This window comes from Furipterus horrens, unplaced genomic scaffold (genome assembly GCF_987537825.1).
Source record: "Furipterus horrens unplaced genomic scaffold, mFurHor1.1.pri manual_scaffold_7, whole genome shotgun sequence".
Lineage (NCBI taxonomy): Eukaryota > Metazoa > Chordata > Mammalia > Chiroptera > Furipteridae > Furipterus > Furipterus horrens.
Window position 1 is genome coordinate 31805395 of NW_028327177.1, and position 144179 is coordinate 31949573.

Below are 144179 nucleotides of genomic sequence, written 5' to 3' on the forward strand. Positions count from 1 at the left end.
GCTCTTCAGAAGTCGGGGCCCAGGGCGCGTGCCCGGTGTTCCCGCCGTTAAATCCACCTGTGTTGGATTCCTGTTGTTCGGGACTCTGCACTTCTGGACTTGTGTCTATTTCCCTCACCAGATTAGGGAAGTTTTTCATCATTCTTTTTTCTTTTTTTAAAAGATTTTATTTTTTCATTTCTAGAAAGGAGAGGGGAGGGAGAGAAACATTGATGAGTGAGAGAAACATCAATTGGTTGCCTCTTGCACGCCCCCAACCAGGGACCTGGCTCACAACCAGCGACCTGGCCAGTATCCACCGCATGTGCCCTGACTGGGAATCAAACTGGGGACCCTTTGATTCACAGGCTGGTGCTCAACCCACAGAGCCACACCATCCAGGGCCTGTTATTATTTTTTTCAAATAGGTTTTCAATTCCTTGCTTGCCCTCTTTCCAGTACCTGCATGATGCAAATATTGGTATTCTTGAAGTTGTCCCAGAGGGTCCTTAAACTATTTTCATTTAATTGGAGTCTTTTTTTCTTTTTCTTTTCTGATTGGGTGATTTCTGTTTCCTTATCTTCCAGATCATTTATTGATTCTCTGCTTCATCAGCTCTCCTGTTGATTCTCTGTAATATATTTTTCATTCCAGCTGTATTTTCATTTCTGACTTTTATGTTTTCTATCTCCATTTTTATGTTCATTTTCTTTTCTCCTAAGTTCATTGAGTATCCTTTATTATTATTATTGATCGATTTTAGAGAAAGAGAAGAAAGGAGAAAGAAATATTGATTTTGGTTTTCCATTTATTTATGCATTCATTGGTTCCTTCTTGTATGTACCCTGACTGAGGATCGAACCTGCAGCCTTGGTGTATTGGGATGACACTAACCAACTCTGCTACCTAACCAGGGAGGGCCATTGATTATTCTTATAACTAATGTTTTAAACACTGCATCTGGTTCATTGCTTGTCTCCTTTTTGTTCTTTTTTTCTGGAGTTTTATTTTGTTCTTTCATTTGGGACATGTTTCTGTCTCCCCATTTTGTCTGCATCTCTGTGTTTGTTTATATATATGAGATAGAGCTGCTACATCTCCTGATCTTGGTAGAATCGCCTTACATAGTAAGTGTCCTGTAGGACCCAGTGACACAGCGTCCTCAGTCATCTGAGCTGAATGCTCCAGGTACTTTTCTTGTGTGGGATGTGTTCACCCTCCTATTGTAGTTGAGCCTTTATTGCTATTGTCAGGTCAATGGGAGGGATTTACCCCAGCCCAGTTGTCTGTAAGGATTAACCAAGTTGACAGCAGAGGATCAGCTGTGCAGGGGCCAACCTGCAGGATTCACTTCAGCAGGGATCTGGTGCCCCTGCTAACGTCATCCCTTGAGTGTGTCACTCACTCATGGAGGTGGTTTGGTTGTGCTCTGGTGTGGTCTGAAGCTGTCTACCAGGTGGGCTAGCTCTGGGGCCTCTTGAATAGTGCAAGCCACCGCCAGCCTCTGCCTGTGCCCTGCCTGGGGCAACCAGGCATGAGCTACAAAGCCATCTATAGATGGCTGCTATTTGTTCTGGGCTTGGAGGTGCTTTGGAGAGGCCACACTGTGAACTAAGGCTGACTGCCACTAGTGCCTGGTCGGGGGCCACATAGCTAGATGTTCTGGGTGAGCCAAGAGAGTCCATTTGTGTGCAAAGTCCCGGGAAAGGGTTTGTGGGCAGTGTCTCAGTAAATCACCAGAGTGGACTGAATAGTATTAGCCAGTTTGATGGAGACTCAGATACAGCACTAGCCTGTAGGCCCTTCCCAGGGAAGGCTGAGCAATGGAACAGTGGCCTCTGCTAGTACTTCTGTCTGGGAAGAAGCTGCCCTTTTAGCCCTCACTGGATTATTTTGTTCTTCCCCATATGTTCTGATGGATTTTGAGCTGCTGCCCCAGTGCTAGAGATCAGAGTGAGTAGTCTGAGTAAGTCCTTGCACAGGCCCATTGAGAGGAACACCTGGGACTCCAGAAACCCTTTGTCTCACTTAGCCACAATCTCCACTAATTTCCATAGCCAGAAGTTATGGGGATTTCTTTCTTGGCACTGAAACCCTGGGCTGCGTGGAAACCTGGTGTGGGGTTGGACCCCTTGCTCCTCAGGTGGGAACCTCTGCAGCTGAGTTATCCCCCCTGATTTTTAACCACCATACGTGGGTGTGGGACATGCCTGTTCCTTGCCTCTGTGTCTACCAGTCTCAACATGGCTTCTGTATATCCTTAGTTATAGGACTACTGTTCATTAGATTTCAAGTGGTTCTCAATGATGGCTGTTCTATAGTTTAGTTGCTTTGATGTGGCTGTGGGAGGATGCAAGTACCACCTTTACCTGCTCCACCATCTTGACCAGAAGCCCAATAGCTGGCTTCTAATTCTTTACATCTCCTTTCTATTTTGGAGAGATAAGAAATTACTTCTTAAGTAGAACGGTATTAGAAATCAGAATGAATTTATCATATGAAAGTGAAGTTCCAAATTCGTAATACTGTTTTAGTCATTTCAGAATTGAGCCAAATATATACTGGGGGATGGTTGCTGTCATATGCATTTAGATCTATATATAACACCATGTATGTGCCTTCAAAAATAATTATTGCCCTGACCAGTATGGCTCGGTTGTTGCCCTATAAACGAAAGGTCACGGGTTCAATTCCCGGTTAGGGCACAAGCCTAGATTGCGGGTTTGGACCCAGTTGGGGTGCATATAAGAGGTAACCAATCAGTGTTTCTCCCTCACGTTGATGTTTGTCTCCCTCTCTTACTTCCTCCCCCTCTCTCTAAAGTCAATAAGCATGTCCTTGGGTGAGGGTAAAAAAAAAATTATCTGTTTTATGAGTACTTTGGTAGAATAGGCATGCATGTTACTTGCAAAACTTTGTTTTACAGAAGACATTGCAGAAAAAGCTTTTTAAATTTTATTTTCCTATTTAGAGAGAGGGGAAGGTAGGGACAAAGAGAGGGAGAGAAACCTCTGTCGGTTGCCTCTCACACATACCCCCAACTGGGGACCAGGTCTGCAACCCTGACCCGGAATCAAACCAGTGACCTTTTGCTTCATGGGGCAATGCCCAACCAATTGAGCCATACCTACCAGGGCTTAGGAAAAGTTTTGAGTGGTAGTTAGAAATTAATGAAAAATGCAGCATGTCATTGAGAACAAAACATTTTTGTCTGATCTACAACATAAGGAGTTGATAGTGATTTATATTTATTCTGTAAGATTTAAAAAAAAGAAATGCTCTGAAATATTGCTATGTTCCATTTAAAAACAATGTTGCTGGTAGTGTAAAGTAGCAGATCTTGTTAGTTTAATTTTAATTTTTTAAAATCCTCATCCAAGTACATTTCCTCGTTGCTTTTAAAGAGAGAGGAAGGAAGAGAGAGAAAGAGAGACATTGATGTGAGAGAGAAGCATCGATTGGTTGATTGAGTTGCCTTAGTACGCACCACAACCCAGGTGTGTGCCCTGACCAGAATTAAACCTGCAACCTCTGTCTGCAGGACAACGTTCCAACTGAGCCACTTGGCCAAGACAGTTTAGTTTTATTTTAAAAATAATTGTAAAAACTGCAGATTGAGAATGTAGGAATGGGCATATGTCTCCTAAGTATACACCATAGTACAGCCTGGGAAATAAAAGGTGAATAAGATATTTTCTGCCTTCAACAAACTCACAGTCTAATAGAGAAAACAATTATGTGAGCAACTTTTATTTAAAAAGCCAATGGGTAATGTATATACATGGAATAACAGGGTTCTTGAATAATCCAACCACTACATTTCAAACTGATTTTATTGTGAAGTTTTTTTAAGTAACTGTATTCAATTTTTTTTCTCCTTTTATTTTTTTAGATTTAAGTACTTTTAAAAAAGTATTTAAAATTAAACTGTTATCAGTATTGGTTAATAACATGTTTCAGGTGTACAACATTATCAGTCAGGTGTGCAACATTATCATTCAATATCTGTATACACCACCAAAAGTCTGGTTTTCATCTACTGCCATATCTTTGAATCTTCATACCCATTTCACACACCCCTCGCCCCTCCTAATGACTACCAGTTTGTGGTTTGTATCTGTCAGTTTTGGTTTTTTTATTCATTTGCTTTTTTGGTTTTATATTCCACATATGAGTAAAATTACATGGTTTTTGTCTTTTTCTATCTGACTTATTTCACTTAGCATAATATCCTCAGGATCCATTCTATGTTGTCACAAATGGCAATATTTTATCCTTTTTATGGCTCAGTCATATTACGTTGTGTGTATTACATTCTTCCATCAATGGACACAGGTTTTTCTATATCTTGGCTATTGTAAATAATGAAGCAATGAACATAAAGGTACATAAATCTTTTCAAAGTTGTGTCTATTTCGTCTGATATTATATGGCCATACCCACTTTCTCTGAATACCATTTGCTTGAAGTATCATCTTCCACACCTTCATGTTGAGCCTATCTTTGCCTTTGGAGCTGAGATGGGTCTCCTGAAAACAGAATGTAGTTGGGTCCTGTTTTTAATCCATCCAGCTACTCAGTGTCTTTTGATTAGGGTGTTCACATGTTGTTATAAATGAGGACTTACTACTGACTGCCATTTTGTCTTTTGTTTTCTGATTGCTCTGTATCACCAGTGTTTCTTTTCCCTTGTGTTTTCTTTTTTCTCTTTTTAAAATCTTCAACTGAGAACACTTTTCCACTGCTTTTTAGAGAAGGGGCTGGAAAGGAGAAGGGAAATGAGAGAGAGAAACACCAATGTTAGAAAGAAGCGTTGGTTGCCTCCTGAATGTGCATGGACTGGGAATCTTACATGTGTGGACCAAGGTCGTTTGTACCCGGATGGGAATGTATATGCCTCGGATGGAGGATCACACGCGAAAATAAAATAAAATAAATTCTTTAAAATGTCTCACAGATAAAATAGTTCTTTTTTGGTGATAGCATCTTATCTTTATTTGCTTATACCTCCTCCTCCCCTTTTATGTTTTTGTTGTCACAATTTATTCCTTTTTATTGTGTATTCATCACCAAATTGAAATTGCTGTAGTTATTTTTATTGCCTTTTTTCCTCTTTAACCTCTGTGTTATAAAATTTGAACACCCTCTTCTGAACTAGAGTTGCATTTTTCTGCTTTTGCCTGTTACCTTACTCAAAATTTTGTTTCCTTTTGTATTTTTGTTTCAGGTATATCTTTCTTGTAATGCAGGCCTTATTGTGGTAAATTCCCTCAGCTTTTGTTTATCTGGTAAAGTATTTCTCCTTCATATCTAAAGTATTCTTGGTTGGTGATTTGTATCTCTTAATATTTTGAATAGATCATTCTACTTTTTCCAGGCCTTTATAGAGTTTCTGCTGAGACATCTGATGATAGCCTGATGGGGTTTCCTTTGTAGTTTACGATCTTTTCCCCCTCTGGCTGCCTTAAGAATTCTTTCTTTACTCTTTGACATTTGGCAGTTTTAATATAATGTATCTTGAAGAAGGTCTTTTTGCACTGAGATACATAATTAGGCATTCTGTTAGCTTCTTAAACTTGTGTGTCCAGTTCGTTTCCCAGGTTTGGGAAGTTCTCATCTATTATTTCTTTGAATAAGCTCTATGTTTCCTTCTCCCTTCCATTCCTTTCTAGGATACTCTTTATGTTACCTTTCCTAATGGAATCAGACCATTCTTCTTGAGGTTAAAAAAAAAAAAATCTTATGCCCTGACTGCTGTGGCTCAGTTTGTTTGGCATTTTTTCATGAAGTGAAAGGTCACTGGTTTGATTCCTGGTCAGGGCCCATGCCTGGGGTGCAGGTCTGGTCCCCAGTCAGGGCAGGTACAAGAGGCAACCAATTGATGTTCATCTCTTCCTTCAATGTTTCTCACCCTCTGTTTCTCCCTCCTTTTCCCTCTCTCTAAAAATAAATAAATCCTTTTTAAAAATCTAGTTCTTTGTTCTTGTCCCCTGAATCATTTCTAGATTTTTATCTTCAAGTTTACTAATTCTTTCACCCATATCGTCTGCTCTACTTCCACTGCTTTCTAATGCATTTTTCATTTCATTTATTGAATCCTTGAGTTCCAGGATTTCTGTCTGGTTCTTTTTTATAGTTTCAATCTCTTTGGTAAAGTACTCCTTTAGCTCGTTATTTTATTCCTGAGTTCATTGAACTGCCTTTCTGAGTTTTCTTGTATATCATTGAGTTTCTTCATGACTGCTTTTTTGAATTCTCCATCCTAATTTAGATCATGATCTTTCATGGATTTGACTTCGGTTTCTGGAGAAGTGTCATTTTATTTTTGTGATACCATGTTACCATGGTTGTTCATAATGTGGGTGGTATTGTTCCTCTGCAAACAAATTTGAAATAGTGAAAATAGTGAACATTTTTCTCATTTAGGTACCATTTTCATTTTAACAATTCAGCAGGCTGATAAACAGGGTTTTTTTCTTTTCAATAAATGGTGCTATAGTGCCATTTGTTTTTGTTGTTGTTTATTTTTGTTTTTGTTTTTTTCTTACTTGTGTAGTACTTGTGTCCCTGGAATAACTGGTGCCCTGTGGTCATGCATGGTAGGTGTCCCTGCTGTCTCCTGGTCACCTGGGTCTTGGGGCACCACTACTGGGGCAGGGTGATGTCACAGGATGGGGTAAGGGAGTGGGGCTTGTGAGCTCACTGCACTGCTTCCTGGTTCCCTATGGCTGCTGGTGCTGCTGTACTGTGGCTGGGAAGCTGAAAATGCATCCCTGCTGCTACTGCCAGGCTCTCTGATGGTGTGAGCACCACCATAATTGGGGGAGAGAGCTGGATTCTTGGGTGTCCCCCATTGCTGCCCCACTCACCCTCCATGAGAAATGGTGTGGGGGCCACTTTTACTCCTTTGCCATAACTGTTTGCTGGGCCTTCAGGCTTAGTAATGGTGGCTGGGAAACTGGGACAGCAGGCTCCGTCCTGCTCTTTCTTCTGCCTCATTCCTCACAGATAGGCCAATATACCCCCTTCACATGTATTAATGTGTGGATATTCGAGGGAACCCAGTATGCTGAACAGAGGAAATTTTGCTGGGTTACAGATGTGATGCTGATGTCACTCAAGTAATTGTATTTTTAAAATAGCTAAATGAAAAAAAGATTTGATATTATGATTGTATGTTAGAACATAAATAACATCTTTGAAATTGTTTTTGTATAAGGATGAGTTGAAGGGAAAAAACTATGTGATATTTATTTTAAATTCATAGATCAGGACACAATGAGCCAGATCTTGAAAGGGTCCTATAAATTCATGAGCTGGCGAAGGAGATGCAAATTCAAGCAGTAGCAGTGGCCTGGAAAGTAACAGAAATGAGGGAGGAAAAACAGGTGAGGAATAGACAGTGAAAACTGGAGAAGAATTGGCATTTGACATTCTGGCCTCAATACCAGGGAGAAAATGGAGTGATGTCTCTAGTGGCCCTGGAGAGTGCCTGAGGTGGTAAGGGAAATTACTCTTCAGCTTTAGCTCATGGGTACTTTGGAAGACTGCTGGGTCCAAAGCTGATGAATCTTCTAACTTCTTTAAGAAGATTTTTTTTCTTTTTTTTTTTTTGCCCTGGCTGGTGTGGCTCAGTGGATTGAGTACCGGCCTATGAATCAAAAGGTCGCCGGTTCAATTCCCAGTCAGGGCACAACCCACAGTTGTTTCTCTTGCACATTGATGTTTCTCTATCTCTCTTTTTCCCTCCCTCCCACCCTTCCTAAAAATAAATAAATAAAATCTTTAAAAAAACATTTTTTATGTTTTAAATTTTATTTTACATTAAAAGTTTATAATTTATGGTGAAAAAACATAACTTGTTCCACCTTAACCATTTTTTAGTGTACAGTTCAATAGGGTTAAGTATATTCACGTTGTCGTACAATCAGTCTGCAGAACTTGTAAATCTGAAACTCTATAGCCATTAAACAACACTCATTCCCCTCATTCTCCTTTCCTTGGCAACCACCATTCTACTTTCTTTCTCTCTGTATTTGTCTACATAACTTATATAAGTGGCAGGTGTCTTCTTTCCACTGGTTATTTCATTTAGCATAATGTCTTCAAGACTCACCAATCTTGTAGCATGTCAATATTTCCTTCCTTATAAGGCAGAATAATATTCCATTGTGTGTATATACCACTTTTTGTTCATTTCATCTGTTGATAGACATGAGTTACTTTAAATTTTTGGCTATTATGAATAATGCTGCTATGTATATGGATGTACAAATATCTGTTCAGGATCCTACTTTCAGTTCTTTGGGGTATATACACAGAAGTAGGATTGCTGGATCATATGGTAATTCTCTTTTTAATTTTTTTAAAGAATTGTCATACTGTTTTCCATAGTGACTGCACTATGTTACATTTCCATCAACAAGGGTTCTAATTTCTCCACACCCTTGCCTACATTTATTTTCTATTTGTTTTTTTAATAGTAGCCATCCTAACAGGTGTGCTTCTTGCTCTTTTAAAGAGAAGCCCCTAATTCTGGATTATCGTGTAATCAATTTTTAAACATGGCAATTATTAAAATTTAAAAACTACAACATTATATAAGCTGAAAACATGGGTGCAGGGCAAAATGCAGCCAGAGGGTTCCAGTCTGAAGATAGCATCTATTTTAGAAATTGGAATGGGATTACTATACAAACTTATTTTTATTTGGGCTGTGACAAATAATTTGTGATAAAACATGATGCTACAGAGAAGCTTTCTGAAGCCAAAAAGCCTTGGTTTGAGAACTAGCTCTTCATTTATTAACTATGCAACTTTAGTCTACTTTAATCTCTGATAATCTCTCTGTTCTGTCTACCTCATTAGGTTTTGGAGATTAAATAAAGTAAGTATTTAAGCTTTTATGCCTTCCTGAGAAATAATATGGAAGTTTTGGAAGTAGGATTATACCAATCTGTAGCTCTACCGAACACTTTTGATGTGTTTTTTAAGGAGATTTTTAGTTTTGGGACACTTTTTTTTATAATAGTCTTGTCAACATAGATTCTAAGTAAAGATAGTCCAGTTTCTGTCTAAGAATCCACAGGAAACTTGGGGTCATTTGGTAATATTTTCAAAATATACTATTCATATTTTAAAATATTAAGGGTTGTTCATGGTATGAATATGCAGGGAACAGTGAGTAGTCCAGTTTCTCAGGCCAAAAACCTTAGAGTCATTCTTATCTGCTCTGTTTCTCAAATACTCTACATCTGTTCTAACTTCTCTCTTCAAAACATATCCAGACTCCAAGTGTTACCACATCTGCTGCAGCCACCCTGGGTCCAACAACCGTTGTCTGTTGCCTAAATTATGGCAATAGCCTCTTCACTCAGCTCAAAACCCTTCAGTGGCCTCCTGTTTCAGAAGAGCCAGAGTTCTTATATGGTCCACAAGTTTCCGTGTGATTTCCCCCCTCCCTGTTATCTTTTTGACCTTGTCTGCTACTGTCTGAACTCACTCTTTTTCAGCTACCACCTCCTCACCTTTCCTACTGGTACATTTTTGCCACAGGACCTTCGTTCAAGGAGACCTTCCCTGGCTACCTTATCTAAAATTTCAATACCTCTATCTCTGCTTTACTTTCCTTTTTCATTATCTAACAACTATACAGTGTTATTGCATCCCTGTTAAAAAGCAAGTTTCATAAAGACAGGAATTTTTGTCTATTTTACCCAGTCCTATGTCCCCAGCAACTACTGTGACTAGCACATAGTTGGCTCTCAATAGTTGTGATTGCATGAAGATGTCTGACCTCACTGGTTGACTTTGTGATTGAAAGGCAGATAGTTACAAATTACGTATTCATGTAATAAATTTTTTTAGCATTGAGAAATAGTTGTATTCTTTCTGACTAAAATGACAGATATCTTTCTAGCCCATCTTTATATGAATGTAAACATTTCATGATGATATTTTTTATTAGAAAGCATAAAAAGTAAGGTTGATTTCTCCCCCTCATAAACAAGTCCTATAAAATATAAAAAAACTCTTTGAAATTAACTGTTTCAAAAGGATTTATTTTATTTGCTATGTTCTAACTAGGATTATATTTCTTTTTGGTTATACTCATCAGTTATAATTTTACTGTCTGTCCTGATCTTTATTGTAGAAACTTAGCCCTAACTTTTAAAACATGAACACAGGAACTTATGCTGTTATAACATCTTTATTTGAAACATGAATTTTGCCAAAGTAAAGTTCAAAAATTGTAACAGTTCATGCCCTGACTGGTGTGGCTTAGTGGGTTGTGTCATCCTGCAAACTGAAAGTCCCTGTTTGATTGCCAGTCAGGGCACATGCCTGGGTTGTGGGCCAGGTCCCCTGTTAGGGGTGTGCTAGAAGCAAGAGATCCATGTTTCTCTCCCTTTCTTTCTCCCTTTTTCCCCCTTTCTCTAAAAATAAATAAACAAAATCTAAAAAAATTGTAACAACTTAGTATAAAAAATGATAGCTACTCTATCACAATTTGGTAAAATTTGATACTAATTCATCACATTTTGAGTTTTGATGATGTTTGAAAAATAGGCTAGATGAAAATTATTCTAGTCACACATTTTTAAGTGTTTTGTTCAAACTGGAATATTTTTCTAGATACTACAGATGGTGGCCTGGTTTGGAGATACTTTCTTAAAAGGCCCATGTCATATCTAAAGTATTAAAAGGCGTTAGGCCACTTTTAAAATGTCAGTTTGCCTCTTTGGACCAGGTACTTTAAAGGGATATATAATTTTAACAAAGTTGGTGAAGTCATTTTATTACTAAAACGCAACATAATTTAAGAACTTTATGGTAAAATCCATTTTATATGGATACCTTTTTTTTCAAAGCAGATCATCAAACTGCATGAACATGTCCATGTAGATGCTTTCAGATTGAAGAAGTATGTGTCATCTGTTCTAAAATGAGGTCTGTAGCCCCAGCATCTACATTGTCTGACTGTAGGAACCGAATAAATATCGTTTCTGAATTTAACCATAAACCTGAAGAAACCTGTAACTCTCAAAATGCAAAAGCACATGCGCGGTAGGATCGTCCAATCAGAGTCGGGCTGGACTGGGCGTTACTGTGGGAGGTAGTGCGCACGCTCCGCGGGCTCTTCGGCGATTGGCTGCGCTGAGGCGGGTTCCTTAAGCTACTCTGGCGGCGAATGGAGTGCTGTGTACCCCGGTTCCTCCTGCTGGATGCTCCGCTTCTTTAGGATCCCAGTTACAAAAGGGAGGAGAACTTCCAGGTGAGACTGTGGCACCCTGTAGGCTTGTGGAGGACAAAGCGGCGAGAGGCGCCACAGGCCTCCGAGGGAGGAGGGAAGGTGGTTGCCTCCTGTGGTCCGGGAGCGCGATCTTAAGTGTGAAGGACGCCCTCGCTGCTGGCCCCCGGCTGGTGGCGGGGGCGGGCGGTGGGGTACGCCTTGGTGGACAGGCCGTCCGCTCGCTCTGCTCCTGTGGTGCTTGGGTTTCTTTCCCCCAGGATTAGTCCAAATACACTCTCCTGCGCGGTGTTAGTTAATTAACAGAAGTATTGGGGCGATAAAGTCAAAGGAGCAGCTTAAGCCACGAAGTACGGAAAGAGCAGAGGAGGTCTGTTGCTGATTCTTGACTGTTTTATTTACATTGTTGCTCCCAGATTGCATCCCTCCCCCCTTTGTCGAACTACATTCTTCGCTCTCCTACCTTTCGGGGTCTTCATCATCTTTACTGTCATAGAACCTTATGTATTAAACATCCAATAATAATTACACATAGTAATAGCCTAGATTACATTGAGTGCTTATTATGTGTAAGTGCTTTCAGTTTTTCATTTAATCCAACAGTCCTGTGAGTAATTATTGTACCCATTTTTATAGATGAAGAAATGGAGACACAGAGTAAGTAAACTGCATGATCGCACGCTAGGAAGTGTCAGTCCAGATTTATATTCAGGTATTTATCTTCAAAGCTGTGTTAATTATTACACTACATTGCTACCTTCAAAGCTGTGTTCTTAATTATCACCTACATTGCCAAACAATTTTAGGTTTTCTGATGTGTTGCAGCTGTCAGCCTGGACTTGGCCATTTTGCTTAGTTGGTGGACAGAAGCAGGTAGGGTGTTCAGTCGTCTCAGAAGTTGTAGCATCCCGGCAGGGCTGCCAGTTGGGCAGTATTTCTAGGGCTGGGAAAACAGTTCAGGTAGCACTAATTGAAGAGGTAGTGAGGATGCCGAAGCATTTAGAGGGAAATACAGTGATGTCTGCAGTTTACTTTCAAATGCACTAAAAGTTTGATTGCTGATGGATGTAAATGGAAAAGTTAGAATTCAAGCTGACATAGGCTGGCTCCAGAGTCTATGCTGCTTCTCACTTGCATATATTCTCATATTCTTTTTTTTTTAATTTATTTATTATTATTTTTTAAACAATTTATTTGTTTAATTTTATTTTTTTAGAGAGAGGGGAAAGGAGAAAGAGAGGGAGAGAAAGATCACTGTGTGGTTGCCTCTCACTCGTGCCCCTAACTGGGGACCTGACGTGCAACCTAGTAATGTGCCCTGACTGGGTTTAATTTATTTTTTATTAGTTTACTGGATAGGCCCTCGGCGTGTGGCTCAGTTGGTTGGAGCATCGTCCTTACACCAAAAGGTTGTGGGTTTGATCTCAATCAGGGCAACTACCTAGGTTATAGGTTTGATCCCCTTGGCGGGGAGCATAGGGGAGGTGACCAGTAATGTTTCTCTCTCTCTTTTTCCCCCTTCCTCTCTTTCTAAAATCAATAAACATATCCTTGGGTGAAGGTTAAAAAATTGATATAATATGTGCTTAACTTTACACGATTTGATTTAAATCTTAAATTCTTTTCAAAGATTAAAAAAATGATGAAAAATAAAATCTTAGGAGCTGTGGAATTTGTTTTTTAAAGCTATTTACAGGCATATTCTCTTTTTTAATCTTAATTTTATTTTTTACTAAAAATTTTTAAACTATATTTTCTATTGCCATTTAGTCCCCTTATACCACTCCCTCCAAGCACCACTCTGCTGTCCATGACCATGAGCCCTTTTTCCTTTTAGCTCAGTCCCTCCGCCTCCTAACCATGCCCCACAGCTGTCATCCTGCTCTCTATGTCTGTCTCTATTTCCCTTAGTTCAGTTTGTTCATTAGATTCCACTTATGGGTGCAATCATATGGTATTTGTCTTTCTCTGACTGGATTATTTCACTTGGCATAATGTTTTCCAGATCCATTCATACTGTCACAAAGGGTAAATTTTTTTTTTTTTTAATGGTTGACAAGTATTCTATTGTTTAAAAGTCCCATAGTTGTTTTATCCATTCATCTTCTGACAGACACTTGGGCTGCTTCCGTATCTTGGTGATTGTAAATAACACCTCAACGAATACAGGCGTGCTTATGCTCTTTCTAATTGGTGTTTTGGGTTCCTTTGGATATGTACCCAGAAATGGGATTGCTGGATCAAAAGGCAGTTCCATTTTTAATTTTCTGTGGTATCTCCATACTGCTTTCCACAGTGGCTGCACCAGTCTGCAATTCCACTAGCAGTGGGAACGGATTCCCTTTTCTCCATATCCTTGCAGGCACCTGTTGTTTGTTGATATATTGATAATGGCCATTCTGACTGGTGTGAGATGATATCTCATTGTGGTTTTAAGTTGCATTTTTCTAATGATCAATGATGTTGAGCATCTTTTCATATGTCTATTGGCCATCTGCATGTCCTCTTTAGAAAAGTGTTCAGATCCTTTGCCCGTTTTTTAATTGGGTTGTTTGTTTTTTTTTGGTGTTGAGTTTTGTAAGTTCTTTTTAAATTTTGCATATTAACCCCTTATCAGATGTATCAGCGAATATGTTCTCCCATTCTGTGGGTTGTCTTTTTATTTTGTTAATGTTTTCCTGGCTGTGCAAAAACTTTTTAGTCTGATGTAGTCCCATTTGTTTATTTTTTCTTTTGTTTCTCTTGCCTGGGGAGATACAGCCAATAAAATATTGTTATGAGTAATGTCTGAAATTTTGCTGCCTATGTGTTCTTCGACAGTTTTTATGGTTTCAGGTCTAACATTTAAGTCTTTGAACCATTTTGAATTTATTCTTGTGTGTGGTGTAAGAAGGTTGTCTAGTTTCATTTTAATGCACGTGTCTGTACAATTTTCCCAACACCCATTTATTGAGTAAACTATCTTTAGCCCATTATATGTTCTTGCTCCCTCTGTCGAAAATTAATTGAGTATAAAGGTGTGGGTTTATTTCTGGACTCTGTTGTATTCCATTGACCTATGTGTCTGTTTTCATGCCAGTACCATGCTGTTTTGATTACTGTGGCCTTATAGTATAGTTTGATATTAGGTAGCATGATTCCTCCAACTGTATTTTTCTCTCAGGTTTGCTGTTGCTATGCAGGGCCCTTTGTGGTTCCATATAAATTTTTGAAATATTTATTCTACTTCTGTGAAATACGTCATTGGAATCTTGATATAACTTGCATTGAATCTGTAGATTGCTTTGGGTAGTATGGACATTTTAATGACATTAATTCTTCCTATCCATGAACACAGTATGTACTTCCACGTATTTGTATCTTCTTCACTTTGTTTCTTTGGTGTGTTATAATTTTCTGAGTACGGGTCTTTCACATCCTTGGTTAGGTTTATTCCTAGGTATTTTATTCTTTTTGAAGGAATTTTGAATAGGATTGTTTTCTTAATTTCCCTTTCTGTTAATTGGTATTGGCATATAAAAATGCAACTGATTTCTGGATATTAATTTTGTATCCTGCTACTTTGCTGAATTCATTTATCAGTTCTAGTAGTTTCTTGGTGGAATCTTTAGGGTTCTTTATATACGGTATCATGTCATCACAAGTAGTGAAAGTTATACTTCTTTTCTAATTTGGATAGCTTTTGTTTCTTCATATTTGATTGCTGTGGCTAGGGCTTCCAGTACTATGTTGAGTAGGAGTGAAAATGGACATGCCTATCTTGTTCCCAATATTAAGAGGAATGCTTGTAATTTTTGGCTGTTGAGTATGGTGCTGGCAGTGGGTTTGTCATATATGGCCTTTATTATGTTGAGGTATGTTTCTTCTATTCTTATTTTGCAGAGAGTTTTTATCATAAATGGGTGCTGTATTTTATCATATGCTTTTTTTTGTTGTTGTTGCCTCTATTGAAATAATTATTGTGGTTTTTATCCTTCATTTTGTTTATGTGATGAATCACATTTATTGCTTTTCGAATGTTGTACCAATCTTGAATTCCTAGAATAAATCCCACTTGATCATGGTATAAGATCTTTTTGATGTATTGGTGTATTCAGTTTGCTAATATTTTATTGAGGATTTGGGCATTTGTGTTAATCAGGGATATTGGCCTATAATCTTTCTTTCTTTCTTTGTGTTTTTACTTGGTTTTGGAATTAGGATAATGCTGGCCTCGTAAAATGAGTTTGGGAGCCTTCTCTCCTCTTGAATTTTTAAAAACAGTTTGAAAGAGAGCTGTTAGTTCTTCTTTGAATGTTTGGTAAAATTCACATAGGAAGCAATCTGGTCCAGGGCAGTCGTTTGTTGGGAATTTTTTTTTTTTTTTTTTTTACTGCTTCAATTTCACCAGGTGTAATCTGCCTGTTCAGATTCTCTGAGTCTTCCTTATTTAGTTTGGGAAGATTGTATGTTTCTTGGAATTTATCTATTTCATCTAGGTTGTCCAGTTGTTGGCAGATAGCTGTTCATAATATTTTCTTACAATCCTTTGTATTTGTTTGGTGTCAGTTATTATTTGGGTTCTGTCTCTTTTTTTCTTGTTGAGTATGGTTAAAGGTTTGTCAATCTTGTTTATCTTTTCAAAGAACCAGCTCTTGGATTCATTGATCTTTTGTATCATTTTTATAGACTCTATTTCATTTATTTCTGCACTGATCTTTATTATTTCCTTCCTTTTGTTCACTTTGGGTTTTATTTGTTGTTCAGATTCCTTTAAGTATAAAGTTAGATTATTTATTTGAGCTTTTTCTTGTTTTTGAGACAGGCCTGTAATGCCATGAATTTCCCTCTTAAGATTCCTTTCTCTGTGTCCCATAGATTTTAGATTGTTGTGCCCTCATTTTCATTTGTTTTCAGGTATCTTTTTATTTCTTCCTTGATCTTGTTCTTGACCCATTCATTGTTTAATAACATGTTATTTAACTTTCATGTCTTTGCATGTTTTTCACTGTTTTTCTTGTGATTGATTTCTAGTTTCATCACATTGTGGCTAGAGAAGATGCTTGATATCATTTCAATTTTCTTAAATTTATTGAGACTTGTTTGTGCCCTAACATCCTAGAAAACATTACATGTGCAGTTGAAAAGTATGTATATTCTGCTGCTTTGGGGTAAAATACTCTGAAGATATCAATTAAATCCATTTGATCTTGTGTGTCATTTAAGGCCGCTGTCTCCTTGTTGATTTTCTGTATGGAAGATCTATCCATTGAATTCAATGGGGGTGTTAAAATCCTTAACTATGACTGTATTTCTATCAATCTCTCCCTTTATGTCCATCAAAATTTGCTTTACATATTTAGGTGCTCCTCTGTTGGGTGCATAAATGTTTAGCAGTTATATTTTCTTGTTTGATTGTTGCCTGTATTATTATTTGGTGTCCTTCTTTGTCTCTTACTATAGTCTTGTTTTTAAAGTCTATTTTGTCAGATATAAGTATTGCTACCTTAGCTTTTTTTCTTTTCCATTTGCATGAAATATCTTTTTCCATTCCTTTACTTTTAGTCTGTATCTTGTGATCTGAGGTGGGTCTCTTGGAGGCAGCATATATATGGATCTTGTTTTCTTATCCATTCAGCTACCCATGTCTTTCGGTTGGAGCATTTAAGTCATTTACATTTATATGATTATTGATGGATACATATTTAGTGCCATTTTATTGTTGGACTATTTTCCTCTGTTTCTTTTTTCTTTTTCTTTTTTTCTTCTTCTTAAAGCAAAAGGCCTTTAACATTTGTTGCAGTACTGGTTTGGTGTTAACAAACTCCTTTAGCTTTTTCTTTCTGGGAAGCTCCTTATTTCTCCTTTGATTTTAAATGACAGCCTTGGTTGGTAAAGTAGCCTTGGTTATAGGTCCCTGCTTTTCATCACCTTGAGTATTTCACATACTCTCTTCTGGCCTGAATGATTCTGTTGAAAAATCAGATGACAGTCTAATTGGTGTTCCCTTGTATGTAAGTACCTGCTTTTCTCTTGTGACTTTTAGGATTCTCTCCTTGTCTTTAAGCCTTGAAATTTTAATTATGATGTTTTTGCTGTAGACTTCTTTGGGTTCCTACTTGTTTGGGACTCTCTGAGCTTCCTGGAGTAGTGTGTCTTTTTCCTTCACCAGAGTAGGGAAGTTTTTGGTCATTTTTTCTTCAAAAAGGTTCTTGATTCCTTGCTTGCTCTTTTCTTCTGGTATTCACATGATACGGATGTTGTTATGCTTCATTTTGTCTGAAATGTTTCTTAACCTCTCCTCATTTAAGAAAAAAATTTTTTTTTGCTGCTTTTCCTGGGTGTTTTTTGTACCTTGTCTTCCAAATTATGGATTCACTCCTCTGCTTCATCTAAGCTATTGTTTATTCCTTCCAATGTATTATTTACTTAATTACCCCTGGCTGGTTTAGCTCAGTGGATTGAGCGTCGGCCTGCGAGCTAAGTGTCGCTGGTTCGATCTTCCAGTCAGGGCACATCAGAGAAGGAAAACTCTGACTCCAAAAAACCTCCGCTGCCTTGCGGCATACCTCTTCAGGGGAAAGGCTAAGGGAGTAAACCCTGACAGAAAATCCGGAGCCGGAGTCCCTAAGGCGGTTTGACGTTGTAGTCAACACCGGCAACTCCTGCGGCGCACCTGAAGCCAAGCTGTATTGACTCCGTCTTTCCCTTGGACCCTTCAGCTGCGAAGAGAGGGGGGGTCTGCTGCCTGGGCAACAGCAGACCCTCCATATCACCCTGCCCAGGCTCTGTAGCTTCAGCGTCATCGCAAGATGTCGATTCAACACGGGAGGAGACAGATACGATGTCACTCCCGAGTCGGACTGCACAGCCATTCTCGGCGGTGCAGATAGACTCTTGAGAAGCTACACCATCGTCTCTCGAGACGGACGGCTGCCGCCGCCGACGACGATTATTTACTTAATATACTGCATTCTTTATTTCTGACTCGTCCTTTTTTTATGGTTTCTATGTCTTTTTCTTGCTGTTTAGTATCTTTATTTTATTTATTTTTAGAGAGTGTGGAAGGGAGGGAGGAACACATTGATGTGCAAGAGACACATCAATCGGTTGTCTCTCACACACACCCAACCAGGGACCTGGCCTGCAATCCAGGCCAGTGCCCTAATCTGGAATCAAATCATCAGCCTTTCAGTTCACAGGTTGGCGCTCAATCTACTGAGCCACACCAACCAGAACACTATTGAGTATTTTTATAATAATTACTCTAAATTCTCTATCTGATAAATTGCTTGCCTAAATTTCATCTAGTTCTTCATGTTCTTTCATTAGGGGTCTGTTTCTTTGTCTTCCCATTTTGGCTGCTTCTTTGTATTTGTTTCTATGTATTAGGTGGATCTGCAAGGACTATTATAGGCCTTTGTCAGATGCTGCTTGTGGCTGGCCCTGGGCAACCTCTTTGTAGCTATCAGTGATCCACAGCATGTGGCTCCCTCTGCTGGGCCTGTTTGTGTGCAGAAAAAACCAGGCTACTCAACAAGGCTGGCTTTTTGAGCACCAGGCCGCCTCAAGCTGTACTCAGCAGCTTAAGCTTCACAGAGTGGGCAGAGTAACTCCTGCAGGCTGGGCTGTTGCTTCCTCTCAGTCTGATGCCACTTGGAGGGGACTGTTGTGCCTGAGAAAGACTGGCTTGCATTGTGGAGTTGACTTAGCACAGGAATTCTGGTGGCTGTTCGTTCAATTCTCTCCCCAGAGCCACCTGCCTCAGACCCTCCTCAAGCATCTCTTGTCCACTCTGCCCTCCCTCTGCTGGAGCCCAGGATAAGTGGCTGCAAATGAAATTTTGTGAGTTGGCCCTTTAAGAGGCTCTGTCTATCTCCTGCCGTCTCTCCCTGGCAGACAGAAACCCCACTGTTCTTCACAGCTGGATATTATCTGGATTCCTTTCCCAGCTCTGATGTTCTAGGCTGGGGAGCCCAGCTTGGGGTTTGGACCCCACACTTCTCTGACGGAACCCTGATATACCTAAAATATCCCTCTGGCACTTCAGCTGCCACCTGTGGAAGCCCAGCCAGCCTTCTCGCACCTCTCAACACTCCCTACCAGCCATGTTGTGGTGAGGTGCCTTCTTCCCTCTGTCTGTGGTTATATGGCTTCTCTCTAGCTGGTTATTCATGATGGTTTCTGTACAATTTAGGTGTTTTTCCAGATTGGTCCTGGGAGGAAGTTAGTGTGGGTTCCACTTATTCCTCCACCATCTTGGCTCAACAGTAACTCACATCACATCCACTTGCATTTCACTGGGCTAGCTGTAAATTGGCAACAGTCACACTGTCTGAAGGTCTGGGCTCTTTCAGCTACCTGGTTCCTCACAGGTGACATAAGACGCCACTGCCACCCTTCAGACCCCACCCCAGATCATGATTCCTAAGAGCTCTCCTGTGCCCGACTGTGTCTGGGTTCTAGATCCCTTGCCACTCTGAACTGCTCTGGCTTATTCTCATATATATTTTTAAAGATACCATGGTTGTAGTGATGAGCTGTTTTTATACTTGGAGGTGATTCTAATCAGATTATGGATGATTTTTGTTTTTAGTATTTTTCAGGTTAGTACTGCTGAATATGAGACGATCTGCAGCACCCAGTCAGTTGCAGGGGAAACCCTTCAAAAAACCAAAATTTATACCACCAGCAAGAAGTAATCCAAGTCTGAATGAAGAGATTGCAAATCTGGATCCAGATATCAACGTACTTGAGGTAAAAAAATAAATAAAAAAAAAGTAAAGGAAGCATACTTTAGAGAAGCATGTATTTATAAAAAGTGCCATTTAACCTTGGCTGGGGGGCTCAGTTTGTTGGAGTATACAATAGTCCCGTGCATCAGAAGGTTGCAGGTTGGATCCCTGATCAGGGCACACACCTAGAGTGTGAGTTAGGGCATGTAAGGGCAGCAGCTGATCAACGTTTCTCTCTCCCTCCCTCTCTCTCTCTTCCTTCCTCTCTCTCTCTCTTCCTTCCCCTCTCTAAAATCAATGAACATATCCTTGGGTGAGGATTTAAGAAAATATCATTTAAAGAGTTAACAATATTTACTGCCTATAGGAATTTTCAGCATTTCTGACAAAGCCTTCCCAAAACCTTAAAAATAATGACCAAATTTTAAAATGAAGGGACACGCAGTGAGGTCCATAAAATAAACTTTGATAACAGTACAAAATACTTCTGTGAGGGAAGGGGTTAAAAAAATTATTCTGATTAGTGTTCTATTTAAAGATACAATACAAATAAGTGAAAACTTTAGATAAGACTATTAAAGAGAAATATGTAAATAATGATTTATTCTGGGCATTTTCTTTCATTTTATTTATAAAAAGTAAATGCTTAAAACAGTCTTAAAATATGCTCTTTACTACTAAGAGAGGATTGTTTTGGTTGTAGGTGTATAGAAGGTATATAAAAAGTATATAAAATGGGCAATCCACACTTCTGCTACTCTGTGATTCTCTGATCCATTTATAGCACGGAGATTAAAGTCTAATATTTTTTTCTTTTATGGTGGTAAAAATATATATAACCAAATTTGCCATTTTTAAGTGTGCAAGTAAGTGGTATTAAATTCATACTGTTGTGCAATTGTCACCACTATGTGCTTTTAAAACTTTTTTTATTACCCCATACTGGAACTGTATAACCATTAAGTAAGAACTCCTTTTTCTCCCCTCCATTCATCCCCTGGTAATCACTACTTTACTTTGTGTCTCCACGAAATTGACCAGTCTAAGTACCTGCCCTTTTCTGTCTGGTTTATTTCATTTAGCACAAAGTTTTCAAGGTTCATTCATGTTGTAATACATTAGAACTTGTATGGTTAAATAATATTCATTTGTACACAAATACCATATTTTGTTTATCCATTTATTTATATGTAACTTGATGAAACTTGGGTTGTTTCCACTTTTTGGCTATTGTGAATAAAGCTGCTATGAACATTGGCATATAAGTTTCTGTTAGGTCTTTGTTTTCAGTTTGTTTAGGTATATACCTAGGAGTGGAATTGCTGGGTCATACGGTAATGCTATGTTTAGTTTTTTGAAGACATACCAAATGATTTTCTACAGCTACTGTACTGAGGCTGACCTGCCCCATGTTTGAGTGCAAGATGAGGCAGAGTTGCCTCCAACGCCCTAGGCTCGGTTGGAAACTACTGTCCAGCAGAGGTTTCACGACCATGGCGGAACAAACCTATCCAGGACACTGTATTTTGTCTGGGGAGTAAGGGCGGCGGCTGTTCCCTCTAGTGGAGAAAGCACAAGACCTCCATTCCTCATGCTTTTTATTGAGAAGGGTATGCATGGGAGATACAAGGTCAAAATTTATGAATCATCAATAGCTTTTAGGCACCTGGATTACAGTTGACAATAACAGATTACAAGTACCAGCACAGAGGGCACAGTGACCAGTCTGTGTCAGGGTCTGTTAAACATCTTGATACCACACTGGCATTGGGTGCAAGGTTTCATACATCCCTTGCTAGAGGTTGTTTATACTTAACTAAGAGATAAGAAAAGCAGAGCAAGTTCTAAAGGATAATAAGCATTCTTTAAATGCAATTCCCATGGAAACCCTCCGAATGGCTTTTGGTTATGTCTCCCATGCAGCCTTTTGTTGAGACTTAAAGACAAGCCGGGGAGGGGGGCCGGGGAGGTGGCAGCAAGTCAGGCTCACGGCCAGGGCTACAATTCCCTAAACCACAAGGAGCGGTTCCCCACATCTGCCCCTTTTTTGTTTTTTGTAATACCTATAGTAGAAAGGCCTATAAAGCTTGCTACTTGCTTTCTTGAATACAATTATGGGTAAATAACGACACATTGAAGGACACAGAGTATGACAATGACCAACAAACATTTAGTTGCTTCTATTATCCATATATGTAAATTTAATTTTTGAAGTCAATTTTTAGGGTTAAGCTATTGGAGGTTATTACTTAGGGTTTGAAACACTTTTTGTTTAGAAGCTGTTTAATGTCCATAAGCTGCTGATGGAGTTCAAATTATAGCCAATCAATTTCGCCTTTCAGGCTTGTGGGAAAGGTATCCCATAGATGATGTTGTATTGTCAGCCCAAGAATGCTGACTAGAGTTCCATTTTAATGGGGTGACTCATAGTCTTAAGAATCTGGGGTTGCAGGCAAGCTGTTGTCAGGTGACTAGGGCATTCTGTCATTCCCCCAGCCACAGTACGGCTGATTCCGTGGCTCAGGGTCAGGTCAGGATTTCCTGATCAATATGGTTCTGCAACAGGGCGTCATAGGGACCAGTCTATTGTTTAGCCAGTGGCTGTTCAGGGCCTCGAGTCTTCCAGGTGTTTAGTTAGACTTGGTCTCCTGGTTGCCCTGGCTGGTTTGGCTCAGTGGATTGAGCGTCAGCCTGCGAGCTAAGTGTCGCTGATTCGATCTTCCAGTCAGGGCACATCAGAGAAGGAAAACTCTGACTCCAAAAAACCTCCGCTGCCTTGCGGCATACCTCTTCAGGGGAAAGGCTAAGGGAGTAAACCCCGACAGAAAATCCGGAGCCGGAGTCCCTAAGGCGGTTTGACGTTGTAGTCAACACCGGCAACTCCTGCGGCGCACCTGAAGCCAAGCTGTATTGACTCCGTCTTTCCCTTGAACCCTTCAGCTGCGAAGAGAGGGGGGGTCTGCTGCCTGGGCAACAGCAGACCCTCCATATCACCCTGCCCAGGCTCTGTAGCTTCAGCTTCACTGGAGAGGACACTCCAGCGTCATCGCAAGATGTCGATTCAACACGGGAGGAGACAGATACCGTGTCACTCCTGAGTCGGACTGCACAACCATTCTCGGCGGTGCAGATAGACTCTTAAGAAGCTACACCATCGTCTCTCGAGACGGACGGCTGCCAACGGGGGTCTCCTGGTTGGAGTGGATCTAGGAGCTTGTCAGGCAGATAGATATACCTGTAATGAGTAAACTCGTACAACAAAATGGTTAATTTACATAATGACTTAAAACCGGACTTTGAGTCTGTAAGACTGTGGAGACACCCAGTTGCAGGGCCTTTGCTGGAATGATAGCATTTTTGATGATGTTACAAATCTAGGACTTTTTGCATGTAAAGAAGAGATAAGCCTATTTCTGTATTTAAGGGGTTAAACAGTGGCAGCTATTCCCTGGGAGGGTGTTGGGAGTGTAGAGGGCCCCCCTGTTCCTGCTTTGAAGCCAGAGGAAGAGAAACAATTTTATTTTGGTGATTACTACATTCTTTTAATGTGCTTAAAAGTGAACTTTTCATTATCTGAGACCTTGAAAGTTTTCACAGAGGCTAGAGAAGGCAGGGGAGATAGCAAGCTTGGCACAGCTTGCTCCTGGGACTGCAGCTTCTAGGTTTAAAATTTACAATGTTTTAAAGACTTTATATGCTTACTTTTCCTTCTTATTTCTTTTTTACTTCCATTTCTATTCTTGAGTTACCCACTTGAATGTCCTTTCTTTCCGTGCCATACACAATCTCCTTTCTTTATGCCTTCTTTTTTCTTCCTTTTTCCTCACTTTATTTTTTCTTTCCTTTCCCCTACACAGTTCTTTTTCAACTTGCACAAACCATCTACGACTTACTCAGACTTTCTGCAACATACATATTTCTTTTGACCCAACGTTCTACAAGAAACACAATAAATTTTTTAAAACTTAAGTCTAATTAGGTTGCTAAATTAGTTAGATTCTTTGGGGAGGACTCCATACCCCCTTTTTTTTGTTTTTTAAGAATATTTTTAAAGATATGATGGACTATGTAGCCTGGTTTATTATTAGTTTTTATTTGCTGTGGTTGACCTAAGAAATTAAATGTCTTGAATTAATGTGCCTGAATATGCTTGCCAATTTTCCTGCAAGAGCGGAGGTATGCAACACGTTAGAGTAAGTGTTTATTGATATATGGAGATATTTAAAATTTTTTAAAGGGGGGGTAATGAGTGGCATTTGCTTGTTAAGTTACTTGGGGGGCCAGTCCTTGAGGGTTGGTCCCACTGCTGGGTGGTGCTGAACCCAGCATTTGGCGGTTCGCGCATTCCCAGATAATTTGTTTAGTTTGAGAACAGGGAATGCCAAATTTTTTGAGAAGTACTTGAGAATTTTGGTGGTAAAATTGATGAGAGACACCTGCCTTTTGGAAGGTAGTTAATATACTGACTACTGGCTACTGGCGTTCATTGCCTTTTGCCATAGGGCCTGGAAGGCCTGAATGAGAATGAATATGGTGACAAATACAGGATGTGTTCTCCTATCAGGAATAAACTGAGTAACTGGGGGTCTATAGACTTTTTAAGTAAAGCTTGATTTATGTGGACTATAGTATGCACCGTATAGCCAGAATCACAGACTCCATATAGGGGTTTATTTGGCCATTATTGGAGGGCCATAATGGCCCCAGAGAGTTCAGCTCTCTGGGTTGATGAGTGATTGTGAATTACACAATCTTTTTAACTTTGTCCTTTCCTTTATGTAATGGCTGCGTTTTCAGTTTTTTTGATTTATCTATGAAAATATTTTTGCCCCAGATATTGGGGTAGGACTAATTTTACTTTTTACACGTAAATTTAATTGAGGTATATTTTGTAAAAGTTTATTTGAAGGAAGATTGATCTTGAGCTTTTCAACGTTATCAGCTATAGCGCATTGGAAGTCTAGAGATTGATTAAAAAGCTGTTGTAAATAAACTTGTGTTGAGGGTGTTGAAAAGATGAATAAGCTGGTAGGTAGTTATACCAAGACTAGGCCTTAGCCAGTTGATATTGCCTAACAATTGTTGGAGATTATTGAGAGTTAAAGGCTTTGGAGAATTAATTTGGAGCATTTGAGGTCGCCAAGGCTTTGATTGTTGTACTTTTTTAGGAGTTATTTGTAAGCCTGCCTGGGCTAAAGATTGCTGTAAATGAGCAAAGGTATTAGCCAATTGTTTTTGAGCTTTTTTGTAAAATTTTCTTATTTGACAAAGTTTTCCAAGTATTTCAAAATGTGTTAAGCCTGATGGTCTAGAGTTTTCTTCTTTTTGGTAAGAAGAAAATAATAAACCCTTGAGATATTTCAAGGGCCCTTTGAAATACCTGAAGGCTATAAGGAAGTCTTAAATTTTAAATCTTGGAAATCTTGTCAACTATGGAATATATATTATGAAATGATATTTGACTATTTACTTAAAGTGATAATAAAAGGTATATAATATTAACATAGACTGACAAAAATTCAGTTCTTAGCATTGAGAGACATGAATTTTTGAATATTAGTTGAATATTTGAGTAATATACCACTATATACAATTAGTTTACCAAACAGAACCTTAGTTTTTAGGCAATTATAGGAAAAACCTTTTTTTACAGTTTTTTTTTTTGTCAAGGTTTGGGCCAGGTAGGAGTAGGGAGACCTGTGTCAGTCGGCAGAGGCAGCAAGAGACATTGTGGCTTTCCAGGATCCCGGAGGGAAGGGGTCTGCAGAACCAATTGTTCGGCAGTGCTCCAGATATTTTCCTCTTCCTCCCCTTTCTTATTTCTATCACAGCTGTGGCACCTTTTAAGCCTGAGTTATTTTCCTACCTTCCCTTTGTTTTTCTGAGATGGCAGTGCTTTGAGCCACAGCAGTATGCAGTAAATTAATCAGATGCCTTTCCTTAATTTGGCATCCAGTTCCTTTTATCAGTTGCTGGAGTAATCTAAAGTAAAGTTCTTGTTCTTTGGATAGCCCTGATTCCATTCTTTCATAGATAGTGGGTCCCTTTTTGCCAGTTTTGATTTTGCCCCTTTCCCCTGCCTCTCGTTTAAAGTGGACCAATAATTTTCCTAATTCTAAACTAGGGATTAATTGGTGTAGTGGGTCAGAGTGTGCGGTTTGTGACGAGGGCTCCCGAGGGTGTCACCCCTTGGTTATCCCAACCTTTCTTATGTACCTCGGTTTCTCTCCCAGTCATCTAAAACAATTGGAAGGGCTCAGAGTGCTGAATGACCAGTTCTTATTTTGCACGGACGAACCAAGAATTATATTATGTGTCTTGGGGATTGACCCTAGACACCTCTGCTAGGTCCCAACTCACATAGGGACACCCCAGAATTCGGACCAGAGGGAGGAAGTGCCTCATCTTTGGAGCTCCATCATCACTGGAGCCCTCATACAAATCCTATTTCTGGCCTAAAGCTTTTCTTGGTCTCATAAAATCTTTTTTTTTTTTTTTTTTTAATAATTTGTTTGTTTTATTTTTAGAGAGAGGGGAAAGGAGAAAGAGAGGGAGAGAAACATCACTGTGTGGTTGCCTCTGACGCGCCCCCAACTGGGGACCTGGCGTGCAACCTAGTCATGTGTCCTGACTGGGAATTGAACCAGCGACACTTGGCTCACAGGCCGACGCTCAATCCACTGAGCTACAGCAGCCAGGGCTATAAAATCTTATTTGAGGGGAGACGCCATGGGGTTGGGCAGTGAGTGCTTGTGATTATGTTCCTGATGTTGCAGGCACTTTGACTTGCGGCTGGCGGGAGCCTAGTGCTCTAACCCAGTCTGTGTACCAGCTTATCCTGTCACGGGAGACTGACAGTGGCAAGCGCCCTATCGACTTTTAACTGCTCGACCCGTGCCCACAGTTTTGTGGCGATTTATTGAACGAGAGAAGCCAAAATGGTCCTTTAGTGAGTGAGAGGAGGCAAAGGCGAAACCAAAACCCCTGCCAGAAGGAGTGGCAGAAAGAAGAAAAATCCTCCCTCCCTTATCTTAACCACATAGGCAGCCTTTTCCAGAAAGAGCCTGGGGACTGTAAGCCCTTACCACGGGCAGAGGTGCCAAAATTCCCATCCCCGCAGTGTGGTTTCCATGGTCAGGCTCTTGGCCCCGCAGCCGTTCCAGGCTTCACTTCTCTTGAGTGCTCCTCGTCCGGGCACCAGATGAAGCCCCACGATCAGACGCCAGATGAGGCTGACCTGCCCCATGTTTGGGTGCAAGATGAGGCGGAGGTGCCTCCAACGCCCTAGGCTCGGTTGGAAACTACTCTGTCCAGCAGAGGTTTCACGACCACGGCGGAACAAACCTATCCAGGACACTGTATTTTGTCTGGGGAGTAAGGGCGGCGGCTGTTCCCTCTAGTGGAGAAAGCACAAGACCTCCATTCCTCATGCTTTTTATTAAGAAGGGTATGCATGGGAGATACAGGGTCAAAATTTATGAATCATCAATAGCTTTTAGGCACCTGGATTACAGTTGACAATAACAGATTACAAGTACCAGCACAGAGGGCACAGTGACCAGTCTGTGTCAGGGTCTGTTAAACATCTTGATACCACACTGGCATTGGGTGCAAGGTTTCATACATCCCTTGCTAGAGGTTGTTTATACTTAACTAAGAGATAAGAAAAGCAGAGCAAGTTCTAAAGGATAATAAGCATTCTTTAAATGCAATTTCCATGGAAACCCTCCGAGTGGCTTTCGGTTATGTCTCCCACGCAGCCTTATGTTGAGACTTAAAGACAATCCAGGGGGGTGGCAAGTCAGGCTCATGGCTGGGGCTACAATTCCCTAAACCACGAGGAGCAGTTCCCTGCATTGTACCATTTTACATTCTCACCAGCAATGTATGAGGATTCCAGTTTCTCCATATTCTCAGCAATACTTGTTATTTTCTGTTTTGTTTTTTTTAATTGCTGTTGTTTTTGATTATAGCACTTCTAGTTGGTGTGAAGTGGGATTTCACTGTGGTTTTGATTTGCATTTCCCTAATCACTAGTGATCCTAAACATCTTTTCTTGTACTTATTGACCATCTGTGTCTTTGGAGAAATATCTATTCAAGTCTTTTCAGGTTTTAATTGGTTATTTGCCTTTTTTTGTTGAAACTACCTACTAATTTTAAAATATATATTTTTTCTTGTTTATGCTATTATAATTGTCCCAATTTTTCCCTCTTTGCTCCCCTTCACCTAGTCCTTTCCACTCCCTCAGGCAATCAATCCCTACATAATTGTCCATGTCTATGGGTCATGCATATATGTTCTTTGGCTAATCCCTAATTTTTGACTCTGCCTTTTTTGGTCTGCATGTGTTGCCTCACCTGAGGACAATTTTTCATTGCTTTTAGAGAAAGGGGGGGGGTAGGAAGAGAGAGATAGAGAGAGGGAAAGAAACATTGATGTGAGAAACATCGACTAGCCGCTTCTCGTATGTGCCCTTACCTGGGATTGAACCTGCAACGAGGCTTGTGCTCTAACCAGAAATTGAACCCACATCGTTTTGTTCTACAGGATGATGCTCCAACCAGGTTATACCAGCTAGGGCTGGTTTGCATGTGTTTTACCCTATATTGTTTTAGAATTCTGGCTGCAATGTAAGGAGAAAACATAGTTTTTCATTTAAAATAAGTTCTTTTTTTTAAAGTAGCTTTATCTAAATATAGTTCACATACCATACAATCTAGCTACTGCAATTCAGTGGCTTTTAGTTGTGCAACAGTAAAAAAAAATCAATTTTAGGACATTTTCATCACCCTGAAAGGAAACCTTTATACACAGCAGCACTCATTTCCCATTTTTCTCCAAATCCCTCAGCCCTTGGTCACCACTAATCTACTTTCTGTTTCTTTAGATTTGCCTATTATGGACATTTTATATAAATGGAACCATACAACAATGTGGCTTTGGGTAAACACTTTGAAGTACTTAGAGGGGAAGGAGCACAGTGCCTCCAGCTTGCTCTGGAGTGTGTACACACACACAGGAAGGGAAGGAGGGAGGAAGGGAAAGAAGGAAAGTAAATGTAACAAAATGTAATCATGTGGTGAATCTGGGTAAAGGGTATATGGAACTTTCTTCTCTTATTTTTAGAATGTTTCTATAACTTTGAAATTATATCAAAATAACATTGCAAAAAATATTTATGACCTCCATTAATTTATTACTTATTACTTTATAATCTTACTAGATAGGTTTTTTTTAGAATGTCTCTGAAATATATTACAAATGTTTATAGAGGTATGGCAATTATGAGTTATTATTTTTTTAAAACTCAAACATACTGTGGTAGGCAGAAGAGTGGTTCTCTAAAAATGTCCATGTCTTAATCCTTGTAACTTGTGAATATCTTACCTCACATGGCACAAGGAACTTTTTTTTTTTTTAAAGATTTTATTTATTTATTTTTAGAGAGAGGGGAGGAGAGGGAGAAAGAGAGGGAGAGAAACATCAATGTGTGAGACATACATTGATCAGTTGCCTCTCAAATGCCCCCAACTGGGAACCTAGCCCGCAACCCAGACATGTGCCCTGACTGGAAATTGAACCAGTGAGCTTTCAGTTCACAGACCAGCACCCAGTCCACTGAGCCACACTAGCCAGGGCACAAGGAACTTTTAAACTAAGTGATTAATGTTAAGGACCTTGAGATGGGATAGTATCGTGGATTATGTGGGTTGGCCCAATAGAGTCATCCTTAAAAATGAAAGAGGGAGATAGAAGGAAGAGAGGGTTAGAGAAAGAGATTATGGAAGCAGGATCTGAGAGATGCAACATAGTTGGCTTTGAAGTGGAGAAAGGGGCCACAAGCCAAGGAATGTGGGTGGTTTTTAGACATTTGAAAAGACAAGGAAATATGTTCTCCCTTATAGCATTGAGAAAGAAATGTAGCCCTGCTGATAACTTTGATTTTAGCCCAGTAAGGCTCAAGTCAGAGGTCTAATTTACAGAATTATAAGACAAGAAATTGCATTGTTCTAAGCCATCAAATTTGTGTAAATTTTTACACAGCAACAGAAAACTAATATCTATAAAAGAAAAGTATATAAAGAACATCCTTGCACCCATTACCTAGCTTCAACTTGTCAATTCATGTCGTCTTGCTTCATTTTTACCTCCCTAGTTCCTTCTTATTCATTATTTTGTTGCAAATCCCAGGAATATGTCTTCATTTGTAAATATTTTAGTATTTGTCTCTAAAATACAAGGGTTCTTAAAAAAAAAAAAATAACCAACACACTGCCCTGACTGTTGTGGCTCAGTGCATCATCCTGCATACCGGAAGGTTGCAGGTGCAAATTTTGGTCAGACACATGCCTGACTTTCCAGCCAGGTCCCCGGTTGGAGGCGTGTGTGAGTCAACTTATTGATGTTTCTCTCACATGTCGATGTTTCTCTCCCTCTCTTCCTCCCTTCCCCTCTCTAAAAATAAATAAGTAAATAAAAGTTTTTTAAAATTAAAAAAATAAAAAACAACACTTTCAGTATTATAAAAATCAGCAATATTTAATTTTAATATTGAGAAATTTAGCAAGAAAAAGAGCAAGTAACTACGAAAAGAGCATGTTATGACTTGTTTAAAAGCTCTTCTGATATGTTGTTTAAAATACACTATAATTATAAGCATGATTTTCATTCTCTTATGCTTTTCAGCTTTTAGACATTGTGAGGACAATAGTCTGTAAGGCTCCCTCATCTTGGATGCCCAGGCGTGGGCTTTAGAGATAATAATTAAATTCACATGCGCCGTGCACTTGCAGTTATATAAGCGTTGATATCACATTTTGGCTAGTAGCCGGCTTTGTCTATGCATAGTATGTAAGTCGAGGCCAGTGACGGGAGTGTTGGCGGTGTGAGTGGCGAGTGCGCAGTGAGCGGTGAGGTTGGCGCTGCGAGTGGTTAGAGGCTCTGCGGCCCGCTGGCGTCAATGCTGTAATGTCTGCAATAAAGGAAATGCCTAACTACGAAAAGAGCATGTTATGACTTGTTTAAAAGCTCTTCTGATATGTTGTTTAAAATACACTATAATTATAAGCATGATTTTCATTCTCTTATGCTTTTCAGCTTTTAGACATTGTGAGGACAATAGTCTGTAAGGCTCCCTCATCTTGGATGCCCAGGCGTGGGCTTTAGAGATAATAATTAAATTCACATGCGCCGTGCACTTGCAGTTATATAAGCGTTGATATCACATTTTGGCTAGTAGCCGGCTTTGTCTATGCATAGTATGTAAGTCGAGGCCAGTGACGGGAGTGTTGGCGGTGTGAGTGGCGAGTGCGCAGTGAGCGGTGAGGTTGGCGCTGCGAGTGGTTAGAGGCTCTGCGGCCCGCTGGCGTCAATGCTGTAATGTCTGCAATAAAGGAAATGCCAGAGATTCCAACCCTGCCTCACATATTCTTCCGATTGCCGGACAAAAAGAATCTGCATTAGTTCCACGACAGACACAATTAAAACTAATTTAAAAAACAAAAATTAGATTTTAAACTTATTTTAAATATCTATTCTCTATTTGTATACAGAGAAACTAGACTGGTAGCGCTTGTCTTAAATTAGGAATTTATTATGTTAAAATATGGAAAATTAGACTTTCTGCATATTTTGTTCTTTTAGGTTGCTACAAATAATACTTTCCTCCAATCACAAACTGATCCCAGAATATGCAATTTAAGTCTCCCTGCCAAAGAAAGTGCTAGAGAACTGAATCATGGGGATAATTACAGAGGAAAAGACTGTTTTGAAACATCTGCAATGCCAACATTAAACCTATGTCATACAGGTAAGACTGTACTTTTTATTAATCAGGTTTACACTTGACCAGTTTTATTACAGTATTATTTAAATTGACTATTTACTAGAATGATTATGTTACATTGGAAAGTTATTGCTATAAAACCAATGGATTGTTTGTTGTCATAATTTATCTTTAATGACTGGATTAATAGCCATGTAATTCAAATCTTGTACTTTATAATAGGTATATGTCTTAATATTGTTCGTTGTACACTTATTGGTCAAATATGGTCTTTTCCTTAGGTACCAAAATGTGCTTAAAGATTTGAAAAAAACATTTCTAAAAAAACATGTTAGCTACTAAAATTGGAGAGGTGAATTTGAAATGAGTAAATGATTAATTCATTATAGTCCATGGAATAACTTCAAATCATTTAGATGGGAATTATGAAGGTATATAATTGCAGGAAAACCAAGCATTTAACTAATATTCCCTCCCCCCTTTGTTGAATTGAGTTAAAATAATGATTATGGTTCTTTTTGTATCTGCAATAGATCAATATTTTTCAGGTAATTAAAAAATAATTAGGATTGTTCACAAATGTTTATTTGGCCTTGAGAAAGGCAACATCAAGACTACATTTTTCCAAATTGTGTTTTATTAATTTTGGGTTGAATAACGATATTCAGGGAGGGAGCCCCACCTGCTGGTCTGTAGAATTGTAACTGCCATCCTTAAGATACCAGCGTAAATTCACAAAAAAGTGCCTGAAGCGCTTATGCCTTTTAGAGGAAGTTCTTGTGCTTGGTAGTGATTAATTAATTTTACCTATAAATGGGTTCATTTCTTGTTGGGGCAGAAAGGACTTCTGTGTTTTCCCAACTGGCCAGGCTCATTGGTGCCATTTATGTTCCTCATAACTTCAAAGCTTGGGTAGGACTTTTGGAGCTGGTACCAATTCAGGGAGATTTGTACAAACAATTCTGGGCTTGGCAGTTTAGGTGCTGCCATGTTTCACTGATTTGCAGTCTTCTTTCTTTCTACCTTACTTTTCTCCCTCTTTTCTTTCTTCCATCTTTCTTAGATGAATATTCTATTTTCCTATACTCTCTACTCTCAAGCCTGCAGCTGATAATGTATGCCTGTTTTTTTGTTTTCCTCTCATGGTAACTAATCTCTTCCCCAGAGAATGATATTTAGACTCTGCTGTATCACACATGACATGTTACTTATTTGAGGTACTTTTTTGGGGGGGGGGGGTGTCCTATGGTTTCTTGTTCTCTTCCCTGCTAAATATAAGAAGAGAGTTAAGAGTTAAGATAAATTAAAGAGGGAGTTAATTTACTCAACCCTTTAATTCCTTAATCCTTCTTGGATTTAGTACATTCACTGGACTGAGGAACCTGTGCCAACCTCCTGATGACTCTCTTGCCTGTCATTCAGAGAGAGAGGTTAACTGGGGAAAATCGCACCGTGAGAAGCATCTTGCTTTCTATGGCGATTGCTGGGGAGGGATGTTGTATATAGAAAAGTATGGAGATTAAAGACCTATATAGTGTCCATTCACCTTTTGATAACCTTTTAATCCTAGATCTAATCCACCTTGAGTTGAAGGTCCAAGCCTATGTGTCCCAGTTAAAATATATCTTCATTTTCTTCCATTGCCTTTTTATTTTGAAAAATATCTCCATATATGGAAGAGAATAGTCCAGTTATCCTAAATTCAGTAGTTGTTAACATTTTGCCTCATTTGTGTCTTCTTTTAAATGATATGAATAAAAGTAAGCATATGCTGAATCTTTTGGAGTAGTACTACAAGATTTCATGTCTGCAAATAAGAACAGGGGTGGGCAGAATGTCTGTGGTATACTCCTACCAAATCAAGATTGCATGTATTCAAATAGGGTTGGCTAAAGAATTGAGCCATCATATGCACTTTGGGAGAAGAACCTGTATGATTAGCAGTTTACTTTCAGTAAAGTATCACTATCAAATCAATGCAATTTTTGAATTTTATTATTTCTATTTATATCTAATTTATAAATATGCTTGATTTTTTTATTGTGGTAAAATATCCATAACATAAAATTCACTATTTTAAAGTGCACAATTCAGTGGCATTTAACACATTTACAATGTAGTGTAACCATTACCACTACCTAGTTCCAGAATATTTTCATCATACTGAAAGGAAACCAGAGACCAATTAAGCAGTCAACTCCCCGTTCCCTACTCTCTTCCCAGCCCTGGTAACCATTAATCTGCTTTCTATCTCTATGGTTTTGCCTGTTCTGGACATTTCACATGAATAGAATTATGTAATATAGAGTCCCTTGTGACCTTTTTTTTTTTTAATAAAAAACTAGGTAATGAATGCATATGGTAAAAAAATCCAGAAGTCATGGAAAATAGAGTAAGAAGTCCCCCTTCCTTGATCCCTACCTATCTAGTTTCTTTCCCCAGAGGCAACCAGTTACCAGTATTTTGCTATCTTTGAGATATTCTATGTTTGGAAACATTTGTATGTAATGTATTTTTCCCATACAAATCATTTTCACTAGCTGCACTGTTTTATACTTTGCATTTTTGCTGTAACAGTCTATCTTTTGAAATCTTTTTGTCAGTACAGTTAGAACTACCTCTTTCTATTTAAAAACTACAGAATATTCTATTGTATGGATTTGCCAAATATATTGAACCAGGGCCTTATTAATGGATATTTAAGTTGCTTGGCATCTTTTGTTATTACAAACAAAGCAGTAATGAATATTTATATATTATAAGTATGTGTGATAAAATAGCCATAGGATAAATATGTTGCAGTAGGGTACTGGTCTCAAAGTATGTGCATTTGTCCTTTGGGTGGATAACAACGGATTGCCCTCTGCAGAGGTTACTACCAATTTATACTTCCATGAGCAATGTATGAACAATGTATGCATCATTTATTGTGATAATCTATAAGAAAGTACATATAGACATACCTCGTTTTATTGCACTTTGTTTTATTGGGCTTTGCAGATGTGTTTTTTATGAAGGTTTGTGGCAACCCTATGCTAAGCAAGTCTACTGACTCCATTTTCAGTAGCATTTGCTCACTTCATGTCTCTGTCACATTTTGATAATTCTTGCAATATTTCAAACTTTTTCATCACTGGTATATTTGTTGTGATCTGTGATCAGGGATCTTTGATGTACTATTGAAATTGTTTTGGGCACCATGAACAGCACCTATATAAGTCAGTGAACTTAATTCATAAATGTTATGTGTGTTCTGGCTGCTTTACTGAGTGGCTGTTCCCCCATCCCTCTCTTCTTGGGCCTCCGTATTCCCTCAACAATATTGAAATTAAGTCAGTTGATAACCCTATAATGTTCTCTAAATGGTCAAGTGAAAGGAAGAGTTGCACATTGCTCACTTTAAATAAAAAACTAGAAATGATTAAGCTTAGTGATGAAGGCAGGTTGAAAGCTGTGATAGGTTGAAATCTAGGCCTCTTGTGACAGTTAGCCAAATTGTGGGTTGCCTCCCACATCTCCTTGTGCATCACTCTGTTCTAGAGGGTAACCCCTGTGTGGCCCTGCATGAGTTTGTTTTCCTCCTCCCCTGGGCTGTGAGTATTCGTGACCACTGCTACCGTACCTGTATAGTACTGTATGTCAATTTAGATTGTATAGAGTAAATCTATGATTCATGTAGCATGCTGAAGTAAATTTTATACTTTGACTCCTTGAGAGTATAGAAAATACCTGTAGTGGTCTTTCTCCCCAGTTCCTGGCACCGAGCTCCTAAAACCCTTGTAATTTCTTCAGTGATAATGTTACCAAGTGAAAGGAGGTTCTTTCACGTGGCACCTTGGTGTAAAACCCAACAATTAGTGTTGAGAAAAACAGGTCTTTATTTATAATATTCCAACTTGGGGAGGGCAGTGAGCACTTTAGCTCAGAGCTCTGTTCTCCCACGGGACCCAGCACTTCCCTTGCTCCCCAAAACGCTAGAAGCCAAAAACATGCCCAGAAGTTCCCCATCCCTTATCTGTCAGCTGTCTCCTTCAGGATCTGGGGTACAATGTTATCAGCCTCCATATAACAGTCCAGGAAAACATGTGCCGTGTTACACTGGATCACAACATGGTTCTCTCCTTTTTCCTTTCAAAGCCGCATGGTTTTCTCTTTTCCCTTTCAAAACTGCATGGATCTCTTTTTCTTCTAAAACCACGTGGTGCTCTCTACAAAATGGCTGCCACCTTATTTTTAAATCTCTGAACTGTGGCCTTTGACGCAGGGGGTGTGGTAACAGGTTCTGACCATTCGCAGAACCTTGCGCAGGCCCCGTATGCTCTTTCCTCACCATTCTATGGTCACCTCCCATCTCCTTGGGGCCTTGGAAGAACCAGATCCATTTGCATAACTAAAACACTGGCTATGAGCCATAGATGTGCAAAGGCTTGAGAGCTGTCCCCTTCCCCCCATCCCCCAACCACAGGCTTTGGGGAATTTTGGGGACCCCACTCTGTAACAATAACAGTGCTAAAAGCATCATTTGTTCTAATATTTGGTCATTGACTCTAGTTTCTGACAGAGTTCCTGAATCCCTTGGAATTTCCTGGGTGATAGAAACGTCTTTGTTCTAATGAGTTGACTTTTGGTGGGTCCTGGATGGGGCCTAGTCACCAGAAAGACCAAGCCATGATTAGAAGCTTAGAATTTTCAACTCCATCCCCATTCTCCAGAGAGAGGAGAGCTCAGTAGCCACATGTCGTTCATGGCTACTGTGGTGGAGAGTGGAGTTCTAGACCTTTTGGGGAGAGCATTTTCATACATATGTATGTATCTACTGAGTGGGTCTGAGTAGGGCCAGCTGGTAGTGCGTGGGTTCTTGACTTTGTGCAGGAAAAATTTCACAATACGAGTCCAAGTACTTTTTAGGGGACTATCGGGGTATATTTATTAAAGCTGGGGACAGTGAAACGAAGAGCCAAAGGTAGAAGAAGCAAACAGAGAGAGGCTAGGCTGGGCTGCTTTAACCCACTGGGAAGTCAGAGAAAAGGAGGCCGTGGGGACAGCCTGGGATGAGCTGCTGCTGCCCATTGCTCCCCTGGTTGCAAGTTTTGGGGGACTCTTACAGTTTAGGAGATGCATGCCTATGGGGGAAGTAGGGAGGGAAAAAGAGAGGGAAGGGAATGGCATAGGCTGCTCTCCAGAGGGCCCTTTGTCTTGAAGGTTTTATCTCTCACTTGCAGGCAGGAATTTTAGGGGAGGTCTCAGGGGAGAGTTTCAGTAGACTATTTATCAGTTTCCAGGTGTGTTCTTTCAGGGTTAGTGCCAGGGCAGGGGGTGGGGGTGGGGGGTCCTTAGTCATTGCAGTGGGTCCTGGAGTCACTTACCTGGTTTTGCTGCTTTTCTGGGCCTGGAGCTCAAACAGAAGTGAGGCCTAGATGTTATCTCTGGGGGGGTGACCTTCTGTATCTGGTTGTAAATTGCTCTTGCCAGTTTGTTCAGCTATCTGTCTGAGTTTCCCTATTCCACTGGTCCTGGCTAACTGGCTTGTCTCAAAGGGAGCCACTTCAAACTGGAGCCAGAGCTATCATCTCAGAGGAACTGACTTGCCTGTCTTTGGAATGTTAAAACTGGGCAAAATAACAATTGTCTGAGCATAAGGCAACATCGCATTCCAAAGAACTTTGCAAAGATAACAAGAAAGCAGCTATTATGACTACTGTACTGAAAACAGAGGCCATTTTTTAGAATCAGCATCACTGTATTATTGATAGCTTATTTGTACCTATAGAAATTCCTTCCTTAGCTTAGCACTCTTGCTTCTATTCATGCAATTATTCCTCTTTCCTATCTCATAAATACCCCTTGCTTTCATCTCCTAATTGAAGGACTGTTTGGGTTCCTACCTGAATCACAGCTTTATGAATAGCTATTTTGGATCTCAAGTGCTTGCTGCCTCTCACTTTGGTCATTATGTTACCAGAAAGGGGACCTGGCCCTGAGTGGGTCTGCCTGTGACTGGCTGGTTTTGTGTGTGTGTATATGTTCGTGTTCTTGACGGCAGTGTGTGTGTGTGTGTGTTCTTGACCTCATGCAGGAAAGATTACACAATACCAGTCCAGGTGATTCTTAGAGGATGTTTATTAAAGCTGGAGACAGTGAAACAGGGAAGGGCTTAGGATATTGGAAGCAACAAGAGAGCCTAACCGGAGCTGCCTCAGCTTTCTGGAAACATTATAGGAAAGAAATGAACCTTGGCCGATCTGCTTTAGTTCACTAAGGAGTGAGAGAAAAGGGGGGCCTTTGGACAGGGTCAGGGGGTTAGCCTGGGAAGAGCTTCTGCTGCCCATTACTGCTTGGCTGCAAACCTTGTGGAGTCCCTTAGACTTTAGGAAATGCATACTTGTAGGGGAAGACGAGGGGGAAGGGAAAGGTGCAAGGTGGGGGCATGCTTCCTGTGTGACCGTGTGTTCACAAAATGTGCTAGGACCTTCATTTTGAGGGGTTTTAAAGACAGGGGGCTTAGGGGTGGTCTTAGGGGAGGATCTCAGTAAAATATTCATCAGTGTTATGCTGATGTGCCAAAATAACATTTATTCCCTTGACTTCATCTGTCCTTGGGTGTGGTTGGCAAATGACACTAATTGAATTTTTGTTATCTAGCTCCCTAAGTAGGGTGATTTAAGTTATTTACCCTCTGGTTCTGGAGGAGAAATGCAAACCATTTATTTACTCTTAGGTGTTTTTGGTTTAGGGAAGATAGGATCTGCTAGACGGCTGCAAAATGCTTATTTAACTATTTGCCTCAGTTTCCCTATTCTGCTTGTCCTGGCTTACTAGCCTGTCTCAATTTATTTTTGGGTTAACAGTTTTGGAAGGTTTTGCTCATGTAAAGTATTAATGGATACTCCTAGGTCAATATCCAGAATGCCATTTTTACACTTCCATCAACAGTACAGAAGAGTGCTCTTTGCCCTGCCCCCTTAATCCACTCTTGATATTTTCAGTCTTTAAGAATTTTGCCACTCTTGTGGATGAAAATTATTTTTAGTATACATTTTTTTGATAATTTAGTGAGATTGAATGTTTTTTAAACATTTTATTAATATTTCGTTTCATAATAAGTATCTGTACTTCTTCCAAAAATAACAAAATATTAAAGACTATATATATATATATATATATATATATATATATATATATATCTTGTGTTCTCACTTTTTTTTGAGTACCTGTGATTAGGTTACTAGAGCAGGTCAACTTTTCAATTCCTATCTCTATGGACAAGAATAATTTTCATTACTATTTGCTACAATTTACTGAGTAATAAAACTGCCCAAAGGCAATGAAAGGCTAGGACTACTAACAAATACTCAGTAGGGTTTGCCAGACAACACTTAGCATTCCATGGAACACCCAGCAGTCTTTCATTTTTTTCCCTGATGGATACACATTTAAAGCTTCTTGCACATGGTCTGGCTCATAGTGAGAACTCACTACATTTGATTTGCTTCTCTTCAGTCGAAAGAATGAAAAACAAGGAATTAAAAATTTATGGCATTTCTGCAGAACTACAGTTTCCTGGGTAGGGGCTTTATCTAGCTAGATTCACCTTTGTTTTCCTTGGGCCTTGCATAGTGCTTGGGAACATTTTAAAAAAAAAAGATTTTATTTGTTTATTATCAGAGAGAGGGGAAGAAAGGGAGAAAGAGAGGTAGAGAAACATCAGTTGATTGCCCCTGGCACGCCCCCAGCGGGGAACCTGGCCAGCAACCCAGGCATGTGCCCTGACAGGGAATTGAAACAGTGACCTCTTGTTTGGCAGGCCTGGCGCTCAATCCACTGAGCCACACCAGCCAGGGCTGGGAGCGTTTTTAATGGGTGTTCAGTAATTGGTTGAATGGAACTGTATTCAGGTGTGTTCTAATTCATTCTCCTATCTGGAGAAACGTGTGTATCAGGAGAAAATAAGTTTATTTTGCTTACGTTGTTATTTATCATATGTTTAGAGATTAGAAAATATATTTGTGAATGAAAAAGAGGCCACATACTAAACCTGACAAGCTTAGGCGAGGCCTGCATGTCAGCCTTTCAAACTCAGAGACCTGAAGTAAACACATAGGCTGGTCTGAAATTAAAACTTTCTAACTCGAAGCAGTTTATGGCAGGTAGTCATGTCCTAGGCCCATGTTTTTCCCTAAGGAAGGTCAATTTTTACCTTAACTGAGCCTGTTTGTTGTCTTCTTTTGCATCTATATTAACATCTGATAACAGTAACTTTGGAATATCAAAGTAATTCCTCCCCCCTCAAAGCACCAGAGCAGGGACCACAAATCCCCTCATTGTTATTATGATCATGTTAGTTGCTAATTGTTAACTATCCTACACCTGCCTATGTATAAGGAGTATGGGTCTCCCTTTTACTTTTTATCCAATCCTAGAGATTTCTCCACTTTGCTTTCTCCTGCCTCCCTCCCTAATCTATCACTAATGAATTTCATGTGACCCCCTATTCCTCCTCCTTTGATTGTAATGTATAAAATAAGGTGCAAAACTGCCATTCTCTGGAGCATTTTCTCAGTCTGTTGGGATTTTGCTTCCTGGCAATTGTCATCAGTTTAACTGAAATAAACTCATAAAGATTCTTACAGGTTTGAGTGTTTCTTACATTGACATATTCTGGAGCATGCAAAATGGTGGCCTTGCAAATGGCTAGACTAGCAGTTTCCTTTCTTTGTCCAGATTGTGTGAGTTAGCTAAATAAAAATCCCACCCCTTAATAATAGCAGATGTGATTTTGTTGTGTGCACTCTTAAGGCAAGATTATGCTGTTCTCACCGTGGATGGTGATTTTTACACATGACAAAGCAGGCTAGCATATTCACATATGCTACAGCTAGAATAATCCATTGCTTTAAAAACATGTTTTTATATGCTTTTTAGATTCAGTGTTCGACAAAAATTTCTTCTTAAGGAACTGAAAAAAATACGTTGTGGATACTGGAGATTGTAAAATGAAGGAGAAGCTTAGCTTTACCGTGGAGCCTGAGTCGGGTGTAACCTAACTAGCTAGAGGATATGCAATTCCTGATTGACAGCAGGACCAGCATTATGCAGATTTTGTAAGAGGGAATGCAGCTCAGTAACAGTGATTAGGGCCCTGCTCAGTTAGGAATCACTACATTCACCACTCATATCTTTATTTAAATAATTTTTCTGTCTACTGGGTTTGTAAACAAATAGCACAAACAGTTCCTCTTTTGTTTTTATTAAAGTGATACTGCAGTGCGGTTTCAATCTATCAGCTAGGCATACATGTGTGGAAATTTGATATTCTCACCAAACTAGCTAATTTTTAGCTCTGTTCCATGCTTATCTCTAGACCTTTGTGTATTAAATTCTATCTTGAGCCGTTCTCTTTATACACAAGTGTGTTTTGCTTGTGCCTTCCTGTCTTTTTCAGTGAGAAGCTTTATGTAGGTCAGGCTTGGCTTAAGCAGATTTCCTGAACCTGCGTCAGCTTAAGCTGGAGGAATTTTAATAAACCCTCCCCTGTAGGCGTGGGCCTAAATGAGGCTAGCCTAGTTAAGCCTGATCTTTTTCCGTTTGTGAAAAGAGCTGAGCAGAGCTGAAGGCTGCATGTTGGTTTCAGAAACTGCCTACTTAATTTGAAAAGAAAATGGTAGGAAAAGCTAGATCTTCCAATTTTACCTTATCTGAAAAGCTTGATTTGCTAAAGCTTGTGAAGCCATATGTGAAAATTCTCGAAGAACACACTAATAAGCATTCAGTAATAGTGGAAAAGAATAGATGTTGGGATATCATAGCAGTTAACTATAATGCAATGGGAGTAGACCGCCCTCCACGAACAGCGCAGGGCCTACGCACCCTTTACAAAAGGCTCAAAGAATATGCCAAACAGGAGCTATTGCAGCAAAAAGATACCCAATCAGATTTTAAAAGCAATATTTCTGAGCCAACCAAGAAAGTTATGGAGATGATTCCCCAGATTTCCAGTTTTTGCCTGGTAAGAGACAGAAACCACATACAAAGGTAAGCTTTATTTTATTTTGTTGTGGAAAATTATGGCGCCTCCTATCTATTGGGCTCTGGCTTAGCTGTGATAGTGATATGCATAGTAAGCATCCCCACATGGGAGCAATGAATAGTGTCTTTGTTTGGTATTCTAAAAAAAGAGAAGTGAGGTTATAAGGAATTTTTTCTGCTGCATTTCATTTAAGTCACTTTTTATTGTCTTCCTTTCCCCCTTCCCTCCCTTTGTAGTTTCTAAAAAGTGAGGGTTAGGGAGGAATGAATGGGATGAAATTTGTAACATCACCTCACAAACTTTTTAAGCTTTAAAATTAAATTATTTATTTATCTGAGAGAGATCTTTTAAAATTTCATTTAATATTTCATTTCATTGGAATTTTCAGTTTCGTAAAAAGTTAGTTGCAGGAGAAATGGAACCCTTGCTTTTATATTAAATTGTTAGTTTCCTTCTATTGAATATTCTTCAAGTTAAAAAACTGAAGTCAATAATTATGTAAACTTATTAATGGTAGTATTGTATATATTAAGACAGTTTAAATTCTTTTTCTAACTTATATTTTTTAAAAATACAAGGAATTAATACCTAATTAGGGATTTGATTGCTTAATAAAATTAAAAGTTTTTGTGTTTTTGTTAATGAATGGTATAGTTTCACTTTGATCTTGGGTTACAGAGGAAAGGGCAGGCTTTCTCAAACTGCTTTGCAAGGATATCAAACTATGAATTTTACTATACCAGTAAGAGCAACTGTGTTCATAAAGGGTTGGAAACATTTTTTGTTTGTTTGTTTAAATTTGTGCTCTTCATAACCACTTGCCTGGGAATCTTAAAAACTCTTATTTTACTACTGATTGAAATTTTAACCCCTGGCAAAAGAAAAAGAAAATGGCAGCTACATTCTTCTGAACCATTTAAGGTAATTTACACAAGTTATAAACTTCTTGTTAGTTGAGGGACCTTTCAAACAAAGCTTTACAGTGTGCTTTCCTATAGTGGGGGAGTTATTATAGAAGCAAAATTATTACCTGTGAAATCTTTTTGAAGTTTAACGAAAAACAAGGGAGAAAAACTTTTTAGCCAAACATATTTGTTATTTTGATAACTTACTAGGATAACTTTTTCAGCCCAGCTTATTTCTAGTTGATAGCACAGTAAAAAAAATCACTAGTGGGAATCTGCAATATGGATCTACTGTGTATTAAATCATGGGGCCACTGCTTAAAATGTTCACTATGATAACAAGTGATTAAATCCTAATATGCTGAATGTTCGAAAAATTCCACAGGAAGACTGTTTTTATACTGTGCTACTTGTTAAATATTTTCCCCCTCAAACCATAGAGAAAAGTGGCTTTTGTATTACTGGTATAAAACTATCTTTTGGGTATTAAGTATATGCTTTTATAATTTGAAAACTACATAGAAACTATAGTTTTAGTTAGATGCATATTTTAATACAATGGATATAGGAGAAAATAATATACAAGTATCTATATATTTTGACCATTTGTGTGTGTATTACATACACACTTTTGAGACAACTACATTTCTGTGATAAAAGGAATTAATTAATTTACCTATTTGTATACCTACTGTTTAAACAATAACAAGTTTTCAGATTTAAAAAATTTTATTTATTGATTTTAGAGAGAGAAAGGAAGGGGGTGAGGGGGAGAGAGAGAAAGAGAGAGAGAGAGAGAGAGAGAGAGAGAAATCATTGACTTCTTGTTCCACTTATTTTTGCATTCATTGGTTGATTGCTGTATATGCCCTGACCAGGGATCAGACCTGAAACCTTGGCATATAGGGGTGATGCTCTAATCAACTGTGTTACCCGGTCAGGGCCAATTTTTAAGATTTTAAAGTGAAGAATATTAGAAATAAGCCTTCTAAGTGCTTGCTTATGTTAGTGTCTACACTGCTCTTTTTCTATATTAGCATTTTCATTTAATGTATCTATATATTTAATGTGCTTATACTTGACATCAAGTTGAATCTTAACTATCTCAGTTTATAATTCTATAATTTTAATTATGGTTTTATATAAATATGCCTGTTAATCTCACCGAACTCTCCATTCTTAATAAGGAAAATCTTACTGCTTATTTATTTAATGTATTTAAAAATACACACCTATTTGGTAATGCTATCTTTATGACACATTAATTTATGCTTTTATGTTTACTTTTTCTAATATCAAGTTATATTTTGTGTTTTTGTAACCTATTTGATTTTTTAAATTAATATTTATAAATTTTAGAAGTCCCTGTTTATCATTTTTGTGACTTTCTCTAATGCATTTTTTAATATAATGACCTTACTTGTAAATGTTTCAACTAAAATGGAATGGAATATTCCAGAAATAAGGCATATTTTTAATTTACATGAGAATATAATGCCTATGTTTAATTGTATTATATATTATACATACTATTTTGGAATAGTAATTGTGTAGATTTAAAAAATTAAATTTTCATCTGTAGTTTGAATATTTTCCCATTCTAGGTTTTAAAGCTGTTAATAAAAGCAAATCTTACTAATTTAAATGACATTTCTATTGCGCTTTTGAAAAGCATAAGATGACAAAGAAAGCCCAAAATGAAAATGAACGAATTTATGTGATGTACAAATAGATTTTTTCATAACATACTATATATCTTATTATTTCATTTGTACCCGTTAGACAAATATCTGATATTTTTGGCAATTTAATACCATTCATAATTGACATATGGGGGTTTTTAACTATTTTTCTATGTTTTACTTCAGCTTGTTTCAATGTATTAATCATCCATGTAAGATATCTCTTTTAACTGTTACTTCTTTCTCATTTGTAAAAGTTCTCTAAATAACTTTAGTATAGCGTTCTCCCATTAATATTCCAATAATCTCTTTCCCCCTTAAACTTTTATTTTTAAGTTAGAAGCAAAAATTAAAAAGAAAAACACTCAAGAAACAAGATTATATATTCTTAACAGCTTTATGTTATATGTGAAATTATTTTTTATAAAACTAGAATTTTTAAGGTACATTGTATTTACATCATTACAAATATTAATGATGCTAAAACTTTAGATGTCTCTAGTAGGAAAGCATGTTTTATGGAAATAAACTTTCAATATATATAGGCCATTTAAAAACATTGCATTAAAAAAACTATTTTATATATACTTAATCATTCAGTATATAACTAAAGGTTTCAAGTACAGTCTTAAGCTGGGTGCTGGGGATATAATGGTAGATATAAATCCTTGGCCTGTGAACTTGACCTGACCAGTGGTTGAAAGACTGAGAGAACAACTGAGTCATGTGGTTTAGGATAGGAAAGACTAAACACTATTGCATCTGAAAATGGGTAGTTAGGATAATCCTGATAGTCGGGCATACTGAAAGTCATATAAAATCTTGATTTTTAAAATGTATCTACTTAACATTTATTTTTATTTAAAAAAAATTAAAGTTTTCCCATCATCATTTATCCCCCACTGTTTTGTTTGTTTGATTGTTTTTGATAAAAACAAATCATAGATGGACTTCCATTGTCCTCCTCAAAGTCTTGAGCTTCTGTGATTTTTAGATCAGCCCAGGAGAACAGAAGCAGATCAAGGGCTAAGGTGTGGGGATAGCAAGGCTCAGCATGCAGATTGGCCTTCTGTACCATCAAAAATACGTTAGACTTGTAGGAACAATTTAATGGTCTTCGAGACCATTAAAAAATGGCTCTTCTTTTTATTTACCTCCTTGTCCTGGTATAGTATTTGTAACTTCCTGTCTTTTTAAGAGCTTGATTTTAAAGTTACGGGTGGGAGAAAGCTATATGTATATATTATTAAAATCCTGAACTTAGTCACTTTTTTTTTAAGCAGTTCTATTCTGTATATTTGTCCAAAGAAAACAAGAATAGTTTCCAATAGATATATATGCATGCCTAGGTTCATTGCAGCATTATTTACAATAGCCAAGATACAGAAGCAACCTAGGTTTCTATCAGTTAAAAAAATGGATAAAGATTATGTGGTATACACATATATACTGGACTGTTACTCGGCAACAGAAAAGAACGTAATTCTGCCATTTGTGACAGCAAAGGTAGATGTGGAGGGTACTAAGTGAAATAAGTCAGACAGAGAAAGACAAATGCCATGTGAATTCAGTTATACGTGGAATTAAGAAAAAACTCAAACAAAAATCCCCACACGAACTCAGAAACAAAGAACAAACTGATGGCTGCCAGAGGGGAGGAGGAATGGAGGTGTTAGGAACAAGTTAGGCTGGACCTTAGTTCAACAACTTCAGTTCTGGCTAAGAAAGAAATCGGAGCCAAGACAAACTATAAGAGAAAGTTTATTTAGAAAGTCACAGAGGTCGAAGAAATAAGCTGTAGAAGAAATGGGCAGAGGAAACAAATTACAGGGGCAAAAGAAGGTTCATGGAGCTTAGGAGAAAGAGCGAGGCAAGGCCAACAGGCCTAGAGAGCCACCTGAGAAGGGGGCGGAGGGGGGGAAGGTGCGGCTGTGTGAGGGAGGAAGGGAGACCACTTAGTTACTCACTTTTAATTTGTTATTCTAAGGGTTAAGATTTTTTTGTTTTATGATTTTCTTTCTAGCTTTAATGATTGATGATCTAATGTGTATTAAACATGAAACTATGGTATAAATATACTGTTGTCTTCCTTTGGTTTACATTTTATAATGCTTTTTTGTGTACTGTAGTGCAAACTTGGATGAGGAAGCGCAGGCTGGTACCAGCTCACTACAGGTAATGTTGGATCACCATCCAGTTGCTATTACAGTGGAGGTGAAGCAAGAAGAAGACATTAAGCCCCCTCCTCCACTGGTTTTAAATTCTGAACAGAGTTATACTTTAGAGCAAAGAGAAGAACATGAATTAGTACATGTTATGGAAAGATCTGTGTCGCCATCACTTTCCTCTGTTGATGTGAGAATGACATCGTCTCCATCTTCTATCCCAAGAAGAGATGACTTTTTTCATCATGAGAATGGAGGACACTTTAGGTCACAATTAGGGTATGATCCTCAGATTCTGCAAATGCTGAAAGAGGAGCATCAGTTAATTTTAGAAAATCAAAAAAATTTTGGATTATATGTTCAGGAGAAGAGGGATGGATTGAAAAGAAGGCAGCAGCTAGAAGAAGAGCTGCTACAAGCAAAAATTGAAGTGGAGAAGCTGAAAGCAATTCGCTTACGGCATGGTCTGCCCGAATATAATAGTTTCTAAGTTTTTTTCCAGTCTCACAATTTGATAATTTTAATTTTGGCCAAATTACTTTCATTTGGGACTGCCTTAAAACAGATACATACTCTTAAGAAATGTTAGTTTCTTATGAAAAACACTCTTCTGACATTTTTTGAGATATATTAAAACTTATTGATTGGCTGGCACGGTTATATTTTTTTGTCTCAATTATTTTTCCTAAGGAGTTTGTTTGCCTTACAAAAGATGTTAGATTTAGATCATTAAAATATAACATACCTTAATATATACACAAACACGTATGTATTCTTTCAAAGCTCTGAGTCTTCAACGTTTTAAATTAGAGCTTTGAAAGCTGTAGTTTAAGGTTTTTAAGTCAGTCTAATTTAGAAGCAATACTATCCTGTTAACAGAAACTTGTCTTTATGACATTGATTTTTTATGCTTTCAATTTTGAAAGGAGTAAGTCCTACAATTTCAGTGATAAAAGGTATTTGGAGATCATTTTTTCCCCATCTCTTCAATTTAGAAGCTAATAAAACTGAGGTCTAGGGAGAACTCGACTTACTTGATGTAAAAACTATGGCAGATCAAGGATCAGCACTGAGTTTTTGTTTGTAATTTTTCTCCCTGCTATCCATAGATGTAAAGATCCACTAAAATATCCTCCCTGTAAAAAATTGGAAGTGTTTATTTCATTAAAATTGTTTTTAAAATTGGGAGGTTATGAAATTGGGGGAATTGTGTTAGTTATCTCGTCCTCCTTTTTTTCCCAGCAAAATAAGATATTCTCTTGGAGCTGTTATATGTCTTGGCTGTAAAATTTAATTTCTTAGTTCATTTTGAATGTCTTATTCTGAAAAGTATTTCTTTCATAGTAAAAAATTTAATGAACAAAATTAAAATTTTACATACATGAAAAATAGCAAAAATATGTTTATGGTTTAAATGATGTAATCTGTAATTTTTTTGTAAATATTGCTATTTTAATATTTGTGGAAATAAAACATTCATAAAACATTCATTCTTAAAGCATGCATATTAAATTTAAATCTGCAGTATGCATATTACTTAAGGATTTCTATTTTTGCCTGGGCTTTGTTGAGGAAGGATTTTTAAGCCAAACTTTAGAATGGGATGGGTATAATTTTAGCAGTATAGCAAAGCAGGGATGTTTAAGTCAAAGTGAGCAGCATGAAGAAAGGCCTAGAGAATGGGGAAAAGTGGATCATTGTGTACAAGTACAAATACAGCACTAAGCCAGATGATCTTACCTGAGTGTGGAGGGCTGATTAGGGCAGTGGTAACCTGAACTAGGACATATTCCTTGACTGAATAGGGTAGCTACTGTTTAGCTCCAGGAGAATTTTTACCTACAGGCATAAGCCAGAAATCTGCATTTTATGTGACAATTTTGCAGTTTTAAAATGTTTGCAAATAATTCAATATGTTAAAACACTGCACGGACAGTGAGTGGGCCACATTCATCCAGTGGGCTTCCTGTCTGTGGCCTTTGGAGTAGAGCAATGGTTCACCAGAATAGATCCTGACCTGTAGCACCAGCATCACTTGAGAACTTGTGAGAAATGTAAACTCATGAGTCCAGTAATCTATTTTAACAAACCCTCTAAAGTTTGAGAATCACTGGAATATTCTGGAACCTAGCTTGGTGCCTAAATCATACTAGAGTCTCAAAAAAAAAAAAAAAAAAAATTGGTGATGAGCGGAGTAAAGGCGAATTAAGGGATATCATCCTGGAAGTTGGTTGGTGCCAGATTATAGATTACATTAAAAACTATATATATTTTAAAGATTTTATTTATCCTTAGAGAGAGGGAAAGGAAGGGAGAAAGAGAGGGAGAGAAACATCAATGTGTGGTTGCCTCTCACATGCCCGCAACTGGGGAGCTGGCCCACACCCAGACATGTGCCCTGACTGGGAATCGAACTGGCTAGCATTTGGTTCACAGGCCAGCACTCAATCCACTGAGCCACATCAGCCAGGGCTTAAAACTGTATTTAAGGAATCAAACCTGAATGTACAGTGGGAAGCCATTGATGGGTTTTGATTAAGGGGGATATAAATTAGAGCTCCAAGTTAGTATAATGGCGCCTTTTAGGGATGGGCATTGTAGTGAGAGTAAAGTAAGTCTGAAATTTAGGTTATGGCTATAGAAATAGAAATAACAAAAATAAAATGGACTGTTATGGTATTACTTTAGCTTGTTGAATGCTTAATTTCATTGGCATTTAATATTAGCTATTAAGAGTTCAATATTTTATAAAAATACCTTGAATATATAATGATATATTCTGTTGACAATTTCATCATCTTTAATCTGCTATGACGTCTTTGAGTCTAATGAATTTTATAATTATAATTTGAGGTAATGTTTTTACAGTAGAGTTCTAGTAAATGCATTCTTAAAATAGTCAGCTTTAACTTTTTTAGATTATCGAATGCAGATTACTACATGTAGAGTAATTCATATTACAATCTCAGCATGCTACTACTTAGAATCAATAATGTTTAATTTGAATATTGACTTTTTGCAGCTAAAATCAGAGTTTTCCAAATTGTGTTCTGTGGAACATTAATTCTATGAGATGTTTTCAGGAAAGAGTTCTGTGTTCAAAAAAGTGCAACAGACATCTTTTTTGGTGATTAGGTTCTAAAGTCAGCGTTGAAGGTAAAAATGTACATACAAAATTGCCCTTGAAAATTCTTCTGCTGCCCATAAAATAATTGTGAACAGTTTGCTAGTCAGATTGCTTTTCCAGCATTGTTCTAGACTGTTGTTCTTTTGGTTGTGTCAGGTGGCAAATTCATTAGCACTTAGGGACTGAGTGGAATAAAACAATCTTATTTTTACATTTTTTTAAACACCAGAATCTCACTAATTTCAGTGAATTTACAATAGCAGTTTTTCCAAGCAGTCTTGTGTATTTTCAATTTGTAAAAATGTAAATGCTTATGATTCTGTTCTATCGTATAACCATCTCTCCACCCATGTAACTATAATTAGCATAGCGTAGTTTATGAAAATTCCAATATAAAGAAGACTTTATTATTTGACTGTTAAACTTTTTTTGGCGGTTTTTATTATTTTGTAGGGTATCTTAGGAAAGTTCTGAGCTAAACCTTTTTTCTTTTTTACATTCAGACTTTTGAGTTTTTGATTACTTAGCAACTTATATTAGCAGTTTTTGCTGGAGACAAATTTTACTAAGGGCAAATTCTGCTAATACTAATGGAATACATCTGAAGCCCACCAGACATTCTACATGTAGAGAAAGAACTGTTTGGGGCCATGAGATATACCTACGAAATGTAATGGTGGGAAAACATAGGGAAGAGAGATTTGATTTTTAAAAGATAGACTTGGTTCTGTACAAGTATATTAAATTTGGAAATCTCCTAAGTCAAATTACTGTTTCATCCAATATATTAGTACTTTAAATAGTAGATAGATTATTTTTACCACCTTCCTATATGTTTTCTTACTCACATGAACTTAAATGGTACATTGTTATTTTTACAGCGTTTGTTTTCCTAAACCAGGAATAATTTATAATGGCATCCTAGAAAAGATAATGAAGCTCATATTTCTAAAGATGCCAGTGGATTTCTTAAAATATTCAAATCAACTACTTTTATGTATAATGAGACATGAACTTGGTGTTATTTCATTTTTAAAAGATTTACTCTATCCTGTTGCATCTTAACTTATATAGAAATGTGTCAAGTATGAGTTATTTTTCATGTGCCTTCATTTAGAGTAATGTCAAATTTTAAATAGACATGTTTAAATAATTTAAGTATGATAAAATGTATTTAATATATACTGTTCACAATGGTGGTTAAATATTTTGTTTATACATTCTCTTTTAAATACATAGTAATACATTGTACTGATTCATGTGTACTTGCTTTTTGTGTAATAAGACAAAGAATTCAGTACTGTTGAGATAAAATTTTATGATGAGGCATAATTGAAATAAATTTATTTAGGTGTGTTATACTGGGTAACAAATGTACCATGTTTAAATATCATAATATATTTATTTTTTGAATATTAAGATTCAGAAATTCTCAAAAGCAATTAAATATTTGATAGTAAATTTGATGGTAAATACTTGAAAATAATTAGATTAAATGTGGTTACAGTACTTAATACAAAAGATTACAAGCTTAAAATATGCAATTTAGTTAATCACTAACACTAAATCTTTGCATATGATTTTGATTTGTTTGATTAAAACTAGCAACTATAATATGAATTTATATTATTTTTGTTTTCAATTGCTTTGTAAATAGTGGAAAGCAAAATAAATAAATAAGATAAAAATACTACCCAAGTCAGCCCAAACAATTTAAACTAAAACGTATATATCATTAGACTTATACTTTGTTAGTAGATCTTTCATATTTTAAAATTATGTTTGATTTCATTTCTGTTACAAAGATTAAGAAAGTCTTCAAGCATATATAAAAAGCCAGAAGCATTTTACAGTAAACATTCATATGTCTATCACCTGAATTCTGCAATTTTTTATTGCATTTGCTTTATGATGTATTGATTTGTTTATCCAACAACCCATTTTTATTTTTATTTTATGTATGTATGTATGTATGTATTTATTTATTTATTTTGAGAAAAACAGGTCTTTATTTACAATATTCCAACCTTGGGAGGCTGGGAGCACTTCAGCTAGGACCTCTTTTCTCCCATGACACCCAGCAATTCCCTTGCTCCCCAAAAGGCTATAAACTAAAACCGAGCCCATCCCTTATCTGTCAGCTCTCTCCTTCATGATCTGGGGTATGTTGTCTTCAGCCTCCGTGTAATAACCTAGGAAAGCATGTGCTGTGTTACACTGGATCTGGTGAAGTCCTCTCCATATGCCCTGAGTTCCAACAGTCCAGATAGAGTCTGGGTCTGCAAGACGGAGTCCTCAGTGGCTTTGGAGTGAGCTGGAGTGGGCACAATCAAAGCAGCAGCATGCCTGCTTTCTTATTAGCTCAGGCCGCACTGGATCCTGACTACAAACTGCATAGCTGCTTGCTGCTTCCCACAGGGCCGCTACAACATCCTCTTCCATCATGTTCCTATCATGCTTCTCTAGCCAACAACCCATTTAAAAAAAAATTTATTTATTTATTTTTAGATAAAGAGGGAAAGGGAGGCAGAGAAACATGGATGTGCAAGAGATACATCGATTGGTTGCCTCTCCCATGCCCCCAACTGGGGATCTGGCCTGCAACCCAGTCATGCGCCCTGACTGGGAATTGAACCCAGGCTGGCACTCAGTCCACTGACCCACACCAGCCAGGGCCCAACAATCCATTTTTAAAAGAATACATACTTTAAACAAGTTGCAGAATTAGTTAGAATACTTTTAAACATTTTAGCGTGAATATTATGAATTGGAGTTCAATATTTATTTGTGTCTGTATATTTTTCTTTTAAGATAAGATTTGCAAACAGTGAAATGCACAGAACTGAAATGATGATTTTTGACGGTTGACCACAACTTTGTAGCTTAAGTCCCTCAAATTCAGAACATTATGGTCACCCCAGATAGTTTTCTCCTCTCCCTTTCTAATCAGTTCGCTGACATCTTAAGCAGCCATTGTTCTAATTAAAAAAAAAAAAAAATCAGAAATAAGTTTTGCCTGTTCTAGAACTTCAATCTTGGAATCATACTGTATGTACCCCTGGTTTCTGTTTTCTTTCACCCATCTTAACATTTTTAATATTCATTCATGTTCATCCATTTTCTGTCAGTAGTTCATTGCTTTTCGTTGCTGAGTAGTATCCATTGTATAAATATACCACAATTGGTTTATCTTTTGATGTACTTCTGGGCTATTTTTAGATTTTGGCTATTGTGTATAACGATTCTATGAATATTGTTTTGCAAATTTGTTATGAACATAATGTTGGATTGGGGAAGTTATACAATTAACTTTTTAAGAATTGCCAGATCTTTTCCCAAAGGGATTGTGCGATTTAAACTTCCATTTACAATATATGGTTTCTTTTTTAAAATAGTTTTGTATGTTCAATGATTAGAATGTCAGAATTGGAATTGATGAATCATCAACTTTTCTGATATTTAAATGAATTGAAAATGCTGGGCATGTAGTTCAGATATCTGGAAATATTGTCGTTTTATTTACTTTTTTCTTCTTTAGCATTCATTGCATATATACTTTGACTCTAGGTCTTGAGAAATATGAAATGTATAGTCCCTGTCATGCTCATAAAGTGTCATTCTGAAAATGCAAAGAAATATCTTCTAGGTTTATTTTATATATAACGATACTTGTCCTTAGTTGACATTCCATCTACTAGGTAGAGGAAACAATGGATGGTTACCAATTTAAAGGAATTTGTGTATTAATGTTTGTATATTTTTTAGTGTAATAAAAACAGATTTAAATCTTAAATTTATATTTCTGTTATGTTGATGCATATTAAGCATACTCGTATGTTTTGGTAATTTTAAAATTCAAAAAAGTACACTCTGCACGAGTATTTACATTCTTTATAGAATTTGATTACATAAGACATTTTAAATTTCATATGCTCAATTGAAAACAATATGTTTACAGTATATAGGATTTTTGAAAGAAAGGAAAGAATATTAAATCCTTTGGTTTATACAATGCACATTTAAGCTATCCCACCCTAGAGTGACTATGCTTATGAATCATTAAAATTATAGTGTCTACCACCAATATTAAAACATTATCCACCTCTCTGTTTTTTCAAAGCATCTTTACCTTGTGAATCTTGCTGTTAGGGCTTTAAGTCTCTTGTTTACATAGACCATTTTTTGTTACGGATTTGGGAAGTACATTACAGAGTCAAGGGAGAAATAGATCAGAACCAAGTTTAGAAATAAAAATTATAGCCCTGGGTGGTGTGGCTCAGTGGATTGAGTGCTGGCCTGCAAACCAAAAGGTTGCCAGTTCGATTCCCAGTCAGGGCACATGCCTGGGTTGTGGGCCAGTTTCCCAATTGGGGGCATGCGAGAAGCAACCACACACTGATGGTTCTCTCTCTCTCCTTCTCCCTCCTTCCCCATCTCTAAAAATAAATAAAATCTTAAACAAGAAATAAAAATCATAGTTATGTTGGAATTGTCAGGGGTAGTTACTCTAGAATGTAGCAAACTAGTCAATATTTTATGTAATACAGGTAGGGTAGATATAAGAGGTTATGTTTGTTGTATATTTAATTCCCAGTTGTCTTCATTCTACTTTTTGGATTCATTCTCACTTCCTTTCCTACCCCAAGTCCTACATTTAAAAGGGACTAAATGGGACAAGTACAAGGGCAAGATGATGTTGATGGTAGGTAACATTTAGGGAGTAGTACTCATTACACAGCAAGTGCTGAGGAATTATATTTTTCTCTTGGATAACCTAATAAAAAACAAGTTTTAAAAATGCAGAAAGATATTGTCAGTCTTTCGTTCGATGCACAGTAACTGCTACTGGTAGAAATAATGCAAAAAAGAAAACATTAAAATTGGATAAAATTTCACACCACAGAGTTCTTTAGAATTCAAAAACCAAAGCAGCCTATCTTTTTTGTTTATGCTAAAAACCTGAAAACTATCTGGGAGAATCAAGGTGGGTAAAACTGAAATAACACACAACAACTACCAATTTATATAAAAACTGGTAAATTGTCTTGACTAAAAACTGATGGAGTGATAAATTCTTGATAATATTTAGGTATTCAAAATTTGATTTAGCAAAAGCGCATTTGGTAGAAATTATGATTATAAAAGAAAACATTTTGGCAAAACTAAAGTCAGTAAAATATACATAAAAAAGTGATGAATTAAGTCTTTCTTGTAAAGTTTACTTGAAAAATGATTCTGAAGGTAATAATTAAAATAAAAAGAAAAATAGACAATAATGGAGATGAGTTCAAAGCTAACTTCTAAAGGTTGTTTTCTCAATGAAAAATTACTTTTAAGATTATTCTCTTCGAATTAAATATTTTTATAAACATGAAGTCAAAATGTACCTAGATTCCAAATGGCAGTTTTGAAGAGTATCTATCTGTTCTGGGAATATGGTGATGAATACTGTCAAAACAGACCCTCCTCTCAGGACTTTATAGTTTAAGCATATTAAATAATTTGTCATATAAGTAATTGCTGAAATAATGCTGAGGTAATAAGCCAACTTGATCTAGTTTGGCAATAAGGGAAATTTAAGCTGTCTGGAAGGGTAAGCAGAAATTAATTTAGTATAACATGTGAGAGTGAGAGATGTAGACGATCCTTTGGCTGGAAGTAGCATGTTTTCTTTAAGATCATTAATTCTAATGGATTTTAAGCAAGAAAGGTACACGATCATATTTATATTTAAAAATAGATAAAATATAGTAAATATGGAAAAGAGTATTAGGGAGTAGAAGTGGCAGGAGAATATCTCAGTGGACCTATTGGGAAGGCCCTATAATAGTAACGTAGTTCAGAGATGAAGATGCTTGGCTTCTCTGCTTAGGGCTACAGCAGCTTGAATCCTTTTAGGGACTGATAAAAAATTCATTGGGTCATGTGTTCTGGACACAGTTGATTTACGCTGCATATGAATCAATTGTTTTCTGAAAAAAATCTGATAGTTCTGATGATAACTTAATGTTGGGAGATAATCAAGACTCTAAATCCATGAATGCCAATGATGAAGATTTGGATTATCTAAATTCCAGTAGTCACACTGGATTTTCTAGGATTTTGGGAAATTGGTTTCCTGACTTGAAGATGTACAGGTTTTATTTTGGTGGACTTAAATTTCTATTTGGTAGAATCTTCACTAGAATGACTGGTTATATAATAGAGGTATGTTTAACTTTTTAAGAGTCTGCCAAGCTGCTTTCCAAAGTGTTTGCACTGTTTACATTCCTTCCAGCAGAATGCATATTTTCTGTGGCTTTACATCTCTGTGAACACTTGGTATGGTCAGGGTTTTTTTGCTATTAGTCAGTTTAGTGGGCATGTGGTGTTATTGTGTATATGTTTTTAAATAGTTTTATTGAGATATAATTCATATACCATATAATTCTCCTATATGAAGTATAAAATTCATGGTTTTTAAAAGTATTTTCCCATGTGTGTGCAACTATCACTACAGACAATTTTAGAACATTTTCAGCACTTCCAAAAGAAACCCTGTATATAGCTTTCATACATCTCCCTCCTTCCTTCTACTCCTAACCTCAAACCTCAGCCCTAAAGTAACCACTAATCTATAGACATCCCCATTCTGGACATTTCATATGAATGGAGCCATGTGATATGTGATTTTTTGTGACTGGCTTTTATTTAGCGTAATGTTTTCAAGGTTCATCTGTGTTGTAGAATATGTCAGTACTTTATTCCTTTTTATGGTCAAGTAATATTCCATTGTAAGGCTGTACCACATTTAGTTTATCCATTTGTCAGTTGAATGGGCATTTGGGTTGTTTCTACCTTTGGGTTATTCTGGATAATCCAGCTATAAATATTCATGTACAAGTTTTTATGTGAATATATGTTTTTATTTTTCTCGGGCATATACTTAGGAGTGGAATTGCTGTGTCATATGGTAACTACTTAATATGAAGAACTGCAAGAATGTTTTCCATAGTGGCTGCACTACTTTATATGCCCACCAGCAGCGTATGAGGTTTCCAACTTCTCCATGTCCTCACCACACTTATTATCTGGCTTTTTGATTCTAATCATCCTAGTGGATGTTCGTATTATGTATTTATGTTCTGGCTAAGAAATCTTTGCCTACTTCAAGGTTACAGATACTGTTGATCCTTAAATAACATGGGAGTTAGGATTGCCAACTCCTCCCTGCAGTTGAAAATCTGAGTATAATTTACGACTTCCCCAAAACTTAACTACTAGTAACTTATTGTTGACTAGAAGCCTTACTGATAACATAGTTGATTAACACATATTTTGTATGTTGTATATATTTTATACTATATTCTTACAGTAAAGTAAGCTAGAGAAATAAGATGTTATTAAGAAAATCATAAGGAAGAGAAAATACACTTATAGTATTTATTGAAAAGAATCTGTGTATTAGTGGACCTGCGTAGTTCAAACCTGTGTTGTTCTGGGTCAACTGTATTTTCTCCTATGTTTGCCTATACAGATTTGTAGTTTTAAGCTTTACATTTAGGTCTGTGATCTATTTTGAGTTAAATTTTGTATATGGGTGAGTTAATGCTTGATGCTTATCTTTTTCCATATGGTTACACAGCTGATTCAGCAACATTTGTTGAAAAGACTTTTTCCCCCATTGAATTTGCTTCACCGGCTTTGTTGAATATCAGTTGACCATACATATATGTGTCAGTCTATTCTTGGCCCACTGTCCTGTTGTGTTGATTTGTATGTCTTCTTTTCCTTTTGCCTGTACCAAACCATCTTGATTATTGTTGTGTGATAGCAAACCAAGAAATCAGATGAGGTAAGTCTTCCAACTTAATTCTTTTTAAAAATTGTTTTGGCTTGTCTAGGTTCTTTACATTTCATATAAATTTTAGAATCTACATGTTAATTTCTACCAAAAGCATCCCAGGATTTGATTGATATTGTGTTCTATAAGAAATCATTTTGGGGAGAATTTTTTTTTTAAATTGAAAATTTCAATCCATGAAATATGGGCTTTATATTTTAGATCTTAGCTAATTTCTTTCAGCATAGCCTATTAATTTTCAATGTAGAGGGCTTAGGTGCCTTTTGTTAGATGTTTTCTTAAGTATTTCATATGTATTATTTTGGAGATACTGTGAATGAACTTTTAAAAATTTAAATTTTCAGTTATTTCTTGCTGGTCTGTATAAATATAGTTGATTTTTTACTTGTGAACCTTGCAACCTGTGCCTCTGCTAAATTTGTTTTAGTCATTAGTTCTTAGATTTCTTGGGCATTTCTATGTAAGCAATCTTATCTGCACATTGGTACAGTCTAACTTCTTCCTTTCTGAAGTTTATGCTTATTGTTTTTATTGCCTTATTGCAGTGGCTAGGGCTTCCAGGACTTTGTTGATTAGAAGTGGTAAAAGGGGGAAATCCTTGTCTTTTTCCTGATCTCAGTGTTTTTTCTTTTCTTATTAAGTAAATGATGCATTTTAAAAAGGTAATTATTTAGTTTTTGTTTTGTGAATTCTATTGTTTTGATAGTTTCCTGGGATCACGTGTGTACTTGGTAAAAGATACAGGGCATGGGGAAATGAAATTTTGTGGTCTGTGACTAGAGTGCCTTTTATTTTGCCCCTGAAAATCCAGCATACATGTTAGGTGAGAAACAGGAGGACTCAGTATGAGGCTGGTCTGTATTTCTCTTGGAGAAGCTGGTGTTTTAACTGTAAGTGCCAAGGGGAAAATAGAGGAAGTAAGGCCGACCAGGGGGGGATTTTGTCTAGTGCAAAGTGTGCTTGAATTAATAGATAAGTTATATAGTGTTCCTGCTTCAAAACACTTGAGAATTTAGAATATCATGTTCATGCCTTTCAACCTATTCTGCTGTTATTTTGCTTTATCTTTAAAAGTTGAGGTATATAATTTACAAGCAGTAAAATGTAGTAGTTATAAAATTATCAGTGGTTATTTTTATTAATTGTGTGTATTTAGAAGATGTTCTTCTCTCCTGTCCTTTTCCATTCAATCCCCCAGCCGCGGAGGCAGCAACCACTTTTTGGTTTCTATCATCAAACATCAGCTTCTTATTGTGCAGTTCAGGAGAATATTCTGTTTTAGATCATTTGGATATGTGGGATACACACACACACACACACACATACACACACATGGGGCAACTCCCTAAAAACCAGAATTTATACATAAATTGTGTATTTATTCTTACATGTTTCAACTTCAGTCATCATTTCTTAGCATACATAATTGTAGTAGAAAAAGTCTGAATTTACTCAACACCCCAAAATAGACACAACTACTACTGACACAGTGTATTGTTGTCCTAAAAATACTCTATACTCCACCTATCCATGCCTCATTCATCCCCAACCTGTAGCAATCAGTCATCTTTTTTACTGTCTCTTTCCAGAATGTCATTTATAGTTAGAATCACACAGTATAAAATTACCTCTTCAATCATATGAGGGGGAACCCCGCAAAACAATTTGTTCATAAAAAATTGTGTTTTTAATTTTTAAAAATTGTTTTTAATTTTTACCTGTTTAAACTTTAGTCACCTTCAAAGTACTCTCCATTTGATGCAATACACCTATCAAGACATTTTTTCCACTGCCCAAAACAGTTTTTGAACTCATTGATTTTGATACCTTTTAGTGCTTCTGCTGTTTTTTGTTTCACCTCTCCCACAATGGCAAAGCATTCCCCTTGGAGGACTTTTTTTTATCCAGGGAAACAAAAAAAGTCCCTTGAGGCAAGATTGGGTGAACAGGGAGGGTGGGGCATGGGACCATGCCATTTTTGGTCAAAAACTGCTGAACACTCATTGTGGTGTGGGCAGGTGCACTTGTAAATCACCCATCATGAAATGGGCAATGCATAGAAAGAGTCTTCAAAAAAATTTCACTGAAGCTGAACACAGCCTCTCACAGCAATGCCAGCTGGTACAGTGATACAGATGGGTTCCTAGAACACTTACTTAGCTGGCCCACCCTCCAGAAGATAACTCCAGTTTTTTGGCTCCCCTCTCATCTCATATACGTACATAGGGGTGTGTGTGTGTGTATTTGGCTTGACAGTTTTTAAATTGAGGTATAATTGACGTAACATACTAATTTCAGGTGTACCATGTAACATTTTATATGTATTGTGAAATAATCACCACAATAAGTCTAGATAACATTGGACATGTTTTTCCAAGGTGGTTCTGGAAATGTCGTTGAGAAAACTACAGGCTTTTATAAGAAGGAACTTTTTAAATTCCTGATTATATACTACTGGATTCTTAGAATCAGTGGCCCAACCTGATTACTCTGTAACTCGGACACAAAAGTATTTTCATGTAGTCTCATTCCTACTTTGCTGTTTTACATTTGTTCATTTTTGAGAAAACTACAGATTTTTTTCTGACAACTATGATCTTATTTTAGTTTTCCTGATTTGTTATGTCATTATTAATTAAATCAGTTTTCAAAACATGTGATTTTAGATATTTTCCCAAGGATTTTGAAATACTATTTTTAATTCCTAGAGTTATAAAATGTTTGCAGTGATTATGTTATTCTACTTCAACTGAGTTTATATGATTTTGAGATAAAAAATTTATAGTCATTGCACTCATGGTAATGGTAGCACCAGACATTTGAATTGCCTAGTTTATAAAATGCTAACATGATATGGTCAAATATTCTTTCATACTTCATAATACAATCTGATGTTTTTGTGTATTTTTTGTTTGAATAACCTTATTTTTAAATACTAAAGTGATCTTCAGTAATGTAGTTTTTATTTTATTTTTCTATTCTAGTTTATTCAGCCCCTAAAGAAATAACAGTGTCCAAGGGACAAGAAGTGGAACCTGATAGTCTGGTCAAATATTTCACTGTTGTTTGGTGTAAGGCTTCAAAGAAAAAACACAAAAAGTGGGAAGGTGATGCTGTTCTTATTGTCAAAGGAAATTCATTGACATTAAAGGACTTGGAAGGCAAAGACATTGGAAGAGGTATTGTGATATTATCTAATGTTTGGGATCTGGCTTAGAATTAGTCTATGTCTCTGGTTACATAATTGAAATCTAATTGGGTTTCATAAAGGGATAGATTAAGATATTCTTTAATTGACTTTTATGTCTAAATTATCTCATGATATTTAGTCTTATGTATACTAGCTCAGTGAGGCAATTCCTATCTCATGGTTTCATTTCCTCCAAACACTGATTTTCTCAAAAAATCAAATGGTCAGCCCTGCCTGGTGTGGCTCAGTGGCTGAGGCGACATTTCTGCAAACCGGAAGGTCCCCTGCTGGATTCCCCGTCAGGGCACATGCCTGGGTTGCAGGCCAGGTCTGCGGTTGGGGGCTGATGTTTTTCTCCCTCTCTTCCTCCCTCCCTCCGTCTCTGTAAAATAAATAAATAAATAAAACCTTAAAAGAAAATCATACGGTCAGCCAGGTACACACAGTTTGGCATTTTTCTGAGACCAAGCAGTTTGTCCTGGTGCACTTCCCCTCAGCCCCTGCTTTGTCTTTGCAGAATGCTAAGTGATTAAAAATTACAAAGATGTTCATATCAGAAGTGAAATGAGATCTAATTTCAGTAATGTCAAATTAAATTTTGCAAAAAGCTAGGAGATAATGGCAAGGCATGATGTCTAGATTATACATTTAAATTGAAGGTTGCCAGTATTTCTATTATAAGATGTTGTCAGCGTGATTTGTACTAATACAAATTAACCCACAGATTCAGAATGCCTAACACCAACCCTGGTTTTTTGCATTGCCTCTTATTGTTCAATTTTGAGTATGACCCATAATTATAAAATCTGTTCTACATGTTCATTCATTTAAAAATTTCATAGTTTGTAGTTGTCAGTAACTATTATGTGTCAAGCACTATGCTAAGAGTAAACATTTAAAGATGGATATCATTTATAGTTTAGTGGGAACAGGCCAATGTAATTGTTAATTAGGAAGCAATAAGATAATTGTTTCAATGAGAATTTTACTAAGTGCAATAGGATCATGCATGAAATAACCATTAAAGTCTGTCTAGGAGGCTAGAGGAAAACTTCACAAGGAGTTATTGTGTAAGGTAGTATTTGAAGGATGAATTGTTTTGTGTTGGGTATAAGAAGGGGACATATACTAGAGGAAGTAACATATGCAAAGACACACAGGCAGGAAGAGTTAAAAGTAGTTCAAAGTTTCAGGGACATAGTATATAAAGGCCATTGACAGTGACAGAGCTGAGGCAAAACTGAATTCTCTGCAACAGATATTTTTAAATTATAAAGATTTTGAACAACCACTATATCTACAGTGTCACTCAGCATTTTGAGTAATTAAAAAAATTACAGTACACATTCATTGCATGTTGTTGGTTAAGATAGGGTATAGATTTTTGGAGAGCTTGTTCATGCTTATTTAGTCAAGTTCTAAAGCCAAGTTCTAAAGCCAACTAGAGAGGTAAAAGTTACCAAAATGTCTCTGAAATGTCTTTTTCTTTAAAGATTTTATTTATTTTCAAAGGGGGGGGGGAGGGAGGAAGGAAGAGAGGGAGAGAAACATCAATATGTGGTTGCCTCTCGCACACCCCCAACTAGGGACCTGGCCTGCAACCCAAGCATGTGCCCTGACTGGGTATCGAACCTGCGACCCTTTGATTCGAAGGCTGGTGCTCAATCCACTGAGCCACACCAGCCAGAGCTGGAATATCTTTTACCTATAACTTATAGTATATATGATTTTATGTATGTATAGTTCATAGTAAAATGATGTTTGAGTTGCAAGTAGCAAAAAATACAAATTGAAACAGTGATTTTTACCCTATCTTCACAAGTAGAGTCACTTAAGGTGCTTTTAAAATATACCCGTGCTTAGGCCCTGATCTCTGAGGCTGTGATTGATTTGGCCTGAATGGTGGGGAGAGTGACTGGGCATAAGTATATTTTAGATTTCCAGGTGATTCTAATATCCAGCAGGGGTTGAGAACCACCAATTTTAACAGTTAGATTTTATTTATTGTTTTTTAGAGAAAGGGGAAGGGAAGTAGAAAGACAGGAAGAGAAACATTGATGTGTAAGAGAGAAATCCATCAGTTGCCTCTCCTATGCCCCCAACTGGGGACCTAGCCTGCAACCCAGGCTTGTGCCCTAACTGAGAATTGAACCAGCGACCCCTAGGTTCACAAGCCAGCACTCAATCCACTGAGCCACACCTGCCAGAGCTAAATAGTAAAGGTGAAAACATTCAAACATTAGATTTGATTGCTTAATTGTAATAGTAATAAATGTATCACCCTACAGTTAATAATGCAAGTTTTGGCTTGTAATTCAGACAGTTTTTCTTTTAAATAAATTGGATATACAGTATCTAAATATTGTTATTAGAGGGATGGAGACTAGGGGAACTCTAGCACTGAGGGCCAGAATGTTGAAATTGCTGATAGCTTGTGATAATGTAGTCAGGCTCAATCAGCCATCTTTATATAATACCCAGTAAAAAACAGTGTGGAAAACAAAGTTCAAGAGTTTTAAGAAAATTTTCTAGGGATTTAGAGATGTTTCAAGGAGTTATCACTGTGGGTCAAAAGTGAAATGAGAGATCCTAGAGTTACAGAGATTTCTAGAGAAGCCTCAAAATTAATTTTATTCTTGTCTCCTATTTCCATACTGAGATTAACAGTACAGTCCGCCCTGCTGTATCTTCTGGTTTCGTATCCCTGGATCTAACTAATCTCGGTGCTTTCTTTAAGTGAAAAGGTAGAAGTTCTTGACATAATAAAGCATTTTATCATCTCCCATCCTCACAAAAAGGGTTAGTACAGTACAATAAGATATTTTGAGAGAGAGAGAGACCACATTCACATAACTTTAATTACAGTATATTATAGTTGGTCTAATTATTAGTTATTGTTAATCTACTATGCTTAATTTATAAATTAAATTTTATCATAGGTAGGTATGTATAGGAAAAATGAAGTGTATATAAGGTTTGGTACTATGCACGGTTTTAAGCAACCAGAGAGGGTCTTGGAACATACAGGGTAACCATATATGAAGATAAACCTGTAATCTTCATTAACGTGGAGAGGTCAAGACTAGGGTTGAATTCAGATTACTTAGGGAGTAGAGCAATTGGTCTTTGGCATTTAGGAACACCAGCTAACTAATTTCTTCCTATATTAGAGCGTTAAAATTAAAAAGTGCTCCATTATAAATCATTTAAGAATATATATGTTACCAGTTGGTACAGATTATAGTTTTAGCCCAGTTTTAATTGGGCAAAATGTAGCAATTTCCAGTTAGTTTTAAAAGGCCATATCTTCTAAAATGTGAGTGTTTTATTGCTTTGAGTCTTAAAAAAGTTTAGGGTCTACACAGTTCTTGCCCCCCTGTAATCACACAATAACTATGTATTTAATGTAGACAAGCATAGGAGTCTAAAACTTCAGTAATATCTATCTGGTTAATGAGCTCATTTTGAGCAAACTCTGATTTACTCATTTACATTCCACCAGCATCTTACACATGGCAACACTTAATTCAACAAGCTTGATATCATAAAGTCTCCCACTTTTTATTCAGACCTAGATCTTGAATGATCAGTGGCCTCTTGCCACAGCTACATTTTAACTTTCCTATCATATGGAACAGTATGGTAATGGTTGTGGTAGCAGTTGCTTTTATTGCTGGTTATCCTTCACACTTCCAGCTTTTTTAAGTGGAAATAGGGATGCCATGGTGTTTCTCTATTTTGTTCCCAAGGAAGGAGAGTCTATACACATACCAAACTTTTCTTGGCTTGATTTACTGCAGAGATGGTAAAGCTATAAGAGTACATACAGTAAGTTTTATTTTCAACAATTAAAAAAAATGCTTGCTTTCTCTAAAACGTGGCTAATTTTTATGGTTATATTTTATTTATTTATTTCTGATTTCTTAGTGATTTTTTTTCTTTTTGCCAAAATGATAAATTTTGTTTTCATTCTGGCTGATGGGCTATACAAGGCTTTTTGTGTTCAAAGCCATTTTCATTCTGGACAGTTATGGAAAGGTGACTATGGTATCATTAATTAAGTTATCTCAGGGTGTCAGTAAATTAAATTAACTATTTTTGTTCTCAATTGAAAGGCACTGGATATAAATTCAAAGAACTTGAAAAGATCGAAGAGGGCCATATGATGATGATTGGTGGAAAAGAAATAGAAGTCACGGGTATGATCTCCCCAGATGATTTCAGCAGTGGCAGATGTTTTCAGCTTGGAGGAGGAAGTTCTGCTATATCGAGTTCTTCTCAAGCAGCCCAAAAGTGTTTTTCTAACCCTTTAAAAAGTGTCTATAAACGAAATTCAAAGGAAAATAGGCAGAATAGTTTCCAAAATTGCAAACCACGCCATGACCCACATGCACCAAGTAAGATTTAAAAAATCGTTTGAATATTCTGTTTTCCTGTCAAAATTTTTGATATGTGAATTTAAAGTTTAAATTTTCTTTTAAAGTCCTCAGGTGAGCCCTGACTGGTGTGGTGTCATTCTGCAAACCAAAAGTTTGGTCGCCTGTTTGATTCCAGGTCAGGGCACATGCCTGGGTCGCGGACCAGGTCCCTGGTTGGGGGCATGAGAGAGGCAACCGATGGATGTTTCTCTTGCACATGGAGTTTCTCTCCTTCTCTTCCTCCCTCCCTTCCCCTTTAAAAATACAATAAATAAATAAAATCTTATAAGTTTTCAGGTGAAAGTATATATTATTCTTAAGATCTACAATCTGATATAAGGGATAATGTTGATGCTGAGTAACAATATATATTTTGAGAATTTATAAGTAAATTCACAATTCCAAGGAACAGTAATCAAAATTCTGTGCATGCATTGAAGGAAAATATGTAAATTGTAGATGTATACATACATAATTACATGTGTTTGATTTTGGATAAAATCTGACATTTAGTAAGAGGAAAATTAGTAAATTTATGAGCCAGGATTATGTTTTTTATATTTTCATTTTGAAGACTATGTCTTGATTACATGCTTTATTATATTAAAATATTGAATAATAAAGTGTCATGTAGTGAATTCACGTTTTACTAGTGAGAATTTAATTTCAGTTAATTTTCACATTACTGTATTTAAGAATCACATTAAAAAATGAAACTTAGCCTGTTTTTTAAAACTATTTATTTATTTATAGAATTTGATTATTCACTCAACAAATATTTCTTGAGTACCTTTTTTTGTAATGGGCCCAGAGGTAGAACTCATTAGAGCTTCTCATGAGGTGAGAAGACAGACAAGTAAAATTTAACTATAGTTAGTGGAATAGTTGGAGAATAGAGTAGGTTTTTTTCATAGTAGTGGTAAAATGAAAGTGTATAAATTATGTTAAGTATTTTCCCTTTTTGCAAGTATTATGGAAACAATTTTTGAAATACATAAAGGCCTTTGAGATCGTTTAGATCAATCACTTCACTTTGCATTTGAGGAAGCTGAGGCCCAGGAAGATGAACTGACTGTCTAAATTCAAATAATTGTTGGCATAATTGGGATAAAAACACCAACTTAAAAATCCCCACCTCTATATGAACTTACTGAGACTGAATTGAAGTATAGACAGTGGAAGTTTATGCTTCTGATTTTTTTCTTTATCCAAATATTTTGTCACAGCTGCTCTTTCAACCAGCTTCCTTCTTTCCTTTATTCTTCTTTCTCTTTCTTTTCCTGTTCCATCATAGAGGGCTGTGGGGAATGGAAAAAATGCTCATTCAGAGACCTGAGTTAGAATACTGGTTTTGCTACTGAACTAACTGGTTCTTTGACCTCTTAGGGTAGTCACTTCCCTCACTGATGTTTTCCTACTCCTGCGTAAAATGTAGGTTCTAATACTGTTGTGCCTTAGAGACTTAGTGTGCCTGGTGTATCTGCAGATGAGAAGTATTTGTTGACTGAGCAAGTGAAAAATTTTGTTGTAATAATTTATATATGTGTGTACATGTGTAAATGATGTATAATTGATCATTCTCATTTATTTTATCTTGCCAAGGGTAAGAATTAGGTTGTAGACTTAAAACCAAAGCATGGGAGATTTTGTTAGCATTAAATGGTGCCCCACTATGAAGGCAGAGGGGCATCTTAGAATTTGAACTGGTGTCCCATTACCGTGGTGGCTTTATCTTGAAGATGGGCGCTTTGTTAGGTGACTATGCTGTGACCCTTCTTGCTTGAACACTGTAGCTCTTTATCTTCTCTTTTTTCTCCTATGTCCTTTAAAAAATTTTTATTTATTTATTTATTTTTAGAGAGAGGGCAAGGGAGAGAGAAAGAAAGGGAGAGAAGTATCAATGTGTGGTTGCTTGCACTCCTCCAACTGGGGACCTGGCCCTCTACTCAGGCATGTGCCCTGACTGGGAGTCAAACTGGCGACCCTTTGGTTTGCAGGCCAGTGCTGAATCCACTGAGCCACACCAGCCAGGGCCCCCTTTGTCTGTTTTTAAAAGATAGAATAAATGGGGCCTTTTTTTTTTTTTTTTTTTGGTTGGAAATCCTCAAGGAATGCACTCTTGCGTTGCTGCTGGGATATAGAGGAAAGCCAAGTGCTGACTTTTCCATTTTCACTCCTAATCTACCTGCCAGGAATTAACCTCAAAAATGAGAGTTCTTTTTACTTGCTCAGAAGCCTAGGAAGATCTACAGAAAACTTTTTCTCAGTAATTGTTAATGGTAAACATGACCAAACTTTCACTCTTGTAACTGTTTTCTCATTGATGTCGTCGTCGTCGTCGTCGTCGTCGTCGTCGTAATCTACAGGCGCCTATTTTTTATATTCCCCTCTCATCTCCTGTCGTCTTTTTTTCTTTTCATTTGTCTCTTTTTAAAAATCTTTTTCACTTTTAACCATGGTATAGACATATAAGTATATTCAAAGATAATTTTGATGAATTCATTATATAACATCAGATTTATCAGTCGAGACCTGCCATCTAGTTATATTCGATTGTGTACTTTTGGTGGTATTTTAATAAATCTTTTAAATTGTATTAGCATATTTCTAAAGAATTACATTATTATTCTATGATTACTTCATGCTCAGAGAAGGAAAACTCTGATTCCAAAAAACCTCCGCTGCCTTGCGGCATACCTCTTCAGGGGAAAGGCTAAGGGAGTAAACCCCGACAGAAAATCCGGAGCCGGAGTCCCTAAGGCGGTTTGACGTTGTAGTCAACACCGGCAACTCCTGCGGCGCACCTGAAGCCAAGCTGTATTGACTCCGTCTTTCCCTTGGATCCTTCAGCTGCGAAGAGAGGGGGGTTCTGCTGCATGGGCAACAGCAGACCCTCCATATCACCCTGCCCAGGCTCTGTAGCTTCAGCTTCACTGGAGAGGACACTCCAGCGTCATCGCAAGATGTCGATTCAACACGGGAGGAGACAGATACCGTGTCACTCCCGAGTCGGACTGCACAACCATTCTCGGCGGTGCAGATAGACTCTTACGAAGCTACACCATCGTCTCTCGAGACGGACGGCTGCCGATACGATACGATACTTCATGCTACTTTGCAAAAATTCATTAGTTTGACATTCATGAATATAGTAATTAACTTGAAGCAAATGATGGTAGTGAAGTCAATTGAAAATTCTCAATTCTAGTGATGAAAAGGAGTAGCGGACATTGTTCGTGTGGACAGTACTGAACATAAAGGGAGTCTTTGTGTTAAATTTAGGGAGCCTTTCCAGAATAAGAAGCTGTGAGCATTAGCAAGCATATCTTGGCAAAATTCCAACCTGTGCTTTTTGTTAGAAATAGTTCTCTTTGCTTTGAGTGCTGAACTATTAAATGTCATGGCTTAGTGAATTTCTTAATAGACAGTAGTGAATGTTAGTAGTTTCAGAGCACTTTGAGTATATGAAGTTTGGAAAGTTGTTCGTAATTTTTTGCAGGAAATCTTACATCAATAATGCATGAGATTTTATTTTTAAATTTTGTACCCTTGATTAGCATTAGTGTTACTAAATTTGAAGTTTTGTCTTTTTTTTTTTGCCAGAAATGATCTATCTTGTGAGTAATTAAAGCAAGATAATATAGTTGCTAACAAAGGCAAATTGCAATTTATTTATAATTATAGTTTTATCTTTTTCTTAAGATTCCCTTGTTATGCCACGACCAGACAATAATCATCAGTGGATGTTCAATAAGAACTGTTTCCCTGTTGTGGATGTTGTGATAGATCCTCACCTTGTATATCATCTTCGACCACATCAGAAAGAGGGAATCATATTCCTTTATGAATGTGTGATGGGAATGAGGTAGGAAAATCAGTCATTTGTTGAGTCTAATCTGGGTTTTGATTTAGCCCATAGCATAATTGCTTTCTCGGAAAAGTCTGATATAATGATTCTCAGAGAGTACATCATAAATTTAGTTGGAATGGTGAGTATACTTAAGGTTCACTTATTCCAAAAGTGGTTCTTGATGGATGCTATGTGTTAGCCATCTTGCTAGGAGCTGGGAATACAGGAATTAGGACCATGGACCTCACTCTATTTGAAGAAACAAATACAGTCAACCTTAATGTGGTATAATAAGAGCTTACTACTAATATGATAAAGAGGTATGGGTACAAAATGGAAGAAGCCTAAATTTTCCTTATGAGAATTTTAGAAAAAGGTTTTCTTCTTATCTCACCTCTACTTAAAAAAAAAAAAAGGATTTGCTCCCTTTTTTTAAATTGACTTTTCTGATTAAAGATTTATAGTATCCTCTCTTAAAGATATGATAGAAGACCACTCCCGGTCCCCATTGAAAAAAAAAAAAAAGGGGGGCAGATGAAGGAAATAATATAAAGAATCAAATGTCCCTGCTAACATCTAGGTATATGTCCTTCCAGTTCTTTTTTTTTTTTAAATATTCACACAAGGATATGTTTATGGGTTTTAGAGAGAGAGAGAGAGACACACACACACACAGAAACATCGATGGGTTGCCTATCATATGGACCCCAACTGGGGATCAAACCCACAACATAAATATGTGCCCTAACCAGGGATGGAACCTGCAGCCTTTTGGTGTAAGGGATGATGCTCCAAGCAACTGAGCCACTTGGACAGGGCTGTTTTATTTTGTTCTTAATGCATAGGCTCTTGATTTTTAAATTGACCATTTAATGGAGAGTCGGGAATGCCCATTCCACAAAACTCTAAGAACCCCTCAAATGGTGATAGGTTAAGGGAATAATGTCTCCAGGAAATTGTCCAGACTCACGTTCTCTCTCAGATTTGCTCTTATCTTTGGAGAGATCTTAACTCAAGTTGGCCTGGAAATCATCTTCGATATCTTCTTTTTTACCTTCTCAATCTAATTAAACCTAAACTTTTAGTTCTTTTGACGTACTAAATATCATTTGATTCCTAATTTTCTGGCACCCCACTGCAGCATCAATGGTAACTGATATAATAAAATTATATTTTATGTGGACAATTGTAGTGACTCCTAATTTGTGTATCTGCTTCACGTGCTTCTTAAATCCATTCTGCTTATTTCCATCAGCTTGATGTTTCTGAAAACAGTTCTGAACATGGCATTCCCTTGCTTAAAATTACTCAGACTCTTAGCACTGACAGCAGTGTTTCCTTATCTGTGATGTGCACTCCACTGGTGGTGTGTGGGGTCATTTTAGGGATACATGGGCAAGCCTTGCTTTTCAATTTTAATAGTAGCATATTTTAGCTAATGTTAGAAAAAAATAGCACATTTAACTTTTGGCTTCATAGATAAATTATACTTAGAAAGTTTGCTTTTCAAATAAGTCTAAATTTAAAAGTGTGCTGATTTAAAGAAAAATAATAAAGAAATAACACATATGGCAAAAGTTGTGTTGGTTGTCATGAAAGACTGGTGTCTGGAAGACACTGCCCTACAAGATACAGTCTGAGCGTTCAAGGATAAGTATCCTCACCTTTTTTCTTTTGCCTGTCTTACCCTGTTCGTGGTCTTGTGTTTCCGTGCTTGGAATTCAGTTCAAGTTCCAACTACAACAAACTACGCAATTTGTATAGTGAACTCCTACTTACCTTTCAGTACTCTGCTCAAGGTGCATCTTCTCAGTGAAGCCTTCCTTGCGCTCTTTCCTTCACCGTTAAAGGATGGATCATTATTTTCTTTCTGCCACCCAGTATAATTCAACTGGCATTTGGTCTTGCCTTGGCAAATTATTGATCACAAATGATAATAATGGCTACAGCTCATGTTTGTAATTTTATTTCTACTTTCAAATGGAAAACAGATACAAAATTGCTTTTTGGTTATTATTTCTAGCAATAAGGAATAGAATGATTAACTAGCTATACTAGTTTTTGATAGTATCCCTAACTCCCTTGGACTTTGTAACTTTTAAAATATATATCAAATATGTATGTCAAAGGCCTTTAAAAACTATAAAGTGGTATGAAATACCACATAATATTCCTTATATTTAATTTTCTTCCACTGAGCCACCTTGACCTGGGCTTCTTATATTTAATTTTAAATTGCATTAACTTAGTAGATCTGTAGGATAACATACTCTTCCCAAATTATGTATATTAGATTAAGTATTTAGTATTTAATATTTCTTGTAGTTCAGGGAGTTATTTTTGGTTGAGGTTTTTATTTGCTATCAAAAAATCATAAATATAGCTCTGTAGTTCTTCATGGCTAAGGTTACAATATATTTTAATTGTTTGATTCCTAATACCAAAACTGATAAAAATTGATAAACCATTAGTGATGAAAAGCACAGTTAGCACAGTTAAAGTATTCAAATGTAGATATAAAACTAATATTCATTTCTAAATATCATATATAGTCTCTTTAAATATATACATGTAATAGTAACATATGATTTAGATTCAGCTCTCTAATTTAGATTTGTTTTAGTAATTTTGTACACAATAAATATATAATGAATATAATTATCAAAGATGCAAAAGAGCTGTAAATCAACTGAATGAAAAACTTGAAAAAGTGTTTGGGGGTAGAATTTGTTTTAATTACAAAGTATCAGCTTATAGTTTTGACTAATAAGTTATGATGTAAGGGGCATAAAATATGATCCTATTGTGATTAAAGAAGTATAATTATTTCTTACAGAGTGAATGGCAGATGTGGAGCTATTCTTGCTGATGAAATGGGTTTAGGGAAAACATTGCAATGTATTTCGCTCATCTGGACTCTACAGTGTCAGGGACCCTACGGAGCCAAGCCCGTAATAAAGAAGACTCTTATTGTCACACCTGGAAGCTTGGTGAAAAATTGGAGGAAAGAGTTTCAGAAATGGTTAGGAAGTGAAAGGATCAGGGTATTTACTGTAGATCAGGTAAGAGACTTAAAAGTTTACTCTTGGACATCTTCTAAATTTGTAGTTTTTCAAATTAATACTGCAGTTTTCACTCTGTGTGGTTTTTCCAAGTGTGTGTAACTCTCCACCTCATTTGCAGAAAAGTGGAATCTTGGCATACAATTTGGCTTTGAGTTAATGTATCTAATACCTGGTTGATACACTGCTTAAATTTCATTTCACACAGTTTCTTCCCATGATTTGTTAAATATGTTTTGCTTTTTTTTAGGACCACAGAGTAGACGAATTCATCAAATCTCCATTTTATTCTGTTCTGGTAATCAGTTATGAAATGTTACTTCGTTCCCTGGATCAAATTAAGAATATAAAATTTGATCTTCTAATCTGTGATGAAGGGCATCGTTTGAAGAACAGTGCCATCAAGACAACTACAGCCCTCATTAGCCTCTCTTGTGAGAAAAGAATAATTCTGACTGGTCGGTATTCACTTTTGGGGAGATGTGGTGGGATTGTTGCATAGTGAACATGTTAGACTTGTATTATGATGCTTGGCATCCAAAGAATTTGTGGGTTGGATGGCGTTCATACTAATACACCTGTGATCATTGAGCCTTGGTAGGACTGAATTTTCAGATCCCTGTGTAATTTTCTGCAATCCAGATTTTTTGGGTTTTGAGGAATAAACAATGGTATCCTGGCAGAGTGTAGGAGATGGGGTCGGACTGCCTGTGCTTGGTTCCCAAGTCTTCTATTTATAGCTGTGCAACTTTGGGCAAGTTATTGACCTTCTCTGTGCCTCAGTTTCCTTATCTGTGAAGTAGGGATAATCATACCGTCTACTTCAAAAAGTTGTTGTGAGGGTATGAGTGAATCCGTGTAAAGTTCTTGGAAGGCTACCTGACTCATGATAAGTTTCATAAAATATATGTCTATTTTATATGTGCTACACGCACATAGTCTATTGCTAGGCAAAGTTTCTGGTTCACACATTCTGGAAAGATAGGATGGACTGCCCTTTTCTACTCACTCCTTTGTAGCTTAAGGCTTACACTAGAAACAGGCCTGAGTAGCTCAGTGTGGCTTTTCTTCCATACCACACCTTAGTCGTATGTGGCCCTTTCAATTTGCAGGTCTGGCAGAAGAAAGAAGAGAGTTCTATTTCTTACTAGTACTAATAGCTCCTCCATTTTCTACTCAAGGCTTCATTTCCCTATCATCTCAATTCTTTTGGAAGGAATGGGCAGGGCATGGTTGTTCTTATTCTGTCATCATCTCTTGTGTCATTTTGTGTTTGTGTCCTTTATGGATATCAGTGCTCCTTGAAGTTAAGGTGAGGAGAGGGAAAGGATGTGAGCAAAAGCTTGTTCCTCTAGTCAACATGTTTAGCAACAGAGAAAACTCCCCCTGTTCTGTTCTCCCTCAGCTGGGGTGGGGCGGGTGACCCCTCTTTAACTAATTCATGGCCATTTGACTTTGTCTGGGAGGATTGTGTTAACCATTATCAAAAGTGACTTTTAAAACTATCTGTACATAAAAATTATTTTATGACATGTTAAATGATCTTTATATTCTTCAGATTTAGTCATTCAAAGATTATAAAGGTAAAAAGGAAAGGGAGAGAATCTCTTAGCTATTTATACTCCGAGATTTAGTAAATGCCCAACAAATGTTTGCCAGTGATGATAGTAATGTGGAAACTGGAGAAGAGACAAACTCATGTTTTGTATTTATGAAAGACTTATTTTTAAAGAAAAAAAATATGAGTTGAGGAAATGAAACACTGAGTTTAGTGGTTTATGTATCTTTGGTTGTTTGAACACCTGAGTGGATTCTTTATATTTGATACCCAAAGTTGCAGTTAAACTTCTTGACTACCCTTTGATTTTGAAACCTTAAGGCCAGATAAGCAAAGGAAAAAAAAGATTTAATTGAATTTAGTTATGTTACTGAATTGAAGGGGTCCATTTGCCTGCATGCATCAGTAAGACATGAACAGGAGTTTTCAGCAAAGAAAGTAAGGGTTTATTTTCAGGAAATGACCCATAACTGAAGATGGGCAAGCTAATGCTCAAAGACATGACTCCCCAATGGCTTCCAGGGGATGGGTTATATAGGAGAAAAACCATTAATCATGGTGACTAAGGGAGTTAGGGTCATGGTCAGGGTCTTGGTGTCTACTGATTGGTCAGCACTAGTGAGGGGGGTCATTAGTCATTACAACTGGTTCTGATGTCAGCCTTGGCTGTTGCGTAGTCTGATTTCACCCCTTTTCTGGGCCTGGAGCTGAAACAGAACTGAGACCTAGATGTTATCTCTAGTTTGGCTGAAACTCTGTCTCTGGGGTCAGCAGACCCGAGGCTTTGTTCCTAAGATTATTTGATGCTGACTAGAACCTCATTTTCCTGAGAAAGTGGACATGTAAGGGAGAAGGAGGCAGGCGAGTTAGGGTGATGGATGAGGCCAGTTTGAATCAAAAGGAAAGAAAGGAGAAAAGGTCTTATTAAAGAAATGAAGTTCCTATGTGGTTGCGGTTATGCTGTGTCGGAAGAGAAAAACAGAAACTGTTCCTTTTTACTGCTCAAAGTAAGGTCAGTATTGCTTATGGAAAGAGTAGTAGCAACTATTAAGTTAAAATGGCATTAGAAGGGGAAAAAAAAGATAAAAAAGAAGAGTGAGAAATAAGGGTTACTGAAAAGTACTGATAGTACGGATTAAAAATCAGATTCTCCCCTATTTGAAAATCAAATAATTTTATTTAGCCAACATGGACAATTTTACTAATATTCTCAATGATAAGCAAACTCTTAATTCAACTAGCATTCCAAATTAAATTTGATATGTGCAACAGAAGACTGATTCTGGGACTTTATTCGAAAGGACTGTCTTGACTAGTGGATAGTTCCATTGGAGGACGTAGAGCATTGCTCCCGTGATTCTTAACTTCTTCTTCAGCTTGTTTCTGTTCCCTGTGGCTGTCACTTGCTGCCCCCTGAGCTATGAATTTAGGTTAAAACCAGTACTAACTCATCTCTTACATTTAGAAAAACATGTAGTTGGTTTTATCGCCTCAGAATTGCCTGAATGCAATCTTTTTATAAAGACAAGATACTTTACTCCCAAGGTGATTTGTTTCTTATTGCAGGTGTAACATTTGTATATGAGTATATACAAGTGCTACATGTATAATAGGTGCTCAAAAACTATCTAAGAATCAAATGAAAGTAATTTTGGTATTTTGTTTCCTGGTATTATCTGGTTGTGTAGCACATTCAGTTAACATTTACTGGAAAATGGTTAGGATTCACTTTGATTAACAGAGGTGTGTTAGAATGCTAGGCTACCATAACAAAATACTACAGACTGTGTGGACTTAAACAACAGAAACTTAATTATTTACAGTTCTGGAGGCTGGAAGTTCAAGGTCAAGGTGTGAGGCTGTTTGCTTTCCCCTGAGGCCTCTGTCCTTGGTTTATAGATTCCATCTTTTTGTTGTGTCCTCTCATGGCCTATTCTCTCTGTGTGCATATCCCTGGTGCCTTTCTCTTTCTCTTCCAAAAAAGGACATCAGCCCCCACTTACAACCTCATTTAACCTTAATTACCTTCTTAAAGGTTCTGTCTCCAAATACAGTCTCATTGGGAGTTAGGGCTTCAACATATGAATTTGGAGGGGGAGGATACAATTCAGTCCCTAATGAAGGCAAATGATTATTACAAGATGTTTGATCCTTTCACATAAAAAAGAGAAATCTGAGATTTGAAGCAAATTTCTTATTAAAGACTGAAAGTTAAAAACAACCCCCACACATTCACACATATTTCTGTATTCTTTATATATACATATAAAATACACACATGCATGTGAAAATACTTAATGTAAATATTTTCCTATGATAATGCATAATATTGAAAACTAATGTAATGAATATCTATAAGCATATACTTTCCCTACATAGATTTCTAGAAGGGGAACTATAGGACCTAAAGGAAAAATATATGTATGAATATGTATAAAGAGCTCTTAGAGCTTTTTATGGAGGTTTTAGAGGAGCATATAGGGGTAGCTTATTGGTAGAGTTCTAGAACTTGGGTTGAGTGGTAGATTTATGTCTTAGAAAATAATAGTAGAACAAAGAAACGTATTTTTTTGTGTGTGTGTGTTTGGGATGAAGGTAGGGAAAGAGAAAAGGTCCTTAATTTTTCTAGAAGTTTCTCTTTCAAAGCTCTGAATGTAGTTTTAGTGAAATACCAACCTGACTTGAATGAAAATCGTTAGTGTTTCCTTTTTTGTTGTTACAGGACATTGCTGGTCAAGTTTTATTAAGACCAAGTTATTTAGCTTCTTCTACAAGTTCTATCTGGTCTAGATTTAGAGAAGAGTACTAAGAGCAGTGAACTGGGGACTAAACTACCTGTAGATGGTATTTCTGACAACTCTGCAGAATGACAGTGTGCTAGTGTGTTGCTTTCTCTAATAGCCACACAGCCTTCTCTTCTGTTTTTCCTTCCTTCCTCTTTGCTTTTCATTTTCTTCCCTAAACCCTTTTTTCCCTATCCCCTTTTTCTGTTCTACCCTTTTTCCTTTTTTCAGTTTTGCTTTTGCCTCTTTCTCTTAGGTATCAGTGTGATGTCAGGTACTTATTCTCCCACGTAACTGGAAGTCTAGAGCTAGTGCTGACAAAGGGGTAGTGATACAGCAGCCTAACAATATCATCAGGATTTTGGTTCTTTTTGTTCCACTGTGCTGATGTTAGCTTATCCTCAGACAGGTAGCGGATATTCCAGGCATCACATGTAGATGTGATACATACAAAGGAAAGTAGGGACTGGCTCCTCTTGTTCCTCTGTTTTCAAGAATGAGGAGACTTTCCTAGAAGCCCCTCCCTCATTTCCTCTCCTGTCTCATTGGACAGGTCACATAATGTTGGTGGAAATTGTTGGTGCCCTTCATGGCTCTCCTTTTCTCGTTGCACCTCTCTCTTAGCTGTTAGGACTATTGATTAAACAACTCATGCCTCCTGTCTCTTCTGGAGAATTATCCCTGGTTGAATAAGAGCTTACTCTCTCACATATATAGCTTGGTCAGTGATTGACTCCAGTGAAAAATGCCAGCCTCCTTGCTTCAGGGTAATTTTAGGACCAACTTTAGGGTACAATTTATGCTCTAAGTCTCCCTGTAATTTAACCTGAGCTAAATTATAGCTGAGGCCATCCTTGCTTAGTCCCTCCATGCTATTTCTGATTTCATTATTCCCTTTCTCCTGAGAGCCCTCCCTCCATAAATCATGTGCAACCAAATCTTTATCTTAGGCTCTGGGGAACCCAGTATGAGATACAACCCTTTAATACATCAATCATTGACAAAGGGTGGGACTATCATTATTGGCTTGGATTTATCAGTTGGGGTTGGATGAGTGTCTGGATGCCAACCATGTAGATCCTTAAACCTTTCTCTCCCTTCTCCTTTTTGCTTTTTCCATTCTTCCTGTTTTTATTAGTCATTATTGTGGATTTTCTTTTAAAGGTTTAACAAAATGCATACGGACATAAATCTGTTTTCTCTAGTGTTTCTATAATGTGACTTAAAGTGTTTCTATAAAATGTCTTAAAAAATTAGTAAGCATTAGTCCAACCTGGGATTGACCTATTTTATTTTGAGGGAAATGACCATTAAGCCCTTGACATTAATCATTCATATAATTTATGTTAATGATATAAGTGCATTTTTTTACTAATTTTATTATTTATAACTTTGGACAACTTTTTCTAGTCTGTTATTAAAAGTCATCTGACATTATACTGTTGGACTATGCTGATTTATATGTTCTTTTGATATTATAGTTATTGAAACATGCTGATGTTTTCTTTTTTGAAAATCAGTTAGCCGAAGTTATTGAGTATGTAATATATGCAGGGTATTAATCCAATTTTAGTCTGCGGCAACCTTTAGGATTAGGGAAAATTCCAAATTGATCTGATAACTTTGAAAGGTAATAATAGGTGCCATTCATTGAGTGTCTGCTAAGTGTCAGGCACTGTGCTAGTCATTTCATATACATTGTCTCTGTATTTTATTTTTTGTAATACCACTGGGAAATTATTATCTTCCCACTTTTATAAGTAAGAAAAATCCTGAGTTTAACAAAGAGCTAAGGCAATTTGTCCAAAGTCACACAGTTATAATAATATTAAGAATTATTAAAGGAGATGGAACATTTATTATGCTCTAGACCCTATTCTAAGTATAGTATATAGATTAACTCATTTGATCCATACAACCCTAGGAGCTACTATTATTATCCCTGTTTTACAAATAATAAAACCGTGCTGAGTAACTGCTCAGGTCACTCAGAGTAAGTGATGTAGGTAGGATTTGAACCCAAGCAGACTCCAGAACCTGCACTCAACCACTATGCTATACTAAATAAGAATTTAGTACACAGTAAAAACCAGAGTTAAAAATTTATATAATTATTAATATAATTTTTTCAACTTGATTTGGCTGTTCTTTTGTCCTCAGTTTTAGGTGCTTTGCTTACATTTAGTCCTCTTATAGAAGAAAGTACAAATTTCTATATAGATCTGTGATTGTAAAACACAAACTTGACCTCATTACTTTTATCTCTTTAGGTACTCCAGTGCAGAATGATCTACAAGAATTTTTTGCATTAATTGATTTTGTAAATCCGGGAATATTAGGCTCTTTGTCATCTTATAGAAAAATATATGAAGAACCCATCATTATATCGAGACAGCCGTCTGCTTCTGAGGTATAATTTATTTTTTAATAAATTTAAGTTAAAAAAAAAGCAGTATGAAAAGAAAAAAGCAGTTATGCCTGGAAAAATTATCTATAACTTGGGTAATTTTAATCTAGGAAAAATTTAATTAGTGTAGTGAATTATTTTCCCTCAGAGTCTTTCAATTCCTATATTCCTTATTCTAGAAAATAACATCACTTAAAAAAATTTAAATAGGTACTTTCATAAAGATTTATAAATGACAGTAAATATATAAAACCACTCATCTTTAGTGGCATTGAAAATTAAACCAAAATAACCATGCAGTAACTTTTGTACTTTTCTGTAGAGCTCGTAGTTGGTTGGATTTACAGGTAATTGCAAGTGTAGATGAGAGTAGTGTTCCTTAGTGGTTGGAATGTAAGTTGGTACAAATTGGTACAAATGGAGGTTAGTTTGGCAGTGGTATTGAAAACTTTTAAAATTGTGTATGTCCTGTGGCTTTGTACAACTTAGAGATTTATTATAAAGAAATAATTTAGTTGTAAGGGTAAAAAATTAGTAGCATACTAAAGGAAATAAACTAATTGGAAATAAACATTTCTAAGGTAAGAAAATTGCTAAAGTCTACATGTTGTTGTAGACTCGATATTTCATTAAACTAAGATACTAACAATTCTAAAAAGCATCATTATTATTTATTCTAACAAGAATATGCTATCAGTTATAATTGTAAGAAGTCACTAATTGTAAAAAACATCCTATTTCAGAGAATCTACAGTATAAAAAGTATGCCTCAGAATTAATAAAATATGGTAATTGCTTAATATATATTTATTGAGCATTTCCCATGAACCAGAAGCTATAAAAATAATGGTTTATGCAATTCTTTCATAGCATGGAAAATGTTTATGATACATTTTTAACCCAACAGGTATACATTAAATACCTAAAGTTGGCCAAATGCTAAGTACTGGATATTTGAAATACAGTGATAAGCTAAACTGAAGCTTCATAGCTTGGGATCCTTTTTTTTGTTACAAAAAACAAATAAAATATTAAATATATTTGCATATTTATGCCAAGAAAAAAACTTGGGAGGTATTCATGAGCCTTTTTTTAAGTGATTTTTTATTTTTCAATTACAGTTGACACACAACATTATATTAGTTTCAAGTGTACAACCCAGTGATTAGACATTTATATAACTTACAAAGTGATCATCCCAGTGAATCTGGTACCCATTTGATACCGTACATCATAACCATAACTATTTTGTAACTACCACTTTGTACTTCTTAATACCTTCTCCTTTTTTACCTATCCCGTAACCCCCTCCCATTTGACATACGACAAAATGTTCTCTCTCTTTATGAGTCTGCTTCTGTTTTGTTTGTGTGTTTATTTTGTTTTTTAAATTCCACATATAAATGGAATCATATGGCATTTATCTTTCCCTGTCTGAATTATTTCACTCAACACAATACCCTCTAGGTTCATCCATGGTATTGCAGATGACATTTCATTCTTTTGTTATTTTTAAGATTTTATTTTATTTTTAAAGAGAGGGGAAGGGAGGAGAAAGAGAGGGAGAGAAACTTTGTTTGGTTGCCTCTTGCATGTCCCCAACTGGGGACTGGCCCACAACCTAGGCATGTGCCCTGACCCAGAATTGAACCAGCTACCTGTTGGTTTGCAGGCCAGTGACAGAGTGACTCCATGGGTCGGCCGTTTAAAAGGAATGCCTGGGAATTCAGCAGCTCTTCATATCACTGAGCCCCAATCTCCATGTGTTTTCAAAGCCAGAAGTTATGGGGACTTCTCTTCCTGGCACTGGAACCCTGGGCTGGGGAGCTTGGTGTTGGCCTGGGACACTTTGCTCCCCAGAGGGGACCCATGCAGCTGAGATATCCCTTCTGGTTTTTAACCACCACATGTGGGTGTGGAACTAGCCTGTTCCTCACCCCCCCGCCCCCGCGGCACGTCCCCCCTGCCCCCCCATCTCAACATGGCTTCCTCTGTACCTCCTTAGTTGCAGGATTTCAGCTAGGTGTCAGGCAGTTCTTAATGATGGTTGTTCTTAGTTTAGTTGTAATTTTGATGTGGTCATGGGAGGGTGCAAGTACTGTGTTTTACCTGCCCTCCATCTTGACTGGAACTCCTCCACATCTATTTTCTTAGTGGTGAGAGCAGTGACTGTGTTAGAAGGTCTGGTAGATCCTTCTGGGTCTGCTTTCAGTCCCAGACACCTGCTGTCTCCAGGCAGGATGAACACCCCCACCCGTTACCTGGCTCGCACCAGAGTACCTAGCCCCGAGCTGATATACATAAGTCTTGACAACAGTAGCTGTTTCTGGTTGATTAAAGCTAATTTTAATTTTCTTATATTTGCCTAGTTGTATTTAATGATTTCTTCACTGAACCTATTTCTTTTGTAATAAAAATTGAAAACAGTTTTAAAAGATAAGGGAAATTTTCTTATTTATAAACAAATATATACATATAGGACTAATTTTATTTATTTTTAAATATTTTATTTATTTTTATACTCACCTGAGAAAATACATATTGATTTTAGAAACATTGATGTGCAAGAGAAACATCAATCAGTTGCCTCTTGCAACCTAGGTATGTGCCCTGACTGAGAATTGAACCTGTGGATTTTCGATTTATGGGATGATGCTCCAACCAACTGAGCCACACTGGCCAGGGCCATATGGGATTTATTTTAAGCTTCATTGTGCAGTTTTATATACTCTATAAAGATGCTATATAGAGAATTTGAACATATATTTTGTTCATACTGTGCTTTGATTTTAAAACTATTATTATTTAATGAAAAATGTGTAATGATTTTGAAAGAATCAGCAGTGCTTTGTGCCAATAATTTTCTGTAGGCTTAATCTTAGGATCAATAACTTGTCAAAGTATTTGCTTATGAGAATTTGCTATTTCAGTTCTTTGCTTTGATTTTGAGACTATGTACCATTATAGTATTCACATAAAGGCTTACTTTGAGAATAACTTAGTTTGTAGATTATTGATTTCTGATGGCTCTCTCCGGTGCCAAATACCAAAAAGCCAAAAATTTAGGAGATTGTGGCTTCACTTAATTAAATGATAATGCTGAACATTTAAGGAGATGATGGTTGGTTTTCCTTTCCCAAACTTGTATTTTATTTATTCTGTTAAATAAAAAATCTGAAGGCAAGTAACTAGTTTATCATTATAAAATATTTAATGTTCACTTTAACTGTAATTATTTCTGTCTATAATACTTCGCTTTTTTTTTTTTTTTTTTTTTTAAATAGGAAGAAAAGGAGTTAGGAGAGAAAAGAGCAGCTGAACTTATTTGCCTCACTGGACTCTTTTTCCTCAGAAGAACTCAAGAAGTCATAAATAAATATCTTCCACCTAAAGTTGAGAATGTAGTCTTTTGCCGACCAGGGGCACTACAGATCGAACTGTATCAAAAGCTGTTAAATTCTCAGGCTGTCAGGTCCTGTCTTCAGGGGTCATTGGAAAACAGTCCTCATCTAATATGTATAGGAGCTCTTAAAAAACTGTGCAATCACCCCTGCCTTCTGTTCAACTCTATAAAGGTAAGTAGTAGGTGAGACTGTGTCAGAATGTGAAGTGAGGGATGTGAATCTAAGAGGGCAGATTGGACTAATCCCTGGGGTTGCATTTGTGGGTTTTCCCAGAGATCCGAGTCTCTTCAGTATGGTTCTGCAGTAGAGCAGATACAACCTCCCATTTGTTGTTCAGAGCATGTCCATGTTCATAGAGCTGAACTAGAGATGAAGTGGTGTGAGGCTCTGCCTTCCAGAGCGTGTGCTCCATGCCCTTTGGTACCTTGTCTAGCACTTGGTCGCAGTCTCCCTTCCTATTTTATGTTAATATAGCCAGTCAGTTTTGTTTGTTTGGTGCCAACAAATACAAAATTTACCATTAAAAATAATTTTTTTCTTCATTATGAAATATATGAATTTTTTATGAAATTCAGAAAATCACAAAGAAGGAAATACAAATGATATATTGATTAGAATGTTAATTGCTATAACTGGAAGATAGTTTGGTAATATGTATCAAAACCCTTATACTTTTCTATATTTTGTGGCCTAGCATATCACTATTTTGGAATTTGTTATAAAGAAATAAAGCTTTCCAGACAAAGAAAAGCACATTTTTGTATTAATAATAATAATCTTAGCTAACATTTATTAAGCACTTATCATGTACCAAACATGAAATAGTTTTCTAGAATTATTTATTCTTTATAAAATTTTACTTATTCTTTATGTATTAAGTACTGTTATTACCATCCCCAATTTTTTCATGAGGAGATAAGGGTCAGTGATATGTGTATATATAATCTTTTTCTAAAATCCATTTTCCACTTAATAAATTGTGAACAATTTCCAAAATTAGATATTAGGTATCTTCCACAAGTATGATCTTTAATGGCTACACAGTTGAGCTGACCATCTGGATATTTAATGAACACAACGCAATTTGAAGTATGCTGAGAGTTTTTATGTTTTGGAGTTGGAACTGGATACCAGTCCTCACTGAACTACTTACTAGTTCTTTAACCATGGTCAAGTTACAACTGTGAGCCTTAGTTTCCTTCTCTTCCTCCCTTCCTTCTCTCCTTCCTTCTTTCCTTACTTCCTTCCTAAGAGAGAGGGGAAGGAAGGGGGAAAGAGAGGGAGAGAAAAATCTTTTGATTGCCTCTCACAGACCCTCAACTGGGGACCTGGCCGACAACTCAGGCATGTGCCCTGACTGGGAATGGAACCAGTGACCTTTTGGTTCATAGGCCAGCGCTCAGTCCACTGAGCCATACCAGCCAGGGCATCCTTAGCTTTCTTTACTGGAAAGCACAGACAATAATAACCTCCTGATAATGTTATTGGGCAGTTTGATGAAATAGTATGGAAAGTTGCACAGTAACTATTAATAGCCTGTTATCTCCAACTTGCCCTTAACAATTTTTATATATTTTTCTTTAAACAGTAAAATTGTAATTTGCAAATAAAAGAAAACTCCATGCTATATGATGCTTGAGGTCATTAATTATATGCTTAGAAAATTCAGTGTGTTATACCAGAATTCTCTAAATTTATCCTGCAGTGGGTTATATTTACATAGTTTATCATAGAAGTCAGTTTCTGTAACTCTACAGTAGACAGGATTATAACTATTTATGAAGCAACTTTTTAAGACACAGATTCTATATATAGTGATAAACATTAAAACCGTTGAGCTTGATGCCCAGCAAAAATAGAAGCTGAAAATTCTTCCTTAAAAGGAAGACCTTATGATGGTCCCGAATGCATCAGTTAACTAGTAACAGGCATAGGATACTACATAGGATACTACGAGTAAGGATCAATATAAAATAGCTGAAATGAATTTTCCACATATATAAGTAACAGTGACAAATTTGGTAGCTTTGGAGAGAGTGAGGAGACCTGCCAGTCCCAGAAAATTTAGCCTAAAACGTGGTGTAATCATTAATAAATGTAATCTCTGGTTACATGTTCACATGTCAGCTAGACAGTTTTGGAGTGGGAACTTCAGAGATGCTATTCTAAAAACTCTTGGTAAAATAAAAATTTGTCAGGAAGAATATATTAAGTTATTAGCAGAATTGTTCCTTCTTGCAGAAGAAATTGATGAGATTGAGTAAACTACTATGCTTGTTTTTGGTATCACCTCGGCAGTGCTGTGTGAAGCCCATAAATCAGGAGCGAAAAGTGATAGCAGGGAGGGGGATGGGAAGAAGGGCAAAAAAGAGGTCTCAGTGGTGGGAGATCTCAGGGTTTGGAAAGCATAGATTGTGGAGCATTGTTTGCTATCTGTTTTCCTCTCCTTTATTTCACTGTCTTCCCCCGTCCCCCGACCCCCCCATGTTACATCCAGACAATGATACTGCACTTATAGGGTGAAAGAGACTGCATTAGAATTGCTCCATAATTAACTCAGGATGCATGTTATGTTTTTTTTTACAACGACCACATTGTAAACTATAAAGATTTTCAGGTAGCTATTAATATTCATCATTTTGTTTTCATAATTTTAGCATTTCCCCTTCCAATTTAAAAAACAAACATGAACCAATGTTAATCATTTTTTTGAATAGGAGAAAGAATGTAGCCCAACTTGGGATGAAAATGAAGAGAGGAGTCTATATGAAGGCTTGATAAATGTGTTCCCTGATGATTACAAACCTCTCATGTTTACTGAGAAGGAGTCAGGAAAACTACAGGTGCTGACAAAGCTCTTAGCGGTTATCCATGAACTTCGTCCTACTGAAAAGTAAGTGGTCAATTTAATAAACTGGCTTTGAGGTTGTCCTTACTTCCCCTCCCACCCACCCCACTTTTTAAAGAAGAAGACATTAAAAATAAGTTGTTTTCTTTGGAGGCATGGTCAGCTTCCAGTGTTCATTAAACTTATCATTAACAATGTGTTTGTAAGCTTTTATTAAGAAAAAAACTAAATGTAAATGCATATATTTTAAGAAACCCTAGAGGTGTCTTTTGTTATATAGCACCTCGCTTGTACCTTAATCTTTTTCAGAATCCTTCTTTCACTCTCCCTTAAATGTTGATACTCTTTAGGGTTTTTGGGTTAGCCTCCTTACACTAAACACCTTTCCTGGGTTATCTCTGCTCCCATAGTTTTAGTTATCATTCATACAGTGTTGATTTCAAATCTATCTCTCTAGTCCAACCCTCTCTTCTAGTTTCCCCATTCTTCTTTCTAACTGTTTAATGGACATCTAAGTCTGTCCTGACGTCCTACTGGACTTTAAACTTCCTCGGTCCCAAAGCAGCTTCATCGTTTGGCCATTGCAAGCCTGATCCTTTTGCATTATTCCTTGGCTGATGAGTGGTACATAATGCAATCACAAAGCCTTATCATTCTAGATTCACTTTTCTTCTTCACTTCCTTGATGCTGTCAGTCACTAAATTCTACTGATTTTATTTCTTAATCTCAGTACCAATATTTTTATTTTGATTCATGTAATTACTGATTTGGGTTATGATGGTCTCTTATAAACAACTTCCCTCTTATTTTCAACCTCTTTACATATCAACATTGCCCTAAATCATATTTCTAAAATAGAAATGTGACATGTCACTCCCTTTTTACATTCAAGACTCCCAGTTGTCTTCCAGAAATTTCCAAATGCTTTATTTAGCACATTGGGCAAAATTCTTCATGACCTGGCTAATGCCTCCTTTTTCAGCCTCATCTCTCACCATGCCTTCATACTTATCACATGGTCCAATCATAGCAAACTACCTGAAGACCCTATAATTTGCCTCTGCCCTTACCTGTTGTGGTTTCCTATCCCACGATTACCTCTACTTCTCATTCTTCTGGCCAGCCTTTTCTCTTCATTAATACTTGGCTCAGATGCTTTCTCCTGAGCCCCTGGCCTCAGATCGAGTTAGCTGTCCCTCTCCTATACTCTGTAGCATCTCCTGCCTCCCTCTAAAGGAGCTCTTCTCACGTTATATTTAATCATGGGTTCTCTTGTAAGTCATTACCTCAGGGCAGGGACTGTGTCTTCATTATCTTTAGGTAGGAGGCATTCACCCTGGGTCTGTGAATTAAGGTAAACGTACATAGAAGGACTGCAAAATAGTGATTATGTTTGATTGTCAAGGAGTCTTAACCTCTTTGGAGGATTTATAGTATCATTTGACTTGTGAAAAGTTTTAGATTTATTTTGATAACATTGAAGTGACTAGAACAAGGAAACTTTCTATGAAATGTTTACTATATTAGAATCTTTTATTAGATGATATTTGATATGTAGAGAAGAACATGTATGATTTTATGCAGATAGTGACCCTGTTTGAATTTAAGTGTAAACTTTTGTTTACTGTATCCTTTTTCTCTTCTCTGAGTGAGGGATAGGTGGTTGTTATTGGGCAAAGAATAATGGGTGAACAGAGTTTTAGAGGAAGGAGAAGAGATAAGGTATGAACATAGGTGTGAGAATTTATCCTTGAAGATGCCAGAGGACAAGGGTGGCTAAGAACACCATGAAATTCCCTCCTGTTTTAAATGTGGCTTTTTCTTGATTTGGCGTTCACTTGGTAGCTGTAGACCTTTGATTTCCAGAGCTCCTATAAAGTTATTTTTGCCAGTTTCCAGGTGTTTATTTAATGTTTCCATGGGAGAACGAGGACTTAGAGTGTCTTAGTCCACTGACGTTTTGCTGATGTCACTTGCCCCGTTTATTTTTGACATTATCTAATGACCACCGCCTGTGATTCCTGAGAACTTAGCACTCTTATGTCCTTCCTTCACCCTCCATCCTTCTAACACAGTTATATAATTTCTGGTTAAATTAATATTTAATACTTAACGATATTACAACTCAGTTGTTTACCACTCAGACAAATAGATGTCATGATTACATTTCATTTCTTGAACAACTTTTCCTCTCCTGGAGCTATTGGTTACCTTTTTAAAAAAAAAAAATTAATCCTCACCTGAACATATGTTTTATTGACTTGAGAGGGAGAGGGAGAGAGACATCAATTGGTTGCCTCCTGTACACACCCAACTGGGGATCAAACGCACAACCAGGGTATGTGCCTTACTGGGGGTCAAACCTGCAAACTTTTGGTGTACAGGACGACACTCCAACCAACGGAGCCACCTGGCCAGGGCACTATTGATTGCCTTTTACCCCTCCTCCCTGTTTGCTTTATTCTTTGTATTACAAAGTCTTCCTATACCCTTCAGTACCTTTCAGTGCATTTTTCCTATCAGTCTCTGAGTTCCTTTATATTTTCTTTGTCTTTTCTCCTGGAGTCCTCTGCCCTTCTGCTATCACCTGAACTGGTTGTTCACTAATCTTGCTACATAGCTGCCATCCTGGAACTTTGCTTAACCATCACCTGTAAATTCCTTTTGCTTCTCTTCTGTTGGTCTCCTGTTCCCTGTGTGCCACATTTTACTGGAACACATCCTATAGTAGCTTCCTAAGAAAGAGAAGCTGGGAGGTAAGTCTTTTTGACTTCTTCCTGTCTGAAACTGTCTTTATTCTACCCTAGTACTTGACTGACAACTAACCTGTTTATAAGATTCTAGATTGAAATAGTGGTCTCAGAGTTTTGAAGGGATTGCTTTATATGTATTCCAGCTTTCAGAGTTGTTTTTGACACGTCGATGCCTTTCTGATTTCTATTCTTTGCATATAATTTGTTTTTTCTTCATGAAAGCTCTAACAGCTTTTCTTCATTCCTCATAGTTTGAATTAAAATCTTGGTGTGCTTTAATATGGATCATTTTTAAATTTATTGAGTTGGGAATTTTTTAGTAAGTTCTTTTCATCTGAAGACCCCCATGCCTGGGAAATGCCTGTCTGCCTGCCTGTCTGTCTGTCTCTCCTCCATCCTTCCCACTCTCTCCCTCTCTTTCTTTGCCCCTCTCCCTCTCTCCCTTACCTTCTCCCTCCATTTTTTAATCCCCATTTCTCTTCTCTCTCTCTAAACATTTTATTTTTTTTGTGGTGGGGGGGAGGGATTTCTGTCAGTTAGGTATTGAACCTCATGGATTGATTCTCTGATTCTTTTATTTTTCCTCTCCTGTTGGTCATTACATTCCTTTTTAATCTATTTCTGGGTAGACTCTCTTGTTATTATCTTCCATATCCCAAGTGAAAATTTTATTTTGGCTTGATTGATTTTTTTATTGCCTCCCTTTCTTGTGACTGTTATCTCTTATGTGAGGATATTGTTTCCTTTAAGTTGTTTTCTTTTTCCTCCATTGCTCTATTTTATTCAGGTTTCTTCTTCTTTGTTTGTTTGTTTGGTTTGGTTTCTATATTTAATGTTGGTGGCTTACCTCAAATAGCTGGTGATCCTTGGTGTCCATTTATATTTAAGAGAGAGACAGTGAAACATTATTGAATGTTCTGTGTGCATGGGTAGGGCTTGTTGACTGGTGACCTCACTGGGTAATTAGGCAGCAAGTTGGCTTTGTTATTTAGGGACTTCCTACCTCTGTGGATCTTTTCCTTCCTGTCGTTCATGTCATCCCATATATGAATCTTTCAATAACATCTCTCCTGGGGTGGGATGTAAGAGGGGTACCTGGCTGCTAGTGTCCTGGGAGTTGGCAGGAAAAGGGACTGGGACCTTTTGATCCAGAATGCATACTTTCATTGTGATTAGTCATTATATTCCTGTCTTTTAAAGTCCCTCGGTCTAAGTTTCTTTGGTTTACTTTCTCTAGACAATAAATATATTTGAGAAAGAAAGGCAATTTGTTACATGGAGTAGGGTCTGGGTTCTACTTACCAGTGCTCTTGTAAAAACTCGTTTTCTTCCTTCCGAGGTACCTTAAGATTCTACGGGGTAAATGAACTTGCACTTGTTTCTTATTGGAATTTCCAACTTTGGGCACTTAGGTTTCACCTTCTCTTATTCTGTTTTCGTATATGAATGTCTCCTTGTTTTATCAAAATAGAGTTTGTATTTATGTTTGTCATTCTCTTGCTGTTCCTAGGGTGAGTAGGGAGGTGAAGATGGCAGAATGGTGTTTACTCCACTATTTTAAAACTGGAAGTCTTTTAGATATTGACTTTAAAATTGAATTTGAAGGAGAACCTGCGTTTTAATGTCTACAGTTATTGTTGTGTGTTCTATAATATCAGTTATAATATTACTTTGTATTTTCCTTCAATTAAAATAATTAATATTGCCTTTAAATTGTATATATTAAGAGTCTTTCTTTTTGATTGGCAGGGTGGTGTTGGTCTCCAACTACACAAAAACCTTGAATATTTTACAAGAAGTATGCAAGCGTCATGGATATGCTTATACAAGACTTGATGGACAAACACCAATCTCTCAAAGGCAGCAAATTGTTGATGGTTTCAATAGTAAATACTCTTCTGATTTTATTTTTTTGTTAAGTTCAAAAGCTGGTGGTGTGGGACTTAACCTTATTGGAGGATCTCACTTAATTCTCTATGACATTGATTGGAATCCAGCCACTGATATCCAGGTAGGACTATTTTTTATGCATTAAATAGATATTATAGAATGCCTACTGGGGACATACCTGCTGGGGATACAAGGATGACCATGTATTGGATGATAATTGCTGCATTTAGGGCCCCCATTTTGCATTAGGACTCTGCTAAGTGCTTTATATCCTTTTAGTCTTCACAGTAATCGTTGCAAGTGTGGATATTATTAGCCCCATTTTGCAGGTGAAGCTAGAGAAGCTTGTTCTAGGTCACATAGCTTATAAGAAGCAGAGCCAGGATTCTAACCCAAACCTGCATGTCTCTAGGCTCAAATGGACTGCACAGTTGGGCCTTTAGGATGCGTGTGACAACCCGGGGAAGACAATAAAGTGTTATAGATGCTGGGATCAATGTTTGAGCAGATGAAAATATTTCAGGAGAAGCCTTTGGTGTTCTTCAGCATACAGTCCATCTTTTATGTGTTTTGAGATTTCTTAAAGATTCACCCCTCAGTTGATATCTGTGTTTTTATTATAGTGAAAAAATACAGACTAAAATCAGTAAAGGTGAAAGGTACATAGGACAGAGTTCAGAAGAGATCAGGCACGAGCTTCCAAAGAAACAGACTGAAATCAGTAAAGTGAAAGGTACCCTAGTTATTTAGTCTCCAACCCTACCAGAGGTCACACTGACAGGACATGGCCCAAAGCCCTCACCTAATCACATTGTTAGCATACACTGTCCAGTGTGGCCCAAGGCCCCAGGTAAACAAAGACCTTTTTATCAGGAAGGATATTCCAAGGGTTTAGAGGTTCTCTCCCAGGAGCTGGTTGGAAGGCCAGGCTTTTCTTTGGAATGAATGTGCAGGGTTTGAACATCAACCCTTTACTGTACAGTATCGTTGATCCTGAAACCATAAGGAACTGGCTTGAGCCCGAACGGATTGCTGGTATCCTACAGATTCCTTAGGGATGAATCGTGAGCTGCTTGGACTGGGCATAAACCCTCCATGCTCTTGTGTGATGCTCTGTGTGGTTCTCGGCACTCTTACTGTCTAAGCTCGCCATGTCGTACTTGGATGCAGATAGCCCTCTCACTGCGCTGACACCCTGCACTTGTTTTACAGTAAGTCCCACAGTGGGCGTCCATCCCTTTCTCTTTCTCAGGAAAAAGATACGAAGTGGAGAATGCTTGGGCATGCCTGGGCTTTGATTTTTGAAGCTATAAATAAAATGTAGAATTCCTAATCTTAAATGTATTAATGTAAATTGCTTATGTGGAAAAGGCTATTAGTTTCAACTGTATTCTCAGAATTCGCATTTATTTTCTAAGGCAATGTCCAGAGTTTGGAGAGATGGTCAGAAACATCCTGTGCATATTTACAGACTCCTAACTACAGGTAATGACCCTTCGGTGTGACAAAAAAATGTATTCTCTTTGAATAATTAAAGAAAAAATTTTTTTTTGTTAATCTGTGCTTCAGTGTTAAGAATTATTGTTTTTTGTTAACTAGTAAGCTAAACATATTTTGCCCTACAAAAATAACAGACAAATATCTGAAGTAAATTAAATGACTCTTTTCTCTTTAGGTACAATAGAAGAAAAGATCTATCAAAGGCAGATCAGTAAGCAAGGCCTCTCTGGGGCAGTTGTAGATCTAACCAAGACCTCTGAACATATTCAGTTTTCAGTAGAGGAACTTAAAAATTTGTTCACGTTACATGAAAGTTCACATTGCGTTACTCATGACCTGCTTGACTGTGAATGTACAGGAGGACAAGGTCACACAGGTTTGTTGTATTTTAATTCCGTTTTGATGGCAAAGTTAATTTGTCTTTCTTCAGCTGTTGAGAATATTTAAATACAGAATAACTAAAATATTTACCAGTTGTATATGTGTTTTCTTTTTTCCTGAGGTCACAGGGCAACTGCCAGATCAGTATTTGAGAAAATATTAATCAGAACCCTATTCTTTCAGTTTGCTTCTTATTTCTAAACAATTGTGAAAAACTTAACTTAGAGAAAGCTTTTATATCCTGGTATAATAGCTTCGAATTACAAAAATGTTTTTAATCCTTTTTCTATTTCAAACACACAAAAAATACACTTGACAGAATAATGTTAATCTTTGTGTATTTTGTGAAGACCTTAATCATAATGGGATCATACTTCCTGAGGTAGTTAGCATGCGCCACCATACTTCTCAGTATGTGATGAACTACTGGTGTTGGTTAAGTGAAGCTAAAAGCATCAATCCTCTAAAATTAAGACCCATTCAGATAGGGACTGGATCACAAGTAGGACTTGAGTAAGCAATATTCAAGAGTTTGAAGTCACTTGATAAATTATATTGGGTTAGGTTTGAGAAGTTACACTGTACAAGACTGACATGGAAAAGTTTATATTTCATATAAAATAATATTTGACTATTACATGTTTCTATTGTAATAATTTCTGCTTTTCTTTTCCTTTTTTGTTGCATTAATCTGTTCTTTTTCTTATTTTTCAACTTGAATGCTTAGCTTAATTATTTTCAGTCTTATTTTATGAAATGGGTATTTAAGGCTGTAAATTTCCCTCTAAGCTGAGTCCTATTATTTTGATATGCAGTCTTTTTATTATTCAGTCCTAAATATTTTGTATTTTCCATTATGATGTTCGCTTTAACTCATGAATTATTTTAAAGTATCTTTTAAAACCTATTTTAGTTATTGAATTCTGGCTGCTGCACTATAGTCTGAATATGGTCTGCATGATATTGATTCTTTGATAACTATAGAAACTTGGTGTGTGGCCTGGGATATGGTCACTTTGTAAATGTTGCTTTTGTGCATGAAAACCATGTGTATTCTCTTTAATTGCTTAGTTTAGAGTTCTGCAATATTAGTCAAATTTTGTTACCAAATCAATTTTTTCTTATTTTACAGATTTAAAATTTTAGTTTTAATCTCATAAATTTGTACAGTTAGGTTCTTTCCAGTCAGCATATATCTTCATTTATACATAATTATCCATATGTTCAAGTATACCTGTAAGGTAAATTATCAGCATTATTGCGTTAGAGAATATATGCATTTGTAATTTTAATAGATATTACTAAAATGCCCTCCATTGGGGGTTGTATCATTTATATCCCATCAATAAAGTACTAAAATGGCTATTTCCCCACCGCTTTGCCAGTTTAGTGCATTATCAAATATTTGGGTTTTTGCCAATCTGATAGTAAAAAAAAATGTATATTGATCTAGTTTTAATTTGCTTTTCTCTTATTATGAGTGAAGTTGAGCATCTTTTCCTATTTTCTTGATATGAACCATCTGTTCATATCATTTGCCCATTTTTCTATTAATAACCTAATTTATTGTTAGATATATCTGTTACTGAAAGTAGTATGTTAAAACCTTGCAGTATTACAGTGGACTTATCAAAGTATTTTGTTATTCTGTTAATTTTTGCTTTATATATTTTATATTTTCTTTGTGATTTTTTCCTTCATGCCTCTTTATTTTATCATTATGTATTGATTTCTTTATCCCTAATGACTTGCTTTCATTTGTCTTAATATCATATATCACATCAGCTTTTTTATAGTATTGGTCTGGTGTATCTTTTCCCCTTCTTTTACCATAAATATTTCTATGTTCTTATGTTTTAGATGTCTCTCTTATTAATAGCGCAAAGCTGGATTTTTAAAAATCCAATCTGATGTTCTCAAAATTTTAACAATAGCATTTAGTTATTTACGTTTACTATAATTATTGACATATTTTGATTTATTTCTACTGTCCCTTTATGTTCTTTTTAAAAAAATTTCTAACAAAGGCCTATTAGTGGTTAACTCTCTTGATCTTTGCTTTTTCAAAATTATTTGTTTTCTCTCTCAGATGCTATCTTTGCTAGGAGTACAATTGTAGTTGATAGGGTTTTTTTCTTCTTCAATACTTTGAAGGTATTCTACTGTCTGCTAGGTTCTCAAAGCAATCTTGTCATCTTTTTTCTTAAAACTTCAGTTATTTTGAACATTGACCAGATTTTGATGATATTAAGGAAGCCATCAATTTTTTAAGGTGTGATTAAATCTAAAGGGAAATTTTTATTTTTTACAAATGCAGAGTGGAATATTTACAGGTGAAATGATAAATGCTATATATTTAATAACAAGGAAGTAGAAAAGTGGGATCTAAGTAAAACAGGATTGGCTCTTAGTTGATAGTTACTGAAGGTGGAGAATATATACCTGTAGGTTCTTTCTTCTATCTTGTCAGCTTATATATATTTGAAATTTTTTATAATTAAGAGGTTAAAAAAAACACCCTTCAATAGCTTCCATTGAAAGACTAAAATCTTTAAAGTGGAGAGTTAGTTTGGTTAGGATAAGTGCTGTAACTCAAGAAACTCGAAAAGCACAGTGACCTACCACAACAGAAGTATATTTCTCACTTACATAACAAATCACATTAGTGGACAGCCTTCTATAAAGTGATGTAGTGATCCAGGCTTCTTCCACTTTGGGCTTTACATCCCCTTAGATGTCAGAGTTCCCTTCTGGGATCCCTGCATCTGCCAGCCAGCTGGTGAGACAAGAGAAAAAGTAGAAGGCCATGTGGTGGAGGGGATTTTTATAGGCCAGACCTGGAAATGACAGAGATCACTTCTATCCACATTCCATAGGCTAGACTCAGTGGTTGTATCTAACTGTAACGGAGCCTGGGAAATGTGGTTAAGTGCCCTGGGAAAGAGAAATGAGTTTAATGAATAACTACTGGCCTCTTCCATTCATAATTTGATTACATCATTTTGCATAAACCCAGCCCTTGAATGTGCACCTCACCTTGCATTGCCCAACTTCTTTTCTTGCATTATCTTTGCCTTTGTTATCTAGGCTCTAATTGCCTTAGGGTCCTGTCAGTTCCTCAGCTGTGCTGACTGTGCCTTTCCCTTCTTAGCCTTTTTATGTCCCTTTCCGGAATGCTTTACCTCCCTTCCCCATCTAGTTCTTGCCTTCTCATCTTTCAGATATTAACAAAACAAGTCTGTTTATCTTGTTATATGTCTTCAGATCCTTGTATCTTATATGTCCCCTGTATCTAACTTCATACCTTTACCTCTGTTTATATAGATAATACAGGTCCATAGTCCCTTGTCTTCAATTTTGAAATCTAGAAAGCTTGAAAGACTAAAACTTATTTTATCTTTATAAATCTGCAACAAACTCATTGTTAGTAGAAATCTTACCAAAATTGATGTGAATTTATCAATAGTCTTTAACTCATTGCACAGAACTATTCATAGGACTTGCAGAATATTAGTGGGCTTGATTATGGAGTACCGTCCCAGATTGTTCCAATTCTTTATTTAATTGTATTTTTCCATTACCATTTATCCCCCTGTACACTCTTCCACCTCCACCCATCCCTCCCCCCAAATTATATTCTGAATTTGGAAATACATCTGGTCCCAAAGGTTTTAGGTAAGGGATTGCAGACCTGTAACATATCTCTTTGGATAATTATTTGTTTAATATGTATGCCTCCTGCTAGACCATAAGATCCTTGAAGTCAGAGACCAAAATGTAATAAATTGCATAAACTCATTATATCCTAAAATAAAAAAGTATTGTATGTAGTAGAATATTGATAAGCTTAAGGACCCTCTCATTCTTTTTATTTATTGCAGGTGATTCATTGGAAAAATTCCCTGCCTCTAGCAACTGTCAGCTTGGTCCACATCACAAGATGTCTAACTCCCTGAAACCTCTCTCCATGTCACAGCTGAAGCAATGGAAACATTTTTCTGTAGATCATTTAAATCTTAAAGATCCTTTTCTTGAAAGAATAAGAGAAAATGTGTCATTCTTTTTTCAGAATATAACCGATCAAACTACTGCTCTATAAAGATTAACTCATGACATTCCTTTGCCACCCCCTTTAAAAAAATAAACTAATTAAATGTAATTTTGAAAACCAATAGAATTATTTACAATAATACATTTGTTGCAATGTATATCATAGTTTTGACATACAGTCAACTGTTAAGTTTTTTGTATATATTCTTAAATGTTGAAACAGTTAAGATATCTATTATATAATAGTTTATTAATAATTCCATAATTAATGCACTTTTACCAAGTACCCACTAAGGAATTTTCATAAGGAATATAAAAAAAGGTAAACTACCTGTCTCAGGGAAATCTAATCTGATTAGAAATATTAGACATAGATGTGTCAGATAATTGAAAAACTTGATAAATATAAACTGTAGCTCAAGGGAGTAAGAATCAGAGACTAGAATGGCAAACGCCGAAGATGCTGGGGCTAACAGTTGCTGCAGGGCGTACTTTGTGCGAATGGTCAGTGGGTTGGTCAGAAGGAGACGAAGGATGATGAGACACTTCAGAGCACTAGTTTCTCATCCAAGACCTCAGACTTATGGAGCACTGACATGAAGTCTATAAAGCTATGTCCATCAAACGTTGTTTGTAAATTGAGAAAATTTTCAGCTATCACATTGAAGGTGTCTATAGTAATTCTTGACATTAAAAAGAGAGTTTAATTGCACAAAGTGAGCTTTAGAAGACTGAAATGTACAAAAAAATAAAAAGTTAACTCATTTAATCTCCAACTGGGGCTTCTGTAATAAGCTATTGCTTCTATTTAGGAAAATTTGTTTTAGACTGAATATTGTCTTGAGATGTTGAATAAATACTCAATTATGTATCATCAAATCTGAGTTCTTTAGATTTGTACATCTAGAATTCATGAACAGGTAGTTTGGGAAAAAATTTGTTGATCAGCTAATAATAAGCAAAAATGGTGTTTCTTGAGCCTATGCACAGGTCCCGTATACTGTATAAGGCTTTATGTGTAAAATTCCTTTTAATAGCTATCTTACATTTTATTATTTTAGGTGAAAAATCCTTAAAAAATACAATGACAAGAGCCTAGAACTTTATTGTCTGTCTTAACTGTGGTGGGTACTAGGGTGAGCTGCCCAGATTGCCTCCCTCAGGACCATGGTGCTGATTGCTGTGCCTACGGCCACTCATAGCCACATGTCTCCCTGAGAACAGCCTTCAGCTGAAAGGAACTGCCTCACACAAAGTTATGCTCTCTTTCAGGGTGCGTGGCATCCAGGGATTAGTTACCTCAATTCAGGACAATTCTAGAGAAACATTCTAGCTCCAGAGCTCCTCAGTTGAGGCCTTTGATGCAGCTTCATTGCAGTTCAGCTTCCTGTCCAGTCTTGCTTCCCTTACTCCCTTACAGATGTCCCTAAGAGCGCTTTCCAGAAAGCTCCCTGCATGCAAACCTACCTCAATCTCTTTTCCAGGAAACCTGACCTAAGACACCATCCAGAGGCGTATCACTGAGGAAAAGCATTTTAATAATTATAATTGATGATATCCAATTGTAAATATTTATGGGCAGGATAATCGTTTAATGGAATGAGCTGATGATATGAAAGTTCTTTTTTTTAATATAAGTTTTGCTTTATACCACATTAAAAAAATCAAACATGCTAAAAAGAATTACCACTTGTCTATTCACAATGTTGTGCAACTATCACCACTATGCATTTTCAGAAGAGAGTTGTCCCTTTCCCACTCGAGGTCACAGTCAAGCCTCTGTCCCCCAGGACTCAGGACCTCGTTCCCAATGACTCCCTAGTTGACAAATGCAGTGAACTCTTTTCATTCATCTTGACTTCTGTCACATTAGGTGTTGGCGAACACTTCCTTCTTGAAACTCTTGCCTTATTTTGATTAAATTCTTTTGTCACTCCACAAATATTTATCAAGTACCTGGTACATATTGAACATTGTCCTAGGAATTGTGCATAAAACAATGAATAAAGCAGGCAAAGTCTCTGCTCATGGTGCTTTCATTCTAGTACACAGAGAATGATACGCGTATGTACTATGGCATGTGATAGTAAGTTCTATGAAGAAAAATAAGCATCATAAGGCAGATACCAAAGTGGTATCTATGTGTTGCTATGTGCTGGGTTGGCCAAAAAGGCTGCATGGTTTCTTCCATAAAATAAAAGACATAGTTTTCATTTCACCAACAATTTTATTGATTTGGATTTTTTGAGTATGTTGACTATCTCCCACGTGGTATAACGTTGATTGTTCTCAGTTAATGTCTTGATTTGATTGCTATCAACTTCAGCTGGTCTACCCAACCATGGAGCATTGTCCAATGAGAAAGCTCCAGCACGAAATTTTGCAAACCACTTTTGACACATAAGATCAGTCACAGCACCTCTCCAAACACTGCACACATTTTGTGTTTCAGTTGCATTTTTACCTTTCTTGAAATAAAGCATAATATGCTGAAACTGTGTATTTTCTTTCCTTTTCAATATTAAAATGGCTATACAAAAATTCACCATTTTGATAAGTTTTTAAAAAATGAAGCTGGTATGACAGCTGTCACAATACAATCCAACAGAATTGTTTTGAGTGAAGTTAGACAACTAAGTGCTACAAGAGCCATCGTGTGAAAAAAAAAAACAAACAAAATTTTTTGCCAACCCCCAATATATAGGGTGGATTTATGCAGAGACCTGAAAAAAGCGAGGGATTGAGAACCATGACATTCTTTTCAAAAAATGTTCCAGATGGAACCTCAAGTGCAAAGGCCTTGAGACAGGTGAAGCAGTGTTTGACATGTTTGAGAAACAGCCAGATGCCACTGTGGAGAGATTTTAAGAAGAGCGGTAAGAGATGAGTTCCAAAGAGGTGGTGGTGGTGGTGGTGGTGGGGAGATCAAACGCTATAGGGCACTGAAGACCATTTTTCAGAGCTTTAGCTTTTACTCAGGGATATGGCAAACCACTGGGATTTGAGCTGAGGAAAGACATGATCTGAAGTGCTCCTTGATGAGAACAGACTGTGGTGGAACATGGGCGGGAGCAAGGAGATGAGAGAGGAGGCTACTGAAATATTTAGTGAAAAGGTGATGGTATTCAGACCAGGTGCTAGCAGTGAATTGGTAAGGAGTGGTTGATTTTGAATGTTTCTGGAGGCAGAATGAACAAGATTTCTGGACAGATTACAGGATATAAGAAAAAGAAAAATCAAGAATGACTCCAAGGTTTTTGGCCTGAGCCAGAGGAGGGAATATATTGCCAGTTACTGAGATGGGAAGACTGAGAGAAGACATTTGTGGGGGACGGTCAGAAATTCAGTATTGATTATGTCATGTTTGATGTGCCTGTTAGATATCCAGTGGAGATGTCAAATAAGCAGTTTGATCTGTGAGTTGAGTTCAGAAACTGGTCAAGGCTGAAGATAAATTTGGAATTTATAAAGACAGTCATGAGATTGGATGATATTTCCTGGATAGTACATGTAGGTAAAAGAGATAAAATCACTAAATATTACAGTGGTAATAATAATAATGGCTAACAATAAGTGCTCATCACTGTGTTCTACATGCTAGGTGCTTTTGCATGCATTAGCAACCTATGAGACAGGCTGAGTAGTGACTTAGATGAATTGACTTTCCCCATCTGTTCAAGGATATGCCCAAGGGTAGTTGTGAAACTTAAATGAAATAATATATGGATAGTGTGGTGGAGAAATATTATCTTGATCGCTTGTATCAGAATTCCTCTTCATCTTTATTTGGAAAAATACTGTATTAAAACTTGGGTGAGCCCCTAAAGACCTTGTGTGTTGGTTGCTGTTAAAGTGTGATAGCGGGAGAAATATTTGAAAATTGAAAGACATTCTGAGAGGGAAAGGCAAGAAGAAAGGAAAATGGAGGGAATATGGGACTGGGTAGACAAAGAGAAATTTCCAGTGATGGGAACCAGAGAATATTTAAATAGTAGTTCTCCATTTAGTTGTTTGCTAAATAGTGTGAGAAGTTGCCCTCCTTTCATCTCTGCCCCACCGTGTAGTGTTGCCAAAATTTCCAGGAAAGCCGAGTTTCCTTGAGGGAATCCATGTGACGTGGGACAGATGCAGCATGTGTGACATGGAGTGCAGAGGGCGAGAAGCAGATGATGGTAAGCCCTTGGGAATAGAGGTAAGTTTTAAACTTTCACAGGCTATCAGTTTGTGGTTGGGGTTCAAACTCATTTACCCCAGATGTTAAAGGGCTCTAGGTTCACATTTGGGCCTCATATAAAAAATAGATGCTTTTCTGTGGCAGATTATCAATTTATAAGAATTCCCTTATTTGCCTTCTCTATGGTCCCTGTTTATATTGCTGCTATGTAGCATTTAACATACTGTCTGTAACTGTTTATTTACCTGGCTCCCTCTTCCACTAGGCTGAATTCTTTCAGGGCAGGGTTTTATCTTATTCGTGCTTGTATCTCAGGACCTGGTATAGTCCCTGGCACAAAACAGCTACTTTTAAGTACGAGTGAAGGAAGAAAGGAAGGAAGGAAATGTTTCATAGCTTTTTCTTCCTTAAGTGTCCACGATTGGTTTCTTGCTCATAGATCTCAGCTTTAAGGTATTTATTAAGCCCACTGCTGAGCATGGAGCTGTGTTTGACACTGAGGAAAGAAGAGCCAGCAGTTTCTTCTTGCCTTCTGGTAGCACACAGGCGTCCGTTTTTTGCTTCTGTGATTTCTATCAGTCTGCTGCAGAAGCCGACAAAAGCTGTCAGCATAATGGGTGTTATCTGAGTCACATACATAATTCACTTCTAATTACACAAATACACCTTTGACACATCACGTGAAAATATTCTTGCTGTAGGTGACAATGTAAATATATTTCATCACGTTCTCATTAGGAATGAATCATTAATGGTGAATAAAAACTGAGCAGCCCTGCTCTGCAGAATTCAGCTTCCCAGCACACTATCCATTTAACTGGGTGTAAGATAAAGGTGTAAGTAAAAAAACTGCTCTGACTGTCATTTTGTCTGAGTGGTGCAGTCATGGCCTATGTCACATTGCCTGGACACTTAGTTTCCTAGTATTATTGTGTGCAAGATTGAAATTCTGTGAGTTGCAGCAAACTGTATGTGTAATCAACAGATGGTACTGTTTCTCTGAGTTGGTCCTAAAATACTGTGTCCTAGAGGACTTTTTAGATATGCTATTTTTGTTGTTGAAGGACAGACTCAACAAGGGAATACTGTTTTCTCTTACCTTGTGTGATGCAGGGTTTTTTGCTGTTGTTTAGACTAGTTTACTGTGACACTAGTTGGCCTGTGTTCTTTGTTTCCAGCCATTAAAAATTTTCCATCTCTAAGATCCTTTGTTGTCCATAAAATCAATACCAATTCAGAATACAGCTTTCATGAGGGAAGTCTGAAAAAAATATATCCTTATTGGGAGTTCCAGTCAAGGGGGCAGAGTAGGTGGACACTGCTCACCTCCTCCCGTGACCGATCAAAATGACAAAGTATAGAACAGTGAACCAGGAAACCATCTGAAGACTAGCTGAACAGAACTCCTATAACTAAGAAAATAAAGCAGCAGCCATGTCAAGACTGATAGTTGGGGTGTTGACATGAAACAAGCGGACCCCATACTCATGTGGTGGTTGAGAATGGAGGGATATCTCAGCTGCAGCGGCCCCCCCCCCCCATTAGGGACCCTAGCCCCATGCTGGGCTCCCCAGCCTGGAACACCAGTGTTGGGAACAGGTGTCACAAAGCATCTGTGTGAAAATCAGTGGGGATTCTGTCCATCGGGGTGAAAAGAAGGCTTCTGGAAACCCAGACATCCTATTAAAGAGCCTGTGCACACGTTCACTTGCAGGCACTCACCCTGGGCTCTGGCAGAGGAACAGCAGCTCAGAGGGTACCAGAGACACACAGGGAGAAACTGAGTTGTGAGGGGAGAAGACTTCCATTGTCCGTGTTGAGCCTTCCTCCCACACAGCCAGTGGAAAGGTGTCTTTCCTGTGTTGAGCCCTCCCACCACACAGCCAAATCACAATCTGCATTAGCCTTGTGAACTCTACTAGCTACATCCGGATAACTCTCTGAGATCTCTCCCCACCAAAAGGTCTGCCGGCTCCAGGCAAGTGGTGGCTGGCCTCAGTACACCCTGAGACTTTTGCTCAGTATTAACCTGGTGAACACCACATGTCCCACCCTACTGACTCCCTGAAACCCTCTGCCTCACCCAACTTGCATACTGCCCAAGGATCTTTGAGCGGTTGAGCCTTAGGGGAAGCTGGAAGGTGGCAGCAGTTCTCAGGGTGCCTTGTGCCTTTTGCTAACCTGCCCCAGGCCTAGTACTGGTGGCAGCTGGCCTTGGTTTGCAATGTGACCTCTTGCGTGTGCATCCAGGTCCAGCAGAGGCAGCAACCAACTGCAGATTGCTTTGTAGCTCCTTGCAGGTAGTCCTAGGGCAGCACATGCAGCATCTGACGTTGGCCGGCACCAGAGCCCTCGGAACCAACAAACCCAGTGGCTGGCTTCAGACCACAACAGAGCACCACCTGATTAGCTCCACAATTGACACACTGTTTCTTTGAAAGGATAAACAAAATTGATAAACGTTTAACTAGACTCATCAAGGAAAAAGAAAAAAGGACCCAAATAAATAAAATCAGAAATAAAATAGGAGAAGTGACTACTGGCAGCACAGAAATAGTACAAAGGATTGTAAGAAGATACTATAAACAATTATATGTCAACAATTTGTGCAATCTGGGGAAATTCCTAAAACAGAATCTTCTAAGACTGAGTTAAGAAGAAACAGGAAATGTGAACAGACTAATTACTACCAATGAAATGGAATCAGTAGTCAAAAATCACTTAGCAAACAAAAGTCCTGGATTGGATGGCTTCACAGGTGAATTTTACCAAACAAAGAAGAATTAACATGTTTTCTTTCTTCAATTCTAAAAAATTCAAGGGGAGGGAAGACTCACAAGCTCATTTTATGAGGCCATTCTGTGGCTGGGATTGTCTACAAATCCAAAATAACAAAGATTAAAATGAAGCAGAAGTTTATTTCTAAAGTAAATGTCTGGATTTGCAGGCCAGGCTGGTGTGCCAGTTTTAGTCATCAGGGACCCAGGCCCCAGCTTGGTGCTCTTCCTCTGTTCTTACTATGCAGCTTCTACCTCGTAGGCCACACTGGCTCTGGCCATCCTCTCTGCATTTCAGCAGACAAGAAAGACAAACCCTTTGCTTAAGGGCCCGTTCTTGACACTGTACACCCCACTTTCAATGACATCCCATTGGCCAGAACTTGTCACAATGCCAGGGTAGAGATGTTCTTGACAAATGTACCTATCAGATAAGTTACTTCTCTCCCAAGGGATGTGGAAAATAAAGGAGCAAAGGGAGGCCTGGAGTTACATGAATTGAACTCTCTTTCCTGGAGTGATGCAGCAGAGGCACGTGCCTCTAAGTGGGCAGTTAGCACAATTCTACTGAGCATCAACAGATGTAGACCTTTCACTATACGTACAGCTGGGATGATGGGGAGTGTGGTACCCAGTAAGCTTTAAAAAAGTAGCTTATAAGAGGGCTTTGTAAAGAAGGCTGCTGTGCATGTAGGCTAAGTTTTTTTTAGGCATTGTTGAATTCACTTCCAAGTTTTAGATGGAGTCTGATTCTTTATATGACTATATTTAATCTGCTTTAATGAGAGCAGCTGTAATGCTAATAGTCTGTGGCTTCTATCAACACTTGGAAATGTTAGCACAGTAATGACTGTGTTCTCCTGTTAGTATAATAACCAAAAAGGTACAACATTAACCTTTATTCTCTGAATCCTGTTCATGTTTTAAAATTCAATCACTGGCAAAGTAGACATTGCCAGCTTTATTATAAGAAACCAGCTGCTCTCATCAACCATTAAGGAGAAGCCTTGTGTTTTCTTCATGAGACTTCATTAAACATGGTCAGGATGGGGATGTAGATATACTTTATTTTCCCCCAGTGCCAGCTTTGGAAATCAGTTTCTAATTCAGTGGTCAGCAAAAATGGCTGCTGTGGGTGATGCTCTTTTTTTTCTTCCTTACCTTTAAGCTCTTAGAGACAAGGCTAAATTAAGACAGGTCACAGGTACACCAGGCCCATAGGCTGTGAGGAGGGGCCGGCCCATGGCTCTGGTATCCTAGCTGGAATAAGGGACTTCACTTACCCCAGGGAGCAACCACTGTCATGTTTACTCTTAGAGTTGATGAGAAGTCCCTGAAGACAGTATTAGGAAAAGTAGGAGGAGTGGGCAAGTTGTAAGAAAGCAAGAAGGAGATGATGGCAGGGGGCCAAAGTCCTTGTTCAGATCCCAGTCCTTGGGCTAATTTAAAAGACCAGGCTATGGGTGCTCTGAACCTTTGGCTCAATCTGGCAGTGCTTGGGGGCATCTGTGGAAGCCTGTGACAATGTCCAGGATAATGGACCCATAGTGCCTAATAGCGGGGTATCCAGTTTTAGTTATTGGTAATTTTTCTTTTTACCAATAAAGGGAAGAAACTACTACTTTTCCCCTCCAAATTTCATTCTTCCCTCACTGGGAGTGTAAGTCAAAATCCTAACAATGGACTACAGGCTGACATGATCTGGCCCCATTATCTTTATGACCTCATTTCCCTTTTCTAACTATACTCCCCTTGCTGTTCCTTGAATGCACCTGTCCTAGTGCCCTGGGACTTGGCCCTTAGTGGGTAGATACTCAGTAACTGGTTGGGAACTTGAAGGAAGGAGTGTCCAATGGTGTCTAACATTTCTGTGGAAACAAGGAGGAATCTATGTAGGAAAAGGCCACTGGATGAATACCAAGACTTTTTGTAGTAAGGGCACTAAAAATGGCTTTTGTAATCAGTTTCACATATTGTCTTATTGCCTCTGGAGACAAAATTCATAGATATGATTATATCCTTGAAAGGTAATTAGGAAAGAATTATACAGCTGAGAGGGTTGACCAGATGCCCAAAACACTGATGTCCATTTTTTTCTCTACACACTAGGACCCACTGCTAATTGTGGAGAACCAGAGCCTTGAGAAAATGTGATGAGCAATAAAGAAGGCTCTGGTGTCTGTGTACTGAGATAGGATTGATATCAATAGCCAGAGTTTTCTACCACTTGCTAACATTTTGCACAGAATGAAACATTTATAAAACTCTCCAGTCTAATAAAGTTAGTTTGAGATGCAAACCCTGTAAATTCCTTCCCTAGTCCTGGAACTCACTTACTTTCAGTGTTTAATTTGTGTGCACTAAGTTAGCCTCCAAATATGGAAAAATTTTTGGAGACCTTTGGTTAGATGGCACTTGCAGACAAAGGAATAATTAATATGTAATTTAACATTAGAGGAGACAGCGAACCGTGAATGAGTAATGTCCATATAGAAAAGGAGATATAATGAGAATCTGATTATAGGATAATGTTTTAAAGATACCTATGGGAGACTTGTCATTGAGGCATAAACATTCCACTCTCAGTAGCAAAGTAGACCTTTGTTGACATTCTGGTCTCCCCAGCTCCTGAGTCCATAAATTTTTAGCAGCAAGGCTAGATGGAGTTCACATTGGTCTGTCTTATGCTGCAAAGAAGCTCCTCAGTGAGAGACACCCAAGGACTCAGTCCCAACCAGTGTCAAGCATAGAGGCTCTGTGGCTTTGGTTACTGTCTTGGCCTAGACTGGAAATGATGTCCACTATGTGCACTGGGGAGCAACTCTCACAGTTACACCCACCATAAATACATTTAATGATGTCACCTGACAAACAAATAATGAACAGCTGCTTTATTTCTCTGAAGCTTCACAAAAGAAGGAAATTTCAGAGCTTAGAGAGAAATCATATATACTTTATTCTTGTGAGAACTATCATGGCAACACCACTTCTGTCATCCATTGGGAACCACTCTGCTGTACACCTGAAACTCATATAAAATAATACTGCATGTCAACTGTAACAGACAAATAAAAAAAATAGCTGTTATCAGGTGTTGGAAGGATGTCCAGTGATGTATATAATTCTAGACTTAGGAAAGACTTTACTTTTAAAAAATTATCTTTGGAGCACTTCTGCGCCTACCCCAAGAGGACCAGAACCTTCATATTAATTCCACAAACATAAAGTAGGCATCACTGTAGTGTGACTGTCTGGCTTGGGAATCAGCAATCTGAAGTTTCTACCCAGAACTATCCCATTGATTAGGCTTCTGCTGTATGGAAGTCACTTAATTTCTGCACTTTCTGTTAATAATAATAATCAATTATTGATTGCTTACTAGGTACCAGTCATTGCTAAATGCTTTATATTTATTATTTCATTTATTTCTCTCAACGATCCTGAGTGTACATTTTATTATCCCTACGTTACAGGGCAGAAATGTAGGCCTAGAAATGTTAACTACTTCCCAAGAGCACAATGCTGGTTAGTGGTAGAAGTGGTATCTAATTCTGGTCGCTGTGGCTTTACAACTCACTTATGTGTGCCAGACTTTAACTTGTAAGCCAGATGAAAATTTAAGGAACATCTTGTAGTCATCTAGTGTGAGGAACTGTAGGCCCCTACTTTTTATGCCAGGGTCACTTGTTCTCAGATTAACATACATTTACCAAAAAAATGATCTTAAAAAAACAGCAAGAATTATGGAGATTATGAAGAAAAATGGAAACAGGAATAGAAGACAAGGAAAAAGACTAGTCCTATTTCTAAAAGAAATAAAAGGTTTTGTAGAGTATATTTTTAAAAAATTGTTGCTGAGAATACCTATGAAAGAGATTTGTTATTTTATCTAAGAACTTGATGGCCAGAAATATATGTAGATGAGTTTGGAAACAAAAGAAAAACAAAAGGGAAAATATCATTTTGTGACAATGACCTGCTGGTGGCAGCAACAGATCACAATTGTCCCTCATCGCGTTAGGCATTCCAGGCACGTCTTCAAGCATGAAGCTTCTGTTTTCGTAAGCTTTTGAACCAGGGATGGTTGTTATAATAGCTATAAAAATGGGCAAATCATTCTAGCTATCAATATGACTGACAGGAGCTTTTCAGGAGCATTTTATATTACCAGAGTTTTACACTTATTGTTTTCACCATGGGTTGTGGGGGTAGAGAAGAGGGTAAGTATTAAATTATAAATTAAATAAAGAGTGAAAAAACTTTTAAAAAACTGATGGAATGAATAGAGTGTTGAAAGCTGTAACACCTTAGTTATTAATTTCTGATCTGGCTGTAAGATGAAGATAGGTTTAATAAACTGACTTTTGCACAGAATGAAACATTTGTTTTATTGAGAATGTTTTGAGAGGGCTTCAGTAATGATTTTTCAGTTCTCATCCATAAACATGATTAAGGAATTCTTTGACTGTCAGATGGATTTGCAAACTTGGAAACATTAATGTTTATTCCATAAGTAGTAGAAAATAAATGAATGTTTTTGGTTGTCCTTTTTATGCCTAAGGAGGTACTCATTTTAAAAAATATTGAAAATTACTGCAGTTTCTGAGCTTTGATGAAGGCCAGTGTCAGGTCCCTGGCAGGAGCTGTCTCATGCCCAGTGGTATCCTGGGAGGCCCAGGTGTAGAAGGGTCATATGGTCAGACAGTGATGTTTTGACCTAGATGTTGCTTTCTCTCAGTGGCTTAGCCCACAGCCTCCCTCCTTTTGAGCCTGGTTTCTGATTCTAGAGTGCTGCTGAGGAAGAGAGGACAGAAGAGCCCCCCTTTTCCTTAGGACAGTGTCAGCAGACTACTTCCAGAATCCTCTAATGGGAGAAGCAAATACTGAGGTGTAGAGGATGCTCAGTACCTTGTAAGTAAAAGGGGATCTGCCCATGAGTTGGATCTGGATGGAGCCCCTTAACAGGAGAAATAGGATCGACCAGGAAGCCTTCAGTCATTCCTGTAGCCTGAGATGTTGATGGCACCATGCAATGCTCAATATATATGAATTAAGTGAAGAAAGGAATGAGTAAGACAAAAAATATAATGCAAGAGAACTCATTTCACTTTTTCAGTAAGGAATTCTGTGTCTTACCTCATTCTTTTATTCATTCATTTGCGGTACAGTGTTTGAGAGCTGATGATATTCTCGTGGGTTTTTTTTTTTGTTGTTGTTGTTGTTGTTAAACACCTGCATTCAGAGATGCTTATTTTCTTTCTGCAGTTTCTGTCATCTACAATTTTGGTGTGAGGCATGAATCAGGAATCTAAGTTTTAGAAAATGGCCAGTTGTAACAACACTTAAATAATCTGTTCTTTACCCATGAATGTGATAAACCTCTATACCTTATGCATTTATTTCTTGATGTTTTATGTTTCCTATTGATTTGTTGGCTCTTGAACTTAGACACAGTATTTTAACTACTATGGGTTTACAAGATTTATTAATATTTAGTAGATCAATATACCATTTCTTACCCTTCTTTTTCAATGTTTTATTGGTTATTCTATATCAATTATTTTTCTAGATAAGTGTTAAAATTATTTTGTCAATCGATTTTGGGAATAAGTGATATATTTACAGTATTTATCAGGGATATAGGATGTCTTTAGATATTCATGTCTTCTCATATGTTCCTAAACTTTTATGGCTCTCTTAATTACTTCTATCTCTGCTCAGTAGTTACCTCCTCAGAGTGGACTGTCTAACTTATTTAAATAGCATACACCCCTACCCCGTCATAGCTTTTTGTTTTGCTTTATTTTCTTATAGCACTTACTAACTGACATAAATATTTGTTTTATATTTATGTGGTCTGTCTGTCCCAATAGATGTAAGCTTTGTGTGTGTAGAGACATGGATCCCCTGTTAACTGCTGTGTCTAGCCCCTACCAGTGCTCCGCACATTCTAGTATGAACAGTTGTTGGGCGAATTGTACTTGCCACCCATCTCTGTCAAATCTTAGTATTTTGCCATATTTGTTACAGTTTATTTCTTAAAGAAGGAAAACAATACAGGTACAGTTAAAGTCTCTTCTGGATCTAGTCCAAATTCTATTTCTCCTCTTCTCTCTTAGAGAGTCAGAATTCCAAAGTTTAACATTTTAAAAATAAACATTCATATGCTTTTGCTTTATACTTATGTAACATAAACACTATATAGAATTGTTTACTCTTATTTTTAAATTTCACGGTAAATATATATATAAAATAAGTAAATGTGTGTGTGTATATATATGTTAGTGTGCATATGTATATATGTTTGCAAGTTGTCTCTTTTCACTCAATGTTATATTTTAGAAATCTACCCATGCTGACATATGTACCTCTAGTTTTTTAAATTTTAACATTGGGTTGTTTCCAATTTTTCTACAATTATGCATATTGCTGTACTGAAAATACTAGTACATATTAGAAGTGGATTGATTGCACACCTTCCTCTATTTGTTGTTACCAAATTACTCTGTAGAGTTGGTGAAGCCCAGCAAGATGTGAGCACTCTTCTTTCTTCTAATGTGGACTGCCAACTTTATTATAACTTTTTAAAGTTATATTTTATTGATTATGCTATTACAGTTGTCCCCATTTTTTCTCCTTTTCCCCCCCTTCACCCAGCACCCCAACTCCCTCAGGCAATCCCCACACCATTGTTCATGTCCATGGGTCATATTTATAAGTTCTTTGGCTACCCCATTTCCTATAATGTCCTTTACATCCCCATGGCTATTCTGTAACTGCCTTTTTGTACTTCTTAATCCCATCACCTCTTCATCCATTCCCCGACACCCCACTCCCATCTGGCAACCATCAAAACGCTCTCTGTATCCATGATTCTGTCTCTGTTCTTTTTGTTTGCTTAGTTTGTTTTTTAGATTCAACTGTTGATAGATTTGTATTTTTTGCCATTTTATTGTTCATAGTTTTGATCTTCTTTTTCTTAAATAGGTCCCTTTGACATTTCATATAATAATGGTTTGGTGATGATGAACTTTTTTAGTTTTTTCTTGTCTGGGAAGCTATTTATCTGCCCTTCAATTCTAAATGATATCTTTGCTAGGTAGAGCAATCTTGGCTGTGGGTCCCTGCTTTTCATGACTTTGAATATTTCTTGCCAATCTCTTCTTGCCTGCAAAGTTTCTTTTGAGAAATCAGCTGACAATCTTATGGGAACTCTCCTATATGTAACTAACTTTTCTCTTGTTGCATTTAAGATTCTCTCTTTATCTTTAACCTTTGGCATTTTAATTATGATCTGTTTTGGTGTGGGCCTCTCTGCATTCATCTTGTTCGGGACTCTCTGTGCTTCCTGGACTTACATGTCTATTTCCTTCACCTAATTAGGGAAGTTTTCTTTCATTGTTTTTAAAATAGATTTCTGATTTCTTGTTCTTTCTCTTCTCCTTCTGGCACCCCCTTGATGCAAATGTTGGAAGGCTTGAAGTTGTCCCAGAGGCTGCTTATACTATCCTTGTTTTTTGGTTTGTTTGTTTTTGGATTCTTTTTTCTTCATCTTGTTCTGATTGATTGTTTTTTGCTTCCTTATGTTCCAAATCATTGATTTGATTCTTCATCCATTCCACTGTTTTTTCCCTGTAAATTGCTCTCTATTTTAATTAGTGTATCCTTCATTTATGGATGGTTATTTTTTATGTTTTTGAGGTCCTCACCAACCTTGAGCATCCTTATAAACAAGGTTTTGAGCTCTGCATCTGATATATTGCTTATCTTCATTTTGTTTAGTTATTTTTCCTGAGTTTTGATCTGTTCTTTCATTTGGGCCATGTTTCTTTGTCTCCTCCTTTTGGAAGCCTCCCTGTGTTTGTTTCTATGTATTAGGTAGAGCTGCTGTGACTTCGTGTCTTGGTAGCATGGCCTAATGTAGTACATGTCTTGTAGGGTCCAGTGGCACAGCCTCCCCTGTCACCCAAGCTGGGTACTTGAGGTGCACCCATCATGTGGGCTGAGTACACACTCCTCTTGTAGTTGAGCCTTGTTTTCTGTTGGCAGATCAATGGGAGGGATTTCCCCAGGCCATTCAGCTGCAAGGACTGGCTGTGACCACTGATCACAAACCTCTGCCCTTCATGGAGGATCAGCTGTGCAGGGGCAGGGTGGTGCTGCTGCAATGTGGTCTATAGCTGTCCACCGAGTGTACAGGCTCTTGGGTTTCCTGGCTGGTGCAGCCCAAAGTCAGTCTCCATCTGTGTTTTGCCTCGGACCACCCTACCTGAGCTATAAAGCTATCTGAGATGGCTTCTACTTGTGCTGGGCTTGGAGATTCCCAGGTGAAACCAACTGTGAATCTAGGCTGGTTGCTGCTAGTGCCAGGCCTGGGGCTGCTTAGCAAGAGGTATGGTACCTGGGGTTCACTGAAGCTGGCTGTTGCTTATTTGAGAGGATTTAGGAAGTTGTGAAGCATGAACCAAGACCAGCCATTTATATGGAAAAGCAGCTTGGGTGGGCCGCATAAGTTGGGTGGGATGGAGTCTCTAGAAATCTCCAGGGCAGGGCAAACAGTGTTAGCCAGGTTGATGGAGTCTCAGATATGGCACCAGCCTGCTGGCTCTGTGGCTCTGTAGGGGGAGGGTTTAGAAAAGGGCAATGGCCTGCCTTTCTGTCTGAGAGAAGGCTGTCCCCAGCTCCTGCCTTGATGCCAGACACTTTAGTTCCTCTCTGTATGCCACAGGTGCCTTTCAGAGGGAGTGAGTTCTTTAAAAGGAATTGCTTGGGACTCCAGAAGTTTCTTCCACCGACTCAATCCCCACTGATTATTGCAGCTGAAAGTTATGGGGGCTTATCTTCCTGGCACTAGAACTCTGGGCTGGGGGTTCTTGTGTGAGGCTGGGACTCCTTGCTCCCAAAATATCCCTCCCAAACTTTTATCCACCACACAGGGATGAGGGACCAGCCCATTCTGTTTCTCTGTCCCTGCTACCAGCCTGGATGGATGTAGTTTCTTTAATTCTGTAGTTATCAGATTTCCCTTCAACTCAATTTCTGATGGTTTTGAGTGATAGTTGTTCTATACTTTAGTTGTAATTTGTATGTAGTTGTGTGAGGAAACGAGCCATGTTTGCCTCTGCGGCCATCTTGACTGGAAGTCTAGAGTACCATCCATGTGAACTCTTGATGCTTCACATCCTTTCCAACACTCGGCATTGACAGATTTCTTAGTCTGTTCAGGCCGCTATAACAAAGCGCTATAGACTGGGTGGCTTATGAACAACAGAAGTTTATTTCTTACAGTTCTGGAGGCTAGAAGTGAGAGATACCAGTGACTGCAACATCAGTTTCGGGTGAAGGCCCTCTTTGAGGCTGTGGACTACTGACTTCTCATTGTACAATCACATGGTGGGTAACAGAGAACTCTCTGGGGTCTTTTTGATAGGAGCACTAATCCCACTCATGACCTGAGTACCTCCCAGAGAGAGGTCACCCTCCTAATACCAGGGTTAGGATTTTAACATATGAATTTTGGGGACACAAATATTCAGTCTACAGCACAGACTTGAAGTTTCTAGTCTAATGGATGTTATCTGACTGTAGATAACTTCATACACACTTAGTATGATACTGAATGCTGAGTTTTGTCACATGGTGAAAGCAAATCTGCTCAGAATTATTAAACACACCCTAGATTTCCCTGTATCATTGGAGATGAACACAAAGTGGCTTAAATGGACTGGGACTGTGCAGGACTGTTACTAATATGGGGAGGAGATGGAAATCAAGGTGGACTGGAAATACGAGCTAAAGCTTCAGGAGGATGTGTGAAGTGAATTGAACCTTAATGATGGGTAGATTTGGACATGTGGATCCAATGGCTCAGGATCTAAGGTGTGGGAAAAGAGTGGAAATGTTCCTAAAGAATGGAAATCCAAGTGTAAGAGGTAGAGTGGGGGAACATATGAAAACCCTTAAGAATTTGTGCCTCTGGGGGTAAGTAGGAGAATGAGGAACGTCAGTAATGGAGTGGAGGAAATATTTTAAATATTTAAAAGTCATGAAAACATTTTGACAACCCCATCATGTACCGCATAATGACATTTCAATGAACAATGGACCATATTTCCCATGGTGGTCCCATAAGATTATAATGGAGCTAAAATTTTCCTATCACCTAGTAATGTAGTAGCTGTTATATGTAGTGTAACACATTAGTCATGTGTTTGTGGTGATGCTGGTATAACAAACCTACTGTGCTCCCAGTCACATAAAAGTATAGCACATATGATTATAGTAGACTATCCCACCTAGGTTTGGGTATGGTGTTTGCATAATGATGAAACTGCCTAATGCTGCACTTCTCAGGTCATATCCCCATCCTTAAGTGGTGCATGGCTGTAACACAAAATTTGAAATTTTATTTAAATGAAAATTTTTATTTGTATTGAAAAATTATTTTGAATTTTGTGTCTGTGCCTAGTTAACTTCATATTCCAGCTGGCGCAGCCTTTGGCCCTAAAGTGACAAAGGAGAGACAGTAATTCTTCCAAGCTGGCACCAAACCCTTGGAACACACGTTTGAGAAGTGACTTAGTCATGACTTGCCCAAACAAGACTGGGGCTGACTCATTAGTGGATTGTTTTATTAATAATGGTTATTCAGCTAACAGACAAGGACTATTTCTCAGAAGATGAGTGTGTCTAGAAACAAGCTTTGATGGGCCTTGGGTAGGCCTGAATGTTGGGAAGGGTATACCCCACGCTCTACATAGTTGTAGACTATAGATATGACACCTAAATTTGTGCCCGCAAGGCTAGGAGAATGAGAAACTTCAATAATGGCATGAGTAAGTTTTTAAAATACTTGATATCTAACAAAAAATTCATTTAAGAAGAGGGTCTCTTGTAACTGCTCTGATCATTCAACTAACTTGAATTAATGGCCTGGAGCAGCCTTGGGGCTTTGGGCATGATTTAACACCTTTTTAAAGAATAGACAAGCAGAAGACAGAAGATAGTGGGACAGATAATTACAAGCAGTCTCTGGAGCCAATAGGCAAAGACCATGTATAGGTCAGAGTCTGGGAGAGTCCAGCAGAAGAGAACACAAATCAGACATCTGGCCAGGACCACACTGAGCTTTGTGTTACTGTGGAATAAAGCTGGTTTCTGTTGACTGTTTGGACCCAGTTTTGTCTACATTGGCTGACAAAACTTGGGTTTTGTTTGTGTATTGTTCTACATTGGCTAGCACTTCGGCATGTGAGTCATAGAAATGTTATCAGCATGCATAAGGTGATTAAGTTATTCTTTTGAGATTTTAAAAGTTTAATCCCCTGGTCTCTTCTCTTCCCTCCTTCTTTCCCTCTTTCCTTCTTTTTTCTCATCCCATGCCTCACATTTTCCCTCCCTCCCCCATAAATACAATGAAGGTTTTAGACCTTCAAAGCTGGATATATAGCTTTTATGTGGGTAACGCTAACCACACATCCAAAGTAATGAAGTTAAAAGGTTATGACATGTTTTGGCTATAAGAATAATGGCAAACTATAACATTAATTACATGGTTTAAGTGAATGATCTCCATTTTGACTGTGTAGGCTGTAACTCCATCACAATTTTTGGCTATGCACCCCCAAATTTAGAACTCATTTATTTACATACATTATATACATTTACTACAGTACTAATTAAATTTAAATTCTAATATTTTCCCATACCCCAGTGGGTCAACTTGCCTACTTTGGGGGATGCATGAATTGCATTCCCTCCCCCAACCACACTAACTCCATGTAATGGTTTAGTTACTTAACTCGTTTTAAAAAATAAGTTTTTAAATATTCTCTTACCCTAATCACAGGAAAGGAAACAAACTGTAAGTTTCAAAATTTAATCTTTGTTGTCAATATTGTGCTTTCTGAGCCTACCATCTTTTTCATCGAACCATAAATAAGATCTCAAGAAACAGTATGAGATGGAATTGGGGGTTGCTGGGAGGCAGTGCAGGGCAAGAAGTCAGGGACAGAAGAGAGCTCTAATTTTACTTTATTTAAATTAATTTCATTTTTTATTTTATTGTGTATTTACCATGTGCCAGGCACCAGGGACACCAAGCTGTAGAAGAAATGATCTCTCTGTTTAAGTTGTTTATAAAAGTCTTAGTAACTTAGAGAAATTTATGTTTTTGGAGGAAAAAAAGCCACATAACGTCATCTAGGCAAGTATTAGCTTCATCCACATGAGAGGGAAAAATGGGTAGAAAGAGAAAAGTTATTCCACTGATTAATGAATATTAGTTGGGTACCCATTCTGTGCCAGGTTCTTTTATGTATATTATCTCATTTAAGTATTCTCAAGAATTCTGTATGACAAGTATTGTCATGAAGGAAGAAATGGAAGCTCACATAGATGAAGCGTTTGTACAAGATCAACAGCTGGTAAGTGATATGGCTAGGATTCCAACCTGATACAAAATAGTTACCATTTATGGAATTTCTTGTTTTATTTTATTTTTAAAATTCTCACCCAAGGGTATTTTTTCATTGCTTTTAGAGAGAAGGGAAGGTAGGGAAAGAGGGAATGTGGGGGCGAGAGAGAGAGAGAGAAATATTGATTGCCTTCTTGAAAGCACCCCTACTGAGGATCAAACTGAAACTTGGATAACGTGCCTTGAAGGGAATTGAACCGAACACATGACCTTTCAGTCTACAGGATGATACTCCAACCAATTGAGCCACATTGGCCAGGACTCTGGAGTGTTTCTTATGTGCCAGGCAGTGATACATGCTTTATTTCTATTATCTCATTAAATTTCCAGAACAATGAAGTCCTATTATTTGCCCTGTTTACAGATAAGGAATTGGAGACTTGGAGAGTTGCTTACAGTGTACAACCCAATTACTAAATAGCTGGACTGTCACTAGGCTCTTATCCTTGATTGTGCTTCTCTTGATGATGGGACAAAAAGATGGCAGGGCAAGGGAGAGACAGACCAAGATGCCAAGGAGCAGTCTGTGGTGCAAAGTGAGAGTGAATTCCAGTGGCCGAAATGGGAATCACTTGCTTATTGGCTTATTTGTACCAAAAGCAATACAAGATATATGTAAATAGCTGGATATGCTTTATGCTCAGTAAATTTTCTTTTAATCTTATCCATACATCATGAGTATTACATCATCCCAGGAAGCTTCTGGGTATAAAGGCCCAATTTAAGAACAATGTCAGGAGAGTGTTTGGGTCTGACATAAGTCCTTCAGACTCTGCTGACCACCTCAGCCCAGCTCTGATGCCCTGGCTGACAGAGACCCCTAAATTGAATCTCCTCTGCCTCTTTCGAAGGATGACGTTAATAGGATTTGGTTCCAGTCTGTTCTTGAAACTGTTCATCCTCATTGTCCTCCCTTAGTCTTCTGAGTCATCTCACCTGAAGGTCTTGGAGCTCTGCTTCATTTCAGGAGCTGCGGGCAACCACGTAGGCAAATCAGGTTTTTATTCTTCCTTGATCTCATAAAAGTACAATTGTGACTCAGTTATAACCTCCAGAGACGAAGTTATACTCATCTGTGTCCAGGCAAGGAGTTAGTCATACAAACAAGATGGGTTGCTAAGCAACATAATACACACTTCCCAAGTTGCAGCCCTTCGTGTTTGCTCTCAGTGTTGGTGATATATGGGGGATTCCAAGCTACAGATCCAAGGACGTAGAACACTGAAGTCCAGAAGGGTCAGATGTGGCCTCTTTTGGTTTCAACCCCAGATTCTCCTTTTTCCTTCCCAAAACCCTTGGATTGATTAAAACACTTTGTAATCAGGAGTGAAATAATAAGACATGTAAGAATGGAGAGGGGACTGATGCTTTTTCATGCTGACCGTATCAGTTAACTGAAATATTGGCATTTCTGGGCTTTATCTCTCTGTGTGTGTGTGTGTGTGAAATAATTTAACTCTACAAACACCCACTGCCAACTACTAGTTCTTTGGGTTTCCATTTAAATATCACTTTCCCCCAAAGCTACCCAACACTGGATTAAGTGTCTCCTGGAATGGGTATTTTTTGTTATTATTGTTGTTTCTGGTTGTTAGCATCCAAAACCCCTACTGAATTTTGGGACAAATTCCCTATATGCAGTGTTTGTGTGATCTCTTACTACTCTTCCAACTGAGGAAGCTAAATGGGGGAAGGTAGATTTCTCTTCCACCCCCTACCAATCCAAGACCCATTCAATCAGACTCTACTTTCTGGAATTTTTGGATCCTTTGTGAGTGACACAAAGACAAAAAAGATGGCTAGATTTAATTCCCTGTTTCCAGTGGCAGGGGCAGCTGCTTCCGTGAAGAATAATTTTTCCCACATCACGTTTGAAGCCTTCTGGGGTCCTCCCTTTTTTCTGAGCTTCCTCCTCCAGCCCCTCTAGATCCAGTAAGTCCCATATAAGAGAACTCTATAGATGTCCAGAGAGTTTTTTGGTCTAAATCAGCCAGAATCAGTTCCCAAGCTTGACCCAGGAACCCTGAATGAGCCACTCACCTGTGTGCTCACAGAGGGCCTCCCTCTATGAATTCCCTATGACGGTCATAGCAAAGTATCACAAATTTTGTGGACTCAAACAACAGCCATGTGTTTTTTCAGGCCAGAAGTCTGAAATCAGTATCACTGGGCCAAAATCAAAGTGCTGGCAGAGCACTGCTTCCTCCAGAAGCTCTGAGGGAGCATCTATCATCAGTTCCTTGCCTATTCTAGCTCCCAGCTTTTGGTGCTGCCAGCATTCCTTGGCTTTGGCTTGTGATCGCATCATTCCATGCTCTGCCTCTGGGGTCACACTGTCTTCTCCTCTTTTGTATTATCAAATTTCCCTCTGTATCCCTTTTATAAGGATGCACGTGCATGCATTCATAAATTATCCAATCAGATAATCCAGGATAATCTCCTCATCTCAAAATCCTTAACTGAATCACATCTGCAAAGACACCCCTCTCTTTTTTGCTGTATAAGTTAACATTCACAGGTTCTAGATATTGGGTTATGGATATCTCTGGAGGCTGTTTTCCAACCTATCACAGTATCCTCACCTGACCCCACTGTCCCTCTGCTCGTTGGTTCACTTACCTAGCTCCCTTCCTACACTGTGAACTCCTGGAACTCAGAAGCCATTGATTGGTATTGCCCGCTATTTATTCCTGATGCCAAGCTTCTGCTAGGTACACAAAAAATAGTTGTTGACTGAAATTTTAAAAAAGTTAAATCTGAGATACAATTATTATTGAACCTTTTTTGTTTTCAGCACAAGATTTGACATTCTAAAATTTAGGGGCAATTTTTCTCTTGCAATAGGCATGTCGATATCAACACTATCTCTCTGATTAATGAAGTTAGTTATGCTTTCAAACCTCTAAGGTGCTCCTTACTCTAAGACTCACTCAGCAGACTTGAAGCATGGGCATCAACATCCAACTCCCAGGGCAGGCAATGCTCATCGATCATGACTCTTCTCAGAATTGCCAACACTGTCTTAGAGTCCTTGACACAGTGTCCCAGGCAGCTGCTTCCGAGTGAAGTTGCCCTCAAGTTAAAAATTTTCATGTTATCACAGCCAGAAGATAGAAAGCCAACCTCCTCAGTCTGGTTGCCCCTTGCTTAACAATTTCTCATTATTTTCAATGTTAACTCTCCATTTTAACTAGGATTAAACATACTATTACATTCATTATCCATTTTGAGTTCATAATGTTATCTCCTGCCTACCCAGGTAGTAGCAGCCTTTCTTCAGGTTCCAGTGTAAATCCCATTTCAAATAGGAGAGTTCTTTTTTTTAAACCGTGACATATAGAATCTTTCCTTTTCATGCTGCAAAATGCAATTTGTTTTTTCCCCAGATTTCCAATTATGACCAGTAGCCACTTACCACAGTAAAGTTCCTTTTCTTTTTTTCTTTCTTTCTATTTTTTAAAATTTATTTTTAGAAAGAGGGGAATGAAGGGAGAAAGGGAGAGAGAGAACACCACTGTGTGGTTGCTTCTTGTGCGCCCCCAACTGGGGACCTGACGTGCAACCTAGTCATGTGCCCTGACTGGGAATCGAACCAGTGATCCTTTGGTTCACAGGCTGTCGCTCAGTCCACTGAGCCACACCAGACAGGGCAAGTTCCTTTTCTTACTCTGTCATATTGACTTATAATTTATTATCTCTCCCCAAAATACAATATGATAAACATTTTACCTCTTTCCTGGGTTTCTCAGAGACCTGCCAAAAGTCTTCATCAGTTGCTAGGTGATGCTGATGCAGCCCCCACCTACATATTGTCTGGTTAGAGGACTGTTCCAGGGGTGTCTGGTTCTGACCAGCTGGAACCTGAACTCTGTTTCTGGGCCAAGGTGAAAGGCTCCATAAGCCTCTGACCTTTATGTTCTGGACAGGGTTATTTCAATGGCAGAATGAATGATAACACTACAAACAGTCTAGTCACCAATCAATACACCCCTTCCTTGCAGATGTTTTCCCACAATGTTTCTTGCTGCATATGTGCCACTGAATCTACTTAACCTTGGAGAAGTGGCAGCATGCAAATAAATTGTCAAGCTGTTGTCTTTCTTCAAAGTTATGGGTGCTAGTTGTCAGATAGATAATATTAAATAGCCACAGATCATAATGTACCATCTTTCATCAAGGAAGAGAAGCCTAAAGTGGAACATATCCCATAACCCTGCTTTGTGAAATAAACACTTTAAGCATTTTTAATCACTCAGATCTGCTCTGGTTACGACGTAGTTATTTTTTTCTTTTTGGTAATTGTTGCAGTCTCTGGGGTTGATTCTGACAGGTTTAACATGACTATTTGTAATGACCACAGGTGACAGTATAGTCAGACTTTGCTGGAAATGGCTCTTAGGGCTGGTGATGGTAATCAGGGCTATAAGAACTCTCACTCATCCAGTGTCATAGTTTGAGTGTGTGTTTGTTCAAATCTTTGGAAGCAAAGTTTGGGTCATGAGAGGCACACCATGTTTTCTTCACAGTGTGGAAGACATCATGAGGGCCTTAAATCACAGACCTCTCTAGCTGCTGTATTTGGAGCAGCCTCATCTGATGTCCGCACATGGTCTGCCATGGTCATTCTGTCCAAGCTCCAGACAGTCTCCTCCCTTTCTTTCTATTTCCAGCTTGTGCCTCTCCTTCTTTGGCCCGAGAGCCCCAGATGTCATGCATCCATTTACTTTCTTCTCCCACATCAACTATAAATAAAGCAACCCATAAAAAAGCCTTTGATATTTTTGCATATAGTTTGGAAAATTCTTTATACTTTTCGTTGTTGGGGAAAGTACACAAATGCTCTTTTTTAAAAAAAATGTTATTTATTTATTTTTAGAGAGAAGGGAAGGGAGAGAGGAAAAAAGGGAGAGAAACATTGATGCAAGAGAGAAACATCGGTTGGTTCCCTCTTGTACGCACCAGCAGCCCAGGCTCGTGGCCTGACCAGGAATCCAACCAGTGACCTTTCACTTTGTGGGATGATGCCCAGCCAACTGAGCCACACCGGTCAGGGCATGAATGTTCCTTCATATTGATTTCTAAAGCTTTTTTTTTTAAGTTGGCTCAAAATTCACTTGTCACCTTAATATCAAATCTCCTTGTGAGTTTGACTCCTCTGGCTTGAGGAAGAGCATCATGTTAAAAATGAAAATATTGTCTACTGTGGTTCCCAGACCTCCAAAGGAATAGAAGCTATACTGACCCAGCTCTGGTAACCTTTGGGATTTTTTGCTCCTCTTTCAGAGACTGTGTTGATGAGGGGAAAAATGACCAAAATGAAGATACCCATTGGGACCAAAAATAGGCAGGAGCAAACCCTGGGCTGGATCTCCACTTGGAGTAACAAATGCCTTAACACCTTGCCTAATAAGACAGGGTTGTGCTGAAAGAACATAGTGCTTTCTAAACAACGTTGTTCTTTAGAGATACACAAAATCTCTAACACAATTGAGATAATGCCTGTCATGTTTTAGAGTAAAATTGCAAGGAAAAGGCTCTGTTATGCAGATATCTGAAGTTAATATTCAATGCCACTATCTTTTAGGAGATGAGACAGCATTTAGCATCTGCAACTAACAGTCTCCAAAGCAGCTTCCAACACCCAACTTTTGCTTGTCTCCCAGGCCAGAAGGAGAGCAGTTAGAAAGCAGGCTCCTGGTGTGTCATTTGTTTTGCAGAATCAAAGTGTGGAAGTGCCACTCATGTTTAGGTTGTTTTCTAGTGCCCAATGACAGTCACCTGGTGTTTGTGTTACGTGGGATCCCTGAGAAAAATATCAGTGGGGGCAGCTCACCAACAGGCAGATTGTGGGAGGTCTCTCAGCCACAGTAAACAAGCATTTGGATCTCCAATGTCCTTGTGGAAACGGGGGTGAGGGACTGCATTCCTCAGAATGCCTGATATTTTGCTCTTGGTCGAAGCCTCCCATAAACATGTTCTGGTCAAGGTTTGAGGCAGGCAGGCAGGCAACACTGATGAGTGTTGTTTATGACCAATAACAGATGACCTTAATTGGAAAAGGAGATATCTGTTTTTTCCCCCTAGTAACCGGTTTCAGGAAGGCAAGAATGTTCTCAGAGAAAGGACTCTTCCTAGCAAATGTTGGATTCATAAAGGACGAAGCCACGACAAGACTTTGTGAGGGCGCAACTCTATGGTTCGCAGAGTGTGCTAGAACAGTGCTTCTCAAACTTTAATATGCTCACCAATTTCAAACCCCAGTCACAGCTGTGTGGTGGGGCCTCAGATTCTGAATTTCTAATGAGCTCCCAGCGGAGGGCCAGTGCTGCAGGCCCATGGATGGGAGGCTCTTCGAGGAGCCAATGTTTGTATCAGTGATTCTCATATGGAGGCAGGGAAGGTATGTATATGAACTGGCTGGAGGAAATTCTTTCAAAATACACATTCTCTTCTTTCCCCCAAAAGCACTGTCCTTTGGGGGTAACCACGGGCACATGCAGTTTTTAAAGTAGTATTAAGACTTGTCACATGCCATAAAATACACTCATTTTATTATTTCATTTTTATTTCTACAAATGCAATTTTATTTTTGTTAATATCAACATAGCATGACTTTAGATAAAATATAAAACATTGAAAAAGAAATAAATATCATTCATAATCACACCATCTGAAACTTAAAAAATAATTACCATTTGTTCCTATTCCCTTTTATTATTCTTTTATACAGTATGCACTCATTTTTGTATGACCTAAAAAATACACTTGTGCCATGTTCTCTTTCTCTTAATACCCATTTTAAGCCACAAATACTGACTGTGGGGGACAGCTGACTGGGTCACTTAATGACATATCTTAGGGTCCAAAAGATACCCCAAAGGACCACAGAAGGAGACACACTGGGCTGGGAATTCAAGAGAGCTGCTGTTTTTTTGTTTAACTTCCCCCTAAAAGCATCAAGTTAGAGATGAAATTCACCCATTTTAAGTGTGCAAGCCAACACCATAGTCTTATCTTAAATCATTGCCATCAGTTCAAAAAGAAACCTTCTCCCTGTTTGCCATATTCCCCATTTCCATCCCCCAGCTCTAGGCAACCAGTGATCTACTCCTTGCCTCCATAGATTTGCCTTTTAGGGGCTTTTCATATAAACAAAAGCATTTGATGTGTGATCTTTTGTGTCTGGCTTATTTCATTTAGTATAATGTTCTGGAGATCCATCCATGTTGCAGCATGTGTCAGTATTTTGTTCCTTTTTATGAGCACATGTGTTTATTAAAAGCTTCTCAGTGGTTCCATGGCCTCCTTGTTGAGGCCCACCATGTATACACTGTATCAGTTCAGAAATTACCGTCTTTTGTTCAAAATGAGGAAGTAGAGAGGCTAAACAAGTCCTTCACAAAACTAGTAACTGAAGCCAGTATCTTTTGACCTCAAACCCAAAGCCCTTTCCCTGAGGCACACACTATGAACCCAGCTGGTAACAGGTGTGTGGCTACCTCAGGCATAAAGGACTCACCAGAATGCAACTGAGGTGCCTTTGCAATAAGTTGCCTTAGCAAAGGGACATATTCATAAAAACACTTCTAACTTTAAGAAAACCTTGTACAGTAGTCTCTCCTTACCCATGGAGGATAGGTTCTCAGTGGATGCCTACAATCGCAGATATTACTGAAACCTATATATACTATCTTTTTACCTATATAAGCATATATCAGAGATATTGGGGTTTAGTTCCAGACCCCCACAACAAAATGAATATTGCAATGAAATGAGTTGTAATCTTTTGCTGGTGGAGGATCTTGCCTTCAACTTGTAAAAAATGAACTTGTGAAGCACAATAAAGCAAAGTGCAATAAAATGAGATGTGCCTGTACGTACATACCTGTGATAAAGTTTAATTTATAAATCAGGCACAGTAAGAGATTAACAACAATGTCTATTATAAAACAGAACAGAACAATATGCTGTCATGTGATTGTGGTGTTATTAAGTAAAATAAGGATGACTTGAACAAAAGAACTGCAGTACCATGATAGGTGATATGATAACTGACAGGGCTCCCGGGTGCCTCATATGCAGGTGGTGTATCCAGTGTAGATACGCTGGACAAAGGGAGCAGTGTGGCTCCAGGTTTCATCATGCTACTCAGAATAGTATGCAATTCAAAACTCATGAGCTGTTTATCTTGCAATTCTATTTTAGGCTTAAAAGACACTAATTTATTATCTTACAGTTCTTTTTTTAGTATCATTTATTTTTATTTTATTAACGATTGTATTTATTTATCTTTTAGAGAGAGGGGAAGAGAGAAAGAAAGAGAAAGAGAGACATATTGATGTGTGAAAAATATGTCAATTGGTTGCCTCTCACATGTACCAACTGGGGACCTGGCCTGTGACCCAGGCATGTACTCTGACTGGGAATCTAACCAGCGACCTTTTCGTTCACAGGCCAATGCTCAATCCACTGAGCCACAGCAGCCAGGGCTATTTTTATTTTTTAAATTTATTGTTTTATTAAATTTATTGGGGTGACAATAGTTAATAAAAATTATATGTTTCAGGTATACAATTCTACAATTCATAATCTTCTGCAATTGTCCATTTAATATTTTTGGACCATAGCTGACTGCAGGTAACTGAAATTACAGAAAGTGAAACCATAAAGAGACTAAATCTTTAAATCCCCCAGAAGAGAAGAGAATAAATAAGTAGGTAAATAAATAAATAAATAACATTGCATAATAAATAGCAACATAACAAGCCTCTTTCGAGTGTCATATCTTCTTCAAGTTGCATCAAATGTTGCAGCTGTCGCCTCCTCTAGGATAGCCAGCCCTCTGTCTTTGGCCTTCCTTGGCCTTCCCCCTTCAAGTTCAGCTTGTGATAGCTGGCTTGTCTCCTGCTTCCTCCTCCAGGAAGGACTTATTTTCTTTGGTCTGTAGTCTTTGCCCTTTTAGTACAAATCAACTTGGTCATTGTTGGCTATGCTCTCCCTCCTCCATTTATATCGTTATCCATTTCTTGGGGTTTCACTCTAAGAACAGGTGAGCGTGGAGAAGGCTATGACTGCTTCGGAATATTTTCTGTCTTGTTCTACAAGGGTTGGAGATGGGTAGTGCTCTGGGTCATCACAGCCCACCTTTGAAGAAGCTTCCAGGATCAGGCAGCAACACTACCTGGCTTATGTCCAGTTGAAGGAGGAATAAAAGCCATCCGTCTTCTTGACTGATCCTCCTTAGCTGGCGGCCATCCCAGGCTCCTATCCCCAGTATCAGGTCAGAGTCACTTTCTTGGTAAAGACCTAGAGATAAGTCAGCTACCTAAAGAACATTGGTCCTTTTATTATTTAATAGGTTTTCCCTTACCCCAACGTGACAGCTTTCCTCTTGTTCTGGACACAGGTGAACTATGCATAGTGTCTCTTGTAATTCAGACTTACATTCTGGGCACGGAGCGGAGCAGCTCAGCAACTCAGCGGTCTTAGGGTCTTTGTTCTTTACTTTGCTTATGACCTGGGGGCTTACACCTATCTATGTAGACCCTCAGGATCTCAGAGGCACAGATTTGGAAGGGCCCTTAGAGTCTATCTCTTGAACACTCTCATTTTTCAGATGAGGAAACTGAAATCCTCAGGAGTGAAATGTCTTTCAATTGTCAGTATTTTAGCTCCATGTGTGTGTATCTCTGTGTGTGTATATCTAGATGTGTGACAAATAGAAGGAAAGAAGTAAAAGGGAATGTATTCTACAGAAAGTTGATAGCAGAAAAAGATGTACCGGGAACTGGGAAAACAATATCATTTATAATCAAATTCAGTTCCCAAACTGTCTCTGTTGCCCTGGACATCTGGGTCAAAAGAATGATATTAATATTCCAAAGGGAATGTTAACATCCAGTGCTAGTATTAGGTAGGTAATGTGTTAGTGTTTTAAGGAAGCAGACAATTCTGGATAGCTTCTGGAAACCACACATCTAGCGCAGTCCTGGTACACAGCAGGGGCTGAATAAATTGATTCAAGTAGAATTATAACAAGTAGGCATGCTCCCAAGTGTAAAGACAACTTTGCAAAGCGTATGCAAACTTAAGAGGCTGAGATTTCTGCATTTGGTTTACAGGTCTCTATGGGCACCACCCAAAGTCATGAATGTCACCCTTTCTTCTCCTGTCCCTCCTGCGATTGAAGTTTTCCATTAGTGAAGAGACCGTGTCTACCTAGAACAAATCCAGATGAATTCAATTCCACAATCAAGATATTGAGTGTTCTCTTCTTATAAATCCTTCATGGAAAATGGAACTCAACGGAATAGAAAGCAGAGAAAAGGAAAATTACCTCTTGTAGGTCTCGTGTCTAATTTTTTGTTTATAACCATAGCAATTAGTAGTAACAGTACTTTACAGCTTACAGAACAATCTCACATACCTTTCTTTCATTCAATTACCTCAATAAACCTATCAAGCTCAGGCTGAGAACAAACATCTGCTGCCCATGCCCACGTCATTGCCTGGTTTCCTGCCCACTCTCAGTTCTTTCAGCCCTGACCACCAAGTAAAGTTTTCATGGCACCCTGTAAGATTTATCTCAGCATCTCCAACAGGGTCTTTCCTGGGTGCTTCTGGGTCAGTTCACCCTTGGGCAGAGCTTCCTTTAGGGCTTGGATGCCCCACAGCTCTTGTTTCCCTCAGGAGATTTTCTGAGCTCAAGGACCATGACTCATAAGCTACAGGAAGTTCTTGGCATGCTCCCTGTGCACTGAAAGAACATTAATAGCTCAGAAGTTGTGTTTGGTGAAGAAGTACACGAGCAATGACAGCAAAGTTCCTGGCTGGAAAACACCTGCTGCTCCATGGGGAGGTAGGGTCCTGTGTGACAGAGTCCTATGCAGAATTGTGGGCCACACAGAGTTTGCATGGGGAGAGGGGTCTACCGTGCTCCTCTATCTCATTGAACCTGAGTCTCTCGATCTGAGTCAGATGCTCTGGACTTCATACTTTCCCTGGGCTTCTCACCTCAACCTGCCTTCCTCAAAATGCTATTGTGGATTTGCTTCCTCTCCTCCTCCTCAAATCACGAACCTTAACTTGGCTAGCATTGAGGAAGAACGTAACTGGTTACATCAAGCCTCATGTAGCCTTACAAAGGCTGTGCTATTAGGAGGTGGTTATCATTCATTTATTCATTCATTCATGCATTTACTTGTTTTCAAACAGTGAATATTAAGATATTAATAATAAGAGCCCGCTGTGTACTAGATTCTGGGATACAATGGTATCAAATAATGCCTCTTCTTTACCCAATGGAGCTTACAGGAAGATCTGTTTGCAGTGCAGGACAGACAAATAAGCAATAACAACACGACATGAAAAGGAGGAGGGACAGTGTGCCTCGGAGCATTCAACAGGAACATCGAATTGCTTATAGGTGTAGACAGGGCTTTTTAATTCAGAAAGGAAAATTCCGATGGTGGAATTTCAGACAATGCAACAGACTACTGTAGGAGAGGTTAATGCTATGAACCGTGGATTCCAGTCCCAACCTTGTTCCTAACTAGTGGAGTGGCTATTGAGCAAGTCATTTCACTTCTTGACCTTGTTTTCCTTCTCAGTGCAAGGACATTGGTCTCAGTGGTCGCTAAGGTTGCTGTGAATGCTAAAAATTTTGGTAGGGCCTGGCTGCATCTTATATTTCTTTAAGAGGCTGATACTTTGTAAATTTTATTTTATTTTTAACTTTATTGAGGGATAATTGACAAATATAATATAATTGTATATATTTCAAGTGTGCAATGTGATGGCGTGATACATATGTGTGTATATGTACATATATCGTCGGCAGCTGTCCGTCTCGAGAGACGATGGTGTAGCTTCTTCAGAGTCTATCTGCACCGCCAAGAATGGCTGTGCAGTCCGACTCGGGAGTGACATGGTATCTGTCTCCTCCCGTGTTGAATCGACATCTTGCGATGACGCTGAAGCTACAGAGCCTGGGCAGGGTAATATGGAGGGTCTGCTGTTGCCCATGCAGCAGACCCCCCCTCTCTTCGCAGCTGAAGGGTCCAAGGGAAAGACGGAGTCGATACAGCTTGGGTTCAGGTGCGCCGCAGGAGTTGCCGGTGTTGACTACAACGTCAAACCGCCTTAGGGACTCCGGCTCCGGATTTTCTGTCGGGGTTTACTCCCTTAGCCTTTCCCCTGAAGAGGTATGCCGCAAGGCAGCGGAGGTTTTTTGGAGTCAGAGTTTTCCTTCTCTGATATGTACATATATACTTACATAGTAAAATGGTTACAAAGATCAAGATAATCAACACATCCATCACCTCATATAGTTAACTCTTTTTTGTGTGTGAAAATGCTTAAGATCTATTCTAAAGAATGCAATACAGTATTATTAAATATAGTAGGTGTGCTGTACATTAGATCCTTAAAACTTAAGTCTTATAACTGAAAATTTGTACCCCATTTTCCCCTCTTCTCAGCCCCTGGCTACTACCTTCTATTTTCTGTGTCTAAGAAGTTGACTTTTTTTTTCTTCCAGATTTTATATACAAGTAGTACCAAATAGTATTTGTTTTTCTCTCTCTGGCTTATTTCACTTAGCATAATGCCCTCCAGGTTTATCCATTCATCACATTGTAGCAAATGGCAGGAGTTCCTTCTTTTTATGACTGAATAATACTCTATTATGTATATTCTATTATGGGATATAGATATAGATATTGATAAAGATATATTACATTCTTTTTATCTATTCACTTATTGAAGGACATTTAAGTTGTTTCCATATCTTGACTATTGAGAATAATGCTGCGATGAACACAGATGTGATGAGGCTGATTCTTAACATTTTTGGGTAAGAGGTCCCTTTGAAAACTGTTGTGTTTCTCCCAAGGAAAATGTCCTTAAGCCACACAACATTTTGCATATAATTTCAGGGAACTCTCTTAGTGTTAGGCAACACCTGGTGAATTTCCAGTGACTTTGACACAAGGGCAGTAACAGCAAGTGAATTTGACTTTGTTCCCATAGACACCAACCCTAAAGCAGAGATAGGAGCATTGGAGCATCTCAGAAATAATCCCTGGAAAATATTTAACAGGATCCTTCCTACCTTTATGTTGGGGAGTCTTTGAAGTGTGGGCACTGGTGTTATACTCTGGGGGCGGGGATGCAAAGCCTGCCTCTGCCAAGAACTGACTGAGTGACCTTGAGCAAGCTATTTAACCTTACTGTGCTTCAGTTTTTCCATCCATAAACTACTAAGGCTAATAATGCCACTCATGGGTTTGTTATTAAATAAAATGAACCCAGGGTATGGCACATAATAAGAGCTCAATAAACCAGAGTGACCTTCTACATTTAAAGCAACCCTTGTGTGTTGTTCTTCTGTCTCATGAAGAGGAAAGAGCCTTGACTGAAACATGGAGAATGGATCTAAAATTGCCACCTCCATGCTGACTCTATCAGCTGCAAGGGTAGAAAGGCCCAAATAAGGACATTCAGTATTTCATAGAACCCAATGTCTGCAGCTGGTGGTTTTAGGGCTGGTTAGTTTGCAGCTGGATGGGGTTAACCATGACCTGGTCTCCTCTGTCCATCTTCTCAAGAATCTGTGGACATTGGCTCTTTGTTGAGCCTGTCTCTTCAGGGTCAGAAGATGGCTGCGGCTGCCTTAGGCATCACGTGTGGAGGGTCACCTGGCTGGAAAAGAAGGTGTTTCCTTCCATGGATCTCTTAACTTGGGAGGAAACGCGATCCCTCGAGACCCATCAGGCCGTGCTTCCCTGAGCAGAGTTCCCTTCAGGCCAGGCCTGGATCACAGGCCAGTGCTTGTTTTCCAGGGGAGGCTGCGATGGCCTCTGTAAACTTCAGCTGCCGCCTTTGAGTAGGAGGAGCATGGCTGCGTGTGAGCTTTGGTACCATCTGCTTCTCTGACATTGGGGTGTCCTTGGCCCAGACATCTCTCACGTCATCAGCATGCCAACCTATCCTTACATGTCTCTTCTACAACAAACCCTTCTTTTTTAGTGTAAATGTACTAGAAATTAACAGCATCCAGTGACACTGATGCTTTGGGAGGATGCACCTGGGGTACCCTGTGGCTTCCATGTCAGTAGGTCCATGTGGACCCCAGTTTGAGAAATCCAGAAGTAATAAATTTTAGTTAAAACACATTGCCAAATTCACTGAAAAGCTTTTCAAAAAACAGAGGGATCCCAAGAGAAAACTGTGAACCCCCAGATTTCTAGGTTCCAGGCTCCTTGGATGGAGGCGGTGGTAGACAGTGTGGTTATGGTGGCAGGGGCAGGCTGCATCGGGGTGGAGAGACTGATGGGCACGATTGGCCCTGGCCCGGGACGGGACAGCCTGTGTTGCAGAACCCCAGGTCCTGCTGTAGTGTGAGCATGACAGCTCAGAGACCAGGCACCTTGGGTGCGAGGTGGGGGATGGCATGGGGCGGGTGGCGTGCTGGGAAGGCCGGTTTGTTTTTTGCTGACCAAAGAAGGCTGCAGTGCACATCTGGATTTACTCAGCTGTTAAGTGGTTACTAAGTACTGCCATGCCCGAAGAAGGTGTCTTTGGTTTACCAGTTTACAGCTGGGTTAGAAGAGCATGTGTTTTGCCACCCTGGGGCATGGCATATAATCACAGGGGGTTTGTTTTTCACCCCAGAGATTGGCTGGAAGCTGGCTTTCCAGGGGATAACTTTTTTTTTTTTTTTAAACTTTGAATGAAGTGGTTCTTTTCATAAAAGTACCTCCTCATGGCCAGGATTTTTCTCCCCTTGCCAAGGGGACGCCTCCTCCCAGGGTTCCTAACAAGGCCCCTCCTGTACATGCTGGAGATGAGTTATAGGATGGTCGGGCTCCAGGGCCAGGAGTGTGTGGCAAGGGGAGCTGGGCTGGCAGCTTTCAGGTGACAGGCCAGGCTTCACCCTGGTGCTGGTAAAGGGCCCCTCTGTCTTCTGTTCTTTTTTTTCCCCAGATACCTTGTGTGTGTGTGCGTGTGTGTGTGGCTGAGAGGAGTCTGACTGCCCAAGAATGTGTTCTTTCTCAGTTGTCCTCCTGTCAGTGTCATCTAGAGGGTGCACAGGTATAACGCTGCATGCCATGGGGATACTAAGAGGCAGAGGATGGAATCCCTGCCCTCTGGAATGGGATACTTCAGTCCAGAGGACAAGACATTCACATCTACAATAAACTGACAAGATTTAGAACAAGAGTCAAGATTTAGAGCAAGAGTCAGTCCCAAAGTGGAGGCCTCTTATCAGCCACATCAGCGCCAGCATGGCCCCCACCTTGGGCCACTCTGCTCCATACATTTCCTTCTCCACCTCCAGGATGTTCTGCAGGGTCCGGAACTTGGTTGGGTCAGTGTCATATACAGCTTTGATTTTCGTGATGTTGCCACTTATGTCCGCCTTGATGGAGGACAGGCCGGCAACTTCGGAAGGGAGGCTGAGCTGACTGGGGTTAGTGGGAAGTGGGAAGGTGGAACAGGGAGGGCTTCCGCAAAGGGATCAGCTGTGCTGGGCTTTAAAGACATACAGCATTTGGACAGCTGAGTACTAGCAGTAGTAACGATGGCAGCCAATTGCTGAGCCCTCACAAGTACGAGCATTCTGCTAAGCATTATACAAATATCATTAATTCAGTCTACAACAACTTTATGGTGGATACCACTCTATTTAATGGATGAGAAACCTAGTTCAGAGAAATTAAGAAACATATCTCAAGTCACACAACTAGTAAGAGAAGGCTCTAGGATTTGAACAGAAGCAAATCTATCGCCATAGTCTCTTGGTATCTTATGAGGTCAGTGGGAGTTCCCCATGTGTCTCCTGTACTTCTATATGTCTTGTGAGTGGTTACTCTTTGTTTGGCACTATCTTTTCAAAGATATTAGTACAGCAGACAGTCTTGGAAGGTAACAGTGATGGCTCCTCCCAGACCAAGAGCTGGGCATGCTTACTGTAAAAGTTTCAGGGTCCTGAAGCATTGGGTTCCTCTCCTGTAGTGCAATCTCTGTGTGAGCAAGCGGCCCTCTTCACATTGCCCTGTGGGAGCTGGAGCTTGGGGAACCCGTGCTGAATATGCTGATGTTTAGGCCTCTTGCTGTACCGTAAGTGCTAAAGTCCTTCGTCTCTGACCCAGGAGTCTTGTGTCTTCTGCTAGCACCCATGAAACTGTGGTAGAGTCAGTTGTTAGCTTGCAAGTAGGACACAATCTCAGCTGCTTCATAGTTCTTGTGGGGTGTGTGAGTGTGTGTGTGTGTGTGTGTGTGTGTGTGTCCTTGTCTGATGCGTGGGGAAAGGGAAGGCACTGGGTAGAACTTTGCAGGTCAAGCTGTGGAGGCAGTAAATGGAAGCCTTTGCTGAGGGTCAGTATGTACGTGCGTTTGCCCAGCGTGGAGAGTTTCTGTGAGGGAGAAGTGAGAGATAACGCTGAAGGAACAAACGTGGATCAGCTTGTGAACTTCCCGCAAACTGAAAGCACAAGCACGTGAGGAAAACCCGCCAGAGACAAGTTGGTGCTGGGACTGCTCTGAAAAAATGCATTTCTTTGATTATTACTGAAGCTGAGCATCACTTTTATCTACCATTTACAGAGCTCTCTGCTTATGTCCTTTGCCCACTTAAGTATTGTATCCATATTTTTCTCACTGATGGATTATCTTTCTTTATATGTCAACTTTTATTTGTCACATGTTTGCAAATATTGCATTTTTTTCATATTTGTTTTTGGCACTTTGGATCAATTGCCATTGTGGTTCATGTCTAGTCATCTTTCGGATGAACAGCACCTGTTAAAAGATAAACTGAGGCATAGTACAAATTTTTACAGTTTATTGAGCCAAAATTAATTGAGCTCAGGCAGCATCCAATCTAGCAGATAGCAGCTCTGAGAGCTGGATGAAATGAAAGACTTTTATAGGCAGACGGGAGTGGAAACAAAGAAGTTGCACCAGACAAAAAAAGCGGGTTGGTTACTGCAGTCACTTTCCTTTTAGGGGATGGTCTGTCAGGCAGATGACTTTAATGAGTGCTGATCAGGTGGTTCCTGGTTTAAGATTCCATTTCTGGGAGAGCCAAAACTCACTTAGTTAAGATTCAGTTTGATGACTGGAGAGCACATTTATCCATTTGGGCCTGTTGTCTTATTATTTTTAAACAACGTCTATATGATTTAGAGATAACTTTTCATTCATCTCTGTATTTCCAGTACTTAGCAGGGTTGGGGAGACACAGATATTGAATGGATAAATCAATGAATGAATATTCACTGAAGATATTCAGACACTATGGATGCCAGAATTAGGATCAGAATTTAATTTAATCCCCTGAATTCAAGCCCTACGTGCTCTCTTCCGGATTTATTACAATCTGAGTTTATAGAGGCCGTTTTAGAGTTTGGTCATTCTGGAATTCTCCCCAGCCCCGGGGCTGATTCCTTCCTGAACTGGCTCCTGACTCCAGCCAGGCTCTAGTTCCACTGTTTCCAGCCGGGTCTCTAGTTCCACTGTCTTGGGGCTGTTTATAAAGCCAAGCAGAATTATCCCTTAAACAATCTCTTCTTTAAGATCTTCTATAATTAACAATGGAGAGGCTACTTCTGGGGGAAGAACAAGAATTCTCCAGGGCTGTGCTTTGGCTTGCCTATCCTGAAGCCTCATGGAATAGAGAATGCCAGAAGAATATTGCCAAAACCTGGGACCAAATTAAGGTAATTAATTAAAATCTCAGGATCTTCCCAAGAAACATAAACAAAAAAAACCTTTCATAAGGGACTAATTGTTAGGAAATCAGTAGGTACTTTGTAAGTCTTAACTGGGGCTATTCTCTTTAATTGCTTCACTTTGAACATATTGACTGTTTTCACTTAGGTCTCCCCTGCCTCCCCTCTTTTCCTTCACTCCGGTAGCTATAGCTGATTAAATACACTTAAGCTTTTACTGAGAGTCTGCAGAGTACTAGGCCCTTTGTGGGAAAGTAAATTTAAGTTGTGGTCTGCCCTCAATGTAATGAGTATAATAACAAATAACTTACAATTCTCCAGGCAATGTGCTAACAATTTTACGTACATTATATTTGCTTTTCATAATGATTCTAGGAAATAGTAGTCTTATTGTTTTCACATTACAGGCAGAAAAACTGAGTTCCAATAAACTTGCCTCCTTCGCACAACCAGGATTCAAACCCACATGTATATGGTCTCAAATCCTGAAGACTTAGCTGCTGCATTGCATTCCCCTCTCATGACCTGCCTGATGATTTATACAATGAATTTTTAGCTATAAAATCTTAGAACATAAAGAAACCATACAATAAAGTATTAAGTGAATACTTTAATGCAAAAGCATTAACAGATAAACTTTTATAATCATGCATAGAAATAGGAACAGAAGGTTTTCATTTTCATTTATTCGTTTTTTTATTTTTCAGTTACACTTGAGATTGAATATTATTTTATATTAGTTTCAGGTGTAGAGCATGGTGGTTAGCCATTTATATAATTTATGAGTGATCTCCTGATAAGTCTAGTACCCACCTAGCACCGTACATAGTTATTGACTACATTCCCTATTCTGTATTTTACATCCTCGTAGCTCTTTTGTAACTGCCAATTTATACTTTTTAACTCCTTCAGTTTTTCACACAGCCCCCCCCAACCCTCCTCCCACCTGGAAACCATCAGTTTGTTTTCTGTATCTATGAGTCTGCTTCTGTTTTGTTTGTTTTGTTTTTAGACTCCACATATGAATGAAATCATTAGATACATGTCTTTGTCTTCTCTCAGCGTATATCCACTAGGTCCATCCATATTGTTGCAAATGGTAATATTTTACTCTTTTTTATGGCTGAGTAATTGATGCTGGAAATCAAGACTTCTGATTTGTGGTATGTTTACATGCCTCTCGGTCCAGGTGTTCAACGATCCGAGCAGTGAGCTGGACTCGCTGGTGCCAACAGTCTCTGGCTGCTCAGGCCTCAGGATCTCAAACACATCCTGTGACTTAAAAAGAATCTTGCTGAGTACTCCATTTTCCCTGATGTTGATAAGGAAATCAAACAAAACTAAGCACAAATGGTGTTTAACCTTGATTGCTTTCCTTTAGTGTTTAAGGAACAGTGCATCCATTCCATAGTCTTAAAAGAATAGATGATTGGATTTCTGTTTTTGAATCTATAGATGCTATACAGACTTGTTTATCAGGAAGCTTTCTCTTCAGTTAATCCTTTAAACTTCCTCTGTTGTAAGTTTCAAGTACATTGTAATCATTCCTGGAATGTGCCTGTGAGCTCATTCCTGGACCCTCCCTGTTGATTAGCATATCTGCAAAATCCAATAAAAGGAAGGTGCTTGCACTGCCAGTACTGATCCTGCCTGAGCGAGCGGCAGCCCTCCGACTGTCCCACATTCTGTCTGCTGGAATTACTTCTGTGCCCTCGACCACAAAGTACTGCAACAAGTAATATTCCATTGTATATATATACCATGTCTTCTTTATCTAATGCCATTGTTTTCAGAGAAGATGTTTGATATGATTTCAATCTTCTTAAATTTATTGAGACTTGTTTTGTGGCCTAATATGTGGTCTATTCTGGAAAATGTTTCATGTTCACTTGAAAAGAACATATATTCTGCTGCTTTGGGGTGAAATACTCTAAAAATATCAATTAAATCCCTTTTGTCTAATGTGTCATTTCTGCCCTGGCTGGTTTAGCTCAGTGGATTGAGCGTCGGCCTGCGAGCTAAGTGTCGCTGGTTCGATCTTCCAGTCAGGGTACATCAGAGAAGGAAAACTCTGACTCCAAAAAACCTCCGCTGCCTTGCGGCATACCTCTTCTGGGGAAAGGCTAAGGGAGTAAACCCCGACAGAAAATCCGGAGCCGGAGTCCCTAAGGCGGTTTGACGTTGTAGTCAACACCGGCAACTCCTGCGGCGCACCTGAAGCCAAGCTGTATTGACTCCGTCTTTCCCTTGGACCCTTCAGCTGCGAAGAGAGGGGGGGTCTGCTGCATGGGCAACAGCAGACCCTCCATATCACCCTGCCCAGGCTCTGTAGCTTCAGCTCCACTGGAGAGGACACTCCAGCGTCATCGCAAGATGTCGATTCAACACGGGAGGAGACAGATGCCGTGTCACTCCCGAGTCGGACTGCACAGCCATTCTCGGCGGTGCAGATAGACACTTAAGAAGCTACACCATCGTCTCTCGAGACGGACGGCTGCCGACGAATGTGTCATTTAAGGATGCTATTTCCTTGTTGATTTTTTGTGTGGAAGATCTGTCCATTGATGTCAATGGTTGTTAAAATTCCCGACTATGATTGTATTACTGCCAATCTCTCTCTCTTTATGTCCATCAATATTTGCTTTATATGTTTAGGTACTCCTGTGTTGGATGAATAAATGTTTACAAGGGTTTTATCATCTTGGATCGATCCTATTATCATTATAGAATAAACTTCTTTGTTTTTTATTATAGCCTTTGTTTGAAAATTTATTTTGTTGGATATAAACATTGCTACCTCAGCTTTTTTTCATTTGTATTTTCGTAAAGTATATTTTTCCATTCATTTACTTTTAATATGTTTGTGTCTTTTGATCTGAAGAGGGTCTCTTGTAGACAGCATAAGTATGAGTCTTGTTTTCTTATTCATTCAACTACCCTGTGTCTTTTGATGGGAGCATTTAATCCATTTATATTTAAAGTAATTATTGATAGGTATGTAGTTATTGCCATTTTATTATTTATATTTGTTATTTTCTTCCTCCTTTTTCTTCCAGAAGAAGTCCCTTTAACATTTGCTGTAATATTGATTTGGTGCTGATGAACTCCTTTAGATTTTTCTTCTGTTGGAAGCTCTTTACATCTCCTTTAATTTTAAATAATAGCCTTTCTGGAGAAAGTAGTCTCGGATGTAGGTCTTTGGTTTTTATTACTTGGAATATTTCATACCAGTCCATTTTGCTCTGCACATTTCTGTTGAGAAATCATCTGATAGTCTTATGGGAGCTCCCTTTTAGGTATTAGGTAACTAATTGCATTTCTCTTTCTGCCTTTAAAATTCTCTCTTTGTCTTTAACGTTTGGCATTTTAATTATGAGTGCCTTGGTGTGGGCCTCTTTGGGTTCATCTTGTTTGGGACTCTCTGTGCTTCCTGAGTTTATATGTTTATTTCCTTTACCAGGTTAGGGAAGTTTTCCATAATTTTTTCTTCAGATAGGTTCTCAATCCTTTGTTTTCTCTCTTCTTCTTTTGGTACCACTAGATGCAAGTGTTGTTATTCTTGCTGTTCTCCCAGAGCCCCTTAAACTATTCTTATTAAAAATTTTTTTTCTTCTTACTTTTCCTATTTGGTGTTTTCTGCCACCTTGACTTCCAAGTTGCTGATTTGATCTGCTTCATCAAATTTTCTGTTGATTCCTTCTAGTGTTTTCTTCATTTTAGTTATTGTATCCTTCATTTCTGATTTGTTCTTTCTTAAATGATATCGATGTCCTTTTTTTATGCTTACTATCTTTCTCTCTTTTTTTAATCCTCACTGGAGGACATATTTTCATTGCTTTTAGAGAGAGAGAAATGGAGGGAGAGGGAGAGAGAAAGCGGGGAGGGGAGAGAGAGAAAGAGAACGAGAGAGAAACAGTGACTGGTTGCCTTATCATATGTGCCCCGACTGGGGACCAAACCTGCAATCTGGGTATGAGACTGACCGAGAATCAAATTTGTGATTTTCCAATCTACAGGATGACACTCCAACCAACTAAGTGACATCAGCCAAGGCTATGCTTACTATCTCTTTGTTGAAGTTCTCACCACCTTCCCTGAGCACCCTTATGACTATGTTTTGAATTTGGTAGATTGCTTACATCAATTTTGTTTATTTTATTTTTTATGGAATTTTGTTCTTTCATTTGGAACATGTTTCTTTGTCTCCTAACTTTGGCTGCCTCTTTGTATTTGTTTCTGTATATTAGCTAGATCTGTTATGTCTCCCAGTCTTGTCAGGGTGGCCTAATATACTAAGTGTCCTATTGGGCCCAGTGATGCAATCTTCCTGATTACCTGAGCCAAATGCCCCAGGAGTGTCCTTTGTGTGTTTTTTGTGTGCCCTACTTATACCAAAATCAGACAAAGTTTCCACAAAAAAACTACAGATACATATCTCTGATGAACATAGATATGAAATTCCTCAACAATATATTAGCAAACTGAATTAAACAAAACATATAAAAATTATACACCAAGAGCCCTTACTGGTGTGACTTAGTTGGTTGGGTATCATCCTGAAAAACAAAATGTTGCCTGTTCATTTCCTGGTCAGGACACCATACCTAGCTTGTGTGTTTGATTCCTGGTTGGGGCACATAGGAGAGGCAACTGATTGATGTCTCTCTCACATCAATGTTTCTTTCCCTCTCTATCTCCCTCCCTTCCCTTCTCTCTAAAAATAAATAAGTTAATTAAAAAAAATAAAGGCTCATACACCATGACCTAGTGAAATTCATTTTAGGATGCAAGGATGTTTCAACATCTGCAAATCAATCTTCTTGATACATTACATTAACTAAATAAAGGCTAAAAATCATAAAATAATATCAATATATGCAGAAAAATTTTTGACAAAATTCAATAACCATCAATGATAAAAACTCTCAACAAAGTGAGTATAGAGGGAATGTACCTCAACATAATAAAGGACATATATAATAAAACAGAGCTAACATCATACTTAATAGTGAAAAGCTGAAATCTTTCCATCTAAGATCAGAAATAAAACAAGGATGCACACTCTTGCCACTTTTATTCAACATAGTATTTGAAGTTTTAGCTTCAGCTATTAGGCAAGAAAAAGAAATAAAGTTATTAAATAAAAAAAGAAATAAAAGACATCAAATCAAAGAGGAAGTAAAATTATCACTACTTGCAGAGGACATAAAATTATACACAGAAAACCCCGAAAACTCCACCAAAATACTGTTAGAAATAATAAATGAATTCAGTAGAGTTTTAGTATACAAAATTAATATAGAGAAATTTGTGGCATTTTTATACACTAATAACAAACTATTAGGAAGAGAAATTAAAAAAACCAATCTCACTTTTAATTGCATCAAAAAAATAAGGTTCCTAAGAATAAAGTGAACCAGAAGATGAAAGATCTGTTTTCTGAAAACCATGACATTGATGAAAGAAAGTGGAGAAGACACACGAAAAAATCAAAAGATAATCCATGCTCATGGACTGGAAGAGTTACTGTTGTTACAATGTCCATTCCACCCAAAGCAATCTACAGATTCAATACAATCCTTATAAAAATTTCAATGTTATTTTTTATAGAATGAGAACAAATAACTCTAAAATTTGTATGGAATCACAAAAGATCCTTAATAGACAAAATAATCTTGAGAAAGAAGAACAAAGCTGGAGGTATCATGTACCTCAATTTCAAAGGATACTATTAAGCTATAGTAATCAAAACAATATGGTATTGGCATAAAAACAGACACACAGATTAATGAAATAGAGTAGAAAACCCAAAAATAAATCCACAGATACACATAAAACTAATTTATTACAAAGAAATAAAAAATATAGAATGGGGGGAAAGAGTCTCTTCAATAAATGATGTTGGGGAAATTAGACAGATACATGCAAAAGAATGAAACTAGGTCCTTATCTAACACCTTACAGAAAAGTTAAAATGGGCTAAAGACTTTAATGTAAGACCAGGGATCATAATATTACTGGAAGAAAACATAGCCAGTAAGCTCTTAGACATCAGTTTTAGCAATATTTTTTGGATCTGACTTTGAAGGCAATGAAAACAGAAACAAAAATAAACAAATGGGACTACATCAAACTAAAAACATTCTGCATAGCACAGAAAACCATCAACAAAATGAAAAGGAACTTATTGTATAGGAGAAGATATTTGAAAATCATACATCTGTTAAGGGGTTAATACCAAATACTGTATATGTAAAGAACTCATACAACTTAACACCAAAAACAAACAGTCCAATTTAAAAAAATTAGCAGAGGACCTGAATAAAAATTTCTCTAAGGAAGATATATAGATGGTCAACAGACATATGAAAAGATGCTCAACATCACTAATCATCAAGGAAATGCAAATTAAAACCACAATGAGATACCACAATGAGATAGTCAAAATGGCTATCATCAATAAATCAAAAAAGAACAAGTACTGGTAAGAATGTGGCAAAAAAAGAATATTCATACCCTATGGGTGGGAATGTAAATTAGTGCAGCCGCTATAAAAAATAATTTAAAGATTCTTCAAAACCTAATAATAGAAATATCCTGAAAAATCCAAAACACTAATCTGAAAAGATATATGCACCCCTATGTTCATTGCAGTGTTATTTACAATAGCCAAGATATGGAAACAATCTCAATGTTCATTCATGGGTGAATGGATAAATACATGTATAATAGAATACTGCCCAGCCATAAAAAAAAGAGAATAAAATCTTATCATTTGCAAAAACCTGGACAGACCTTGAGGGTATTATGCTAAATGAAATAAATCAGACAGAGAAAGACTAAAAACAAATACCATATGATTTCACTTATATGTAGAATCTAAAAAGCAAAATAAATAAACAAACTAAACAGAAACAAATTCATTGACACAGAGAACAAGTTGATGGTTTCCAGATGGGAAGGGGGTTGGGGGGATTGATAAAAAAGGTAGTAGGGATTAAGAAGTACAAATTTTCAGTTATAAAAATAGTCACAGGGATGTAAAGTACAGCATAGGAAATATAGTCAATAATACTGTAATAACTATGTACAGTATTAGATGGGTACTAGAATTACTGGGCTGACCACTTCATAAGATATATAAATGTCTAGTCACTATGCTGTACACCTGAAACAAATACAATGTTGTCAACTGCAATTGAAAAATAAATTTAAAAACAACAAGAACTGGCCAGAGTGAGAGAGCATAAGCAAAAATTTTTTAACTATTTTCAATATTGGTGGCATAGTGCTATTACTGTTATTTTGAGACATGTCAAAAGCATTCAGGAGCCTACTTGAAGACGCTCCCTTGGTCAAAGAAGTATAATTTGAGCTTTAAAAAGATTGATAGTTGAAATTAACCAAAACCTATCAAATATATTTAAATCTAAGTTTTCTTAATTTACCCATGTATATATTTAAATGTCATTGATAACCACTGGAAGATGATGGAGGAATAACTTATGCTGAGAACTTGCAAAGAACAGGAATAAGTCAAGCATTTATCTTGCCTGTTCTGTTGGAACTGTATTATTGGGAAACCATATGGTAGGAGAGGGATAGAAGCTGTTCGTATATGTATTAAAGGTGATAAATTGAAAAAAAGAAAGACAAAATCAGATCATCATTTTGCAATCATTGATGTATTAATAGCTCCAGGCATGGACCCTCAACATCCTTTGATATCAAAAAAGAGTGAAATCTGAACATTTTGAGTCTCTTGATGAAAGAATACATCACCAACTCGAAACACATCATGCTAAGAAGCCAGTCACAAAAGATTGCTTATTCTTTAATTCCATTTTTATGGAATGTCCAGAATATACAACTCACTAGAGACAGAAAATAGATTAGTAGTTGCCTAAGGATGGTGAGAGGATTGTGTGTTTGGAGGTTGTTGGCTATAGGGCATGAGGTTTCTTCCTGGGATTATGAAAAATGTTCTAAAATTAACTGTAGTAATGGTTGCACAACTGTAAATATACTAAAACCCATTGAATTGTCCAATTTAAATGGGTGAACTGAATGGGTTGTGATTTTATCTCAATAAAGCTGCTACAAAAAAGAAAGGAAGAAAAGAAAGAAAGGACACATCACCACCCATAGTCTTGTTAAAAGGCTAGAACCAAGTCTGAGACAGTCTCTGGATCCCAATGCCCATTTGCAGGATTGCAGAGAATATGAATAACAGCATGAGTTTGCATTCAGCAAAGTCCAGACTACATGTTCTTCAATAGACAGGGACAGAAAAAGAAAGAGATGGAGGGGAAACCTTTCTAAATTTAAAATATAAATTAAAATAAAACCTTAAAAATTTAAAAATTATCAAGATCGAACTATACTGTTTAAGGATGCACATTTGGGTGATAAAATGATTAAGAAGTCAAGGAAATGATTACTCATGATCACCAGGAATGTTGAGATCCAGATGGTGAAAGGAAGGAGTTTCTGAGGTTGTTAACAAAGTTTCATTCCTAGAGCTGAGTGATGGTTAAATCGATGTTGTTCTCACAGGTATTAAGCTATACTTTTGTTTGGTGAGTTTCCTGTCTTTTTTTTACAATAGAATGAAACACTAGTAAAAGTGTTTAAAATATTTTGATTCATGTAAATATGATTTTGTGTAAAATACTGGTGTGCAGATGAAAGGAAATGTAGTCAGCCCTGACCAGTGTGGCTCAGTTGGTTGGGCATTGTCTCACAAAGTGAAGGGTCACTGGATCGATTCCTGGTTAGAATGCATGCCTGGGTTGTGGGTTCAGTCCCTGGTCAGGATGTGTATGAGGGGCTTAAAAATACATCAAGTCCTAAAAAAAAAAAAAAGGAAAGGCAATGTAGTCATATGTCACAAAAACTGAGCTTCATAGAGAAGACTGTTTCAAGCATCAAGGTCAAATGACTTTTTTTTCACAGTGGCTCACAATTATCCTGCCTTTCAGTTAGCTTCATATTTGGGTTGTCGTGTTTTTTTTTTTTTTTTTTTTTTTACTTTCATAGTCTCCTTGTTCCCCAACCCCACCCTCATTTTAAAATTGTTCTCCTATTACAGTTACCCCACTTTTCCCCCCATTGCTCTCCCCACCCCTGCCCTCCCCCAGTCAATCCTACCCTGTTGTTTGTGTCCATGGTCATTTGTACTAGTTTCTTTCCCCCTCCCCCATTCCCCTTGGTCACTGTCAGTCTGTTCCTTGTTTACACGCCTCTGGTTCTATCTTGCTTGTTTGTTTTGTTCATTAGTTTCCTGTAAGAGGTGAAATCATATGGTATTTCTCTTTTGTTGCCTAGTTTATTTCACTAAGCATACTACTCTCTAGTTCCATCCATGTTGTCGCAAATGATAGGAGTTCCTTCTTTCTTTTGCTGCACAGTATTTCATTGTGTAAATGTACCACAGCTTTTTGATCCACTCATCTACAGATTTGCACTTAGCTGTTTCCAGCACTTGGCTATTTTAAATAGCCCTGCTATGAACATAGGGGTGCATAGGTTCTTTTGAATTGGGGTTTCAGGATTCTTTGGGTATAATCCTAGCAATGGACTCGCTGAATCAAAAAGCAGTTCCATTTTTAGTTTTTTGAGGAAATTCCATACTGTTTTCCATAGTGGCTGCACTAGTCTGCATTCCCACCAACAGTGCACTAGGATTCCTATTTCTCTACATCCTTAATAGCACTTGTTGTTTGTTGATTTGTTGATGATGGCCATTCTGAATGGTGTGAGGTGGTATCTCATTGTGGTTTTTATTTGCATCTCTCTGATGGCGAGTGATGTTGAGCATTCTTTCATGTGCCTATGGACCCTCTGTATATCCTCCTTGGAGAAGTGTCTGTTCAGGCCCTTTGTCCATTTTTAAATTGGATTGTCTGTCTTCTTGGTGTTGAGTCATACAAGTTCTTTATATATTTTGGAGATCAAATCCTCTCTGAGGTATCATTGGCAAATATGTTTTCCCATATGGTTGGTTCCCTTTTCATCTTGCTGATGTTTTCTTTTGCTGAGCAGAAACTCTTTAGTTTGATGTAGTCCCATTTGTTTATTCTTTCCTTTATTTCCCTTGCTTTAGGAGATATGTCAGTGAAAATGTTGCTATGTGGGATATCTGAAATTTTCCTGCCTATGTTTTCTTCTGTGACTTTTATGGTGTCATGGCTTACATTTAAGTCTTTTATCCATCTTGAGTTTATTCTGGAGTGTGGTGTAAGCTGGTGGTATAGTTTCATTTTTTTGCATGTCCCTGTCCAGTTCTTCCAGCACCATTTGTTGAAGAGGCTATTTTCACACCATTTTATGCTCCTTCCCCCATTGTCAGATATTGTCTACAGAGACCTGAGTTTATTTCTGGGCTCTATATTCAGTTCCACTGATCTACATGTCTGTTCTTATGCCATATAGGACAAAAGAAGCATATAACTTTGCATTATCACCAAGACATCAAGCTGTTTAATCAGACTATTGATGTGACTTCGCTTCTTTTTGAAGCCTTATTCTTTGAGCTCTCAGATTTATTGTTTTAATTTGGGACTGATTACTTCCTAAGCTGATGTACAACTGTTCTCCTGAACTTTTTTTTTTTTAATTGAACTGTTGGTTAGGTCCTCTGTTTACTGTGCTCCATGTTTTCCTTTTCTGAATTCTTCTTTTTTTTTAAATTATTTTGATTTACTGGTTACTTTTTTAAAAATTTAATTTCCAAAAAGATTGTCTAGGAGGTCATTTTTATTTTTATTTTATTTTTTAGTTCTTGTATGACAGACAATATTATTTTTACCCCACACTTCACTGGGATTTTGGCTATGTACAGAATATTAGGTTCAAAATAATTTTTCCCTTAGAACTTTGAAAACTATTTTCTAATATCTATTGTTGCTGACATATGACATCAATTTAATTCTTTTTAAAAATTTTATAGCAAGCCTGTTTTTTTGGGTTGCAGAACCAAAGGATCTTCCCTTTGTCCTTGGTATTCAGAAATGCACAATGATGTGTGGGTCTTTTTTATTCCTCTGCTCGGTACATGCTGAGCCATTGTAATCTGAAGCCATATAGCTTTCTTAAGCTCCGAGAAATTTTCTTCTGTTATTTTCTGTTTTCCACTCCTGTATCTTCACTATTTCCTCTTTCTTAAACTCATATTGAGGATACTTCCTGGATAAGTTCTCAAATATGACAACATTTTGCTTATATTTTCCATTTCTTTGAATTTTGGTTTATATTCCAGGAGGTCTCTGTGACTTTTTCTTATAGTCTTTCTAATGCCTTAAATTTTTAAAGTTATTTTTGATCCTTTCTTCACAGAAGCCTGTTCCAGGTGTTTTAGGAATTCTTCTCTTAAATCTCTCTGGGTTTACTGTTTAAAATTATTTTAAGGTTGTCTTCTTGTTACTTAATTAGTTTTTTCC

General features: G+C 37.9%; 2 protein-coding genes across 2 annotated transcripts; both read left to right on the top strand.

Annotated features, from left to right (window-relative positions):
- The first annotated feature begins 11216 nt into the window (after nt 1-11216).
- Nucleotides 11217-95671, top strand: RAD54B (RAD54 homolog B). Its single transcript, XM_090284891.1, is given in 15 exon segments — nt 11217-11255; nt 19807-19967; nt 31592-31757; nt 60467-60661; nt 64788-65069; nt 68793-68955; nt 71777-72002; nt 72253-72460; nt 78614-78753; nt 82035-82325; nt 84872-85047; nt 89506-89767; nt 91065-91131; nt 91322-91522; nt 95409-95671. Coding segments are annotated over 14 exon segments (2775 nt in total). The 5' UTR covers nt 11217-11255; nt 19807-19832.
- On the top strand, nt 41392-47107 carry FSBP (fibrinogen silencer binding protein). Its single transcript, XM_090282805.1, has 2 exons — nt 41392-41765; nt 46477-47107. Exons 1-2 carry the CDS (start codon nt 41392-41394, stop codon nt 47000-47002), a joined length of 900 nt encoding a protein of 299 aa, XP_090138931.1. The 3' UTR covers nt 47003-47107.
- Nucleotides 95672-144179: the final 48508 nt, after the last annotated feature.

Coding starts and splice junctions, on each gene's coding strand:
- FSBP (XM_090282805.1), top strand. CDS start 41,392: ATGGTAGGAAAAGCTAGATCTTCCAATTTTACCTTATCTGAAAAGCTT. Junction 41,766..46,476: donor GACAGAAACCACATACAAAG/GTAAGCTTTATT, acceptor TGTGTACTGTAG/TGCAAACTTGGATGAGGAAG.